The sequence below is a fragment of the Prinia subflava genome, chromosome 7 (genome assembly GCF_021018805.1).
Source record: "Prinia subflava isolate CZ2003 ecotype Zambia chromosome 7, Cam_Psub_1.2, whole genome shotgun sequence".
Classification (NCBI taxonomy): domain Eukaryota; kingdom Metazoa; phylum Chordata; class Aves; order Passeriformes; family Cisticolidae; genus Prinia; species Prinia subflava.
The window spans coordinates 12763559-12907737 of record NC_086253.1 but is presented as its reverse complement, the minus strand read 5'-3'; the positions used below and the strand labels follow the sequence as shown (position 1 = coordinate 12907737).

At 39.1% G+C, this 144179-nt stretch overlaps 1 protein-coding gene across 2 annotated transcripts; it reads left to right on the top strand.

The window, feature by feature from the left end:
• Positions 1 to 25083: 25083 nt before the first annotated feature.
• SLC2A9 (solute carrier family 2 member 9) lies at positions 25084 to 127323 on the top strand. Of its 2 annotated transcripts, XM_063401618.1 has the most exons (14): positions 25084 to 25304; positions 39504 to 39589; positions 43825 to 43910; positions 49382 to 49480; positions 54256 to 54416; positions 58181 to 58305; positions 59429 to 59574; positions 74188 to 74320; positions 83051 to 83238; positions 87303 to 87413; positions 94719 to 94820; positions 97331 to 97406; positions 114284 to 114411; positions 123672 to 127323. In XM_063401618.1, the coding sequence occupies exons 3-14, from the start codon at positions 43848 to 43850 to the stop codon at positions 123927 to 123929; spliced, it is 1590 nt and encodes a 529-aa protein (XP_063257688.1). In that variant the 5' UTR covers positions 25084 to 25304; positions 39504 to 39589; positions 43825 to 43847; the 3' UTR covers positions 123930 to 127323. The 2 variants fall into 2 exon arrangements, with proteins under 2 accessions (XP_063257688.1, XP_063257687.1); XM_063401617.1 differs by lacking the exons at positions 25084 to 25304; positions 39504 to 39589; positions 43825 to 43910 and adding an exon at positions 45555 to 45765.
• Positions 127324 to 144179: the final 16856 nt, after the last annotated feature.

The window sequence follows — 144179 nt, the reverse complement described above, 5'->3', positions numbered from 1 at the left end:
GGATGCTGGAGTGCAGCCGCGGCCACCAGCCGGGACGCTGCTCCAGCACCAGGTGGCAGAACAGCACTGCTGACTGCATCTCCCACTCCGTTTCCAGCTTTTGTCCCTCCCAGACCGACACTTTCAAGCTGTTTCTGTTTCGGGAATGATTTACCTGTCCCTGCGTGGGACGGCAGCCCGGCCAGCCCTGCTCACAGATCGGTGCGGTCCCCAAGTGCCACCCGGCTCTGCGCTCCTCCGCTGCTCCCTGACCCCGAGCTGCCAGCGAGGGAGCTCGTCCCGCAGCAGAATGCAAGGGTCTCAAGGGGAACAAGGCTGTTTGGCAAGGGTTTCACAGCCAAAACATCGTCTCAGATCTGCGTAGCACCACAGTGATGAACACTGCTCTTTATTATTTACTGTATAGAAAAGTGCCACTGAGAGGGCTAGAACTTAAGCAGGCAGAAAGAATGAAAAAAGTCCTAGAATGGTTTGGGTTGGAAGGGACTTCAAAAATCACCAACCCCATCTCACTCTGGACAGGGACACCTTCTGTTAGAACACGTTGAAATAAAGAGATGAAAAGGTAGGCAGTGTCAACTACGCATTGATAAATATTTATTATATTTATATGCCTATATTTAAGGGCAGTTTTGTGACAATATTTCCTTACAAGAGCAAAGAAAGTGATGTCTGGTCTAACTTGAATCAAAGACAAGGTGATGAGTCCTCAATCTGCAAGGCAGGACACAGGGCCTGGTGGAAAAAAAATGCTTGGTGCTTGTTCAGTCAGGAAAACCTCACGGCTGAAAACAGTGGAGGTTTGTATAATGGTTTTGATACTGTAACGAAATATGAACAAATGAGCCTTTATCAGGTGACCAGATCATCTATGACTTACCAACAAAACAAGTTAAATCAATTCCCCTTAATTGTGGTCAGCACAACTCGATTTATTAATGTCTAGATTAACATAGTCATTGACAGCAGTTTATAACAAGGCAGCAAAACCAATTGTATGAAGATTTAGAACTGGAGCTTTGCTGACCCTATTCTGACAACCATGAATGCACAGAAAATGTCACAGCTGGACTGTGTGAGAGCCAGCTGAGCCAACAGAGGACTGATATGAAGGGAAGGTCTTTCAAGGTGGGTAGATTACACTCCTTGGCAGGGGAGTGCTGTTGGGTTTTGCAGCAGCCTAGTGCAGCTGTCAGGTTTGGGCAAGCAGCAGAGCCAGTCCTGCACTGGCAGTGTGGGCAGGGTCTCAAGGGCTATGAGGGATGTGCCATCAGCAGATTGCTGGAGGGGCACAGGGATGCCCAAAAGACAATGCCTGACATGACTAAAGTCTCCCAGAAGTGTAGATGCTCCAGGCTTCTTGGTGTTGCAGCTATGCCTGAGGGTTCATATACAGCAGCCTTCCTTGATAATAATGTTGTTTCATCTTCTCACACGAGCATTTCTGGCAGGGCAGTGGAGAGAGGCTCATTACCATTGATGATTCCAGTCACCATCTCTCCACCTGAGGAGGAATCTAGATAGGCTGGACCAATGGGCTAAGACCAGTGGTAAGAAATTCAACAAGACCAAATGCTGGGTCCTGCCCTTGGGTCACAACAATCCCAGGCAGTGCTACAGGCCGAGGGCAGAATGGCTGGAATGCAGCTTGGTGGAAAAGGTCCTAGGGGTGCTGTTTGAGAGCAGCTGACCATGAGCCAGGGTGTGCCCAGGTGGTCTAGAAGGCCAATGGCCCCTGGCTTGGATCAGGAATATTGCAGGCAGCAGGAGCAGGGCAGTGACTGTCCCCCTGTGTTCAGCACTGGTGAGGCCACACCTTGGGTTCTGTGACCAGTTCTGGTTCAGGAAAGTTGAGATGCTGGAGAGAGTCCAGAGAAGGGCAACAAAGCTGATGAAGGGTCTGGAGCACAAGTCTGATGAGGAGAACCTGAGGGAGCTGGGGGTGTTTAGCCTGGAAAAGAGGAGGCTCAAGGGTGACCTTATCACTCTGGACCTGGTTATGGAATATTAAAAAGGAAATGAGGCCAAGGCCCACAGTGGGTATGAAGTAATTCAGCTGATTTGGGTTGTCTTGCCAGGCCCAAGGCAGCACAGCTGGACACGGTGCCGTGCTGGGCCATGTGGGTGTCTGTGTTGTGTGCCTGGCGTGAACAGGGCTCAGTGTCACAGCAAGGACAAAGGCTGCCAGCTGGCCTCTGACACCCTGGTCCCTGGAGAACACTGGTGGGTGGGAAACTGTGCCTGCCCTCACCAGAGCTGGGCAGACTCAGTGAGGCACTGAGAGCTGGCGGTGGGCACATGGCCTGGGAGCCTCACAGGGAGGGTAGCAGCGTCTGCAGGGAGTTTGCCTGGGGACAGAGGCAGACAGTTTTCCCCTGCATACAGAGGAGACTGCATAGAGATGGCTGGATTTGTTCAGAAATCTTTTTCATTCCAGCTTTTCCAGAAGATGAACATTTCTTTATTTGAAAGTCTATAGCTCAAATTGTGTGTGATAATCTAGAGTCAAAGCTCTTTCCGTGAGCCAGAAATGCGCATTTTGAGGAAGAGGCCCAGGCAGTTGAATTTTTGAATTAGATTCCTGTCACAGTGACTGGGATTTGGTACAGGTTTTGTATGATCTGTTCTTTGTATCTTACCTGGCATTTCTGTTTTTCCAGAAAAAATCATTGGGAGCTTGGGGGACACCTGTATCATCAACTGCTATCGGCTTCTACTCTTTCAGCTGTTAAGAAGTTAAAGAAGTAAAAGAGGTTAACCTCATCTCAACTGTGGCCCACCTGTGGAGAACATGTGTTGTGGCACACTCATACGGACAAGTGACTAAAAAAGCACTCTTTAATAACATGTAGGAGAAAACATCTAGCTCAGCCAGGCGGATAGCTCTGTCCTCTCTGAGAAGTGGCTGAATTTCATTTAATAAGGCTTCTAATGCTTACAAGTATAAAAATCTGCTGCTTTTTGCCAGACTCTAGCCCAATCTGGCTTTTGAAAATCTTTTGTTTCATATCTTTGAAGAGGACCTCCCTAAGATCAGCCTTCCAGACCAAAAGAAAATCAAGCCTGTTTCTAAAGCATTGCTGCTAGACCCATGTTTTAACCCTTGTTGGAATGAGGTGTGTGGGTGGGTGTCCATTTGTCTGCTCTCCCATCCCATGTGCTCCACTGAGAGAAGATCTCACCAGTCACCACCCAGTAGCTCCAATGTGATGGTTCTGGTTCCCAGAGGGTCTCAGAGTGTCGTCACCAAGTCCTGCTAGACTTTTGGTAATTCTGCTCTGAGACAGAAGCATTAACTAATTTAAATGCTTTAGGTCATTCCATCTCTTCCTGTTCCCTTGGAGTGGATTCTGAATGACCTGACCAATGCACTCTCTTCCAAAGGTAACAGATGGTCAGCAGAGACCATCCCACTTCTGCTCTGAAGTTGTCTGGCTTATGAAAGGAAAGCTTGAGATAGAGTACATCATGTGCTCTTGCTGCTGGTTTTTCCCAGATCCACTGAGAGTCTACTGGAATGCAGCATCCACCCAGCACTGTCAGCTGGATATCCCATTTATGGGCCAATCCTTTTTTTGACATCTCTTCCTTGGACCTGGTTTTGCATAGAAATGTGAGACTGGCTTTGAGTGATTATTTACAGAAAGGTGATTCACTTTTCTAGGTATTGTTGCTTTCAAGCTTCTCTATCACCTTAGCATTAAGCTGTTATAAGTATTAACCTCTGGAACACCTTCATTACAATTTAAGCAGCAATGGTGCAACACTGGGGTTTAGGAAGGAAGGGTGCCAATGGCTTACTGAAATTGATTCAAGTTCTGCTAAGTATTATTTAACTTTCTGGATATTTTTAAGGAAGAGGAAAGCAGTTTGGATAAAGAAAACCTGAGTGTCAAAGGTAACATCTTCTAGGAGGTGTTTTTTAAATGGTGCCAGGTTCTGATAAATGTAATAAATACTATTTTTGAATATTAATATGTCTGTCTGTTTTGGCATTGTGTTGTGAAGTTCACTTAAAATCATTAAGCTTTACATTATTAAATTATGATGGCACCATAAAAATGCCATACTTTGAAGAGAGATTACTATGTGAATCATAATGGTCCTGATTAAATTCACAGTGGTTTGATTTCTCCATAGAACCTACAATCTTAAAGAGACAGGCTGTTAAAGAGACCAACTTATTTATATTTTGGCTGCTCTTTTAGGTCCAAGTCAATTAGCTTAAAACTCTTCAACCATAAAATCCTTCTTCTTTACCATCTAAACAAGCCCTGTAATAATCACACTGCACTTACTGGTATGTAGATTTGAACCGGATTATTTTAGAACTGGAATTCTATACCTTAAAATCTTCCTCCTTTATTTTTTGATGAGTTTGTCCATTATTAGCCAATGCATGGCATATCAAATACTTACATGATGCATTTTCATGACCAGCAGTATGCTAATGCAGTGCAGTGGGTGTTGTTGAAGGTATGTAGAACTGATTTGCACTGTTTATTTGTCCATTCAACTCCTCCTTTTGTTCAATTATTTGTCTTGTTTATTATTAGTACTTGCCCTTTCAAAGGAGAAAGAGAGCTCAGATGACCACCAGCAACCGCATCATGAGTATTTTGGGAAGATTGCCCTTTAGACATGTGCAGACAGTGTGCCCACCTCCCACTGAGAGCACAAAAGGTCCCACTTGAAATGGTTTTGGTAGAAAGGAGCCTGCAGTCTCTCAGCAGCGATGGATGTCTCCACTGAGTCACACGTGCACTCTGCCAGCACAGCTCTGTGCCAGAATTGTGTCCTGCGTGGTGTAAGTGCCCATTCATCAAGTGCAACTGAAGACATCTTGACGATTATGTCAGGCTTACTTGATTATAGAAGAGATGTTTTTATTTGCATACTGTAAGTGGAACAATGTCCTGTTTGCTATGATCACAATTTCCCTGTTTCTTTTGCAACACATACCAATATGATACACCTAAGGTAACACCTACATTACAATCATGCCAGTAGATTTTTACAGGAATAGTTGACTGATCCTATGTTCCTGTTACCTTATTTAACACTTATTTAAGTGCTCTCTTAGCACTTTTTTTTCTTGTAAATTGTGTCATTTCTTTTCTTAGGCAAGAAAAGGCTTTCCCTGTCACTTATTACCTGAGAAGATGGTAGTGTGTCATGCAAAAAAAATTGCTAAAGGAAACAATTCAGGCCACTCATCTGTGGGCTGTAATTGGCTACCCAGTGCCCCCTGGTGAGACATCTCCCTACGCAGCGTAACTCACCCAAATTAAGGTCAAAAGGAACTATTAGATCATCAAGTTTGGCCTGATACATATCAAAGGCATTTCAGTTTCACCCAGGAATGTCTTGCTTGTTACATATTAAGTTTTCAGGTGATAAAACTACACCATTGTCTAGTGCTTAGGAGCAGCTGAGATCACTTATTTTGTTCAGCCTGGAGAAGAGGGGACTGAGGGGGAACCTCATTGCAGTTCAAACTTCCTCGTGAGGGGAAGAAGCCGGCAGACACTGATCTCTTCTCTGTAGTGACTGGTGACAGGATCCAAAGGAACAGCTTGAAATTGTGTCAGGGAAGGTTTAGGCTGGATAATAGGAAAAGGTTCTTCACCCAGAAGGTGGTTGGGCACTGGAACAGGCTCCCCGGGGAAGTGGTCACAGCACCAAGCCTGACAGAGTTCAAGAACAATGCTCTCAGGCACATGGTGTGACTTTTGGGGTGATTCTGTGCAGGGTCAGGAGTTGGACTTGATGGTCCTTCCAGGTCCCTTCCAATTCAGAATATGCTATAATTCTGTGGTTTAACAAGATTGATCCCTCCCTCTGCCCCAGCAGAAATATTTCTTGTTCCCACCAGGATCAAGAAGCCTGGAGGCCAAAGACTCTATGGCTGCATACAGACTGCAAAATCAAGCAGAGCCAGCTACACACTGCAAGATAAAGCAGGGTTAAAGTGGAACAGTTTGCGCATGTCCACACCACACAGTGCTTGGATTTGTACCTTTCCTGAGCATTACACTTTCTGATGAGTTCAACAAATCTGAAATTATACAAGTGTTGTGTTGCAACCCATCAGGGGCATAGTTTGATGACATGACATGACCTGGGTGTGTTGCATGCCTTGAGAAATTGCCTGAGGGTACAAAGTCTGCTGGGATTACATTGGAGGATTGTGGAGGGTGGAGGAGCCAAACCTGACACAGTTTTGTCCATAATGCCTATTTTGAGTGCTCCTTACAATCTGCTGTCTTCCAGAGCAGGCCATTATCATCTGATAGTGGGGTAACTGGGACAGGTCAATGACATGTCACACAGTGACAGTCACTACTGCGTTGTTTGACCTAAGGGTTTTACCCAAGACCTGAAGGCTACTGGATCTCTCTATTATTTAGCAGAATTCCTGTACCTTATAACTGTGTCATGTAGCCTTTCTGACTGATACAGGGAGAAGGTGATTCCAGCTTAGAATACATACCAGTGCAGAAATGGGACCTAGAGTCACAGACAGTTAGAAGATCTGGTAGGTTTTTTCACCCAGAACTCACTAACCCATGTAGAAGTCACATGCCTTCCTGGCAGACATATATGCAAGTTTTTGCTGACTAAAGATGGATTTTCTTTGAATAGTAACTTTTTTGAATAATGAAAAATGGTTGGTGATAGAATAATTCTATCTTTTCCTCTTGAAATCATCAGCATAATAAATCATCATCATCATAATGAAGGACGAACCTACTTTTACATCACAGGAGATTCCTTGATTTTGTACCAAACTGCCAGACAAGGAAATGGCCAGATGTAGAATCCCCCAGGTGCCAGAAAAAGCTGATTTCAGTAGGGTTATGGTGACATAAATACTGATGCAACACAGTCATTGATCAAGCAAAAACAGAAAGGCAATATTTTACTTGTTTAGATTACTGCTCTTTTCACTGTAACTTCATTACAGCCATTAAAATTATTTGAATTTTAAAATTTAGAATTTATAAATTGAATTTTAAAATTTATCTTTTAACATGTATAATAATTTTAGAGAATCAGAGATGGTTGAAGTTCGAAGGGACCTTTGGAATCATCTTGTCTACACCCCAGACTCAAGCATGCCCTCCTACAGCCAATTGTCCAGGACTCTGTCTAGATCATGTCTAGACATAATAACAGTAACACAGATATTTCCTTCTAATGCTCATGTATGCACTGTTATTATATTTTTGTCATTGGCTCTTTGAAAATCAAACTTGTGCTTTTTATCATCCCCAGACAAACTCTTTGAATGTCTATGAGGAAGTCTAATAACTTCAGCAGCACTGATCCTGGGAGTCTGTGTGCTCCAAGATTACATGTTAGAGATCCCAGAGAGATTATTTATCCATTTGTGGACTATTATTTGCTTTTTAAAGTTATGTTCATGAAAAGATTTTCAATTCCTTTCTTTGGGAAAACAATTTTGGAAATATGGACTAAGACTGCCATGGTCTAGATTGGTCTTCCTGAATCTACCAGTTTTTTTAAAAAGCTATTCACTGTCTATGGACTGCCTTTTGAGATTCTTAGCAGTACAGCCTACCATACTGTTTATTCTTTCTTTTCTGATAATTTTTAAAGATTACTACTTTTCCAAGGAGTCCAAAATTCCCTAATTCTTACTTAGTTCCAGTTTGGTTCATGACAGCACAGGTTCATAAAACATCTGTGACCAAATCAAAACCACGAACAAGCAGCAAGGCAGTAGAATTTGGGCTTTGAGTAAGTAACTGGGGTACTGCCTGAGAACATGTTATTCATTAAAAAGGGAAGGAGTCTTCCCTCTAAAAACCTTGCTGCTGCATACAACACCTTCTCCTAACCTCACCGTACTCCAGGGTTCTGCTGCTGATTTCAATCCAGTTTGCCATGTCTTAGATTCTCAAATATTTCTCACAATTCACCTTGAATATTGAACTTGAGAAAGGACTTAAATATTAGAATCTTTTCCCAACAGAATCAGAGCATGATCTTCCTTCTGCAGTCTGGTGACCCAGCTAGACAGGACAGCTCTCTGGTCCCTGATGTTCCACTCACTGCACAAGGGATCAGCCTGTCTTCCTTACAAGTCCAGCTACCTTGTAGTTTAACACAGTTTTAAAAGGCTGTTTGGAGTCCTGCTGTCACTGCTGTGAACACACCTTAATAAAAACTATTATCTAGATATAACAAGAAATAACACCAAAAAGTGTTTCTCTAGAGCAAACCAGGTTCCTTGTCCAAGTGTGCACTTTGTTTTTCAACTATTTCAAAGACATAACAGCAGAGCCCAGCTTCGAGGTCTTACCTGTGAACAAGCAGCAACAGAAATGTGATATGAGGGAAAGCTGCATCATGTTTGTGCAACCATGGCAGAGCAAGGTTAAGACGAGTATTGAGGTGAATTATGTGTTGGCAATGCCAAGGCAGGTTATAGGTTAAAAAGGGTCATTCATTTTGCAACAGAAGTATTCTTTGTGTGTGGGTCACACGTTAGCCTCAGCCCATCCCAATTCAGCATTGTGGCTTTCCTCATAACAGTAATGAACCCTTAAACTGAAAATGTGAGAGGTACACTTCTGAAAACTTGGACTTTCTATCATTAAGCAAGAATTAAAACTCTTGTACATATTTTAGTAAATTAACATGTTATAACATTTTTCCTTATTGCCGAGTTCCACCCAAGATTGTCCCTAGTAAGGTACATGACAAGATGCAAATGTTTGGAACAGGCCACTTCACTATGAAAATGAATCACACCCACTGCAGAGATGTCCTTCAACAACTCAGCTGTTGCTAGATACTGCTGACCATATCCTAGGTATGACTAAAGGATACCTGCTCCATTTTCTGTTTTCCTTTTTAAACAAAATTAGCACAAATCATCACAAATGCTAAGCCTTTTAAGACAGTATGACAAACACCAAGGATTTTGAAGTTTTGTTCCTAATCCTAAACAGGAAACCTCACTGGTAAAGTTTTCATCATTGTTTATGCCATCCTGAATTTTATCAGTTCCACTTAACTGGCTTTAACAAAGAACCAAATAAAGAAAGCTCTAAATTGGCAATTTAATTGGGTTCTTTCCATCACTTCTTAAATTGAGCTAAAAGATTGCATTTTGTTTGAAATGTGAGAAAAGATGCAGAAGTCATGATGTAACTGATCCCAGTACCAAAACACCCATTGGTTTCAATAGGCCCAGGATTCATATGTGGTCTGATTTTCGTTCATAGATATTTCATTATTCATCACAAATCATGGGCTCACAAACCCGAGGCCCTGTTGGTTTTGATGTTGTACAAATGCAAAAGATCTGTTTTCTGTCTCTCCCAGAACTGCACTGTATAATTATATGTAAGATACAAATCTACTTAAAAGAGAACTCCAGGTTGTGTGACTCAGTTGTAAGAGACAGATGGGGCCACATTTACAGCCAGGTAAATTCTTTGTTGTTAGGAAACTTACAGTATAATTTAACAAGTTTCATAAATGCATTCAAGGTAAATAAAGGGCTCCACTGTTTTGGAGCCTGTGTGTAACAAATAAAATGCTGTACCTTTTGTGCTTTGATGCAGATCTGCCCAGAGCATTTCAGTGCCAAACACGGGCAGCTGAGCTGCCTCAAGTGCCAAAAGGAGAAAAGCCACGATGGCTCAGTGCTGCCCTAAGGTGAAGAAGCAGGCTGAAAGTAAATCTCTTGTATGCTTTGTGTGCCAGGAGTACCCAGGGAGACATCAGTGCCACACAGCACATGCAAACATTTTGTCCATATTCTCTCTTGTAAAAAAAAAGGAAGTTGAATCAAGCTTCAGGGTTGTCCTCTGCAGGGCCAGGAGCTGGATTTGGTGATATTTGTGGGTTGTTTCCAAATCAGGAAAATGTATGATTCTGTGATGTTCCACAGAAAGCCTGTTCTAAAGGGTAAATTTGAAACTTAAAATATTTCGAAACCCTTCATTTTATAGAAAATTGTTAAAATTAATTAACAAGAGATATAAAATCAAACTCAGCCTTTGAGCTGCCAAATGCTGTGCCAGGGGCTCCTTGCAGAGTCTTGGGGCTCTTGGAAAACAGTCAGGAAAACCCATCAGAGAGTATTTGATTTAATGTTTACTAATGAATTGACATGGGTTTCTCTTGAAGACTGTATTTGGAATCATTTTATTCCCAGCTTCACTATGCATGCTTTCTGTCCAGCAACACTCACCTTTTGAGGTCTTGTGATTAAATCTGACCTGCCAATTCTGTGGAAATTTCCTACTCCTGTTACTGCTCAGCCTCTTCGATGCCTTGTCTGTCACAACAGCCACTTGGTGCACTTAGAGAGAATATTCCTCATTTTGACAGAGTATATGGACAGCCCTGCTCCAACGTGCTACTATGTTGAAATTTGTCCTTTTTTAACCTTACTGTTGCTATTTAAAGAGCAATTTTCATTTATACAAATTAGACCTAGTGAAGCATGCAAACATCAACTAAATGTGAACTCATGGAAATTTCTCCTTGCTGAACAGCAGCATTTGAGCAATTCAGAAGATTTGTATTTCCTGTTCATAAATAAAAAAATCTAATTTTATATTTTTTTGTGGTCTCTTTATTTTAATTCTGTGTTCTTCACTTTCATTCAAAATGTTTATCCTTATAAGACAGCTTGAAGTGGACATTAACTACAATATATACCAAATACCTGGTAAGAAAAGACAGTCTTAGTCCAGATTAATACAATGTCAGTAACTTTATTTGCTTCCAGTGTTTTCTGGCATTTTTGAAATATTCTAATGGTAAAAAAGGGTAAAATAATTTAGACAGGAACTCGTTGCCTCTGCCCCTTGGCTGTCACAGACATTTTGGCGTCAGCAGATTTCTCTTTAACAAGAGAAGAGAATGAAATTAGATCTGTTTGCTGGTAGGGTTGGAATTCATAGATCAAAGCCACTCAGGGGATCTTGATGTCATGCTATACAGCCACAAGAGGTTCAGAGCTGTGTAAGGTAGAAAAAAGGGTCTTCCCCAGGCACTCGTTTTCTGAAGCTAATATGTAGTCTTTGTATTACTCCTTGGAAAAAGGAGTAGGTTCTTTTTGTTTCCTTGATATTGGTATCTGCTATGTGAGTCATTTACTCTGCTCAAGAGGAGGGAAATTCAAGGCAGGTAATGTGGTGGAAAGGACTTTCCTTTTCCCTAAGGAAAGTAGCAGACATGGATATAGACCTGCCTGAGTCACAGAATCACAGAATATGTAAGGTTGAAAGGGACCACTAGTCCAACCTCCCTGCTCAAGAAAGGGGCATGTTGCTCAGGATTGTGTCCAGACAGCTTTTTAACATCTCCAGGGAGAAGACTCCACAATCACTCTGGGCAGCCTGTTCCTGTGCTCAGCTGCCCTCACAGTAAAGAAGTTCTTCCTCATTTTCTGATGTTCAGACATGCATGCTACTTGTTCACCACAGGTGTTAGTCCTCTACTAACCACAAAAAACTACTGTCATACTTCTCTTAAAATATGGCTTATTTTAATTTTCTGGATTACTTCATTTGTTTGGTAGTATTCGGCAGGAACACTCTGATAGATTTTCTTTAAATTGAAAATTTCTGAAAATATGTTCATTTGGATGGAACTTTTATTGAGAACCAGGAGAAAATTAGGAAGGTAACTCTCTCTGCCTTGCTTGCAGAGGACAGACCACAACACAGTCACTGGAGTGCTCTTTAGGATATCAGAAAACACTGAAGTGGTTTCTTGCTAGTGTAAGAAGGGCAGGAGATAAGAAGATGTATTAATGAAGAGAATTTCATTTCAGGGAGAAATTGTGTGGTCAATGCTTGTACAAAGCTCTAATCTCTTAACTTAGGCTTTCTTCTAAAAACATTGCAGTAAAGCATCCTTGACATTATCATTCCAGCTAATACACCCAGCAGCTGAAACAGAGGATGAAGAATTTTGTTATTAATGCAGGTAAACTTTTACACCTTGATCCCATTTTTTCAGTGTCAGGCCGACACCTATGAGGCTTTTGCTGACTGCAGCGTCTCTGAAAGTGTATTTTCAATGCAGATACACAGAGTGAAGGCAGTGTTCTTCTTTTTCCTAAATAATTTATTTGGTAGTTTATTGCTACAAATCCTTGAACATTGAAACCTATTAAAAGCTGAACAATGTGAGCAAAGTGAGTGGTTTCCCTCCTATTTACAGTGTAGTTTCTGCCCTAGAAACTCTATAAGGAATTACTTTACAACTAAGCAGCTTTTAATTTTACATATATTCTTTTAAGGTGGGCTGTGAGAATTCACACCAGATTATTTTTTTCAGACAGTGTTAAATTATCACATTTCTGAATCTGCTTTTAAAAGACTGTGATCTGAGTTGGTGACATCTCAACCAAGAATCCATGGATTTGCATGCAGTAAAAAGTGACAGAAATGGCTACTCCATTCTCCAATGCCAGTTTTTTATATGTGCTGTGGCCTGTTCCATTAGCTGGGAACTGACTACATGAGAAAAACTTTATTGCATTCCTTTGCCTAGCAGGTGGATTTGGGGAAAAAGAACAGCTCATAGGAAGGAAACTCCTATCCTGAACTTGAATATAGACCCAGGCAAGGCATCTCACAGATTGCTGCTGTCTTGGTCCCTAGAGCAGTCTACTGATGCCACCTGATTTGCAGTAATATCTGTTTACCTTTGTACTTTCCCCTGATCCCAGAGTTCTGCTTTAGTTCAAAGCCCCATTACAGACCCATTCAGTGCTACTGCCTTAGTCACTGTGAAACAGTACTCCTACTACAGGGAAAAAAATATTAACAATTGCATCATGACAAATTACCTGAATTGTCAGGAGTTGGCATAAATCAGAAAAAAAATATGTTTTTGCCCTCAGAAGAGGCCTTACAGCAATAGGACATTATCAAGATATGGACAAAGAAAGTAGATGTTAACAAAGAAAGGAGTATATCTTGCAGAGGAAGAATTTGCTGAGAGAGAATAAAAATAATAAAGAGGGCTTGGTTCTCAGCCAGACAAAAGTTCAGCAGAGAATTAAGCTGTGCTTACAGCAACCCGATAAAGGAGTGGGAGCTGGCTTTTCTGGACTTCTAAAAAGGAATTAGATGTGAAGGGTGAACAGAAAGATCATTGCATTTTGGAAAGAGGACCATTTCCAAATGATCTTTATTTTCTTGTTCCTATCATAGAAAAAGAAATAGAATATTAAAAACTCCATCCAAAGACTGTTTGTTCATCTGCTTGTTTATACCAGTCACCTCTAAACCCAAGAACACCAGTAAATGACGAGAAGAATTCAAATTTTAAAGAGGACTGTGTCAGTTTGAGTGGTTATTACTAGACCTCAGGATGGGTAATTGGCTCAAGGACTCCTGTGCCTCAGATGGAAACAGGACACCAAATAACAGGATATATATTATAATATATAATTATATATATAATATTTAAATATTATAATATTTACCAAATAACAGGATTGTTATTTGGTAAAAGAAGTGCTTGCAGCCTGGGGGGCCTGAAGCTTCCTGAGGAGTTGGTGACAGTATCTTCTTAAGGAATATTCAGCTGGGAAGTTAATCCGAATATTGAAATAAAGAGCTGACATAACAGTAATCTCCTTGCATTATTGTCTCTAACTTGGAGAAATGTTTCAATGTCCCACAAGGATGAAAAGTTAAGTTAATCTTGTACCTAAATCCCTTTCATTTCTATCTTGATATTTTTAGAGTCAAATGAAGTTAAAATAATTGGCAGGCATCTGTAGGTGTCAGACAATAAATTGAGTTCTAAAGATGAAAACTGAAGTTCTATTTCCTAGAATGAATTGTAACATTTATGTAATGCAATATATAAAATGCATTCTATAATGTAATATATAATTTAATTATATATTTTAATATTGATTGGCCTTGCAACACATGGTTGCAATTATAGATTCAAATATAAAATTTATTGTCATATACAAAACATAACAATGCACTAAGCCATAGAAAACTATAAATCTAGATAATCCGACCTGCTAAAATGCTATACCAAACTTTCACAATTTGCAGGCTATTCCACAAGTGATCTTTTCAGACCTTAATTGATAAAAGCTCAGTGAGAATGAATTAGATAATTTATTAATCAGTAATTTGCAAAATCTAGAGGGAAAGTCTATTATTCGCTATCTAATATGACCTTGATGATAACTGTGGCCCTCATGAAGTTCCAGTTCCAAAACATTCTCAAACAAAGTCCTGATATCTTCCACCAAAGCTGAAGGATTGTGATTAATTTTAATCTGTAAATAAGAGTTGAAGTTCAGCTGCAATCTGCATTTGTTATGTCATGGAAAAGTACAAATGAGGAATCCCCTTTTACAAAGATAGAAGCTCAAGTGTAATTTGAGTGTATGGTTATTGATGTCAAAGGGAAGAATTGCATATAAAAGGAAGTCATGACACTGCAAGCAAAATTTATAGTTTTATTATCTATAAAATGGGGCTGAAATATTTATGTAAAAACAAAGCAGTAACTCCTTTTGTATGTATTTCAATGTATAAATGTTGTCATTTCCTACTTTTCTCTCACTGAGCTCTATTACATGACTATTTTATGGGGCAAGTTATAATACTAATTATATTTTATGTTCTGGTAAAATCTGTTGGTCCACAACAAGCAACAATCAGTCATACACCTTGTATCTTAACCTGTAATCTAGAATATCTCATCTACTAATAGCTGTGTTTGCAAAACTGTTACCAGAAGGACAATGGGTGATGTAGGAGTCCATCTTTATACAAAAAAGGCATATGTTATTCTTGTTATGCAACAACAAGCAAGCAAGACTTGGCTCAGAATGGTTGTGTTTTGCTTGCATGGTGACTATAATTCTGAAGTGATACATTTGATGATCAAAGAGCTGGAAAATCTGCCCTGGGAAGAAAGACTGCAGGAGTTAGGTCTTTTCTCCCTGGAAAGGAAAAGATTCAGGAAAGAGCTTCACCACAGAATATCAGGTTTTGAAACACAGCTACAAAGAGGGCAGAGGGTCTCCCTTCTCAAGGAGCCACAGAGAGAAGGGGCAAGGGATACCAGTTGCTCCAGGGGAGGTTTCTGTATAAGAAAGAAATGTTTCGTAGTGAGTAAAATCAATTATGGGAACAATCTCCCCATGTGATAGAGTTCCCATCACTGGAAGTTTTCAAGGTGCAAAGGAACAGGCTGCTAGACAATCTCACCTGGGCTCAATTTCTCATGAAAGGCTGTATCAGACAGTCTCCTGATGTCCCTTCCAAGCTGGGCTGTTCTATGATTCACAAAAAAAAAAAAAAAAAAAAAAAGCCCCTCCTGGTGTTTAAGAATTTAATTTTGGAGGTGTTTGAAAGTTCCTGAGCAATATGGGTAAATATCTACAGGTACTTTTATTTCCAAAATTGTTGTTTACAAAAATGAACAGGCTAAACGATCAGGGATTCATAAAGCCAACAGGCCCTATGAATAAAGACATATTAAGGCCACTAATACAAGGTTAAGACTGGTGGGAGACTGAATATCTCCACTATAGAATTGAATCAGTATATGATTTTACAGTTAAAGACTAAAGCATAGTATGTATATAAAAAGATCTCCTAGGAATGTAAGTGGTACATTCCACATTAATTTCTGACTCTGAGTAATTGAGTATTTTACCGTGCAATCTTACAGTGTAGGGGAGGTGAGGGAGAGCATGGACAGTCCTTGTTCTTCTACATCGATGCCCCTTCTGTATGGGCAATTTCTTCCAAATCCCTGCTTTTATGGTCCAGTAAAGGGAAGAAGGACAGAGTGGTTCCCTTGGGCCCTTGTCCCCATGTGCATTTGGGACATTAAAGTGAGTGAATGCACCCCTGACACTGCCAGCTCTGAGTTCACCAGGCGAGCAGCCCAGCCAGCCCACAGTCACAGCACCTGGCTTTTAGGGAACTGCCAGTGTCTCCAGCCTGATAATCACTTTAACTTGTGCCTATATTTTCTTAGACATGTCTAAGACTTAAGAACAGCATAAGAACAGTTACATTTTTCCAGTAAACATGTTTTCTTATGTCTTTACAAATGCTGAGTCTGACTAACCAGTCTGAGTTCTAGAAGGAAGCTAATACCATGAGGGATGTGCTTACAAAGTGCTCTTATATCTAGTGAGTCACATCTACAGATAATCAAGGGATATTATCACCTCTCAATTGTGGCTGTTAAACACAAAAATAGGCCACTTGGTCTGTATGGGTGAGAAGTGAATTAAGCAAGACACTGAAGTAAGTTGAAGGATGACTGTAATTGACTCATAGATGGAAGCAGCCTGCACAGACTGAAAACAGAGATGTGTGAAGCTTAGACATCATTCCCTGGCATAATCTTCCACAGTTTTCCTACTCTGCCTCTATCCTTGAGGGAAAAATCAGACATGTTACTCTTCATGCAGTGTGAGAAGGGACAGTACCCTGGGAGATTGCTCCCTGGAGCAAAAAACATCTTCATGAAATACAGACACCCCTTTCTGAGAGGAAAACAAATGAAAAATTAGCATATGGGCACTGACAACACCAAAGAAAATCAATGTGTGTTCACAAGTGACTGAGGAGGGATGCCAAGGAGTTGTCCAGAAGCCCTGGTTTGTGCAGATACCAATAATCTGAGCCTTCTAGCTATTCTCTGACAAACCAGGAGAAGTCCAACATACACAAACCAGAGGAGCAGGATTTGAAAGGAGCCCAAATGGGGACTCAGAATCTGTTTATTTTTTCATATTTTAAGAGTTCATGGCATGCTGTTATAGTTCCGCGTGACACTCTTCTCAAGAAAGAGGTGTTGGGGTGGTCTTTAATGAATAGAAGGGATTTATTCTGGCTTATATTTCAAATTTGAACAAAAGCCTGTTTCTTAATCTGAGGGTCATATTTCCACATTTCCACCTTTGGCTTTCACTTTGCTGCTTTTTTTTTTTTTTTTTTTTTTTTTTTTTTTTTTTTTTTTTTTTTTGAGAGAGAGAGAGAGAGAGAGAGAGAAACTCTGGTTTTGAGATTGAACCTAAATGTCTTTTTTTATGTACCCAAAAGAGACACTTTGAGCTAGAAAGGCAGGAGAGGACAGTTAAGTGCTCATAGCCTTTGAACCTCTGTCCAGTTAGTCTTTGTGCAGTATGGCATGATAGTGAATATCAGAATTGTGGACTTTACAATTGCCATGCCTCAGTTTCCTCATCTCTAAACAAAGTTTGTTGATAAGGGTAAAATTATCCATGTACTTTAACTATATGTAAAACAAGCATTTAATATATGTATAATCTGTCAGCCTGAAGACTTCTTGGATTTAAAAGGTACTTGAAGGTCCTCTATGAGTTTGTTTCTATCAGAGGGAGAAGTCTCCCCTCAATTCTACATCATTATACAGAAAATCAAAATATTGCTGCTGGCAAGCTGCTGGCTGAACAGCACAGTGCTGGATGTTAGCTGAGATACCAGGGACCTTGGCTGCTGTGCAGTGTGAGTAGAAATGAGCATTTGCAAATTCCGGAGCAGTTTGGGAATGGCAACAGAAGGAACTGAACCTCTGAAGGCAAGAAAGCTGCCTGTGGGCAGAGAGGGAAGGAGAGGGGAGGTGGGTAATTAAGAACCAAGTGAGAAAGAATTAAGAGCCATGAAGGTCCTCATGAGGAGAGGGCATTGGGCAGCCAAGAGGACCCTCATCCCAGCTTGTTGCTTATCACAGAATCAGGTAGGTTGGAAAATACCCTTAAGACCACAAGGGGCAAGGACAGCTGGCTCATACTGTGTTAGAAAGGTCGGGAATTCAGTGGATAGGGGACTTCCTAAGCATTGGTGCCCAGCTCCACACAAGGATAGAGATGAGGATATGAAAGCAGTATTAAATGTAGCTGGACTAGACAGAGTGAAGACTAAAAACACAAATAGCAGGAAAGAAAAGATAATGATAAATGACTCTTCAATTGAATAAGCTAGATAATCACAGGAGAGTAAACCATACATGGGCTAATATAAGGGTGGAAAAGATCTTTACATTCTTTCTGTGAGCTGCTCCAGCTCACCTTACTTTTAATATGAAAAGTGTTAATAATTGTTATCTAACTCCAACATTCAGACTATTTCTAAACTTTTATCGTGGGCTGCATTTACAGACTGTACCAATAACTGGCTTTATCTGCAGTGCAGCAAAGCTACAAAATGGAGCAGAAACAAAACATTACTTAAGGTCATGTAATATAGGGTGAGTTTAAAATTGAGCAAAGACATGTCAAACACAGTACAGGAACTGGTAACTCTAATCTTCAGTCCCCTTTTGCCCAAACCGAATTGAGCTGAAGTTTGTTGACAGAGAATTATATTTTTGTGGTCTGTCTAGTAAATAAATGAACAGATAGTCCTGTCTTTTAGATTACTAAATTATATGGAAAGTAATTAAAGTATCAGCTTGGAATATACATCCTGATCTTTTATCTTCTACATTTTAAAGAGCTTTGTCGTTTAAACATATGATTGAATCAATTACTTCTAGAATGATTTTGTGAGTTGCCTAGAACTATCTCCTCACACTATGGACTTGATGATGGCTATGGTGGCTAAAAAAGAGTTCTAAAATTTTCACTTTGCCTTGGCAAAGTTCAAGATTAAAAGAAAATACCACTGGAAGACTATTTGTTTTAGGCTTATCATGTATGACAGAAAAGAACCACAACAAAGTATGATAGGCAGAATGTGTTTGGAAGAATGAAATCTAGGATATACAACAAATTAATCATTTCTTGCAAATGTGGGAAGTTCCTATGACAGTGAGCTTTACATTTGTATTGGCCAGCAATCCAAGAGTTCAGCGTCCAGTGGGGAATGACAAATAGCCTGAAATATTCCATGGCTGTTAACGTTTTCCTCAATACTGGATTTGATTTCTACACTTATTCAGAAATATTTAAGGTTTGCACATGTGCTATCCTCATGCTGACCACTGACTAGAGATTTGGACTGGAATTGTAGGAGGCAGTTGTCAGTATGACAATGTTGTCATTGTTTTTATTACTCTGACAGCTTTTTTGGTCTTTATATACAGGAAAAGACCTAAAATAAAGTGAAGTGTGCCAGTTAGAGAGCACTTTTGGTAGTATTATTTTGGTAATTTATTTCCTTAAGGGAATTTGTATAATTTATGTTGTCAAAGGCTATGTCTATTAAAATTGTTTTGTCATACAATCACAAAATAATTTGTATTGGAAGGGACTTCTTGGCTGCACCTAGGCCAGATTTCTGGAGTAGCAGTGTGGAAGTAATTTCAATGCTAAAACAGTTTTCTTGGAAGCTTCCCTGGATACCTCTTTAAATCATCCACTGTGAACATTATCTTTTCTTGTATACAACCAGAATTTCCCTTTCTGCTTCAAAGAAGAGTTTATGTGCTTTCTTGCCTCCCCCCAGCCTCATGAAGTGGAAGACAGTAATTAAATTCACTCCTGAGCCTCCGCTTCTCCAGACTGAATTCCTTCAGACTCTGCTCTCTGTTGGATGTTCCAACACCCCGAGCAGCTTCTGAGCTTCCATCCCTCTGCACATCTCTCTCATCCCAGGGGACCCAGGGCTTGACAGGGTACTGCAGAGGCAGCACTGCAAATGCCAAATCATCCATTAGCATGTCCCTTTCACTTACTGCCGAGGCTGCCATTAGTCTTTCTCCTGTAATCACTTTTTAAGACCAACACTTGCTCGTATAGAAATGTCTTTGAATATTAAAGAATTAAACTAACAAATTATTGAAAAGATCTCAGACATAATTTTTCACTGAGAATCTAGTTTGGGAATTACTCTAGATTGTGTGAGTTTAAAGATCTGTATTTATATCTCAGAGTTGCTAAATCTCTACCCTAGACTAATACTGAAATATAAGAGGTATTAAGAAGAAAACCAGGATAACTTATCCTGTTTTTAAAGAAATCACAAACCATTTCTTACAGGACCTTTTTGCATAATTTTGCTTTGTTTGGAATCAGAGAACTTTTGAAAATACTGAATGAAAGGTAGAATCTTATATTGTTTTTTACTTGTGAATATGAATATAGTTCATATGATATTTTAAATGTTTTTAAAGAGCAATAGTCATAGGAAAATGCTCAAGGAAATTATTCCATTTTTCCCAACAGCCACAAAAGTGTGAGTTTCTCTCAGAGAGGGGTTGAGTTCTTCCCCTTCCAGGAACAACTGAGCAGAGGAATGCAGCAGAACAGCTTTGCTTAATTAATCAGTTTGTTTGAATTAAGGATGGACTAACACTCTCAGAACAAACAGTATAAGAGAGGGTTGGCAATGATGAAGACGACAAACTGAAGACTGTTGAAAGAATGAGTAAGATAATAAATTTCAGCCTGAATTAAGACCTTAGTAAGTAGAATAATATATCTAAAAAACCTCTTGCTTTTTACCCATACATTTTGTATTTTACAAGCTGGGATGTTGAATTGGGGCATTCTGAATTAGTTAAGAGCGTGCCAGGGGGATGTGGGTGGTTTGTACTGTCTTTATTTTTTGCTTTCTTCACCTGTATATAAATACAGTATACTTATATATATACATATCTATATCTATGTTGTATAGATTGTGATCTTTTTAAAGCTTCTATGACCAGACTCCTTATGAGCTGACTAATACTGTCTTCTTTTACTCACTTGGATATTTTTACCTTTAATTTTGTTGGGTTGGTTTATTGGATTTTCATTTTTTTAACATATCCACTACAATTATCTTGGCACACACCAGATTCCAGGTCTTTCTCCCATTTTTATGTCCATCTTCACATCCGTTAATTCATTATTCTGTTCAAATAACTCAGGTTATAGCTTCTAGGTCAAAAAAAGAAACATTGTTAAGCAATAGTTATTTTATTTTATTTTATTTTATTTATAAAATACCTTAAAACTGTGAAAAGTTTATGTTCCTTGACCTGCCTGCAGAACTTGGATAACTTTCAGGGAGGATCTTTTCCTTTGGATATCTTTCTAATTACTATCACTGCTGAATAACTGATATTACAGTTGCTTGAATTAGCCATAAGAACCCCAGAACTGCCATCCTTTGGGACAGATAATTAACCACAATTTATTCTTGAATAAAACTTAGCATTTGCCGTAAAATCCCAGAGGCATAGTTGTATTTCACAAAATCTTAGTTCATGCACAATAGAGCATATTTATTAGCATAGTCTAGTCTAGTACTACTACCTCTCACATTAACATGTATTTAGTAGGATCAGAGAGGACTGTTAGAAAGAAATTTCTCATGCAGGATTAAACTCTGCTTTGCAGGTAGATATGATTCCTCAGAAGAAAAAACAACAAACAATGCAAATACTAATAGGAACAGAAATATCTGTTACACTGATGTTGCATTATGAAATAATGGATGTAGCTTGTCCTTTTTATATTTTCAAGTAAGTATTTATGCATAGTTAATGGTTATGGTTCTTGAAACAGAAACCAAAGTAATTTTAGAGGCCAGGTCTTCAATTGTTCAAAGTATAAATATTACACACTGAAATTAAGTTTGGGCTTTTACTTATCTTCCAGGGTTTCTAGTTATCTCTTTCTCCTTGTTCTGTGCTCCAGGATTAAGTATGACTTGTTCTGGTTCAGTCTAAAGTTCAGATATATACAGAAAAAATTCCCTGTGGAAGATGAGAACATGTGGCTGGACTACAAATACATTTGAGTGAATATCAAAGAACATGAAATTTCTTCATTTCATCAAAGTTTTTTTCTCTGGATCAAGATTCTGTGCATTTCCACAGAGAAATTCTGGTACAGAATTCTGGTACAGGAGTCATCAAGAACATGAACCCACTGCCTCTCAAGATCAGGGATTAATCTCTCAGTAAAATACCTGATATTTTTTTCAGCTGTGGCTTTTGTCCTTCCAGGATATATCTAAACTCAGTTTAACTTGACTGCTGTGGGTTTAGCAGCCCTGGATCCTCACCCTAGCTCAACATTTTCACCATATTGTCTTGTCAATAGGAAAACTCCTTAAGACTTATTTCAGTGCTGTCTGTCCACAGCCTATTTCTTCCAATCTGGAGCTACCCCTGCAGTGACTGTAGGAGCACAGTGAGGTGCTACAAACCCCAGCCCGGTGTGACCCAGCAGTGAGGTCTCAGGTCTGGCTCTGTGCTGTGCCCTGCCCCAGTGCAGCTCTGCAGACACAGGGCTGCTGTGTCTAATACTGCTTTTTGTCTCTGAGCCAGCTTGGAGGCTCTCCACTCTAATCTCCTGTAAATCCGGCTCCAGGGTGGAATGATGGTCACTTGGTGGCTGCAGATTAACAAGATTATGTGGGGCCTTATTTGGCATATTAGGTTAAATTCAACACAGGACTTGGATGGAACTGGAAGATTCAAAACTGGCTTTATAAAGTCAAACCAAATTTTATTTTAAACTCAGTTGTGTGAACTGGATAGCCCTAAACACATAGTATGAGACTGAAGCAACTCCTTAGTTGCCTGCTGTTTCTGCAGTAGTCATAGTGCTCAGTGTGGGATGAGGTGATAGAAATATTATCAAGTAGGAATCTGCTCTGAGCAAACTGAAAAGCTCTCTAACCAGGTGCAATTACAGCATGCCTCAACGCAGCAGCTAGGAGCACACCTGACAAAAAGAGGCAGCCATGCACATGAGCTGGAGGAGCAGCTTCAGTGACATCTTCACTCCAGTGACTTTCAAAGGCTTGCTCACCTCAAGACACAGGCTGTCAGCTGCTCTTGAGTGCCTCAAGAGATTAGGGCTGTATCACTCTGCAAAAGTCTTAGCAAAAGCACTCTAACTCTGTGTGGCCAGATTGACTCCAAGGCTCTGTACTGGAGTGCCATGAAAAGTTATGCCATGGCCTCAAGCTGTCCTGTGGCTGTATGTTTTCCCTAGTGAACCTCCTCTCCTCTTCACTGCTGCACACTCAGTACCATTTTTTCCAGGATGGGTTGCAGCAGCGCCTCTTGGAGTCTCCACTAGTCCAAGCCTGATCTGTAGGAACTGGAGGAATGGGACTGAACCTCCTTATGCTGAGTATGAGACTGAAACAAAGTTTCCCACTTCCTGATGCTGTTAGAGGGGATTATAGTGGCATTGTTAGAAAAGTTAACACCCTAATTTTTTAGGGGAAAAACAAACAGGCGGTGGGTGTTAGTCTGCTCCCACAAAGAATGACTGCTGGTGTTGTCCTCACAGCAGGTTTCCGAGCTGTAAATCCCTGAAGCTGTACATATGTTGAGGCTGCAAGAGACAAACTCAGCAGCACACTCTGAGACTCACTGTCCATGGTATATATTTGTCCTTGTAAAGTTTGCATAGTCCTGAGATGAAAGCTCTTCATCAAACTCTTCATGGTTCAGCCACAGTGTTGAAAATTAGTACAATTGTTCAGTACTTTCTGAAATACCTCACTGATGTCTTAGAATGATCTTGTACTGTGCTGGTCAGAAAGTTCCAGCAGAATAAGATGAACGTGGCTAACTGGGACTTGCCCTTTCTTCTTTTGTTTGTTTTTCTTATATTATTTTCTTCACCCCAAGTGCAGTGAACTCACTACAAAAAAAAGCTCTTTATCTGCTAGATAGTGAAGCAGAACGCCAAACTGGGGTTTGTATTCACTATGTAAATATTTAATATCAATGATAATGGGTCTTTGGGAATAAAGGGTGTATCACCCATAATTGTTACTGGCATTGCTATTACTGTCTTGTGGATCCAAGCCAGGAGGTCTGTCAGATGCTAGAGGAAACACACTCAGACCATTAAGTGAGGCTCTAATGTAAATACAACAGTGTGTCCTCTGTCAGTGCCTATTCAAGCGCTGTGTTGTCCCTTTGACTGGACAGTGCTGAGTCCGAGGAAGTCGCTGTTATAATTGTGAACCCAAGATGGAATTCCAGTAAAGTTCAGGCAGAGAAAAATATTGGTTCGAAAAGAGTTCTAAGAAGAACAACTAGATTCTGAAGTCAGCTTTAAAGTTACCAAATTTATTATCATCCGTATGACTAAAGCTGAAAAATGCAGAATTTCTTAGATGTGTCAGTTCTTTAAATATTCAGCTTGTGTGTTCTTCAGAATGCTCTGTAAGGTAAGATTGAATGAAAAACAGCACGTATAGAACTGGGTATTTCAATGAATAATAATTCTATATCAATGTATTAACGCCTAACTTAAAATGTCTGTTCTTTTTTTTTCCTAGCTCAAAGGCCTCCTAAGATAAGTATTATGGTCTTTTTAAGGTTTTTGTTGCAGTGAAACAGACTGTCTGACATGAAAACCAGTGAAATGAAACAAAAAAAAATGCTTGTTTTCACTGAGGAATTACCTCACTGATTTTTCTTTTTACAACTTTATTCTACTACAATTAATGGCTTAATACTAAGGCATCAGTTTATGTTATCTGCTGTGTATTTCTTCCCCCATCAGCTGACTTTGTTCCTTACATACTATTCAGTTTCTTCCCTCCTGAGGAACTTAAGGCTAAGTACTTATCATCCCGATGCAAGGAGGGATGTGCAGGACACAGTAAGAGCTTTCCTGGGGAATAGAGAGGTGTGTCTTGTGGTGCATTTGGTTTCTGTACACAAGGGGGGCAGAGCGAGCCCTGAGCAGTCTCTACCCCTTTGGGAGGGCAGTCTCTACCCCTTTGGGAGGGCAGTCTCTATCCCTTTGGGAGGGCAGTCTCTATCCCTTTGGGAGGGCAGTCTCTATCCCTTTGGGAGGGCAGTCTCTACTCCTTTGGGAGGGCAGTCTCTGCCCCTTTGGGAGGGCAGTCTCTGTCCCTTTGGGAGGGCAGTCTCTACTCCTTTGGGAGGGCAGTCTCTACTCCTTTGGGAGGGCAGTCTCTGTCCCTTTGGGAGAGCAGTCTCTACCTCTTTGGGAGGGCAGTCTCTGCCCCTTTGGGAGGGCAGTCTCTGCCCCTTTGGGAGGGCAGTCTCTACCTCTTTGGGAGGGCAGTCTCTGTCCCTTTGGGAGGGCAGTCTCTGTCCCTTTGGGAGGGCAGTCTCTGCCCCTTTGGGAGGGCAGTCTCTACCTCTTTGGGAGGACAGTGACGCCTCTCCTGCCCCCACCAGTCAGGCACTGACTGAAATCCGACTTGTGGACAGAGGGCTTGGCTGTGCAGAGCCCTTTCTGCTCACTGTGAGGGAAGGAAGAGGTTCTTCACTTTGTCATCCTTTCTCTTGAGTGCCAGCACAGCAGAGGATGCCCAGCAGCCCCCCATCTCTTTACTGATTCGCAAAAGGTTTGTTTTTGTGGGGAATCTTCTGACTTAGAGGAGGCTGTGCATGTAATGTCATAGCTGTTATCTTCTGGAGGAACTGTTCTGTAACTATGGCATTCCTTGGAGGCAAAATAATTATTTAGTGCTTTCTTTAATTGATGTAGGTATAGATTAATCATATGCTAACTTGGCAAGTGGCTTTATTAAAAATCATTTCTGTCCTCAAGCAGTAGAGCTCATTCTAAAAAAATAATTTAAAAAAAGCTCATTATAAAAAGGAAACAAAAATTCATGGGGAGTTTCAGCTCCACGGCACAAATTCTGAGTTGTAAACTTGGGGTCTGACATAAATATACAACAGAACAATCTTGCAACAATAAAAATCAAAGAAAAGGTATGGTGGTTTCTTAGAGTGTGTAGTAATTTATGTGGAAACTCATAACAGATAGATGGGGACTCTTGTATCCTTGTTTGTTTGTATTTAACAAGGATGATCAAATATTTATGTTAATGGGAATTTTTTCACTCAATCTTATGGGATCTACTCTGAGTTTAGATACATTTTGAGAACTGTGAAGGATGTTTTGCTTGTACCATGTCCTTCTTTGCAAAGTAAATTAAGACGTTCCTTACTCAGCCAAGGGTCCTAATTCTGTTTTACATATGTTATTTATGGTGAGGCAATTCAGAGGGCAAAGATTTACACTGACCTCCAGAAAACACTGAAAAGTAATGTAGGCTTAAGTTGAGGTTGTGATCTTGTATCTTTTTTTAGCCATTACCTTTTTGAGTCCAAAGGTAGAAGAAAGTAATTCACAGGAAACACCCTTTGGTTAGGCACACAGTGTGAAAGACAAGCAAAGTTCATACACTGTCTCTGTCAAGCCTACCAGAAGAACAAAGCCATCTCTTTTTAATAACCTTCAGTATTAACTGATTTGGAGTAAATTTTCACTTCAAGATTTTTGAGAAGAACAATACCTAACACCTGTAAAATACTTTCCCCCTGCAAGCACGTTTTGGATCATCCATCCTCAGAGGTAGGAGACAATTGGCAATACCAGAGACTTTCTTACCTGCTTGCTTTGAATTTTGTTTCTGTTCTAGTGATTCTAGTGTTCTACAATCTAATTGGTTGTCGTCAGTCTTTTGGAGTGCAACATCATGGCTAAATCATCAAAATTCTTTACTTGGAAATTCCACTTCCACTAAGTCATAGAGTTCAAAACTTTAAGGCTGAAAAACTGGAAGTTAGGGAGGTCAAGGACCTGATTTGACAGTGGGTACTTCCCTCTTGTATTGGTAGACTCTCCTAGGGAATATATTTAATCTTAATCATAAGAAGATGAATCAAAATGAATACAAAATGTTTATAAAATCCAAATCCTTTAGTCTCAAATACCTGTGGTGGTTGTTCTGACTTACTCAGTCCCACTGTCAGGGAACTGGAGAGCCGGCTGATGCCAGGGTCTGCATGCTACCCTGTTTGCTCCTGAAGCAACCTGATACCTCCCAGGTTCCTAGTCAGACAGGGCTGATTCTCTCCCTATAAGCCCCTGTTCTAGTCTCACTAACCTCATATTTCTCATTCTTCCTTTCCTCTGCTCCTCATGTGTGGAAGGGTTTTGTTCCGCTGTCTGAAGGTGAGATTTGTTCTTTGTTGCTCAGTCACAGTGCTGAGAGGGCAGGGGTAGAAGAGGAGGAAACTTATGGCTGTATGGAGAAAACAAAAAAATAGGAAAAAAAATCTGCTTCTAGGTTCTCATAATCTGGAGTATGTGTTGTGTTGGTGTGTAGTGGGTTTGTTTTGTTTTGTTTTCCAAATGAAAGCTTTCCAAATAGCACTATGCTGAAACATGGAGCAGCTGTCCCTATCCATTGCCACATCCTAAACACCTGGTTATCTCTCTGTGCTTCAGGGATGTCATGTTACAGAAACAAAAAGTCAAATTACAGGTTCTATAATTTTAACATATGTATAGGTACAGCAAATCACTGAAGATTAATCTTCAGTCCTTCTTCATAGTAAAACAAGAGGCTGATAGAAATAGAAATCAACTACTTATTTCTGCCACTAGTCTGTAACCCAAACTGCTTAAAGACGGTTATTTCTGGATTTTCAGTCAGACAAAACTGCTCCATGAATGAGGAGGAAGAAAATGGACAAGTAATGGAACGAGAGGTTTTCCTTCTTTTCCGCACCGCACTGAAACAGAGGAATCCTACCAAGGGATTCAGCTCTCTCATGGCTTTGTTTTAGCAGACACAAGTTGTTCCTCATTCCTAAACTGGGTGTTACAGTGGAGGGGGTAATGAAGCTTTTGGCTCTTACGAGAATTTTACTAAGAAGAAATTTTATGAACAAACATCATAGACAATGGGTAGAAGGAAACCTAGTAGAGATTTGTTTAGAAAGGGAGTTGTCAAATCAGCTTTCTCTAATTGCAAAAGGATTTTGAGGTGTGCCACAAAGTTTGGAGAAGATATTTGCTGTTCCATTACTTTATTGCTGCCTCTTTGATTACAAATCGGCAAGATCCTTTTGCAGTCATACAATGATACATTTTGATTGAAGTTCAAAAGGAAGAACAAATAAATAATATTGGAAGCTGCCAGGATTTCCAGCTGAAAAAAACCCCTTTCAGATTCTGCAATAGGAAGCTATTCCAGAACAAATCTTTTTGATGGTAAACTGTTTATAAAGGGATTAAAAATAAAACCCTATTTGAGTTCTTGAGCAAGTGAAGCAGATAGAATGAGATCATAACACAGAGCCAGGAAAATTTGAAGGGAGTAGTATCAAATCTTAGACTTGGACAAAGGGCTTGGAATCATTCTCCACTGCTACAGAAACCAAGTCATTTAGTGTCATGCAAAAACACCTAACTGTAACCTTGAAGAGGAGAAATTGTAGTTAAAAATGTTTTGTCTGCCAATCCATCAATATTTCAAGGCAGTACCTGCAAACATGAAAGAGCATGTTGTAGAGAGGAGGGTAACTTGAAAGAAAGTCACAGCCAGATTCCTCCCTCCTTGGATTTTCGAAAAAAAGTTAAGCCACATGTGACCTAAAGCTGTGAGGTCCTCTCAGTCTCCACAGTTGCTCTTGCAGTTGTCACGTTATCCCTTTGATTGCTTTCTTGTCTACAAGATCCCTCACTTTGAACTCCAAGTATTTCCTTGGGAATTTGGGTAGAAGAATTTGTATCAGTAGCTCAGATCACTTCAGCTTCGAGGCAACAGTGAATTAAGATAGGTTTGGATGGTCAGTGTCCAAATGCAGTAGGAATCTTCTCCATGTTTGGTTTCACGTAAAGCTTATCACAACAGAAGTGTAGATCCAAGGAGTAAAATCTGAGATGTAACATCACATGTAACTGCTGTCTCTAAAATGTGTGGTCAGTCAGACACTGACAAAGAAGACAAAAACAAGCCTTGATTTGGCCAGAGAGGGCTGTGGCTTCCATGTAACTATGCGTACAGGCATGAGTCAGAGCAAAGATGTGCATGTAAATGTGGTGCAATCCAACTTCTGATCTGAGAGATTATCTTGTCCTTGATGTATCCTACCCACAAAGGATACTAGACCTCAAACAGCTGTTGTAGGTCAGGACAGAGGTCAAAATGAGGCCTGAAGGCCATAGGGCCTGGTATGGTACACAGCCTTTGGCTGTTGTATCTGATGCGGATTTTCGGGTAAAGAATCAGCATACAGTAATGTCCTCATAAAGAGATGAGGAACAACATAGTATGTATTAATTCCAGCAGGAATTAAATTACTCACACACAGAAAAAGGAGTCAAAGAGTTAAAGCTAGGGTTTCAAACAAAATTGAGGTTTGGATAATTGCAGGCAGAAGGATATTGGGGCAGTGCTTTGCATCTGGAGGGAAAAAAACATTCATCAAAATGGTCAAGAGACAAATCAAACCAAAAGGATGGAGGGGCCATAAGGCAGAGCAGAGTCTCAGATAACACCATGTTATGGTCTTGCAGAAATAGTAGTAAAGGCAAGATGGGGAGAGCAGCTTAAGGAGTTTCAGGAATGAATTTCATGCTTTAACTAAATCATTTGAGAGGTAGACAGGAAATTATAGTAACAGAAGGACACGTGAATGAATGGAAGAGATCACAAAAATTTTCCAAATTTCTGTTTCAAGAGAAATGCAAAATCTCTGATATCTGAAGAATACAGCATTTACCATACCTGGCTGCCTTGAAGATTATTGAGAGCATATCAAACTACAGCTGACACCAGCATTTAACCACTTTAAGCAGTTCAATATATTCAGGGTGTTCCATGAAAATATGTATATGTTTGTAGTGTCCACCCAATGCAGCTTTGATGGCAGGTCCTGTAGAGAGAAAAGTTACTGTGGCACATCATCATTTTCCTTCCTTTAGGACAGTAAGAATTCATACAGGAGTAAGAGAGACTACATTAAATATTTGTCTACCTTATTCTGGCACACCAGCTCTTTCTCACAGGCTGGATAGAACCTGCAAGCCTCTTTTGCAATAGTAATTACACAAGTCAGTTTTTTAATGTTCCTGCTTCCCTGGGTTATATTTTTGCAGTTTAATGAAACAATCAAGCAAGTTTCCAGCTGTTAATTAACTGCATGTGAAGTGATTTTTTTTTAAGAAGGGGAAATATCAAACAGAATCTGTATTAACTAGGGAAACAACATCATGAGTTTCAGCTTAGACAAATTCATGGTGTTTTCCTCTTCTGTGGCGATTCTTCTCTCAACGTCTGTTAAAATCTTGAGTACAAAGTTGGAAAAACTGAATGCAGTAGCACTATCATGTTTGCCTGCAGTTTATTAGCTTGTTCTCCTGCAGCTGATAAAACAGTAAAGGTTCCATTTCAATGCCATATCATTTGTTGATAATCAGTTATTAAACCACAGGGTGGATATTTGCTCTCACTACTGCAGAGCGCCATATTATGCCTATTAAACTGTTTAGTCTGAAGCTTAAATGCCACACAGAAGATTCTTTCAGGGACAGGATTAATTATGTTGTCTTCATCTCAGTAATTGATACATGATGTATTATAGAACATCAACAAACTCTTTTAGAATTAACCATCTATGGAACAGACCTCACGGTTGCATTTCAGAGATCTTTATATTCACAGTTTAGCTGTCAGGAGGGTGGGGAGAAGAAGAAAAAATGCACAAAAGATCAGAGAAGGATTTTACTATACTTTGAGCTATTGCTAAAAGCTCTCAACAGTTCCTATAAGACACATCTGTTTCTGCTGCTACAGTTACCTGCCTGGCTGACTTCTTGTTTTTGACCAGACCAAGTTTCACTAGTCGAGAAGCCACTCTATTTCATAAAATAAATTAAAGGAAAAGGGTTAATGAGTTTGCCTATTCCCCTTGTGCCCCTCCGTAGTGAGATTTGTGAGTCATGGTATTGCAGCAGTTTGAGGGGCTCCAGAGCACACTCAACACTCACAAACCTTTGCTGTGCAGTGCCAGTGAACAAAAACCACTCTGAAAGCCTGATGTGCACACTCTCCTCTTGGAGAGGGACTGGGCAGGGGGCAAAAGGGAGCAGGCATGCCAGACACAGGTATGTAACACCCTGATGGGTTGTATTCCTCAGCCACAAAACCAGACAAGTACAAGAATCTCTATATTTTTGCTTAATTACAATATTTCTTTTTCAAACACTTTAGGAATAGATGGTCAGAAACCTGTGCCCCTCTCCTCCAAAGACACTACAAACTTGTTGTATCACAACTGAAGTAGAAAGAGCATAAGGAGTCACCAAATAAGATGGGAGTGAAGGGGAGAGAACTTTTATTAAATCTTTCCTAAAAAAGAAATAAATAACTGAGCAAGAATTTTTTTCAGGAATCTTGAGAGGATGAAATATATGCAGATAAAAGAAATTAATTAAAGATTGTCCCAAAGGCAAGCTAGTAACTCAGAGCAGCCTGATAGAAGTCCAGTCTTCAACATGTGATTGACTGCCTCTGCTTTTCACTTCTTATTCTCCAAAAGAGTATTTACACTGAGGGCTCTACCAATAAAAGACTGCCTCTGTAGACTGTAGTGCTCCATTTCGTTGATAATTCTCCTCTGCTATTTCTGATCCCTGCTTTTCCTTCTCCTGGAGCATCTGGCTCCAGCTCAGCTTTGCCTCTGCTCTGAGTGATCTCTTGCACCTGTTCCAGGCAATACAGCAGCAGCTCAGAAAAGAAAAAAAAAAAAAAAAAAAAGAAAAAAAAAAGTGAAGAATTTTACCAAAACAAACATTTCCTATCCACAGCAATTCCTTTTGAAAATAAACACACCACAGCACTCCTGGCAGTGGAGAAACCTAAGGCTGATGTTGTCTGTTACAGCATTAGATGTAGGGAGATTCCTTGGGTACATGGGGGGAGAGTATGGTGCTACTACAGGTGTTTTTGTTTGAATTTTAGTAAACCAAGATGTGTTCTGACTTGTAAGGCAGAGTAGTCTTGGGGCATGTGAACTGGATGTCTTGTAAAGTTTAGGAAAATGAGAACTATTTTAGGGACTAATAGGGATACAAACTGTGAGATGTAATTGTTTAAGGTAGCACAATAGGAGTGTGCCCAGGGCACCAAGCCGATAATGTAGGAATGTGCAGGTAAACCTGCACAGCTTTACTTAGGAAGGGTATGGCTGATCAGTCTCACAATACAAGAATTGGGGAAATTCCCAATGAGTAATCAGAAAATAAATTAAAATTGACAACCTGATGCATGAGCCCAGTCAAACTCACTGTCACAGGAAGCTGGAAAAACAATATAAGTAAATTGGGCTAGTGATACAGAAGAATGGAAAGAGGATCCAAATACATACATACTCTAATTTAGGAAGTAGTTAAGAAACTTATTACCAGAATCTGGAGACATAAATTTTCTTTGTTTCTCATTGCTTGAATACCCAGTCCTAGTCATTATAAGATGTGACTGCAGGGCTGGACCAAAGGCAGCGTTGGCAAGTTTTATGGAAATGAAATTCTTTGTGTAATTGTCTATACCTGGAAAAGATTCTGCAAGGAAAGGACAACTCATAGAAAAGGACACATCTCCCTTCCAAGTTAGCATACTTAATCCAACATCCATAATTTCTGCTCTTCTCTGTACCTGCTGTGAGAGTAAAGGCCCATTACAGGATCTACTGCTGGCCACAGTCTGAAACAGTATCAGCCTAAGGACTCTTTTATTAAGATTCATTTTATTGTTTTTCTTGGGTTTTCTGCCTCAGAGAACTCAATTGTCAGCTTTCTAAAACAATTCATAATGGTTTCAGGCTCTTTAAAAAATTGTTTATGTGAGTCCATTTCTATGCATTTATTAAGGGGTTTTCTACATTAATATGCATGTAAAGCTATTTCATTTTCATAATCTGCCACTTAATGCACAAAGTGACTTTCTACATCTCTTTGTAATCAGCCTTAGATTTGAGTGTACCTAGGACTCTTTTATGCAAACTTTCTTCTCACAATCGCCCTCCTTTTCAAAATAACTCAGTGATGGATTGAGCAATACAGTTCTCAGGTAGCCATATTATTGTGTGTTGTTCTCTCCTGTAATGGAATTAATTTGACACAGAATTAGCTCAATTCAGCAGTATGACCAAGGTCCAGTTTAGCACGGTGCTTCAGCACTTGCATAACTTGTTTGTGTGCTTAGATAGCGTTTACTTGCATCCTATACTGGTCTGGAACAGTGAATGACCCTTCAAGTAACAAAGCCTCAGGAGGTACTTAAAACCCTGATTTTCATTACAAACATAATTTGGAGGTAGGGGGATCTATAAACACAACTCTGCTGTGCAGCTACCAGTAATTTCAACAATGGCTTGTGGAAGAAGATAAGTAGTTCGACTATTCTTCTCAATGGCTTAGTGTGTGCTATCTATAGATTTCTGTTTCTATTCTAAGGTTAGTGTTTTATTAACTGACAACATAAGTCTTAACATAAAAGTAATGCCCCTTGAACCAACAGCAAAGTGGAGTGCAATAACATAATGTAGTTACAGGATTTTTTTGCCATACATGGCATGAGTCATGCACTTGGACATAATTCAGTCACTATCACAGCCTGTTCATATAATTGGCAATAAAACTAGGAACAATCTCACTGCTAGTTACTTGCCTTATGTCCATGTTCTTGCTTTCACAGACTAGTTTACACCTTGAAATTGCAGTAGCTTGTTCAATTTTCAAGCCTTTAATAGCAAGAGTGGGCAAAGGTCAGCTCCGACTGAACTTTAAAGCCAGTACTTAAGACTAAAGAGACCAAAAGGTTGCTACAATGGGAGATGTTTGAGTACAAGGAAGGAGAAAAACTGGAATACAGTAGCTGTCAGTAGCAATGCAAACAGAGGATATTTGGCTATATAGGATATTATACAAATTTATAACTCGGTGATTTTGTGTTGCCTAAGAAGCTGTGCATACATCTGTCTGGGTGCTTGTGCAGTTCCAGAGTAGGCTATCACAGAATCATAGAATCATTTTGTTTGGAAAAGACCCAAGAGGGAGAAGGTCCCTACTGAGCCTCCTTTTTTGCAGGCTAACCAACCCCTGTTCCCTCAGCTGCTCCTCATAAGAAGAGCTCCTGCCCCTTCATCAGCTCCTTTACCCTTCTCTGAACTTGCTCCAGCACCTCAATATCCTTCCTCAGCTGAGGGGCCTGGAACTGAACATAGAATTCCATGTGAGGCCTCACCAGTGCTGAGTACAGGGGGATGATCCCTGCTGTAGCCCTGTTCCTTCTCTCCATAGGAAAGTCTGGACCCAAAATGATGGTTTTCTGTCAATGTCCTTTTATTTCATAAAATGAGAAAAAGGATGTATTATTCACTCGAAATTACAGTGGCATTAATTTCATTTCTAACATCTACCTAGGATATGATGCTCTGCTCACATAATTATTTCTATTAATTATTAGACCACCTAAATAATTAAGTGGTTAAAAAGTATTGCTTACCATCCTAAGTAAAAATTGACACTGAAGTTTATTGCAGAAAAATTGTTTTACAATTTGACTACAACTGAAGCAAAGATGATCTTCTTTTATGAAGATTTCTTTTTGCTGTCACTAGTGCTCACCAGATGAGAGTCCTGCTTTTGATAAATAAAGATACTGTACTAAATTTTGCAGTATCTTTTACCTCCCTGTCTGGACATCACTGTTCAAATAGCTGGCCTTCAAAGCAGAAAAACTTGGAGCAGAAACACTACTCAAAGCATTGTTTATTGCCAAAGAGGAAACACACCTTAGGTCTATTACGAATTTACTGTTAACTGTGAGCCTGTTTCAATAATTGAGATTTTAAGAGTCTTGCTATTAGTCCAGATCTACTTATTGTGGAGAAAAGAGAACAACAATGTATCAGCAATGTTACCCCACACAGCTCAAATCCTGTTCCTCTCTCTAGTGTTACACTCATCCATCCTCTGCTCCTCCCAAGGTTGATGGTTTCACCCTTTGGAGGGTGGTTATGACAACTCACCTGCACCTCCAAGTCTTTTGGGTTTTGTTTTTTTTTTTTTTGCTTGCAACTCCACAGCTTCTGAATTTCTGATATAATTGTGTCTTTTATGCATGTTCTATACTATTTCTTTGACAATTTCTTTGTCTGACTTCCAGTCCCCTGGCAGCAGTGATCAGGCTCAGCCAGCAGCCCGACCTGCCCTGGTGATGAGGCAGGTCTGGGGTTCAGGTGTGAACTGAAGTCACCAAGTCAGGGACAGATACAGCCCTGCCACCAACAGGCAAGTCCACAGTGACAAGGCAGCTCTGAGTTAGTCAGGGTAAAGGTCTGGATCAGTTTTACCTGGACTGAGGACCATGGCTGAGAATATCCCTTCGTGTGCTCTCCTGAGGGAAGTGGAGTCCTCACTGTTCAGGGAGGTTCTCCTCAGGGCTGGCTGCCATGACCTGCTGAAAATGGCAATCACTAACAGACTTTGATCCCAATATCTTTTGAAATGCAAAACAGGCACTCCAGCCACCAGCCTTTCCAGTGTTTCATAAGCCTTGGCAATGTAAGGGAGTTTCGTATCTTTATGTTCATGTAATTGAAACTTACTGAGTGTGATGAAGCATTTTTTGGTACCATTTTTTAATTACAACAAAAGACATTTAAATGACTCTGTAAATCACAACTAAAGCTCGAGAGTGGAGAGAAGACCTAATTTACTAGCTTTTTCTTTTATTCTCCAGTTCCTCAAAGTGGGAGAAAAACACATATGTCCAAAACATGTAGAATTTTACCACATTTACATATCAAGATTTTACACTTCCTTATTACACAAATTAAGGTAGTGATACTTGAAGCTTATTTTTGTATTACATTACCTACCCCTACCTTTAGAGGGGACTATTTTGATAATATCTCTTAACGTTCAAGAGAATAAATGGTGAACCACTGCCTGCCAGGTTTCATGAATCTGAGAATGGGACAATAATTTGTTACACAAATATGCCTGATTATTTTTAGTCCCTAGATGAAGAAAAATGAAACTTCAAACCTAAAACTACAGCTAGACAAACTAAAAGGGTTTTGTAACTTGAAGCAAAGCTGGTATTAGAGTTATTTAAAATAGCTGGACAGGTTAGATAGGGCAAAGTTTGACAAAGTTTATTTTCCTAGCTTGATTTCCAGGACTGACTTTCACAAGAAAGTAACATAAGTGTATATTTCTACCCTGGGCTTGCTCTGCATCCTTTTTAGGCACATTCAGCCTTGTGAGGAATGTGTGTACTCCAGGCTCAAGCAGTGCTTGCTGCTCTCAGGGGACTGGAGCCTTGCAACTCAAGATTTGAGCAAGCCAGTGACTGGCTGAGGTCGCAATGCTTGCAAAGGCATTTTGATTCTTCCCTCTTTGTAGAGATCAAGAGTGATATCTAAGGCTACAAGAAGTCATTATATCAGTGAGGATGATCCTTGAGTCAGGACACAGAGCTTGATCTGTAGGGTTAGCAGTTCAATGAACTTTCAAAAAGATCACCAGTTCTCTGAAGATTTCAAGAGAAGCAGTAAACAATTCCTGAGTGAAATAACACTGCTTAAATGTATTGGTCTCGGAAATTTTGAAATATTCTTTGATGTTCAACCAAAAGGAACTTAGATGCTGGGTACTCTGCCTTCAGAACTGAGTCCACCACATGAGGGATTCATTTTGTGGCATCATCCTTTTTTGTAACACAAATTACCTTAAAAGTGTTTCCTTTCCACCTGGAGTGAACCTGTACAAAGCAGCAGCTCTGGTCCTACTTCAGGGCATGACCTCACAACATAAAAGCCTTCACTTGTCAATATTTAATTTAACATTTACTAAATGGTACATAGATGTTAGGCTGATTTCACTGGAAATAACTTTTCAAAGATTCAACTAGCTTTGCTCTACGTGGAGGGTAATGTTGGAAATAACCCTAACATAATAAAAACATTAAACTCATGGCTCATAAGATTTTTCCTAAATGATGACATACCAGACTTGCATGTGTATATAAGAAAAAATGGTTAAAACAACACTAATGGCCAACACAGCAAAGGGTAATTATTAACCACTTTTTCTTGCAAAATAGCTGGGAAATACTTTGCTGTGGCTAATCCAATGAACTGTCATATAAGATCAGCAGAAACTATTTTAAAATATTTAATATTCTTGTTCTGTTCCCCCCAGATCTGTTTGATCTCCTTGTACAGAAGCATAAGTATTTGAAACTTTGAGGGTTTTAAGACGAAAGGACTACTAAATAAAAATGGCCAGTGTCCTGGCTTTTCTCTCAAAACCATGGTTTTAGCAGTGCAGGAAGCAGTGCATTTTCATCAAGGACATGCAACCATAAAAAGACACCAAATTCCAGTTTTGGCAGCTTGACTAAGAGAGAAGCTAGATATCCCCTCTTTCGCTAGCAAAGTATTTGGGTATATGGTTAATTTTCCTATGGAATTAGCTTAAAACTAAATTGTGTGGTACTCCTTTGCTAGATGAGAACATTTTTGTAGACTCAAAATCTTAACATCAGTTTGAGCCTGCATTTCCAAAAGGACTTATCCTTATTCAAACAGACTACACACTTATGTGTGAATGAACACTCACACATATAATTTCAGACACTTTACATTCTCTGGTTGTCACATTTTCTCCAGCATTTGTGTTTCTAACTTCCTAATAATGAAAAAAAAATCAGAAACATTAAAATTTCTCAGCCTCTTGTTTGAATAGTCACTTTGTAAGCCTTTACCACAGGCTTGCTTGTAATATTCTAATTTTTCTGTTTTGTTTATGATTTCTTTCTTGTGTGATATCTAACAAAAAAATTCATGTTTTGGTTGTGCTGTTTCTTGGTCAAGTCTGTGTAAGTTGCCCTTGAGATGGTTTCTTTGTATTCTTGCTCAAGGTGAAACAGGGCAAACTAATAAACCTGAATCTATAGCTTGGGAAAGCCTGGATCAAAGAGGTAGTTTGTTTAGTCTGAAAGGATTAGTCTTATCATAGAATGAGCTGCTTTTCAATGATCATTGAATTAATGTTCTTTGAATATGCGTGTCCAAAGCACACATAACTACCTAAAACTTGTTTTATAATGTAGCAGTGCTAGCTATATAGCCCTTCTTGCTTATTTTCCTGTCCTTATGCTAATCATAGGACATGCTGAGCAGTAAGTCCTTTCCAGTAGTGACAGATGCTGCTAGGAACTAGAGCATCTTGGGTTTAGTTTTCATAAGCTAATCACCTTGGATTAATTTTAAAGTTGTGAAAGTTTTGGTCAAGATGTAGCTTATTTGAAATGAAAATGAAATGTATACAAGTGTGGAAGGTATCATGTCTCACTTGTAGCTGAGATGTAAGATTTGTTTGAAACCTGTCTGCTCCCTCATTCTCACTCCAGAGAATGAATCTTCTATTTCCTTTTAGCCACCATGTTGCACAGAGCCAAAGTACAAGACTGCATTTCCTGTTAATTGTAAGATATTGGATCCCAAGTCTAAAGACACTTTTACATAAAATATGGTAAGAGTTCTTAAGGAGAACTTCTTTCTTGTTGCTCAAAACTGGTGTTTTATTGATTAGCATCTTGTAACTGGACAAGGATTCCTATGTTAAGCTAAAGTAAATCTGATGCTAATATCTTTTGAGAACCTCAGCAAGGTTTATGTAACAGGGTCAGAAGTGATCCGTAGGAGCTGCCAGAACAATCACAGCTTGAAATACTAACCAAGTACCACATGCTCAATAATGCCACTTCCCCCAAAAGAACAAGCTTGCTTCAAATCCCAGCCAGAGTTTACAGTTTCAGGCAACTCATCTCTGTACGGCTGCTTCTCTACCTAACATATCTTGGATGCCTTAACATCTGCAAATTTAGGAATAATCCAACTAAATTACCTATCAAGGTCCTTAGAAAAATGCTGATGAGACTGATTTAACATACCCTGAATTTTCCAAGAGACCAATACGTGTACGAGAGGGGAAAAATCAAAGCAGATAGCACCTTTTCACAATGGAGTGTTCTTATCTCTCTTAGCTTTGGGATGTAAGGAATTTATAACAAAGTCAGAACTGCTACACCCTTGTCCTGATCCATATTTTGTTCAATTTTTAAACTAACACTGATATGGAGCTCGTCTCTCTGGCACAAAGCCCTAAGAGCAGAGAAGGTAAATCTTTTTTGTTAATTACTGTACACTATGTTCTGTACAGCACTGTCCCAGCCTTCTATAGTCTTGTAAAGGGGGGTGACTCCTCACAAGTACCACACACCATCTCACATGCTCAGGTACTGGCCACTGTTAAAAGCTATTTACAGCTCAAGTGTTGGCCCAAGACATCGCTGGTAAAAGCTAATTATAGCACATGGAATGCTGTGGGTGTTCCTCAGTATAGTCACTTGTAATCAGGTAAAAGTATAAGAATGCAAGTCCTAGCCTTAGGCATTTGCGTTTCAAATATCTAATGGTTCAAATTCGGGAAGCAAAGCTTTTTCATGGTTTATGGTACCTGAAACAAAGACCTCTTGTAGGGTACCACAGCCATACAAGGCAATTTGTTTTCTATTGGGCAAAAAAAGAGACATTGCATGAATTCCAGCTGAAGCGTCATACTATTCTTTGTTTTCACTGTTAATTATTTATTACTTCTGAAATGGTATAAAAGAGTTAAATCTGGCTTTACATTTAATTCAATGACTTGGTTGTCCCTATTTTAGAGAAGAAGGCAGCAGCAGCAATTCTGAAGGGGGCTGCTTCTGGACTGCTCTGAGCTTCACTGGAGGTGAAGAATACCAGATAAGTGGTGAGTAGCAGCTAGAAGTTGGACTTGACACTTTGCAGCAAATTTGACAATGTTCTCAAGGGGTTGGAGAGGGAAGAATAGATTTATCTTCGTATAAACTAATGTTTTGAAATTTATAAACAAATAATTTCCTGTGTTAGCCAAGTACTCAGCTTCTATGTAACTAGTCATTAACTCTGAAATCTGTCTTCTTCTCCTAGTGTAATGCATTTCTATGGAAAATAGCTTAAATTTTCACCAGAATTTTTTAGCAGAAAATCCACCAAAATCCAACAACAACCCACAACAGAAGGCTTCACTTTGAGATGGAAACTCAGTTTTTCCACTTCTCAGTATAAGAGTTCAGATGATGAATTGTATGAAATATTGAAATGTAAATATTTCATCACTTTGCAAAGGCATTTTAGCATGGATATTACAGGTACAGGCAAAAAAGACATGTTTTTTACCACTATGTTAACTAATTACTTACAATTCAGGGGTTTCTGGGAGCTGGGGTGTCTACAGTACTTGAGAATAACTTTTTCTAAATAGTTCAGTACCATAGGAATGCTCTGTGTCTAATTAAAGTCACACCCCATCTGATTCCATCAATGGTATTTTCATACTGGGACTGCTAGATACTTTTCATAAACATATAGAAAATATTGACTCGTACAGTCTCACTAGAATCAGAATAGATCTAGGTTAACAAAACTGCTTGGGAAGAAAATAATCCCTTCAGATCTTAATGGAGTTCCATTGTACCTATTTTAACCAAGTAATTATGTCACTTACCAGGATCTAATACATAAACTGTTACTGCTTTGGGGACATAGAAACTCAAAATATGTTCTACACATTGGATGCTCTAATTAATCCAACTTCTAATTAACAGATGGTGGATTTCTTCTATGTGAAAGCTTTATAGTACCAGGGAGAGGAGCACATTCATTGCAGTACACAGCATAACCTAGGGGCAGAGGCATCTGCCTTGAAGCACAAGTCCTCAGCTTGTATCTCACACTGCAAGAACAGCTCCATTTTTGAAAGGCACAAGTACTCAGCCATAGAAAACTTCTGCTATAGCTGAGTAGACAAAAGATAGCAGCACACAAGCTATGGAATAAGAGTGAGATGCAAAACTTTTCTCCTCTGTGCTCTTTTGTCAGAGTTTTAGTGCCAAAAAAAAAAAAAAAAAAAAAAAAAAAGCTTTTTGAAACATGGACTTATTTCCAGTACAAAGCACATAGCAAAGTAATTTTGCTGCCCAAAGGCAAAAATTATTGGATGTTAATCTATCACGGACAGTAAGACTTACTGAGTCAGTCTGGGTTATTTTTACACCAGTGTGTTTTCTAAAGCTTTGCCATTCACACTTTACTGTAGTGATGTCTCTCTTCTTTTTCCTGCTTTTAAAAGAAAGCAAACTATTCTGTGCTACAGTTGAGAGTGATGTGTCCTGAGGGGTAAAAAGCCCTTTCTATCCCTGAGAGGTCATACTAGTGTATAATTACAAGTCAATTTTATCAGCTGGAGGCTGCTCTTCCACATTTCTCCTGTCCATAGCAGTGTAATGTTGACATAGACATTATTTTTCTATGGAGAGTGTATAATTTTGTACTTGGGTGACATAGGGAAGCTGTGCATGCCTATCATGAGGAATTCATGACAGGAGAATCTTTTATATCACAGTTAAACTGCCTGAAGCTTGTTTGTGTTCTGCTTTGGGTGGAGTGACCAGGGCCTTGCTGTTAGTCCATGCTCATCTGATGAAGACGGCAAATGGGCCCTCACTGGCCACTGAACCCTGTGCTCAGACTGGACAACAATCATTTATCTAGTCAAGGTTTATACACTTCTTAGTCTGGCTTGGTCTTGTTGGCTTTTTTAACAGCTGTGTCCTTTAACTCAGCTTTTCTGAGGTGGTCATCTCCTTGGTGATTTCATCATCTAACTTAGCAGGTATGGCTGTTTAGAATCTTAGCTCACCTGAACTGCTCCTTTTGCATATTTGCTTTTTCTGAACGTGACAACTTTCCAACAGCTTTTCTTTTTCCTGACTTGCAGTCAGCAAATGAAAGTTGAATATTCAATAGAAGTTCAAAATTAAACCTGGATTTTGGTAGGTTTATTCATACCTCTGCCAAGCCAGTCAATGTTCCCTTTTTGTGAGCTGCTGAGCCTTCCTTGCCAAGGCTAACAATTCGTAAGAGTCAGTGTGATTCCATGTCCTACCGGTGAACTCAACCCATACATTGCTAAATAAACTCTTGGATAAATAGATAAGCAAACTGTATCTGAAATGGAAGATACCCCCTGGCCTGACATAAATGAGCTTTTCCTGATTTGTGAGCCGCCTCCTGACTAACTGTACAAGCTATGGAGCAGAAAAATCTAATTTGCTGTGACAAAGAAAAAATAATGAATGAATATGAGCAACTTTACCTGATACTAGCAATATGAACTTCAGAGGGAAGGAATACTTTTCCACACTATTAAAATTTTTCAGTGACTGGTAAACAACAGCATCAGAGCAAATATGAGCTTTTCATTCTCCTAAGTGGATCATCACTTCCTTAGATTTCATTGAACTCTTCAATCTGAAGATCAGATTTCTGCTTGCTGTAATCATGTCTCTCTTCCCTGCACACAAGTCAATAAGATGCAAGAATAACATTAACAAACCCATGAGGGATTTCAGCTACTTTTACTCTGTCCCTAGTCCAGGTTTCTTATTTTTTGCATCAACTAGAATGTCTGTTCTGGATATGGTAATGTTCCTTTTGCCACAGTCAAGTTGATATTTTAAAATAATAAAAGAGGGTTACCTGAAATGTAAGAACAATAGTTCATCCTAACACTTATGCTGATGATGCATTGTTAGCAATTAAACTTTCCAGACACAACAGACATATCTTAAAATGTTTAAAGATGTTCTGAAAAAAAATCAGCCACATAAAAATAAGTTCAGTGAGGGAAGGCAGCCACAAGTTATCCCTGCTAGTGGTTAGCTGTGAGGTTATGTCTCCTTAGATGCTCAGCAGATTGCCTCTGACTTTGTTGTTTCTGTTTCAGTGCTATGACCCATATACTCTTTATCTTGTCAGCTCTTAAATTCCAGTTTGATGATGCTTTGTTTGTGCTCTGTCAGAGCCTTCATTAATTTAATTATCTGCATTATCCTTATATGAAATCTATATGGGATGTGGGAGCTTCAGTGAACAGGTCATGATATTTTTCACATACTTTTTAAATGTGGCGTGGGACAGGAGAACTCTTTGATGAGACTAAGCCTCTCTCCTATAAAGTGAAATACATTTACATGAAAGTCCTTTTTGAAGAACAATTTAGCAGGAATTGACTAAGGCCCCATGAAGCAGAGGAAAAGGAGGTTGTTTGCAGGTTGTTAGTATTAACTGCACTGGTAAGTAGAGAGGGAAGAAGGTAACTTTTCTGGCTTTAGTGCTTCTAGGATGTTGTTACATCTCTGGTTTCTCTTAGAAGCTCAGACTGATTGCTTGAAACCATCTGATATAATGGTCTCAGTGCTGCCAATGTCTCATAGAACTGAATTTATCCTAAAAACAACTTCTAAGTGTGATTGCCTCAACAATCAAGTGTGCTGCTTTACCTAGCTGCCTGTTACTCCCCAGGTCTCCTTGCTCACTGTCTTGTAGACTCCTGTCTGGAAGAAACTTGTATTCAGGACTGGATCTATCATTATCATAATGGCCTCATAAGTAAAAATCTTAAAATGTGCTATCATCTCAAGATGTTGAAGCAGAATAACACAGTAATCCATGTTCCAAATTAACTGAACAAACTGGCAGACCGCCCAAGATCATACAAGGAAGCACCATGTAAATATCAGATCCTCTCTGAAACACGAGAAACCAGTTTAGTTTCTTAATAAATTGAGATTAAAATGCCCTTTACCATTTTTAAGTACATATGACATTGTACAGGCAAGAATTTGCTTGACTAAACAGCAAATAAATAGACTCCTCCTTTGCAAATGTGCAATGACCTGGCTAGTATAAGGTCTAATAATAATTAGAATCACACCAACAATTAATCCAAATGCCCTGGCTGGAACTCAGCCATAGTAATGCAGTTCCACCTGACTGACTAAACTTTTGTAGTTGCAGTGGGTCTGATGTTCCTCCTCTAATAGTGACAGCATGTCTACTAAACAGCCTGTATCTTTTTACCCTCCTGAACAGTAGCACAACTTTCCCTCTTTTCTTCCTCAGGTATTATTTAACAAGGTAACAGAATGGAGAACAAACAGCAAAGCAACGGCGTGATGAAAGAAAATAATACAGTAAAGAAAAAAGTGGTGAGTGAATTTATCAAGTCTTCTCTCAAGGCATTTGTTTGCTATTTGGAGACTCGAGGCAGAAAATAATTATTTAGAACCTATGTGAATACTTACCTTTCTTTTGGGGGGGGGCAGTGTATGTTTAGTTTCTGTAACTAACCAACAGTGATTGGAATGGGTCAAAAAATTGTGTGTTAAGGTGATAAATTATGTACATATTAATCACATGTAGCCACGGTATTTGTATTTGAGTATGAACTGAACTACTTGCACTGCTATTTAACAGGAAACAAAACAAAACACAGGTGTCTGATTCATCTCAAATACACTTTATATATCCCAGGGGCTTGATTCTCCTAACCTGACTCTTTTACTGCTTACGACAATTCGAAGAGATTATAAATGTTGTCCAGATCTTCTATCAATATGTACAATAATTGTACACATTGATATGATTGTAATGAGTAGTAGCATCTGGCTTTCTATTCAAACACTGGTCATCTTGATCTGAGCCAAGGACCCTTCAAAGCTGCTGCATCATAAACTGCTTTCCAGCCTGCACTGCTCAATGGCATTACTTACTATGTCTTTGAGAGTTCTGAGGTATGTAACATATCAGAAGCAAAAACAGCTCAGATTTACACCAATATCAGCTACAGTCCCTTGGGGACAATTCCCAGATGCACTTAATACTCATCATTGCCAGCTAGAAGGTGTCATTTAATTCTTAGCAGTTCAAGATTCCATGTGTGCTAGTAGGTACTTTCAAATATAATAGCTGGAAGCTTTTATCTTCCCCAGGTGGCATGTCTAATCCCCATCCTTAGCACAGCAGTAGCGTGGCGCGTCAGATCTAAACCTCCTAAGGTTGTGGAAACATCTTAACATCTTAATTGGCTACAAGTCTTGTGGAACCTTCACTTTCCAGCCTCGGCAACACGGGAAAAGTCTTCCCCACCTTGGTCTAGAGTTTTGCACACAGAAAGGCTGCCCAGGCCTCCAGCCGGGACGGCGGCAGGGGCCCCTGCAGGCTGGTCCCCTGGTCTCCCAGCCCCGGTGGCACTCGGCCGCGATGGACACCGAGCGGTGACATTGCCCTGCCCTGCCTGCGCTGCTGGGCGCATCCCCGCGGGGGGACGTGGCCTGCCGGGCAGCCCCGGGCAGGGCAGGGCGGGCACGTTCTCCTAAGTTATGTGCGAGCACGCACAGCAGTGAGCTCGTGTTCCCCATCGCTCAGTCCTGCCCACAGCCCCGGGCACCGGCCCTGACCCCTCCCGGGAGCCGGCCCTGACCCCTCCCGGGAGCCGCGTCCGCCGGCGGGCGGCGCAGGGCAGGGACAGGGGCAGGGACAGGGGTAGGGACGGGCAGGGACAGGGGCAGGGACAGGGACAGGGGCAGGGACAGGGGTAGGGACGGGCAGGGACAGGGGCAGGGACAGGGGGAGGGACAGGAGCAGGAACAGGGGTAGGGGCAGGGACAGGGGTAAGGACAGGGGCAGGGACAGGGGCAGGGGGAGGGACAGGAGCAGGAACAGGGGTAGGGGCAGGGACAGGGGTAAGGACATGTGCAGGGGCAGGGGTAGGGACATGTGCAGGAGCAGGAACAGGGGTAGGGGCAGGGACAGGGGTAAGGACATGTGCAGGGGCAGGGACAGGGACAGGGGTAAGGACATGTGCAGGGGCAGGGACAGGGGCCGGGGCAGGGGCCGGGCCGCCGCGCCCCCGGACACCCCCGCGCCGCCGCCCCCCGGGCGCGCCCCCGATGCCCCGGAGATGCGCGACCGTTGCGCGCGAGCGGCGGCGGCATGGACGGAGCGGCGGAGCCCGAGGGGCGCTCGCTGGTGCAGCGCGGAGCGGGCGGCGGCCGCAGCGGCGTGAGTAGCGCGGGGCGGCTTTCCGTGCTGCGGGAATGCCCGCAGCCCTTACCGCGGGGCGGCTTTCCGTGCTGCGGGAATGCCCGCAGCCCTTACGCGGGGCGGGAGCCAGCCCGGCGGCGCGGGCGGGGAAGCTCGGCCTGCGCTGCCCACGCCTCGGGGAGGATTAACGGGAGAGGGGGTGACTCCGATCCTCTCTGGCGAGGTGGGGAGGGTGGTGCACGGAGGCTGCGGCACCTGGAGCAACAGCTGGGAGCTTCCCCAGGGCCAGGCGGAGCTCAGGTTGCACAGCCCTTCCCCGCTCGGAAAGTTGTTGGTGCGGGCGCAGGGGAGGCCGGCGGTGGGCAGAGCGGAGAGCACCGCAGCCGCCGAGCCGGGCCCCGGAGGATGGGCTCGGTCAGCCGGGGCCGGGGAGCGCAGCCGCCGCCGCGGGTGAAGCGCGGCCGGCGAGAGCAGAGCAAGGCGAGGGAGCTGCTGGCTCCTCGCTCTCCGCAGGACCACCCGTATTGGCAAGCTGTCAGGGCAAGGGCAGAGCCAGGGAGAGAGGGACGGAGGTCTCCATTCACAGCCCGCAGCCCCGAGGGCAGAGCTGCCCGGGCCGCCGGGCCCACGGGCACCTGCCGGGAGCGCCTGGCCCGAGCGGCACCTGGGTCTCAGTGAGGGTATCCCCAGTATGGTGTTCCAGAGTCCAGCTTTCCTGTGTCAATTAGAAGTATCTATTTAAAAAGATTAAACTTCCGCATGCATGCAGGCAATTTTACCACTAACAATTTTGTTTCATTTTAGTCTGAGGAGAGGGCTGTAACTAACAAAAGTACAATACTCTAAACTGCGTTTCGAAGGCTGAAGTGCAAACTGAAATGCAAATTGTCATGCCGTAAATGAAAAAAAAAAAAAAAAAAAGGCAATTTGAGACTCATGTTAGCCAGCACAAGTATTTTATGGCATACTGAACAAAGACTGGAGTTGAGAAAAGCATCTGCAGACCCAGCGCCCTGGGATCTGTGATTAGACCAAAAACGTGGGCTTTCACAAGTAAGCAATCCTCAGGTGTCTGCAGGTCTTTGCTGTGAGCTGACACGCAGCTCTCCTGGCTGAACCCCTCTTGCTGTGGTGACGGTCACATGCTCCTGCCCTCGGGTGACAGCAGCGGTGCGTGAGGCCAGGGAACACCTGTGAAGGAGGCGTGGCTGCCTTCGTGTTTCCTGGACATTTTAAAAGACACCGTGGGTTGTGTTTATCTTTCCTTTCCTTTTACTGATGTTGCCACAGGGTAAATAGTTTTTTGAGCAACAGTTTGATTTTTTTTACTTGAATCTTGCTTCATTGTCCTTTTGTCTTTATCTGGTGTTGCTGAAGCCTGAGCAAATATTTAAAATAATGAATGAGGAGACAGGTCATGGAGAAGTTGAGGTTCACGTTCCAAGCTCCACAACCTCCGAGCTGAGTAAGCCTGAGATTTTCTGTAGCAGCCTGTATACTTAAAAACTTCATGGTATTGAATGAGTTTCTAAACCTAGTTATTACAATGTGAGGTTTTCTAAGCACTTCTGTGACTTGCCCTGCATTATCTTCCACTTAGCCTCATGTGCATATAATTTGCCTGTACAGAAAGTTTTGTGCATTCATTGACATTTTTAATAACCGTTAGGCTATATGTTCCAAATAATTTTGCTTGCAGGATTTTTCTGACGTGTCCAGTATTGTTGGAGTAGAGTCCTTTACAAATATTGCATCAAGATTACTGCATAACACTTGGGACCTCATGCTTATTGTTTGTGAACCCTTTGGGAACAGCCTGGTAGACCACCAGAAATATTTCCCCCAGCATCTTTCATTCAGAGTAATAGCAATTTCTTCTACTTGCAGGAATGCATGTGCATTGCAGAGAAATAATAAGCACCCAATATGAGGTGTTATCACCAGAAGTTAAAAAAAGCCTTATATCAAGTTTCTACATTTTGTTGACAAAGCAATGGTGCAAACTCTGTGTATGTGTGGCAGGCTCATTTTAAGAAGCTGGCTAATAATAATAAATTGTGTTTGGCTTATGTAATGATCTCAACGGGATATATTTCTTACACAAGTCTTTTTGCCCCCCGCACACTTCCTTCTGACCTGACCAAAAGCAGGCTGGTTAATGAACTGTGTAATCTCTTAAAAGGTTCCCACATCATGTGGAAGAAGTTAAAAACACTCAGCCATCCTACGGGGTGCATTTTGAACGCTCAGAGTTGGCAGCTACGGGCATGGCAGACCCCATGTGTGCTGGGTTGTGCACTGTGCTCCCCATCCTGGCACACCCTACCTCATCCCTTCTCCACAGGTCACAGAGTCCATGCCAGCAGTGTGGCACAGGAGCTCTGGCACATGCCAATAGCCACGGCGTGTTCCCCTGCCCTGCTGTGCCTGCAAGGCTGGTGGGGCTCGTTCCAGTCCCCTGTCAGTGCAGCTATGCCATGTGCCAGCTACACAAACCCCCTTCCTGCTCAGCACCTGCATTTTCCAGAGCGAACACACAACTTTGTGCAGCTGACAGAATGTATTCACTCATTAGCCAGTTGTGATGTGGTGCTATAACTGAAGCTGAGTTTCTTTGGCCTGTTTAAGCGGGTCTTCCTCCTTTTGAAAGGATTGAGGCTTCAGTGAGTGAGGAGGCTGGGCATAAATAGCAGTGAACTGTGCTTGAAATTCTATATTCTTACCATACCTGGTTTTTAAATTGAAAATAAATTCAAAATACATCCATTTTAACACATTCAGAGTTATCTTTCATTATCTACACAATGACATCTGCAATTGACCGGCCACCAAAACACTAACTTCAATGTCTCTTGGGAATGGTCTCTTCTGCCACATTCTGTAATTCAGCAGGAGAAGTGAATGGCAGAAATATTGGGGAAGTTGGAAAGGAATGCAAAAGCAAAATCTCTCAAATCAAAGCTGTTCTACCTTTTATTCAGCTGATGTGGAAGCAGAAATTGCAGAGCTGGGCTAAAAAGAGTATGAGGAGGATGAGGGGAGGAGACCTGAGGAGGGAGAAGTACAGGTGTGCAGCTGGGAAAAAGGGCACTGGAGAGTGTGTGGCAACAAGTTACTGTTGGGAACTTGCATTCGGATTACAAAACCTAGTTTTTAGACATCATTTTAAATTTTTTGGTCACAATTTCATTAATCCTTATGGCAGGGGTGGAGTGGGGCACAATATCATGAGTTTTCATCACAGCCAGATCTAGCCACAGACCTGTTGTACCACACATACGCTATGCCTTACTTCACTGTGTTAGTGATACACTGTCAACATTTCCTTTGCTGAGATTTATGCTTCCCCAGCATTTTGTTCTTGTGGGAGCTGGCAGAATGCTTGCAGCAGAATTCTGTGAGGTTGAAAGAAGTTCAAGTGTTGACTTGTGCCTCCATAGATGTTAAGTGACAGGCTGTCACTTCAAATGTAATGTTTCTCAGATTGAGCAAGGGGAAGTGTTTCAGGCTGTTATTCTTCAGCAAGGACATCTGCCTGCAGGAGCTGTGCAAGATAGCTAAGGAGTGTTTAAAATCTGAGGTACATTAATTTTGAGTGTATTAACAATAGCTGCATCTTTTCCTTGTTTTTCAGAATTGGTCTGGGAGTCTTATTTTAGCCTCCTTAATTGGTGCTTTTGGGTCATCTTTTCTCTATGGTTACAATCTGTCCGTGGTGAACGCTCCCTCAGTGGTAAGTGACTGACTAAAGAGGAATTTAATATCAGTAGAGGGCAGCCTTGTCCAACTATTGTGCTCCTCAGCATCCTGCCTTTATATTTCTCCTGATTAGAAGGGAATTAAATCTTGTATATACCCCAAACCTTCTTTCTGCTTCCTGTGAACACATTAATTCAGTAACTGACAGAGAGCTAAATGCTGCTGCTGAGGTGAATGGGTGCACATGGTTTGGTTCTCATTCTCCCAGGTCCAGGCTAGTTCTGGATCTTCTTGCACACTTTTATGTGATAAAGTATTTTTAATATCTGACTGGTGAGTATTCTGTAGCTGCGTGCACATGTTCAGCCACTTCTGTTCACATCATTCAGTTCTAGAGGGTTGCACAACATTTCATTTCCACAGTACTGATATTATAAATAATGCTCCTGGTTTCCTCTTAGACAATGGGCCTCCTCTTCTGTGTTTTGTTGTCATGCCTTCTTTGGTTCTGAATTTTAAACTTCTGGGTTGACCATCTATTGGCTATTGGGATAGATTTGAGGAATAGAGCACTCAGAAATCAGTATACAAAATTTGTGGGGATTTTGTTAAAATATCAGTTATTACAAATGGAAATCCTAACATTTTGTTTATACTCTGGCTGTCTAGACACCCTCAATTCAGTCAAGCACAGCAGGAAGCAATTCGGTGGAGTTGCAAGCAACACTATTTTGAAAAGTAGCTAGTAAATACTGGGAATTAACTGTGAAAATTCCATCTCAAAATAATTCCTTCCCAAAGCTAAGCTCCTTCTTTATGGACATCTACTAAAATACGTGGCTAGATTTCTACCTAAACAGGTTTTTTCCTGTTAAAGCTGGATGCAATATTTATGCAAATAATGAAAGAAGAATTTTTTAAGTTTATGTTTCATATGTGGATTTTATTTGTAAACTGTTGACCCAAAGGAGTAGAAAGAGGGTCAGCCTATAGAAATTTTCAGTTGTTTGCTTTATAACTTCTGAGAGTTTTCTTCAAATTCCTGGTATTTTATATACTGGTAGTTCAAGACTGGATAAATTGGATGTTAGCATGACATGTCCAGGCATCACTTCATCTTGTAGTCATCAGAGGATAAACATGGCTTAGAAAAAATCAGCACGATGCTGTAATTCTGTGAGCAATAGCATTGATTGTCCTGATGGAGAAATCCTTCTTGCGCTGCCTTGGGGCTGTCAACAGAGCAGTGAGAATGAGCTGATTCTGAACTTCTAAGTGCCATTTAAAAAATGCACTGTCCTGGTAGTCAAAGCTTTCCTGTCACTTTCTGCAGCAGTAAGGGAAAGAAAGGATGATGGGATGTGCTCCTTGGCAGCACTCAGAAAGTTCTCTTTGGACCCTGTGATAGATTGCAGTGGTGTGGGTAGGGAGGTTAAAGATGCAACCCCGTGACAAATGCTAAATTCCAGAGTTTGTACTTGATAACATTTCCAGGATTGTCTGGTTTTGCTTGAAATTTTTAGCGTGGCTTAATGACATATCATTACAGGTACATGTGAAGTCTCCCTTGGTGTTTCAGCATTTGATTGAGAACTTTGTATCTCTCTTATTCATGTTAAGCCATACATTAGCTAGGGCTAAGGAGTAGTCCTACAATAAGGAAGTTATATAGTTCAAGAATAAAATACCACTCTGTCCTCTGGCCCTCTCTCTAGCTCCAGGATTAATGTGTGTCATCCATTTTCCCACAGCAGACCACCTTTCTGTCCCTGTCCCTGGGGCTGCAGTGACCAGGTTGAAGGGAGGAGCACAGGCTGAGGTCATGGCCATGGTGGGGAACAGTGAGCCATATCAAAGCTGTGCTTCTTGCAGCACAGGAAAAGGAACCTTTGCCCCATCTGTTTTCTCCTCTATGTTCCTAAATCAGTCTGCTGCAAGGTGACACTTTGGGAATACTGATATGTGATGACTGAGAAACACCAAAGCAGAGCATCTTGTAGCTGTAGATAAAGGCAGCCTTGTCAGAGGTTATACTGGGAGTGCAGTAATTCCTACGGGTTATAAAAACACGGTAGGACAAGTAATTTCTTGTGGTGACACACAGCTTACAGCTGACATTGTCAGACTGTTCTTCTCCGTAGGATCCTGGGTATCTTCTGCCCTTGTTTACTTGAGTACAATTCCTTTTGATGCTGAAGTCCTCTAGCCTTAGAGAAGGACTGAATAATCCTTTGAGAAGTAGTGAAAAAAGGCCTGATAATGACAGTTGACACACAGAAAGTTTCCAGGATCCTCGAACTGAGCACGTCAGCAGGATGTCAGCAGGAGCTGATGGAGCGAAGGAAGTTAATTTAAGAGTGAAGTGTTGAAGAACTGTTTGTAAAATCTTGTGTCCATTTTCTTCCCCTCAACCACAGGGTAATTCTCCTGTAGTTCTCACTGGTGAGCTTTACTTTGGGTCATCTCATGAGGCAGAGTTAGTCTAACTTCCTGATTGTTGCAAGGGGGAAATAAGCTTCACATACTCTGTTCAGAGCTGAGATTGCTTCCCACTCAGTTCCCTGTAGTTCTGTGGGAAAGAGCATGGCCCATCACAGGTATGATTCCCTGAGAAACCCAGAATAACAAGTTTCCATGGGCTTGATCAAAGAGTTACCAGAATTTATTAAAAACATATGAAAGCATTTGGCAGTAGGAAGACAAAAGATTTAATTGAATACAAGATGAAGCTGTCTTTTTCTGAGCTGAATTTCTAGAGTTCCTGTCATGGACTGATTGTGGGCAATGCCTGTGAAACAGTGTTGTGCTTTGTGCTCTGTGGCAAGTGAAATTCCTGCTACTTTCTGCTTTGTAGCCCCTGCCCTCTTCCTGCAGGAGGCTGCAGCTCTGAGCTCCCATGGCACAAACATTCAGCCTGCTGTGACAGCTGGTTCAGTGGTTGTCACTGTGTGTGAATAATCTCTGTAACTGTGGGTAAGACGAGGAAAATATTTCTCTTGTTTTTAAAATACAGCTATTAGATTCATATATATAAAGCTTTACATATTTCATATATTCCTCTTCTCTTTCTCATCCCAACACTGCTGTCATAATGAACTGAGGCATTTGAGAAAATAAGATACTGATATCAGTCAGCCACCATTTTTTGCAGGCTTTGTGTAGGGGCTAAAATTTTGTATACAGGTTTATGCCTTTAGTGTTTTTGAGACACCTAACCAAAATCCCAAAGGAGCTTTTACACAGAATTCAATGGATTCAAATCTGGTGGATTTGTTCTACCAGGTTTGTTTTGTTTCATGTACATATCCTTAAAACCTCTGTGTTTTATTAGCTTCCTATTTCTTGACAATGGGAGTCCAGAGAGAGGTGCCAGTACATGTCAGAACATCCATCTATCTGTTGCTAGTGAGTGTTTTAGTTTGTTTTTTATTTTCTTGAGTATTTCCAGTTATTTGACGTCTCCTTGTACATAACTAAGCTATGCTGAGAAAATTAGCCATAACACAGGGGAAGAGTAATTTACATACTATTTTTAGCCATTATCATTAACAAGAAATGCTAATAGTGTTCTAAAACTGTTTTCTCTTAGTATTCATTACTATCAGAAATTAATTTCAAATAGAAAAGAAGATGTCTGAATCTAAATATAATCTTAGTATCGGTATTAAAGAACTAAGATTTTACTACTTGATTTAATGGCAAATTCATTTGGAATCTTACTGTGAGACTTCTAAATTCTTCAAGCATCAAATTGACTTTTTATTTTTTATTTTAAAATTATTTTAACATTTTCCCTTTCTGTTTAGAAACATTTAAGATCAGACGAGAGAAATAACCCTGTTCTCCTTTTAATTCAGGGCACAAGCAGTTTACTAGAAATTTGATAGATGGAAAACAGGAAATTGTATATCCTACCTTTACTTTTCTTAGGTATTCTATAGATGGAGAGGTGATGATTCATACTAAAAGCCCTCAAACAGAATATTTCATGTGTCTAAGGCCAGGCTTTAGGTAAAGTTTGAAGTTCCTAGTTTGAACAGGGAAAATGAGGTGGCTTATTATGGTGAGTCTTATCCCAGGATAAATTAGGAGCTGTTACATTCTGAAGAAAATCACAGAAGAAACTGGGAAGAAGTTCCAAGATTAAACTTTTGATACTGTAGAGCTTTACCCAAGTGCCCTTCTGCTGTAGTGACTGCAACTTCCTGGTACTGCATCCTCACCAGAGCATCAGGCATCATGGTGACATTTCCTTGGTTTTGAAGTGGGACCAGCATAAAAACAAGGAAGCATGACTAAATAGAAAGTAAATAGGTGATGTCTCTGCAGGCAATACAGAGAATAAGTTAAAATACTGCCCTGGGGCTATGATGTCTTTACCTTTTAAAAAGACGAAGAACTTAGTCTGATTAAACATCAGGGAGGGGAAGTCGTTAGAAGGCATCCTTCAAAAACCCATAATTGTGGTTATGTGAGGAAAGCAGAGAAAGAGTGTACTTTGGCACATTTAAGGCTAAACAGTGATCTCATCCTGGACATTGTTGTCTACCTGTGGGGTTTTTCCCCGTGTGGTATGGTACCACCTTGTAGTTATGTGTGTATATGCTTGGACTGATTCAGTTAGTTTTATTGCAGTTGTATCTATAAATGAGGCTATAAATTTTTTGGAGAAAGCAGAAGAGCAAGGGTGATTCCTGCAAGAAGCCTACTGGGAGTTTTCTGTGTTCTTAAGTCATTTTCTCTCAGTTGTATTCCAGAGGTGTGATAGGATTTTTTTTGCACATATTTTTATTATGTCTTTTCTTTCAGTACATCAAGAAGTTTTACAATGAAACCTGGGAGAGGAGATACGGCTTCTCAGTGGATGAAGGCACCCTGAAGCTCCTCTGGTCCATAACCGTTTCTATTTTCGCCATCGGTGGCCTTGTGGGTGCCATTATTGTTACCCCAATTGTGAAGTTCTTTGGAAGGTAAGTGTTGTGGAAAACTCACATTTTCTGAAGTGGTTTCTCACTTAGTCTCTGTAGAAGGTTTTACTTTTACTAAAAAAAACCAAAAAAATCTTTAAATTCTGAAAACTTACTGTGCATCATTTGAGTCACAGAAGCCAGTTGCTCTGATTGGGCACTAGGCTGAGATGTCAAGGACTGTGACTTGTCAAGTGTGCCCGAGGAAAATACCATAAAACAGAAACGATTTCACAAAGGACTGGCAGAATCTTGTTTCATAAGTCTACTGAGTATCTTACTGTAAACAAACAAAGCTGTCAACATGTATCATTTGCTTCTTAACATCATTTGTTGTCATATGGTAATAGAAATTTACTCTTTTTTCAATCCTTGTGTCAACTTAAAATATGGTTTGAAGAACTGGACTAGGATGAAGTTCATGTATGGCCTTCCCCAAGAACAGGGAATGCCATCCATTTTGTACAATGCAGTATTGGACCAAGCCTTGACCATAGAGAATATGAGTATTTTAGGAATGTTTGTGTTGGTATGTGTTTGCATTTTTGCAGGTATCAACTAGGTATTTCTGTCAAATTTTTGTGTTATACAGTCTTTCAAACAGAATTTTAAAGGTAATTTATAGTTTATCTATATTTAAAAGGGCATGGAAAACCACCCACCATTGTAGCATTCATCATAACTGCTAATTTGGATTTTTCTTTATTGTAAATTCAATATAATTTAATAACTTTTAGTCAGTTAAATCACAGGAGAACATCATCATGAAGTCTTAAATATAAGTGTAAACCTCCAGTGTTCTTACTTTCCTGTTTTACATTTTGACAATTTCCATTAAATTGTACTTTCCTAGGTCTAGTTTTCATTCTCCCAATTTGTCCATGTGCCATTTTTCATCTCAAAGAGTGTATTTTCAGGTTCTTCCATTTCATGCTTACAGCAAGTCAGTCTCCTTAGCTGTTACCCATTTTTTGTAAATTTATTTTGTTGCTTCAGCACATGATTTTCAATTTTAAAATATTTTCCATAGTTACCTTATCTAATTTTTTTTTGGTTTTCAATTTCTTCTGCCAAATCATACATTTGGCTTTAACATATTTGTTAGAAATATGAAACTGTGCGTGATTTAGACTGATTAACTCTCAGAATATTGTTGAGTCTTTATTAAAATTAAGTGAAGTAAAAATGTGTTCACAAAAGGCTAGAGTTTTCAGTGAAGAATACAACAGCTGTGTGTGCAGGTTTGTTAGAATGGTGGGTGATCTCTGTTGTAGATACACCACTGCCATTGAAGCTGCTCAGGTTTCCAGGGCAGACTTTTACACTTGCAGACTCTGCCCCTGTTTATTATGTTTGTCTCCATTAAGCCATGGAAACAGCTCTGTTACAGATACAGGGGATGAGTGCTGGGGCAGAGATGGGCAGGGTCTGTGTGAATAAAGGCTGCTCACCAAAGAGTGTTTCTTGAGCTTGCTGCTCACACTGCAGGGTGTTTGTCTGGTCTAGGAACCCGGACTGACACGTCATTATGGTAACTGAGGAGCACACAGTGAAATGTTGACAGAACAATAAAATACTGCGCTGTTAAATTGCTCAAGTGTAGGTTGGAGGGTTGTATGTATGATGAAGCTGAGCTCCACTTACACTGACACAGAATAATGAGCTAAGGGGGATTAAAAGCACTAGTCAGAAATAATGTATGACTTTAAAAGAACAATTTTGAATCATATTGCTGTAAGGCTAAAAACATAAATTCCAAATTACTGGATTCCTACCCCCTATTTACTTCAAGAGACATGTAGAGTAATTTTTTGAAATGGAACCTTCATCCACGTAAACATAATTCCCAAGTTCAGATTTGGCTTTGACACTTTGCTATTTAAATTCTCTTCTAATGAAGAGGGTCTGCTGATATTTATTCTGAGCACCCAGACCAATATGCTCAAGGGGTTGTTTAGATCACATCTAGGGAGACACCTTAGGCTGAGCATCACAACAGGCTCCTCTCCTTCTTCTTGGTACCACAGCCAGTGCTCACACTCAGTGCCTTCAGTGAGAGAAAGGACAGTGCAAGGGGTCAGGGTCAGTGTGCAATGACTTCTCTGTGCCATTCCTTGCTCCTCACTCCTCCTGTGCTCCAGCGTGGGTCCCCATGGAGCACAGTTCCTCTGGGGATGTCCCTGCTCAGGTCTGGATCACGCTGTCCTCCACTGACCTTGTTACACCCTAGCTCCATCTCCCCACAGAAGCCATCCCTGCAGCCCAACACCTCCAAAACCTTGCCACAGACACTACTTTCCATAGTAACACCCTAAACAGAGTGTTCTCTTGTTTTCATTTCCCTTTCAGCCTGCCAAAGTCTGCTTAGTTAGGCTGTGCTCTTCTCAGCTGCAGAGTATAAGGATTTGCTGGCCAATGTTTTCTCAAAAGATATATGGTTTAGAGTTTTTATTTAAATTCAAGGAGAAAAAGCAATACTTTCAAATGGATGTATAAGACCTGTTTGATCTGAATGAACATTTTCTTTCCATTTTTGTCATTATTTGTACCACTTCATTCATCTCAGAGTGTATATCCATCATATAGTCACACTCAGTAGTCACTCTTCCAGTTGTGTTGTATAGACTTTAAATGAACTCTATCTCATTTTTCAATCTTCAAGCCATGATATTCATTCAATGTTCAAAACTCACTATAAAGCAGGAAAAGTAATTAAAAATACAAGTGTTAAAAATATTTCCTTTCAAAAATGTATGCATCTGTTGTGAGAAGTTGGGTGACGTTTTCAATGGGTGCGAATTTTCCAGTTGATACTTACACGTTGAAAAAAATTAGAACTGATGGGACAGTTTGTCACCTGCTCTAGAAAAGAAAGGGGTAGACAACATTCCTGGTCACTCCTCTTCTTTTTAATTAATCCCTCAAACTTGAGCAAAAACTTTTGAAAAATAAAACTAAAAATGTCGGCAAATGAAAAATGTAGATGTTTTGAAAATTTTAAAATATATTTTTGTGATTTTTGTTATACTTTTCAACAAAATAATAATTTGCCATAAAGAGTATTTCTTTTATTTGAAGAAAAAAAAATCCTAATGTTTTGTTTAACTGTTATAGAATGAAATAATTTTAAAAGTGGGGAAGAAATTTGGAAACCTGTATTTTGGTTAATTCCAACAATTTTTAGGAAAGGGTTCATTTTTATTACTTGAATAAACTCAAATGTTTTTCCTAACTCTAAAACTAGGAAGTAATTTTCCTCAATGTATGGTTTTAATATCTAGAATTTAAGGACGAATTATAATGACATAGATGATGTCACAGTTGGGAAGTTCTTAAAGTGTCAAAAACTGTATGTAGCATTGAAGTGCCTGTAGTTACATCAGCTTATAGCTTATTGCTATTTGAAGTATATTCTTTGGGTTCTCCATACAGACATCTATCCAGAGTATGCTTATTTATATTCATGTACAGAGCCTCAGGTCTGGCACTTGGGTTTTTAGGATGCATAAGCTGACTCCTTGCTGTGCTTTTTAAGTACAGCTCTTTAGTTATCTCTGTTATGTTTCCTTTTAAACTGTGGTATAAGTTTGAAACTGTATCTATGTGGGTATCCTGCTGTTTTTCGGAACTCTACACATCTAAGAGGCAATGTTTGTTAGGAACTTTTTTATTTATAAATATTTAAGAATAATATCTTAGTGCTTCTAATATAACTAGATGTAACTGCCATGATGCTGGTTTCTTCCTAAGCCATCTTTGCCTTTCAGGAAATGCACGTTGGTGCTCAATAATGTGTTTGCAGTGGCAGCTGCATTGTTGATGTCCCTGTCCTTGCTGGCAGGGTCGTTTGAAATGCTCATCCTGGGCCGCATCATCATGGGTGTGGATGCAGGTAAGCTTTGGTCACACTCTATATGCCTGAAGTGCTTGTGCCACGCACACACTTTCTCCTCTTCCCCACTTAGAATTTGTTTTACATCGAATAGGTATTCCAGGGACTAGCTGTAGCCACCCTGATTTCACTGGGATGAAATGGCATGCTAAGGGCTGGAGGATCTGATGTTTGGAGGGGACACTGGAATGGATGCTCACCACTGCTAGCAACACTGGTTGTTTCCCCACCTTTCCTCTCCCAGCCGTGGTAGAGTGCATATGTTTCCATGCCATGAAAATCCCTTGACTAGGAGAGTGTATTCTGTTTATTAACACTGCTTTTTTCTGTGTTTGTCGTTGGATCCCATGCTAATACTTGCAGGACTAGGGAAGGCTTGGTACCTCAGCAATTGTCCCTAGCAATATGGTCTTCCCAGTTTGAAAGTAAATCATGGAGGGATTGCAGCACCAGAATAATCTTGCAGCTAGAAGGAAGGTTTTCTGCTAATTTTTATGTCAGACTACCTTCAAGCAACCAATTTCTGGAGCTGTGCAAACATTGCCATTGTATTGACCAGGGTCATGCATTTGTTTGTTGTGTTCCTGGCTTTAAGCAGCATTCCAACTCTTATTTTATGCCTATTGTGAAGAGTTCATTGCAGCCATAAGCCTGTGTTGAGAGGAACATCTGCTAATGCTGTTTACAGTAAAAATACTTCATCTGACAATGCCTGCTCTGTCTGACTGGTGCACTGAGCTTTTTTTCCCTTACCCGCACCAGTGTTAACATGATTTTGCTTGCTTTGGGATGAGCAAATTTAAAACACAAAATCTGTTCTCCTGGAGATTCTCATCTCTGAGTAAGTTTTGGTACTCCACATCAAAGAGCAGCCTACACACATTGCTGCAGATCTGTAACAGATAATCGATCCCATAGTTATTAAATGGTGTGAGAATAATTAGACATACAGGGAAAATAATTCATGTTGTATATGGATAGATATAATTCTCTTCCTTGCATGTTTTTATGCCACCCTTGTGAGCAGATTGTCATTCAGACTCCTTTCAATAGAAATTTTTTGCATACCTGGCCTAATAAAAATGTTTTTACTTAATATATGGGTTTTGTTCTTCCTTTTTAGGCATTTCCTTAAGTGCCCTCCCCATGTATTTGAGTGAAATAGCTCCTAAGGAAATCCGTGGTTCATTGGGTCAGGTCACAGCGATTTTCATTTGTATTGGTGTTTTCACTGGTCAAGTTTTGGGGCTGCCAGAAATATTTGGGCAAGTAAGTATTTAACAGACCTTTTCTATCAATTAACAAAAGCATGCTCTAAGTGTCATATTTTCATATTTTGACTGGATTCTTCACAAAAGCAGAAAACAGAAATATTTCTTTTTTGTTTTGAAGCACTTTGAAAAGCAATTTCCTTCATGTCTTCTAAAAGCTCCTGCTAGAAGCATGACCAGGTTTGGTAGATGTGGCCAGCAGTTTCAACAGCTTGAGTGGTTTGTGTGTGTCCATATGCAGATCTCCCTCTCCTCTTTTTTGATGTACATCTATTTTTGCTGGTTTTCAGTTTCTTTGGACACCATGGAAATGCTTAAGAGTTTTTATATTTTTGATCTCTAATTTTTCAATGTGAGATAGAGGTGAAAAAGGCTTGGTTAGAGTTATTATGAGAACCTGAATAGGAAGACTCTTGCTTGGTAATTATACTGTCCCTTTTAGTGGAATCCTTACTTGTCCTACTTTTAGACTAAGTGATAGAAGAGCAGAGTTAACACACACCTTTATGGAAAGATTACCTATTCAGATAAGATGTTGTCTTGCTGTCATAGGCTGAGATTAACTTGGTGGCCACTGGATGTCATCATTACTCTGAATAGATGAACTCAAGTTTTGTTCAGGCTGGCAATTGGAAATACAGAATCACACAATGGGTAAGGTTGGAAGGGCCAAAGTGATCATCTGATCCAGCCAGGAGCTTTCCATTCAGAGATGAATCCTCAAGGCAGTGTGGAGGAAAGGTCTGCAGCAATTCTCTCACAGTGAAACTTGAGCACAGAATCCTCTCTGACAGCCAGAAAAAGTAGTAAGGAGTTGGAAAGTGAGAGGAGCTTGTCCTTCTCTGTCCATCCAAAGGCAACTCCCTTGCAAATACATGATACCATCCTCCCTGACACTTTTATTTGTGCCTGACCAGCTTTCTTATTCTGTCCCTTTATTCTGTTCAGCTCTCCTGAAGGCAAATTATTTGATTAAATTTACCCTTTATTGAAGGATAGATTTCTCTCCTGCCTGTGCAAAGCAACAGATTTAAGGAAAAAAACTTAAAATGGCTTTTATTGTATGGCTTCTACAGATGTCCCTTCTCTTGCCCTGGAAGCAAGTCTATTACAAATGAGTGTATGAAATTTCAAGAGGCTAATTCCATTGCTTAGAATGTAGCAGCCCTTATGTAGCAGGAATTTTTTTGAATTTGGGTTTTTGAAACATACATACACTTTTAAAACTGAAGTGTCATGCAAATTTTTATCCTTTGGTTTCAGCTCATTTTTGCTGGTTTTATTTCTTTTCTTATTTTCCTTCTATCACCACTGTTGCTTCTACCAAATTATGGAGGTAGTGTTTCTGCTTCTACAACCTGCTTTAGTGTGAAGTTAATTAATATCACACCATGAAAGACAGACATTGATTTATGTAAGAAGAAATAGGCTTTATCTGTAGACTTAGTTTTTTCAAAATGGGTAACATCAGCATGTAAAAGAAGCAAAGTTTTGGCTGATGTGAATTACAATATTTCCAGCCAATTTATTGGAGGCAGCTTGAATATTCTTGCTGGATATGTGGGTGGATTTTTTTCCTTTTAATTGCTCTTGGTTTCAGTCAAGTCAGGATTTTTTTCCCTAGATTTGTGAGGTTCCCATTGAAACTCCTTCAGTGGGAGGTAGTTTGTATTCTGTTGCTCTGTAGTTGTTTGTTTCTTATCAGAATTTATTGTAAATAATACTAGTTACAAATACTTCCGTCATACTTTCGTAAGTTTTCTGCTGAGATCTGTTGTGTGTCTATTACTTGTAAATTGAGCAAATATCTAAGAGGTTATTAACCATAGTATCTAACCATACTAAGCATTGATGGTTTTGAGGAAAGGAGGGACAAAAACAGATGAGTGTCTTGCTGGAAGAGACTCTTTGGAAAGGGGATGGACATGAGGAGGCTGCCAGCGTGGCTGAGGTCCTTCTTATAAGAGGAGGCAACAGCAACATTGCTTGTGTGGTCAAGTAAACAGAGGGAAGGGAGAGGAGCTGAATGCACCTTGTTAACATGAGGAAGAAGGAATAGAGTGACTTAATCTCAAAGACAATATGGCTACAAGAATGATTTTTTATAAATATTGCATGAATAATTAATTGCATGCTGAAATTCATCAGAGTGATGTTTGGAACAGACTCCTGGCTGAAGTAGTTTGAACAGAAAATTTAAATTTTAAATTGGAATTTGATGCATTTATGTGGATTATATGAGGTTGTTGCCTTCAGCAGTTCTGTAGAAGTTTCTCCTCAAAAATCAAAGTGTTTATGTTGGCTGTGGGGCATAGTGTTAACAAGCATTTATTAACAACCTAAGTGATGATTTCCTCTGTTATGAAATGCAAAAGTGTCTCTTTAAATATGAAATTGTGATAAAAATAGCTCTAAAGCAATGAGTATTACTTGAGGTAATCCAGAAGTCCTTACTGCTTTTTGTATCAAGTAGGTTAAGGAGCCCTAAGCTGATTTTTTAGCAATCTTTCATTTGTCAAGATTGGTTGAGGTGCAGCAGGAGGTGTGTGGGCAGCCCCAGGTGCAGTGCTGAGGGGCAGTGCTCAGGCCTGGCAGGGTTATTACTGGCTTAAGGCTGCTTGGCTGTTTTCTATTTCTTCAGTTTTCCCAAGCTTTCTACTGAAAGTGCTGAGGATTGACAGGCAGTCCTCTCATTTCCTTCTAATACCTTTTCATGCCAGTTCTGTCAACTTATTCTCATTACTCTTTTGATCAACTAGGATTTATTCCTCAATCTCTTTCTGTTGTTTTTTTGTTTGTTTGTTTGTTTTTTGCACCACTTACTGCAGTGTGCTTCCTTTCTCCTCTCCCCATCACTTGGGATCTTTGTGTTTCAGGTTAAACTTCACCTCCTGTAGTAACACAAGCTCTTCAATCTCTTTCTCACCCTGTAAGCCATTCTCTCGAATAATACTTGGTTTAAATTTGAACCTAGGAGAACAAGATTATACAGCTAACTCAGAGGAAATTATACTTTAAAAAATAGAATTATATTAAATATTTCCTCTTTTTCCTGTAAATGTTTTGTCTGAAGTATTGCAGAAACACATTTAATTCTTTTCTGTGTCCTGCCATATTGACATGAACTAGACAAATATGACTACATCCAATTTTTAGACTACAGTATAAAAGCTCAAATGCAACTAAAAATTTACACTCTAATAAAGACTGTAACACCTAAATACAAGCAAATTTTTGATTCTGGATACAGAGAATTTTATCATATTTCTCTCCAAAGGTACTATTTTTAGAATGTTTCTTCAGTATGCAGTGCTTACCAAGTGTGATTATTGGAAGTAGAAAAGCTGCAGCTGTGACAGCAGTCCTCTGCTGTGGTGACTTGATAATCGTTCTTGCTTTCCACAGTCCTAATTGTCTCCCATCCTGATAGTGGAGAGTTGAAATAATAATTTCTGTTTCAGCTAACTGCAGGTAGTTGGGGGAAGGTAGAAGATCCACAATCTGAACTTGACTTTGGAACAAACTTCAGCTTCTGCAACTAGCTTCATACTATTGTTTTAATTGAATCAAGTGTGACTTCAGTCCAGGAGATAACTGAGAAGCATTGTTTTAACCAAATCAAGTAGAACCCAGGGTAAAGCGTAGGTATGATTTAAGATAGTAACTAAGAAATAGGATAACCAGTATCTAGGGGTGGAGGTTAGTTAACATATGTATAATTTCAAACTATAAAAATCACAAATCGACTCTGTGTTCTTGGGCACAAGATTTGGGCACTGTATGCCCCTGTGTCTCGCGCGCTCAAATAAAGAACCGCATATGATCACCTTCGTGTGGTTATATGTTTTCCTACGCTAACAATCCAACAAATTTCAGCAATGCTTTTTATTCAATATTCTGATTCTTAGAGCTCACAACCTATGAGAAAACCTATCTGCAACGTTTCCACCGAGGTTCAGAAAACTCCACCATGGTGAAGTGGACTAGTGATCAGAGTACCAAGCACGATGACTTCATGTGCTGGTGACCTGCTTCTCCCCACCACCCCAACTGCTGAGGGCTGTGTGCTTATTTTCACATGCTGGTATCTTGTGTTCTGTAAGCCAGAGCCCTTAATTCCTCAGGAAGCCATGGCATCTGTAGATGACAACTTGGTGCAGGCCCACAGAGGTGTAATGATGTTATCTGCTGTAATGTGGGTGCTGAATTATTGCTGCTGGCTACATGATTATTTAATTCAGGCCAGTTTTGGTTGTACAGCATGTGCAGCTTTCCATATATCTGACTGAAAGGAAAAAAACAGATAATAAGATAAGGACAAACTTATCTTAGACCTGTCACTCCTTCCAACACTGCCCTTCAGGTATTTCCGTTCTCTCTGTTTCTGTGATTCTGCAACTGAATCACCCAGCCTATTTTTCCTGACAGATTGCTCCTGCAAAGCAAAGGCCAGTGACTGTCAACTTTAGTTTTGAAAGTTCAAATTTACACTTACTGTCTTGGGGGAATATTGTCTGGCCTGATTCTGGCATATTCCGTGTAACTTTAGGCACCTCTCTAGCTAACTCATCTAGTTCCTCCTGCATGGAATTTCCTGCTCCACAGGTTTTCCTTAGCATGCTAACATCTTCTAAACATCGTAAACCATCAGACTGTCTATTCTACAGCTTCATTTTGTTTGATGAACAAAATGAACAAAATTTGCAGTGGTCATAAAGTTCTTACATTCGATATACATTGAGCTTCAGTATCTGTGTTCATCTGTGTATCAATAGGAGAGTGAAAAAAGTGTTTCACAGGGTGTACATTTGTTTTACTTTGGCAACCCTATTTTATAAACTCCAAGTGTTTCTAGGTCATGCACCCAGGAGTTTGTCTAACTGCATGGTTACATTTTTTCCTGGTGGATAGTATGTTACCCTAAAAACTTTGCTTTGCTTGCATCCTAAGTCTCACCAGGGGCACAGTTTCCAAATGAATCCTTTTACTGTGTTAGTGTTTCAAGGGAAAAAATTAGACTAAACAGAAAAAATGTAAAATTCCTGATGTGTCCATTGCTTGCATGTTGCACGTAGAGTAGGTTTGGTCATTCTGGTTTAAAAATAATATAATTCAAGGAGTACAAGGTACAGGAGTGAGCAGCAATGGGAAGATTTGGGAATGGAAGTAGATTTGGGAAGTGGCTTCTTGAAGAGAAAATCAGGGTAAAGAGCTCCTATAGGTTCCCCCATGATGGGGAAACACTCAAAGTATGAGTGCACCAGAGAAGGTTTAGAATTTATCTTGAAGTGACCTGCTGTTTTTTCTAGACTCTTCTCAATCTTTTTTTTAAAAGCATTTGGAACTTATTGCAAAACTCTCGTGTACATGGTTAGAGTTACAAACTTTATTAATTGGATGTTGTCTTTGTCATCGAAGACACATGAATTAGTCCAACTACACTTTTTTGAGGATTTTTAGCAGCTTTAATGCATGCTTGGCTAGAGAATACCTATTTTAAAAAGGTATTTAGCTGGAAATAGGTTTGTGACACATGATGACACAAGCCAAACTGTCCTCCCCACAACTCATTATTTTAGCAAAGAAATTATGCTACTGATATAAATATCAATATCAATTTCTGCAGCAAATTGAGCTAAATCTGGAAAAGGACCAATGAACTCCACAGACACTGTACTACATGTCTAGTAAGGAAAATCACTGTGGTGAGTCCCTTTCAAGCTAGTTTTTTACACAAGTGAACCTGAGGAATAATTGTGATAAAACTTCCATAGATGCTGTGTTAAACTCTAATTTTCTTTACCAGGTCATCTAAAAATGATGTATTTGATGTGATAGATAACTGTGTATTTAGGAAAGTTTATATGGGATTTTTTCATTTTGCTCTACCAAGGTCTTTTAAAAGTACTCCTTCACTTGCACAAAAATAGACAGTGATGGAATAGGTTGTACAGCCTGTGCAGTTGAAGGCTGTTCTGAAAATAAGCTTTGATTTTACTTGTCAAAGCTTCATTTTCATCTTGATTTTTCCTTTGTTTTTCTTTTTTTTAACTGATCCTTCTTCCTAAGTCTCTTGACTCAGATTCAAGGATTCCTTAAAAACTGTTGGTAAATTATAGATGAGTAGAGAAAGCAATTCCAAATCACTCTAGGGACCTGAAGTGTGCAGGTGGACACCACCAACAGCAAAATAGTCTGTTGGAGATGCTCTTGAAATGAATCTGACACATCAGCATGTTAACACAAAGTATAAATTGACCAGTTTCTTAATATTTTTCTGTGAGCTCTTTTGTTCTGTATGTTTATCTTCTCCTTGAGCCATGATAGTGACTATAGTTAAAGATATTATTCTTTAAAATACAAATGAGAATTTCAGAGTATAGAACAGAGAGCTCTCATGGTAATAAGAGACAGGTGAACTCTTGTAGCTTCAGGCAGAGTGTTGGAAATTAAACCAGCTTATGCTCTATGCTGTCTACAGCATATAAGAAGGTGTTTTTACTTTCCATTAGAGTAGAACAAATGCCTCCACCAGTTTTGCATTTTCCAGGATCACTTGAAACCTTAAGTGTCCCATTTGTAATAATTCCAAACATCTGGCTGCATAGAATAAAAAATCCCATAATATCTTCACTCTGCCTAGTTATATTCTAAAAATACAGTGAACTGAAGCAGAGTTTGGTTTGGAAGCCAGTAATTGGTGGTGTAGTTCAGAGTTCCAGTGCTGTTCAGTATCTTCATTCATGACCTGAATGATGGTGGAGCTGTTTGTATCTGTAGAAGCATGCTGCTCTGTGGAGTCTATTTCAGTATACACATTGCTAGTTCTAAATGAGTTCTTAAGCACAAAGGTTAGTGCGGGACTTGGGAAAAATAGCATAGGAATTTTTCTCATCAGCTCTGGTTCCCAGTTGTGGGGATTTTGGTCAGGATTTGTCTAAGTTTAGAGCAAGACTTTGAGGAGGTGGTCTCACAGTATTCCTGGAAACCATTCTGCTATTGAACCAGGCTTGCCAAAGGTGACTCCAAGTTACCCTGGTCCCTACCAATTCACTGGACTGCTGACTGTGTGCAGTATTTCTTAAAAACACAGGATCAAAACTACTTTATAGTCATCTAGTAGAATGCAAAACTCTACATGAAAAGTTAAAGCCTTCCCTGAAGAGTGTTTTAAGACTTCTTCTAAGGAGACAGAAGACACGCTGGTGTTTATAAGTGGCTGCTCAAATCCTTAAGGGGATGATATTGCTAAGAACAACTCAGAGAAACACCTTTACAAAGAAAGGAAGTTCTGGAAGGAAGGAAGTTCTGGAAGGAAGGGAGAAATTTCAGGAAGGAAAAGAAAGAAAGGAATTTCAGGAAGGAAGGAAGGAAGGAAGGCCAAAAATGTCTCAGTGCTCATTCAGATAGTCTTATTTCAGCAGGTGTTTGATATCTGTCTGCACTTCCTGCAAACCACTGCCAGACACCAATTAAGAATTGCTCGAGGCAGTGGTTTTGAAGATGGCAATCCTTTTTCAAATGTTCTCAGTTCTTTTCTTCTCTAGGAATGGCACGTTTCCATCCTCTTTTCACAGTAGCACATAAGGCACAAAGTTTATCACTGCTGAAACAAATTCCAGGTCTTTTATCAAGACACAAGCACTTCAATACAAGCTGTGAGTTGCTGATCAGGGACATGAAGGTCAACTCCCCAAGAGCTGGTTGATCCAGTCAAGGGAAGATGCTGTGCAGGCACCAGGCACAGCCTTGGTGGTGTTGATAAAAGTACAGAAATGCTGCCAGGACCCTCTGGGTTGTTGCATATTCATTGTTCAATAGGACCCATGGGAAGAGGTCTGCTCTGTTATACCTGCCCTGCTGGGGGAATGTGGTGTGTGTTGATGCATTTCTAATGGAGATATTAAGTGAGGTACTTTGTTTATATCTATTGTGGTTCAGCTGAGATTATGTATTTACTGGAGATTATAAATCAATTTATTATTGGTTCCCCGAGACAGACACAACGGTATTTATTCATCCCTTTTCTGTACAGAACTCATTAAGTAATGCATGGGAAAACAGCTGTGTGTTTTCATATTTGCAAATGAGTTTCAGTCCATTAAGGTCGTGCTGTGAGGCTTCAATTCCCAAAGTTTTAACAACACATGGCTGATGGGCCATATACAATACTGAAATGTTGCAGTTTTGTGTTTGGGAAGGAGAACATTTAACAGGAGAGGAGTTGTCTGAAAGTGGAAGTGTGGTGGTGGAAATAAGAGCACTATGGAGATAGATATATAATTTAGACTCAAGAATGAACAAAGGACTTAATGGCAGAGCATCTGATGTTGGGATGAAAGTTTATCCTCAGTGAGGACTGCTACCCATAGACAGTGAAACAGTGCTCATCTGACTCTTGAGAAGATTTCTGTGTAGCCATTCTCTGCTTAATTAGGTCAGTTGGGAAAGCAGTAGACAAGCTTTCCTGGAAAGATATCCTTCAACAGGAAGGATATGTGAAGGAAAGAAAGACATCAAAACACCGTGGAGGCTGATAGCAGTTGCTTATAATTATCTCCTTATCCACTGAAACATAGTTAACATATGTAACTAAACTTAGAGCATTTCTTTTTACTCATATTTAAAATATGACTTTCTGCTACTTTATCAGACTTAAACAGATGAATTTTTCACTTATTGTAGCTGACCTAATAACAACTAGTATCTAGTTGTTATTAGGTCAACAACTAGTCTGTAAAACTCATCTTACCCTGTGTGAGTTGGACTCTGCTTCAGATGTTTAGGAACAAGTGAACATTTCAGATGTGCCTGTTTCCTTAGTGCTTGACTATTTGATAGTATTTACAAATCTGTTTGAAGCAATAACTCTAAAACAATTTGACCTGTGACTTCTTTCCAAGTGTGTTTCACACACTGGGGAGATAATCACCACTTACACATTTTTAAAGGTTCTTATCTTTCAAGATTAACATTTCAGTTTTATTTTCTATTATACATTGTAAAACTACCCATTATTGCAAATTCATGTCCTAATATGTAAATTTGTCCTTTACAAATTAGGTATTAATTCCATGGTAAGTTGGTTAAGCACTGTAAGATAGCATGCAGTCATCATATTGAGTAGGAGGGTGTGTTTTCTACTCTTGAGTGTCTGCTTTTGAAACTGATGGCAAAAGGGAAAAAATGGGAGGTATAGTCTTGATTAGTATTTTGAGGGATTTTTTTTTAAACTTGAAGTAAATGTCAAAGTAAAATGAATTGGTTTTTGTTTCTTTAAAATACAAGCCATATTTGTTTTCATAAAAAATGTTAAGATTAAATATTCAACCATTGCAGTTGTTTTTAAAACAGCAAATGTGGTTTGGGTATTTTTATGTTTATTTTTATCTTAACCTTGATATACCTTAGTCTAACTTTCATAACTTGGCAAAATATAATTACATAAAAAATATTTGCACCTAATGCAATTTCTAGATGCCCTGGAGCATTTTTCTTCATCTACTACTGCAGTCTCAAAATGATGCAGGTCTCTGGAGTTCTATGTGATGCATCTGCCAGTCCCACAGGGACATCTAAGGTACCCAAGGGCATCAGAATGATAGTATGTTCTTATGTTTGAAAAATTGAGTCTTATCCTCCTTAATTATTTTAATTTACTATTTTTATATTTTGTTATTTATGCATGCTAACCTCAGTCTAAATCCATCACAGCAAGGAAGTTCTGTCAGAAGTTTTGCCTATCTCCAGCATACCTCTAATATTTCTTCCTAAATAAGCTCGAGTGTATATGCTGGCTGCTGATAATAATCCCATGTAAAAGATTTCCATTTCCCATTGCTTTTCCCTGAAATTTTACTTCTCTTGGAGATGAATAAGAAATGAAGACAAATTATGCCATATAAGTGTGCAGCAAAAAGTTAGTTGTTACTCCAATAAAAAGTTGGGCAAAAAACCATCTGGGGAACTTGTAGCAGATACTTTAATTCTCCCTCTCAGTATGTACATGATCTAACATGCCATTTAGTGAAGAGAAAATCATGGGACTCAGACACCAGACACTTTCAAAGCTGTTTTAAATTCTCATCCAAGGGACATTTACTCAGTAACAAAAATCTCCTGCTGATTTCTGTGAATTTTACATCAGACTTGTACAGCCTTAAGTCTGGTGACTTTCTGTACTGATTATTACCTGGGAAGGTACTGATACTTGAGTAATCTTCTTGTCAGAGCTATAGCTGTAGTAGTGGCCTGTAAAAATACACATCTGGATGCAGAACAGAGGTGAAATACACACATTATCTGAGCTGCCTCTGTTTTAAACAGGAAGGGAAGCAATTTGTAACTCTGACAAATTGTGTTACAGAAATGGTCATGCAAGGAGAAAATTGTGTCCAGCAGGGATTTAACTGTGAGATTAGCATCCTCTGCAGCCAGGGGAGGTTGTAGAGCAGTGCTTGGAGTGGTACAAGGAAGGTAAGAGGAAGGCAGTTGTTCTGCAGCTTACCTGAGTAGCTGCTCTGAAGCCTGAGATGTAGAAGTTCTCTTTTCTCAGCTGCCTCATGGTCATCACCAGTGTGCCATACCCTTGACTAAAGGAAGAAAAGACAGTTCTAATGCCAAGAAATTAGTTCCATCTCAGTGCTTTTTCAGTCCTTGGCCCCAGGCCAGAGTGGTTGTCCTTTACTTTTAGGAGTGTTTTATTTGGTATGGTAGCAGATTAATAAAGAAATAGAGAAATGCTGAACTTGTGCAGTATTAGCATCCTCTGCAGCCAGTATTCTGGGCTTTCTATGCCTAATAAACTTAACCCAGTCTATTCTGAGCAGGGGTACAATTTTTTTGTGGGGCAAATGGAGTATTTCTAATATGCATTTTTTGTGCCAAGTCTTTACAAGAAAGGACAAAATTCAATTGCTTGAATATAAGCACAGAGAATCATCTTGATGCCCTATGGTACTTTAGATGTCCCTGGGGGACTGGCAGATGTGACACAGAATATCACAGAGACCTGCATCCTTCTGTAGCTGCAGCAGGAGGCTGAAGCAAGATGCTTCAGGGCATCTGAAATTTAGACTAGATATAATTCTTTCTGTCTGTGTGTGTGATTATATTTTGCCAAACTAAAACTTTAAAAGTGTTCCTGCTTCTTATAGAACATGAAAAAGAAGAGACCACCAAATCACTCTTTCCTGGATATTTTTGATACCTTGCATTGGATGCCAGAGGCTTTTGTCTCTGTTCCCCACATATAAAATGGGTAAAATATGTAATTTTACACAAGAAAGTTATACTAAATGGTCATTTCTGTTTATAAGTTGTTCAGCACTGTAGTAAACTCATCACAATCCCATTCCCAATGAATTAATTCCAGAATTAATACTTAAATGGTGACTATTTAATAGTGACTGATAAAACAGACTTGCTCACTGGGAGATCACTGTTCATCCTGGGCACTGAATGCTATAAAGGGGGAAAGAGTATTTATTTTGATACCATCTCCTGCGTGTTTCAAGCAGTACAGGTAGCCAAGCCCTTGACAGTTCTGTGAGGCAGCAGGGAAGTTGCACAGGGATGCAGAGCAGGTCTGGGGAGTGCCCTGTGCTATCCTAAGTCCAGCCTGAGCCTAGGAGAAGGTGTTTGGGGTATGGGCATTTCCCTGTGGCTCTAGAATGGGCAGGAGATAGGATGTGAGAAGCTTGCCCGAGGTCAGGATGCTCAGTGGGACATGGGGATCTCCACAGCACAGAAATCCAAACTCTGTGCAGAGAGCAAACAAGGAGCCTGACTGTGCAGTAGTGGTTGATACTCAATGGTGAATGAGGAGTGAGAGCTATGTCCAGATTATGCTTTTAAAATAAATACATTAATAAATAAGATCTATTTATTAAACTGAAAGAGGAGAGGTTTAGCATAGATGTTAGGAAGAAATCCTTCACTATGAGAGTGGTGAGACACTGGAGCAGACTGCCCAGAGATACTGTGGATGCCCTAGCCCTGGAAGTGTTCAAGGCCAGGCTGGATGGGACTCTGAGCAACCTGGGATAGTGGAAGGTGTCCCTGTCCATGGCAAAGATTAGAACAAAATGATCTTTGAGGTCCCTTCCAGACCATTCCGTGTTTCTCTGTTTCTGTGAAATTATTTAGAGAGAAGCAGAGACAGTGAAGCCTGTCACAGCTGCTGTTTTCCTTACTCAGTCTTTTTGATCCTGTTATCCATCTCATACTGGGATATTTAACTGGCCAGATCTTTCAAAAAAGGGGTGCCCATGTCCAGGGCACTACAGCACTTCTTTCCAAAATAATGTTGCATGACCCTGTTAACAATTCTGTTCTCCCTTTAAAATTTATCTCTGTGTATATTGTTAACTTGGTCTGTGTTAAGAATGTCTTCACATTTTATCAAAATCTTTCTAATTGTTGAGAATATTAAATGTAACTTAATATAGTGCTTAAACAGATTATTGAGTTTGATATGGATAGTTCAGCTGTCAGCAGTGCCTGTTGACATTTCCCCACGTCACTTTCTTTTCCACCTTTTGATGGTTACAATAAACTCCATTTTCTGCATTTTAGCTGATGATTTTCTGACCTGGAAACACTTTCTTTACTGTATTCCAGTGCACCATAATCTTGTCTCATTCACAGCTAAATCCATGCCATGTTTTTCTCCCTCCCTTCCACCCAATCTTGTGTCTCTGCAGCTTTGCACTTTATTACATAAACCTTTGAATGAGTCTGTGGTTGTCAAACTTGCTCTACTGTTTAACTGTCTTTTGTAAATACATCAAAGCCAGGTTTTTCATGCTCCAGCCTAAGCAAATATCCATAATGTGACAGTTTAAAATGAAAATTTTACCATCTTGACATGTTATTTGTACTAGTTCTGAGTGGGTGATGAAATCAGGTCTCCTGTAATTAAAACATTTAATGCTCTTTTAAGTTTTTCCTGAAATAAAATGGGATGTAGTTTTCATTTCTCCCAGCAGTGCCTGTGTGCTTCTCCTTACTGCTGACAATTGAAGTGTTTAAGTGTCTTCTAAGTCACCTATACTGTCTATTGCCTTTAACTTCCTTCTGAGCACTGTCCCAATGTATGTCCTGCTCTATTCCTGCTCAAAGAGGTTATGAAACCCTCCTTTTCCCTGCTTCTCTCTCTTTATAGGGTCTAGTTCAGCCTGATTTCCAGCAATTTTAATTAATCCTTTAAACTTATATTGGTCTTACTCTTTCTTTCCTGTAGTGGTAGGAGAGAGTTAAGATTGTACAATGTAAATTAAGAGAAAAGCAAGTAGAACACACACTCCATGACATTGAATAGACATGAAATCATCTGAAATGGATGGAGAAGCTTCCATTGGCTTCTGTGACTTACTGATCTATTCATGCCAAAATGGCAAGTGGGAGCATGTTTATGAGTATTTATGAGTATTTATGAGTTTAGCTTAAGGTTTTAGAAGTTAGCATGATAAAAAGTAAAACAAATCTTTAATAAAGGATATAAAGGAAATTTGATGTCTTACATAGCAAAAATAAAGGGCTTTTCATGATGGTAGCAGGATTTGCTATTTATTGTGAAGGGTAAGTTCAGAGTCTTGTTCATAACTTTTTCAAAATACTGTTTTCAAGAAGAGTTATTTGAGATAAATGTGACCAGCTTATAAGCCATACTCTATAGGCAACTTCAAAAGGAGTGTAAGCTTATTCCACAGGTGTGGAATAAGCTTACACTCCATAGGTGTGCAGAATGCTGATAATAACAGTATACAAAGAATATATTTTTTTTTCTCCTTAAAGAAGTGTCTTTGACATTGTAGAGAAAAACCTACAAAAATATGATGTGCTGATCAAGAGTAAGATATTTTTCTGGAAGTATTGTGAAAAATTCTAACACCCTATAAATTTTTCCGAAGTTATTCTTTACAAAACAGTACCCACTTTGATTATGTGATTATTGACTTATTTAAGTGTTAACTTTAGTTTTCTGGTTTTTAAAATAAAATCCAGAACAATATTAACTACTTTTGATTCACCTATATTACATTAAGTTTTCCACTCAAGTTGAAAAAAAAAAAGAAAAAAGGAATGAAGAAATAGGGTCTTGAAGCCTTCATGATAATGCAGGCTCTTAGGGTGACAGATTACCTCAGTTTTAAATTGCTTGAAAAAACACTTTGTCAGGTTGTTTTTCCCATCCCAGGAGAATTTTTTAAAAACACCTCTCTAACTTACAAGGGCAAGTGAAAAGTTTGATTAGGAGATACCCTGCTCATTATTTCTGGGAGTTATTTGGTTATCCTGGGCCCCATTTCAGGTTTGAGGAGTGCATTACATCCCATACAATGCAGAACGTGGTGCTGTAAGCCTTGCTGAAGTGAAAGAATAAAATAAAAACTATCAGTGGAAAGTAGTCTGGGGACTTGGCCCTTGAGTAAGGTGATCTGAGAGGGAAGTGTTCAAAACACTTACTAAGCTTAGGAGGAACTCATCACTTTGGTGGTGGACAATACTTTGAATGATAAAAAATTACAGTGTTTCCTATCAAAGGTATTTTTCTTCCAAGTGTCACTATGGGAGAGTATTACTGACTCCTGTTTGCATCCGTTTGCAGGAATCTCGGTGGCCTTTCTTGTTTGGAGTAATCATTGTTCCATCATTGATACAAGCTGTGATTCTGCCTTTTCTTCCCGAAAGTCCTCGGTACCTCCTACTCGAAAAGCATAACAGGAGCAAGGCAGAAAAAGGTATGACATGTTACTTTTTTGCAATAAAGTGTGTTTATTGTAGGGATTCAGGCTGGAGATACCTCATTGTCTTGGTTTGGCAAGACAGGTATCCGTCAGGGAAAGTTGGAGCTCTCCTTGGAATGGAGAGTGTAAACCCCCTCCATCCAAATTATTATAATTTTGAAATTAGGGGCTTTCAAGCTAAAATATGGGAATAGGAACAACAGTTCTTTACTAGGAATATTAAAAATACAAATGCAGTAGTACAAAAAAAAACCCAAACAAGCAAAGAGACAAAAGTCCTAGAAAACCCTGAGAGAGTCGGAAATATTACCTGACACCCTGTTTGTCAGGGTGTTGAAAGCAGTTCACATAAGTTCTCCTGGAGTAACAAATGTGGTTTTGTTGGAGTAGAGATGATCCTGTAGAAAAAGGGTCCAGTGCTGGCAAAATGGGTCTGGTCTTCCTCCAGGAATCCAGTGCAGACAGGCTGCTTGGTGTTCCTACAGCTCAGTTTTTATCTGGGTAGGAATGGCTGGCTCCCCCCTCTCTGGGTGGAGCATCTCACAATGGGATGATGTGATGTGTCATGTAACTGGTGAGCCTTAATGGCCCATTAACAGAAGATATCCCCTGGAGGGTGGACAGTTGTGAAAGATATGAGAAACACTGCCCCACCTGGTTTTAACAGCTGAAATAAAAAACACCTTTTTTTTTTTTTTTTTTTTTTTTTTTTTTTTTTTTGTTACATTACCCATGACACTGATTCTGATACCACTCTAGAAGCAGAATATTCTCATAGGAGACAATCTCTTGGCAATAATTTTTCTCACCTTTTTTATTTGTCTCTGTATGCGTAAATATAGCTGTACCTTTGAAGTTTTTATAAATCAAATTCTCCAGCAAGGTAACTCATATAACATTACACATGGTGATCCAGAACTAACCAAATCAGCCTGCTGTGGTGTGCCAGCCACTCTGTGCAGGGCTCATTTGGAAGTGAAAGGTGCTTTCAGTCATTGTGACTCTCCCTTATCAACAGTCTTTTCACACTGACTAATAAAAACACAGATTCCGTTGCTGCTTTTTTCCCCAGTAGTCGCTGTGTTTGACCCTGTGTTTTGTAACTCAATAACCTTTGTAGATCTAATAAAAACCCCACACATCTGTTTAACTGAAACACTCCAGTGCTTCCATATTGCCTCAGCTTCACAGATACAGAATATTTTGTCCTTACTTTAGGTTCCATGTATAAAACTATTTGCTTGCGTGATCACAGCTGCTGCATTCTCCACACCAGTAAATTTACCATGGTCCCAGTACAGCTGAGAGAATGTTAAAAATTTGGTTTAGCTCTATTGTAATGACATATGAAAAACAGGAGGTTACAAAAAAGGAGACTGATTATAATACCAAAATACCAAACATAAGTGCTTTACAAATTATTCTTAAAAACTTCATTTGAATATTATCCTTAACATTTTCAGTCACGAACTAGATGCTTGCAAAATTACTTTTGAAGTGTGTATCAACACTTGAAATATAAAATTAATAATATTTTAGCATTAAATTAATGCAACTCTATCCAGTTTCTTCTATTTTGAAACTGAAAATTGGCCTTTTTTGTTCTGAAGAGCCCTCTGAAAAAGAAATAGCACACAAGTGAAGAGACTCCCATGTTATCTCAGTTTGGTGTTGAATGAAGAATGCTATAAATGTTGGAGCCTCAGACACTTAGAGATACAGTTCAATGCTTAAAAAAAGAAAGAACACAAAAGCAACAAGGTTTTGGGAAGAGTTCTTTAGCTTCACAGAGCCAGCAGAGTTTTGAGGAGGCAGAGAACCACTTTTCCAAGGACCATGAAGGAAGGGGCTGCCCTGCCAGCTGTGCTCAGAGCACCCAGCAGGATGCAGGACCCAGCTAGGGTTGGGTGGAAACTTCTGTGTCACCATGGCTGGGCAGGGAAGAAATGCCTTTGGGTGCCAAGTTTGAACGGGCTCTTTTCTGCCTGATAAAACTGTAGATATATTTCCAGAGCTATGGCTGGCAAAGAGTCTGCATCTGCAGTGCTGTTGCATAATGTCACACTTGCTATGAGGAACTATTGAAAATCCTGCTACAGTACCTGGAGACCTCAGCACCGGCAGTGAAACTGGACCTCTCATAGACTGGTTTTAAAAATTATAAAACATGCCAGTAAAATAACACCACCTGCCTTGAAATACACATCATTTACTATTGCTGGTAATGTGCCAACTGCACTCTGGGATGTTTTCAGCATACATGTTCTGAAAATGATTTGAAATCTAATCCAGTGGTGTTGGAGGTAGGTTTTGGAGCAGAAGGCATCAGGAGAGGAGTTGTCTGGGGAAATGAGCTTTAGCCACTGGCTTGCTGATTACAGGAAGATGGCTTTCATGAGCCACCCTAAGGACTATAAATTTAGATACTCCGATAAAAAAGAGACAACTGATATAAAAAGCTTTTCAAAATAACTGCATATGTTCATGTGCTTTTGGATTTTATTAATTCTAAAAGAATAAAACTAAATTCTGAGATATGTTGTAGCACACAGTGTAACTCATTTTGAGTGTAGTCTACAGTGGAATTCAAAAAATAGGAGAGTGAATCAACAATCAAGACAAATCATCTGGATATTCACATTATCAGCAGAAATGGGGGAGGAAAAGTCTAGGTATTAAGGAGACTGGAGGAGTTGCGATTTATTAAAATGCCCTTCTGCTTGTAAGTGATATAATGACAAAGCAGAATTCTTCATTTTAATGATGACTACAGTAATGCTTTTAAATCATTTACCTCTTAGCTTAAATCTGCATATTAATATTGGAAATTTGCAACTCTTTCTACTGACTACATCCCTTTTCTTTCTCTTAATGGATCCAGGTTATTCATGCAAATATATATTTCACTGTGGATTATAACTTGTCAGAGAAATATAAAACTATTATTTTCAAAAGGTCTGCTGTATTTAAAGCAGATGACTACATTCTTTATGAAATAATCTAAAGTATGCATGTATATCAAAGCTCCTAAAATGGAGCTGACAATATTAATCTTAGTAATTGTTTTAGAGCAATGATATCAAGTGAGATAATTTAAGTAATTGAGTTTCCACAAAGTTTTGCCCCTGCATTCATCCCTTCCTTTTCTTCTTCATCTCAGGAGATAACCAGTAACTACCAAAATACAACCTCTTTTCTGGCAGATGTCTTTAAGGGGCAAATAAGAGACTGAGAAAAGGGGAAGGACCAAAACGTGTTGTGTAAGCAATGAGAAAATGAAAGAATGAGGGTCGAGAGTAGAGCAGAGGGGTATCATGTGCAAGCCTAAACCACACCACCACAAGAGAAGCTATTCTTTGGGTCACAGGGGCAGCAGTGCCTCAGATGAGTGAGGTCTGCTGATCCCCATTAGCAGGGTTTTTCCCTGCTTTCCCCTTTGCAGCAGTGCAGGTGGTGCACACTGAGGGCAGCTGATCGGACATACGGACACCGTGTCTGACGTGCTGCTGTCTGCTGCCAAAAGCAGGTCATCAACCTGTGCCTTACTCCCTGGGACCCAAAGGAACTGAACCATCATATTCCCGTCTCACTGCTGAATGGGGGATCCATGTGTTTTGGGGAGAGAGCAGTCCACTGGAACAACAGAGTAATCTGTAAACCTGCTTTGCCCAAGAAACTAAGTCTGAATGAAACAAGGGCAGAACTATCCCAGCTCCTCTCCCAGGTCCCATAACTAATACTCTTCTCATTTGATAAGAATAGAAGAGAAGAAATTGCCAAGAATTTAACTGATGTGATCCTTCTTAATCAAGGCCAGACAGCACACGAGAAATGGGTACTGAAGTGGTTGAAGAGAAGGACTTTGGAAGGAGATTGTGGAAAGGAAGAATGACAGGGGTAGAAACAGGAAAAAAACAGAAAAACCTGCTGCTATAATTACATCAGTTTACCATCCAGGTTCTAGGACAGTAAGACAGGGATTTCACATTAGCTGTCTATTAGTTGCATGCCAAGTTCACCCCTGATCTGTGAGTATCACAATGATGATAAAGTAAAATCAGTAGTAGTAATAAAATGGAACATTTGTTATGATTAACAGCATTGGTTATAAACACTTGCAGTTGGTAGGAACACCAAGCAGCCAACACTTGCAGTTGGAGAGTTGAGGTGTCTTTTTTGAAGTGCTCTGTTACAGGGAGGAACCTTGCATTTCCTATGCAGCTACAATAGCAGGTCATGTAAATCAATAATGGAATTCAACTGGTACCCCAGCTTGCCAGAGAACAAGAATTTTGTTATGTCTTAAGGGTCAAACAACTTGGATAAAATGTCACAGCAACATCTGTTGGTGACATACAAAATCTGTTCTTCAAGTATGTTCAGTCACACATTAAAAGTCCCATGGTTATGAAAGAAGCATTACAACAGGTATAATGAGAAGCATAGATTTAAAATTTTAGAAAGATGAATTAGGGTTGATGCCTTTTCATGTGACAAAAGAGCATCACTCCTGTTTAAAAAAGTAGGTAGCAAATTTTTTACAAAGCCCTTCAGGGGGACCACATAGACTGAAGAGGTCTTAAACCCAAAGTTACAGGAGGAACAAGTTACTGCAAATCCAGTGGTTAAAATAAGTTGTTGTGACTGACAAAAAAATATGATTTATTCTTATTTCTCTGTGGGTTTTGTATGTCTATAAGGATTATAAACTATTCTTACTGGAAAGAAAGAGACAACCATGACTACTACACTTGCTGGCTTTTGGCAAAGGCTTCATCTCAGATGTTTGCCTGCCAAAAGCTGGAGTGCTTGTTGTGTGTCTGATTTGTTTTTAAACTTTTCTTAAAGCTCCTGTCTTTTAGAAAGGATATTAGGTCTTTGGACCTTTAATACTACTCTGTTTACCAATTCTTGTGTTATTTTAAGGTGACATGTATATGTTTTGTTTTACCTGTACATCTTGGCTAGTTTCAGGTAAAACTGAGCAGGCTTATTGATGTGTGTAAAACCACACATACAAACAGGTAAAGATGTAATCCTTAACTGGATAATAACTCTAACAAGATCTGTGTGTCCTTTACTTAGATGAAGAGGGAGGTGTCATGTGGGAAAAGCCTAAAATCATTTGCCTGCAGTTATATTTCCTGATATTTTTTCTTAAATTTTGCTATGCTGCATGCTAGTAGATAATCAATATTTTTCTAGATTTAAATAGCATTTTTATACTTATAGCTCTTCTAGGAAGATACACCTGAATTATTCTGCTGGATACTCAGTACTCTAACAAAAATAGTTTATTTGAAAGTAACTATTAGTTCATTTTGTAAATTATTTCTGTGTTGACATGGAGTTACTACAGGGAAATTTCTACTGTCTTCAACAGTGGCCAAAGAAGGTGTTGTTTAAGCACAACTTAGACAAAGATGTGTGAGACAGTGTGACACTGGATTTAATGTAATTAATCATCAAGGAAGTGAATGTATCCATGGGAAACAGGTGACGATAATACTCCTGCAGCTTATTTTAATTTTTTGTCTGTTACTTTTCAAAGGATAAGCTCAAAAAACTTTGACCACTTCTTTCTTTTTCTACCCCTCTGGCCTGGTGCTGGGTTTATGCTGTAAACCACTCAATAGCACCTTGATCTTTTAAAATTTCTTCTCAAAGTTTGCATGTTAATTCTTTTGATAACAACTGCTTTCTTTGCAGTCCTGGAAGCATTATAGTGGAAAAAGAACTAGTAATTCCCCATGTAGCTGAGATGTTGGGTGTCTGTTTTCAGTTAAAGGTCTGATTGGTTTTAGACTTGGTACCAACTGATTTTTTTCCATTTCTTTAAACCTCTTTCAGGTGCTTCACCTTCCCTTAGGCAAGATGAATAAAAACTGGGGGTGTAAATGGAAGGGTTTCTTGACTTCTTTCCCTTTGACTGGAACCATCCAGTTATTTTCCTATTTATGAAGGCAGTATTCCAATTTTTGAGGGCTGAGCTTCTATATCCTTTTGATCCACGGGAATTAAATAATAATCTGGAAAGTTTTAAAAGTTTCTAGAACTGCAGCTCCTTAGAGGGATTAAAGTGTTGCATGAAAATAAGGCTTCCCCACAGAGAGAAGCAGCCAGTCACAGAGGGAAATGAGTCACTGCAGCGAGGAGAGGAACGACTGCTGTGCCTCTCAGTGCCAGTAATGCCAGGCTGTAGAATGTAAAACTAATAAATTGATCGTCACACATTGAAAGACTTTTGAGTTTCTCTATCTCCCTGCTAATGCAGAATTTATTTCCACATTATTTACATCTAAAGTTGTGATTCTTATGGTACTGAAAAACTGGTAGTGGAAGAAATTAAAGTTGAGTTGTTGAGTAGCAGGAAAATGTTTTTCCAAGAAGTGCAAAACCTTCCAAGAAGGTTGGGTGATGTCTATTAAAAATTATGCATGTATAGCATAGCAATTTCTTAGCATTTCTTGACTTGTTAATTTTAAGTATCCATCAAAGTTGCCTAGTGGCATTTACATCTCTTTACTTAACACCAAGAAGGAAAGAAAAAAAATTGAGTGTCTGTGTTTTTCCAGCCTTGTCCTTGACAATTTTGCTAATTGCAGTTTTTTAGTTCCTGGTGCCTCTAGAGACACAGCAAGCTCCCTTGTGCAGAAAAGACAGATTGCTATCTTTTTACTTGACTGCATCTATATTTTTGACTTGTGTGTTCTAAAGTAATGCTGAGGATTCTAAGGACAGTAAAAATAAAGAAAATGATGTACTGACCTAATTACACTGATAAACCAGATGCTTAAAAATCTGAGAGAATTCTTTCACGGAAAACTATGGTGATATATGTCTGGTTGTTCTCATCTTTCCCTGAATTTTTTTCTCAGTTGACAGGCTAATAGTACTGAGGAAAGTGTAATTTCAGTATGAGACAGTGACTTAAATACATTGTAGGCACACATTGTTCTAATTTTACATTTCTTATCACTGTTTTAAATACATTTGACTCATTAAAATGAGTGTTTAACATGCTATTTATTAAAAAATAGGCAACAACAAAAGACAAAATTGAGCAGCTTAAAGTTTTAGTTCTGAGGTCTCATTTTGTTAATTCATTTCTGATTGTACAGCTTGTGTGAAAAGACAGAGCTCATGCTTTGACTGAGAGATTTAAAAATTCTGACCTCTCCTCTCACAAGAGAGAAACTGGTTATCGGAATATATGAATGTGATGAATTGACTCAACACCCAGAGGTGGTTCATCCCTTAAAAAAGTCATTTTTCTTTTTAAGCAGAATCATGTGAGGTCCATTAAAGTGCATTAGAAATGTTAAATGTCTCAGTAAAACTTGGCCCACATCTCAAGTTAGTTCCCTGCACCACCAGATTGGGAGCCAAGTAGGATGTGCAGCCTTGTGCACTCACCAAAGTGTCAGAGAGGGATGTTCTGGGGAGGCCACCAGATCATTTGTGTGATCTATCCTTCAAAATAATGAAATGACACTATTTGGCCTTTTTACTTACTGGGTAAAGATAAAAATTTGTGACTTCAAAATCAAAATAGAGTCTGGATGTATAACCATGACTAGTCAGTATCTCTAGTTTTTGTGACAGTCAAAGTGCTTTTTATGATCCAAAGGTGTGTAAACATACTGAAATATGTGATCATTTGTTTATAGGCAGTCATGCAAAATTGTGGATAAGAAAAATTCATTTCTCTCTTAGGTGAACTAAATAAACTTATTCATTTAATAAAAATAACAATTTTAAGTGACCTGCTGTGTAAAGGATTTTTTTGGAGTGTTAGCGTCCTACTGGGTTGCAAGCCTTGTTTCAAAAGTGTGCGTAATGTCATTGTTTCTCTGCAGTCACTCTGAGATGATGAGCATTTTAAACATCTCTTAAAATGCCAACCCCTGGGGTTTATTCATTAGACTGAGACAAAAGTATCACCTGCATAGACAGTATCTGTCAAACAAGGCTGGTGGAGACACATCACATCCAGCAGAGGTATTTCTGTCTTGGAGGAGGTGTGAGGTGGAAAGCCTCACGGTGGAAGGATATTTCAGTGAGTTATCAGTGTGCAATACTAAATGATGTCTGGGGGAGATGAGATTGGTTGGTTGTTTGCTTACATTGGGCACGTAAATTTGTTCCCATGACTCCAGCACTGAAAAATTTAAAGTCTTGAACTGTTCTGGGTAATTATGTCTAATATTTAAAACAAGAATATGAAATAATATGAATAACAGTAACTATTCCTTTCCAATGTCTGCCCTTTCTTGGTTTACCAGACTTATATGCATTTTAATATCTTACTACTTCTCTAATCAGTCTTTCTCCAGCAATGAAGCTAGTTATACTGTTAGGCTGCAAAAGTAGCCAAGTCAAATAATGTTCAGAGGTGCTTTGGTATAAATATTTTCAAGTCACACAGGGTTTTAGCTCTTCTAAGGTCCACACTGGATCTTAGGCTATATTATATATGAAATAAGATAAGAGAGATCTTGTAGGGAGACAAATAATTTATGGTTTTGTTTCAGTTTCTGAGCCTAATAGCAGAGATGAACCAGATCTCATCCAGAGCAGAATTATATTGTTGGCAGAAGAATAATTAAGTTGTCATGTATACCTCCCGTTTGTGCCAAACATTTCCATTTTAAAGAGTCAGGACAGTTATAAATGCACACAGGGCCAAGTGTCCAGTCTAAAGTACGTGTCCTCTCTTTGCAGCATTCCAGAGATTCCTTGGGAAAGATGACGTGTCTCGGGAAATAGAAGAGGTCTTGGCAGAGTCTCGGGTCCAGAGGAACACCAAGCTGGTGTCGATCGTCCAGCTGCTGCGAACACGCGCCGTGCGCTGGCAGATCGTCACCGTGGTCGTCACCATGGGCTGCTACCAGCTCTGTGGGCTGAACGCTGTAAGTGTCCTTCCTCAGGCCACGGCAGCTCCTGGGGAGCTCCTTCCCTTTGGAACAAGGTTTGGGCTCTACCATTTACCAGCTTAGTTCTGTGGGTTCCCTTTTTTGGCTGTTTCTTACTAGTAATGACTCAGTGGGAGCAGCGTGTGGGAAGATCCACAGACGTCTGTATTGTTTGGGGGCTTTTGAAACAAAGAGAGTTTGAGGAAAGCCAAGGTGTGTTAACTTTGAAAGAATACTTGTAAAGGGAGAAGAGGTCAGCAAAGAAAGAGCATACAACTTTCATTTCTGATACTCAGATTCTCCATTTCTAGATATGCCCCATGCTTATTCAGAGTTTTTCCAGTAGACATTTCAGCTTCGATTTGTGCAGTCCAACACTTATAGAAGTCAGCAAAACTTCCTGTAAGTGATTTTAAAAGGTCACACTCCATATTTGATTTTTTTTTTTTTTTTTTTTTTCTTTTTTTTTTCTTTTTTTTTTCTTCAATATTCCTGTCTTGGAAAGTGAAGCAAAAGATGAAAAAGACATAAACCAGCAAACCCTATTGGCCATTAATATTTCTGAGGCTAGTGGATGTCAGAAGTCTCCTTTGCCATCTGTCTGAGCCTATATGAGAAGGTCACAGGACAGTTTAGGTTGGAAGATTCCTCCACCTGGTCCAAGCCCCTGCTTAGAGCAGGAATGACTTCAGAGTTATCTCAGGCTACTGAGGGCCTTGTGCAGTTGAGTTTTAAACATATTTGAGGGTGAAGAGTCCATAACCCTTCTGGGCAACCTCTGCCAGGTGTTTACACCACTTACACTGCAAAAAGTGTTTTCTTTATATCCAGTCAGAACTATCCTTGCTGCAGCCTGTGGCATCTGGCTTGGATGATTTATGCTGCACAAAACAAATATTCTCATGAAGCACCTCAAATGGAAAGGGGTTTTTGTCATAGTTCAAAGGCATTACTTGTTTATATATATAAAAAGCAATATTCTTGCTACTGCAAGGAACTCTCACTGTGCTCAACAGCAGTCTCCAGCTAGATTTTCCCACCAGGGCTACTAAGTCTTTGTGCTTTTGTATCTATGAACACTAGCTCAGACTTATCTCAGGTATCTCTATAGCTTTAAGATTCCAAATAAAAGTAATTTGTCCAAGACCATTTAAAAGATTAATGCAATTGGAACTCTGATATCTAAAAGCTTTTTACAAATCACTCGGAGGGAATTAGAAGAGTTTTTTCATCCTGTGGGGTAAACTATAATAATTTTTGTATAGGTAGTGTTTTCTTCTAATGGTAGGATTTCAGAGCTAATGGCAGGTTATTTTATTCCTCATTGTGGATACACTTTTGAGAAAAAAAAATCCCAGAATTATCTTGTCATCCAGTCTTTTTAAGATTTATCAACACATAAGGAAAAAAAATGACACAGTAATAAACAGGCTGTTCAAATAATGGAGCACATTACCTAAAAAAAAAGTCACAGCTAAATTTTGAGGGGAAATGGAATAGTTTTGTGACTTTGAGGATACTTAAGTTTATAGAAATTGTCCAGTATTCTGTGGCAGAACAAAGCCACAAAGCCACACTCTCTTGGCTTAAGTGAGGGTGTAGTTGGATAGTCAGACATGTCCAGTCCAGAATGAATGCCTGCGTTATTTAAAAGTGTTTCAAAGGCCACTTTCTGAAAATATGCCTCATAAAAACTGGAAACTTTTGTCAGGAAACTTGTGTGTTAAGTTGGCTATTTCATGCCTTCCTTTTTCATTATTACTTTGTTTCTCCTCTCATGCAATGTCACCAAACATGAAAAAAAGTATTCACATAAAAATTGTGTTCTGAAATGGATTATTTAAACTGTTGTTAGGAACAGTTAATAGTAAAACCAAGAAAATTAAAAGAGAGGTCAAGAGAAATAGCTGAACCAACTTGATTAAGAGACCAGGCTTCAAAAACTTGTCTCTTTTGCCTGGCTTTCCTGCCTGATGCTGCTCAAGTCACCCGAAGCTCTGAGATGAGAGGACAGGTCCAGGTGTGACAGATACTGGTGAACCTTGGTTTGCCTGAGTGCATCTGAACCAACCTGCTGGGTGTGAGCCAGCATCAGCCAGGTTTTGCTGGCAGGGAAGGTTCCTTCTAACTCATTTGCTTTGTCTGTAGTGCCCTGTTAGACAGTCTGGTCTTTTCCACAAGTTCCATCTGGACAGGGCATATGGGAAAGTTGGGATTCCTTCAGGCGAGAATCTCAGGTCATTCTCCAGGGAAATTGCCAGCTGGCAGATTTCTGTAATCATCCTGCTGGTACCTGAGAATGCTTGCTTCTTTTTAAGGATTTCACTTCAAATAAAAAATTGTTTTGCTTAAAACAGTACATTTGTTTATTTCCACATGGAACAGAAATCATGGTGAAGCTCTGATCATGTTAATGTTTGCAATTATAACAAAATACCAGACAGCCTGACCTAAACAAATTATTTCCTTTTAGTGTCTTTTACTCTGTTAACATTTATTTAGCCATAATAAATTTATTTATCCTCCACCACTTTATCTCAGTTCTAAAGAAATCACAAAGCTACAGTGAAGTTTTCACTTGTGAAGGATATACTTTTGCATATTAAGGAATATACTGTATGACATATTGCTCTAAGGGAGTCATTCCCAAAGTGGGATCCCTAGGCTTCTATAAGGTCGGTTCTTACAGCTGTATTTTGGGTGCAAAGAAATTATTCTGGGATGGATCTGTGGAACAATGCATGTTTTCAGTATGCAAAAGATCTGTCATGGTGTGTGCTTCACAGCTGGTGTGGAGAACACCAGGCAGTGGAGGAAGGGGTGGGCATGCAGTGTCTCTGTCTATGCAAGCCTGTGTCTCTGCTGTTGCCCATTTAGGTTTTGAGCCTTCTGCACCATTTTCCACAGCTCTTTCATTCAAAAATGTTTAGCCTAATCATTAGCTAATTTTCTTAGCTAATGAAATCACTAGCTAACAAAAACCATGTTAGAAAAATAACTTAAGTGAAATTATAAAAGTGATCATTAGCCTTGTAAGTATGCTTAGCAAATTTGCCAATGTTTTTTTCTCTCCTTAATGGTACACAGGCTGAAAAACATTCAATTTTTGACTTGAAAACTGTACACTTTGTTAATTTTTATCCTAATTTGTTTTTGTAATGCTCTGGAGAGTAATAAGTCTGTGAATCTCATCCTGGTTTTGCTCTGCCAGTTTTTTAGTCTTACTGTCAGTGGTCAGTAATACTCTTCTATGAAGCCACTTGCAAATATATGGTTTTCAAAAATAGTTGATGTGAATGGGACTCTGATGTTTGCCAGACCTGTTATTTTAAAATGTTGCCACTAAATATTCCCTGCCTGGATAGTGTCACTGCTGGATATGGTTTTACTGACTAAACACGATTGACTCCTTCTAAGTCATACAACCTGTATTTCTGTCCCTTAGTGACAGATGCTTCAAGCCTATGATTAATTTCATCCTAAAAACAGAATTTTACTTTTCCCCAAGCAACTCTAGTCTTAAAGGTATCTTTTCTTTATGTGGATAATAAAGAACGATTGGAGGGATGGCTTGACTGTAGATGTCCACACTCCAGTGAGGTTAAAGCAGAAATAACACCTTACACTAAAAATGAGCAGCTTCTTCAGTGCCTCACAACCTCTCTTTCCTGTTTTATTCTCTGTTGTAACATGCTGTTGGAGTATTCCATAAAGCTACACAAACCTGCTTGGTAAGCCACACAAAACCTATTTGTATCCTGTTTTTCAAGCTTAAAGTGAATTTCTTTGATTTACTCCTAAAGTGAATTAAGCAAGATTGAGTTGAAGCTGTTTGTAATTCTGCCTGGGTCTGCAAGTGGACCTACAGCAGTGTTGTACCTCATCCACCTGGAATTTGCCCTTTCCCTACATCTGTTGTCCTGTTTGGCCCTCGGTGATTTGGGAGTGCTCAGAGGTTTAACAAGTCTGGCCTTGAGCAGGTTAGATGGTTGAACTGAATACCAATATATTGTAGTTCAACCTATAATGATTGATAACTCATTTTATTCTCTCTGATACAGATCTGGTTCTACACAAACAACATCTTTAGTGAATCTGGGATCCGTCATGAAATAATCCCTTATGTTACACTAAGTACTGGTGCTGTTGAGACTCTGGCTGCTGTTTTTTCTGTAAGTATGCTTATAAAAATCCATTAGCATGCTTGATATTTAAATATTATTGGATTTTATTTTCTTATACAGCTTAAAATATAAAAAGAATAGTATGTTGATTAAGTGTAAGGGTTGATAATGCAATTCAAAATGTTATTTCTAATTTTAATCCTAAACCAATTTTTTTTCTTGGAACATTTTTTAATATGTTCTTTAACTTTAGACTCATAAAAGGAACAGACAAAGTTGGTATGTCCTGCAGTGCTTTGTATGTATGAAGAGGAAGAAGGCAGAAACCACAAGTGGTAACTCATAAATTATTTCACCTGGTAAAGCAACCTTATCTGGTGGCAGTTTATTCACATCTCAGAGTTTTCTCGTGTGCATGCTGGGCAGCAGCAGTGTTGTTCAGAGAAGGCTCAGGCTCAGCACAGCTGCAGGTGTTCAGTGTGGCAGAAGCAGCCACCCAGGGAGGTGGAACAGTAAAGCCATCCTGCTAGAGCAAGGGAGACCCACGTGGTGTTCAGTTCTGCTGCCTCACTCAGGACAAACAGGCATCCCTTCCCAACACATGAGCTCCAGGCCCTTTGCTCTGCTCTCAATGTAGAGGAAGATGCTAATAGAAAATCTCATCCATGCACATTATTTTCCTTCCTATTTCAAAATGGAACAGTTGACTAGGGAAAAAAATGCACTAAATGAGCCAACTAAAACTCCAAGTTTTAGTAGGTGATTGCACAATTAATTGCTAAAGGAAACACATTTAAGTTCGCACTGCAATAAATAAGAAGCAATGGGAAAAGTCTTTGGAATGGAAAGTTGCAAACAAGCGAGTAGTCCTTTCTTTGTTAGAATTTTTTCTTCTTATATTCTATACCAATCGTCTTGGAACAATACTGAACACATAGCAAGCATTTTTAAATGTCAGAAGAATGGTTTTGGAAAAAGAGTCCTTTTCAGTGGCAGAGTAACTGCTTGTGACCTACAAAATGTTAACCTAAATCCAGCTATCATGTATGTTTTCTTACAGTCTAGGACATAAGGACTCTACATGATCACAAATAGTGAATTTCCACAAATCTGGTTTTGACTAAATTTTTTTAAATTAAAGAGACTGATTTTATTATTCATTTTAATAGGTAGAAATAGAGAAATATGCAAGTGCCTACCTCTTATAGTTTCCTCTTCGTGATACTGCGCACATGCTTCTTTGTTTAAGATATATAGAAAAATAATAATGATAATTCTACCACTGATTTAAGTGAAGAATACACCTCTTTTATGTGAAAACAGATGATAATTACATGGAATGATTCCATTATATTAAAGCCATTCTATAAATAGGGTCTGTAATCTTTTCAATTCCTTCTGTGCTGTCAGTTTGTGGGGCTTATTCAGAGCACACTCTTCATACAGTGAGCTGGATGGGTGTGCTTTGGCTCCTGGCATGTGTGGTAACTTTTTGTACTCAAGAGGAGGTTTTTATAATAATTTTTCTGTTAATGCTGCCTGCTGTGCCTCTGGAAATGCTGACGTACCAGTGTCTCTGTTCCCTTCCAATTTCTCACTTCAAGATACACTGCTTTTTAGTCTTAATTTTATTTCCTTAATCTTCATGCATGTCTCATTGTTATTGTTAAAAGGAACAATAACATGGATTTAGTTTTTCAGTTTAGGGTTTTGTAGTTTATTTATTGGAGTAATTTCCCATCAAGTTTTCATGCCTAGTACTGAGGACAGTGGGATTCCTCCTACTCCCAGCCTCTCCCAGTTTTTTAAATATTTTTTTAAATATCTCTTTCACAACCTTAAATGTTAAACCAGGTGCATGGTTTTTGTACCACTCATGGAAGAAGCAGAAGAAAGCAAGAAGAAAACTTAATTTTCCTTGTATTGTTAATATGTTGTGTTTGCTAGCAGAAACCAGATTTTACTCACAATAAACTCCAAGATATCAGTAGAAATAAACAGTTATAGAAGTATAGTTTCTGCCATCTTAAATGAAATAGAAATTGGAAATGTCCTCTAGAAGTCATGTACCATCTGTGATCATTATACATAAATTAGGTGCTCATGAGATTCAGCCTCAGTAAGAATACTTGGGTATTGATGACCTCCATTGATGAGATCCTTATGAATGCCAAAGGAAAATTGTGAAATAGAAATGTATTTCACAGAGAAGCAAAGTAATATTTAGGAGATAAAATACTGAAACTGAAAAATTTTGGAAGTCTTCACTTAATGCACCTCTTGGGAGCAGCAGGACAATAATAGTAATATTGATGTGGTCCATGAGGAAAGACAATTAATATTCCATCCTTTTCACAGCTCTGTACAGCCTCAGATCCCTTGATATGCCCACTTGTAGCATGCTTTGCCTACAGCTCCATCCCTCTTCTTCTCCAGCAAAAGCCATATTAACAAGACACTGAAAGATGAAACATGCATCATAATTTTCCTTTCATTCACATAATTTGGCTGCAACTTCCACTTAAACCAGCACTTCCTAATTTACTTCATGTAATACTTGTGTTGTAGCATTGCATACCTGATGCCCTGGCTTCTCTCTAGGGAGACAATATAAACTTTCTCTATAGTTTTTGGTTAATGAGAGATAATTCCACCCGTTATGCTTAACACAGGTTTGATTTAGAGGGCTGGATAGACAATTACTTTTTAGTGGGGTGCCCATTAATTTCAGTTTCTTTCTGGAGTTTTATGTCCTCTGGAATGAAATACTGAATAGATTTACTACTCATAGACATGTTACAGCAGCAAGTTACTTAACCTGATACAATTCTTTGAAGCAGGATGGAATATACCTAAATAATTCCCTGTGTTTATTAGAAGTCTGTTCCATAACTTCTAAAGTAAGGGCACACGGCAAACTTAGTTACTCTTCAGTAAGATTGATTACTGTTGCTATTTTCTAATTTTTAGTATTTCAGGTTAATTTTATTTGTTGTCTTCCTCTTAGTGGGCAAAGCAAGCATTTTTCCAGTGCCTTTCTTTAGCACAGCAGCAGGGGGAATGGAAAGGGAGACAGAAGTAAATGTCTGAAAAGATTCCTTCCCTCCTCCATGAAGCCAGCATAGAATAAAAGGGAATGTTATTCAAATTAAGCATCCCACATCCAATTTTTGCCATCTGTGGCACCACACTTGGTTTGCTTATAATGTTCACAGAAAGGCTCTAGATGTGGCTATATTGAGAAGACTGTGCCCCAAGTATTTCCCATAGGAGGATGCATGAAGGTGTTACTAAAAGCCTGTGACAGAGACAAGCTGTGTGAAGACTGGGATGAGTTAAAATACATTGCAGTGCTAGACCAAAAAAGAATGTAGAAAAACCTTTGCAGTTACCACACAGAAGTCAGGGAAGCCAGCCTTCTTCAGCAAGCTGATTTTAATCTGCTTTAGGATGTCATGAGAAAGGGCTCTTAGACTAGTTCTTTGTTTCTTTTACTGTTAATAGTTCCGAATATAGAAGGAAATATTCCCTGATCAGGGCATGACACATCTTAAATAAAGGGCATTCCAGACACTTCCATAGGTGTTCTCATCTCCAACATATTCCCTCCATGGTTTCCACAGGATGATGCAAGATATCGCCACTGAAACTCTGGGTCCACTGTGCTCAGAAGAGAAAGAAATACATTCCAGTAGCAGCTGGTCTTAGCAAGTTAAAAAAAAATGGGGTGAAAATGCTAAAATCTTAAGGGTTCCTAGGAAGTTATGTTAAAATCTGATTTTTAGTAAGACTTTTAATGCAGTCCCATGTGACATTGTTCACAGTAAGTCAGAATGGGCCTTCACATACCCACAAATCCCGGTAGGATGCAAGTTGAGAGGGCAAGAATGGGGCAAACGTGGCATTTCCCCCTCTTTCTCCCTCACCCTGACGAGCTGTTGGTCAAGGATTACCAGGATTTGAAGGTAATATCTTGTTCAGTAGTAGGCCAGATGGAGACAGCAGTAGAAAAGAGACTGGGCAAGCACTGTCTCAGGTCACTGTGTTTGTCAAAGGCCAGAGGCATTTGGGCATATTCATCTCTGCAGGGTGGACTGCAGAGAGACTGTGCTCATGCACACTGCCTTAGCTCACAAGTGATCAACAGGATTGCTTTTAGGTAAAGACATTATTCCTTTTTAATTGTTGTAATACACATGGACTTTTGAACAGATGAGGACTGCATGTGTCGAAGTAACCATGTAGTGGCTTCCAGAAAAAAAAGCCTCATCATGATTTTCTGCCTTACAACACCACTTCTAAGACCCAAGGTGTACATGGTTAAAGGCTGCATTTATGTGGTACAAATTCTTTTGTAGTTTATGTTCAGAAATTGGAAGTTTTAAAGATGTATCTTCTGCTGCTGAGGATTAAAAGCATCGGGTTTGAGTAATTATTTTATCAATCTATTCAGCATGATCTGCATTGGGACATTCAAATATCATCCTTAGAAAATAAACCATCAGCCAAAAAAAGCTGTCACAGATCAAGGCTGAGATCTAGTCTGGCTTTTATAGCATAAACATGATAGCTTAATGCTTTTTACTACTAAATCATCACTAGGAGGATCTTTGCTTCAAAAATTTCTACAGTTTAATGAAGGGACAGAATAGGAATAAGGAAATTAGTGGTTTTGTGCTGCCCTAGGGGCTGTTGCCAAGCACTGAGACAAAAGTGGCTGGCTAAGATAAGTCCTTGCATGGGCTGAGTCTTGGCTATGCTGGTCTTGTCAGGTATGGATTATTGAGAGCATCTTCAGTGAATACAAAATTTCACTGCCAAGTGAAGCTGACTAAAGATACATTACTGCAAAATACTTCAGACTTAGCTTAGAAATGTAGTAATCAATCCCATGCTTTGCTGAGAGTAATCTAGACAGGTGCCTGCAGAAGTTGTATAAGATCTTATCCTGTCATGGCTTTAATACAGATACAGGCAAATTGATGTGAGAGCCTTGCAGACAGATTTATTAGAGGCTTGTGCTTATGTGGTCAAAATTGATGCTAAGCCTCTAAATTCCAGGTTAGGTACTTAAATACCATAGCCCCTTTTTGTTTAAAAATTAATAATTCATACCGTAGACTAATGGATATACATCAAAATATTAATAAAAACCTCCAGTTTATAATTCTCATTCTGCTGTTCCTCTCCTTTTCCTGGGTACAAGATACTACACATTGTGTCATAAACTGATATAAATGAGGTTATCCATCTTAATCCTGATATTTAAAATGGAAATAACACAGTATTAGCTTGCCATGTTAAGTCTGAATCTAGTCACAGAGTCTTACTCAAACCTTTGTCCAAAATACATGAGAAAGGAAGCATGGCTATTCTTGACATTAACTTAGAGAGCAAACTTCTTCACAGAGCTGAGACATCAAGAAAACCTGAGAGGGTTTGCTTAGTTATAATTTAGGGCCAGGGTATAAGTAGGGAATAGTATGCAGCAATCTCCTGTTTGGACTGCAGGACTTGCTTGCACATTTATTTTATTCAAGGAAGCTTGTCTGATCTATTTTAATGCACACTGCTTTCATTATGTCAGCCCTGGTATTTGCAGCTGACTCAAGTGAAAAGGTTGACATTTGCTTCTTTAACTTTATTCACAAGTGTTTCCTGACAGACAGAAGTAAGTTGTGTGAACTGTTAATGTAGTTTGTATATCAGTTGCCTTTTTATCACGAAACATTTGTGTTGAGAGAATCTTGGTTGCAATATTTTTTACACATTTTCAGTAACTTCAGCTGTGTTAATCATCATGACTGGGTATAGGTTTCTACAAATGCATGTTGATGATCACACAGAAACAAGTATCAGCCTACACAGCCTGGCACATAACTCAGGTGTTATCACAGGAAGCAGTTGTCATGTTCTGTTGTCTGTATTTGAGCATACACTGGATTTCTTGTTATTTCATTTATTCCACTGTACAGTATATTTTGACTTGACTATAGATCTTCAATAGGTAACAGTTACCAGTGCATAGCTGTGGAGCATTCAGAACCATAAATACTTGGAAACTGGTGAATCATCTTCCACTTCTTATGAGTCATAAGCATCTTAGTGGGTTTTGCGAGTGAACAAGTTTTGGATTTGTATAATCATAACTAAAAAATTTAGTTGTTTTCTGTTTATAACCTCAAAAGCAGCATTGCTTTCACCAGGGAGACTTCTGTTATGGAACACCAAGTCCAAACTGTCTTCCCTTACTGGAATTTGTTTTACTTTGAGTTTTATAAGTGAAAACTATATATCTTATTTGTCCCATGTTTTGTATGAGAGTCATCTATGAATTTTTTCCATCTAAGAGAAACGTAGTCCCTGACCCTGTTTTAATAGTTGTCCATCTTAATTTTTCCTCAAAGGATGTGCAGAAGATGGCATTCAGTCTCCAGTAAATGATATGAAAAATAGTTGCGTGATTCTGACTTTAACTTATTTGAAGTGGTGCATTTTAATATTAATAATTTTTTTTTTCTCATAAGAAAGCCAAGTGTAATTAGTAATTTTAGTAGTTACCAACATGAAAAGTACATCAGCTGTTATAACAAAATGTGTATTAGCCTATTTTAATGAGTCAGACTAGCAGAGCTTCAAGTCACAGCTTTTTAAGAAATTCTTCATTGTGTTTTTCTCTAGTAGATAAGTATTTAGATTTTGTGATTTACATTCAGATGTTAAATATAAATTCAAAATGGGTGTAACTGCACAAGTATCACTATTAAAATGACTTGTCTGAGCAAAGTTTTCTGCTGCGTGGATTTCTTTTGTTTGGATATTCTAATTACATTAATTATCCAAAATAATGACCAAAAGCTTATTCTATACTCAAGAAAAAAAGAAATTTAAAATAAATTTTGGTTTAATTAAGATGTAATTTGTGCTAAAAATATTTAAATCTCAAATTTTAAATGTTTTAAACTTGAATTCAGAGAGATGTTGAAATTAGGAAACAGTCAAAATGCAAAAGCAAGAGACTATAATTAATACTTCAATGTACTGACATTTAAAAATTATGTATAGTAAGAACATTGTCATAGAAATTTGATGCATATTTGTAAGCCATTCAAACAATGAACAATTTTTTCAGTGGTCTTAGATAAGGGTACCATGCTGACTTGTTTTTTCGAACATGTTAAATTTTGTAAACATATTTATGAGCACAATTATGAATGTCACAGCTTATGAATAGTGTAAAATCAACCCTCATGTGTTTAATTTGGATCTTCATGTTTACTGTGAGAACATATTTCATGGTCCAAGTTCTTCAGTGCTTTCTCAACAAAGTCAAATGTCCCTTTTGTTTTCCAGGGCTTAGTTATTGAGCGGCTTGGACGCAGGCCCCTCCTCATGGGAGGTTTTGGGCTGTTGACCATCTTCTTTGCAGTTCTCACTGTCTCCCTGACTTTACAGGTAACACTAGGGTCACTATATATTTTCACCCTCTCTTTTACCTATTTTAAACATGTTTGATGCTGTTTTTTCTCTACATTCCTACATAAGTCAATTCTTTCGATCAGTTTGGCATAAAGAGTGAAAGGTCTCACATACTAATTTCTGAATAAGTTTGATTCAAAGCTTTTGCATTAAAAGCTATAGGGACTTTCTCACATTCTCACAATCAGATTCCTTAATTCAAAACTTTATGTATATCAGGAACTATTATGAAGACATTTTTATCCATAACTGAGTAAACAGTTTGCCCATATTCTGTGGGCGTATCTTTGTTTGTAATTCACTCACTCTGAGATTTCTTTTGTGCTTTATATGTCACTCCTGTTTTAGGTTTGGAATTTTTCTTAGTGAAAAATTTCCACATTTGGTGTTTCTTTCAAGTTGGTTTTCTGGTATTTGTATAGGCAATATAAAGACTTATCCTTTGGAGAACACTTGGCCTTAGAATAAAGATGGGAATAGACCTTTAAGCAAGGCCTGTTGTCATAGGACCAGGAATAATAATTTTAAACGAAGCCAGGGTCAATTAAGATTAGATATAAAGAAGAAGTGTTTTGCAATGAGGGTGGTGAAGTGTTGGAACAGGTTGTCCAGAGAAATGGTTGATGCCCCATCTCTGGAAACATTCAGGACTAGGTTGGGCAAGGCCCCGAACAAACTGGTTTAGTTGAAGATGTCTCTGCTCATTGCAGGGGGATTGGAGCTAGATGAGCTTTAAAGGTGTCCTTCAGTCAATATGTTTCTGTGTTTATAAGATTATATGGTTCTAAGTTATCAGATATTACTAGTACTCAATTCCCCAGGTGTTTCAAATTATCAGAGGAGGATTTATTAAACCAGTTTAAACTCTGGCCCTGAGTAATCTTCCTTGTTTGACTTCCATCTGTGTAATAATGTAGTTTGTTTATGTTCCTAAGGACTTTAGAGAGGTAAAACTGACATTTGCAATGGCATGGGTTTGGCTGTTCTTGTTTCATCAAGGTGTTTTCCTCCTGGTTTGGATTCCTGTGTGGTACCATTAATCTGACTTCCAAATATCATTTCTTGTTTGAAAGGAGTCAGTAAGTCAGGCTGACTGGCAGGTCTGTGCCACACCATGGCAGTTTTATTTGATTTACCCCTATACACATGACAATAAAGCTTTATTTCACTTACCTGCCAGGACAGCTGTAAGACAGCTCTCTTCCTCAAGAGAGATGTTATTCCATATTTTGTATGCCGAGTGAAAAATTCCCTTCCAGATCTTTTAAAGCCAAGTTGGGTGCATGAGGACCTTCAGCTGTTTTAAATCCCTGAAGTCTGAATGCCTTTCAGTTTTACTTCCTTTGAAAAGGGTCTCAATGTTTAAATTATTAGAGATTTGCTTTGAACAAAGGGCCACAGTGCAAATAGGCTTAATCTCAGAGAAATTTATATCTACTCCATATTTGCACCTTCTCTTTCTCAGAAATCTTGGATTTGCTTCCAGACAAGAGCCCTAGAATGTGTAATTTAGAAAGATCTACAACCCTTTTGGTTAATGTTAATGTCCAGGAGACCATGTTCCACAGGAGTCCAGTTTCCGCATAACTGGACTAGAAAAAAATAACCCAGACTAGAAGAGAAAAAGCATCAGAAAATGGGGGCCTTTCCTTAACACTGTAAACAATAATTACTTTCTTTAGCAAGAATATTTTTACAGTGCCACTAAAGGTGATGAAAGCACACTTACATGTATCTTAACAAACTTTTCAAAAATAGCAAAATTCTAATAAAAACTTCATTCACACTTTGCTGCAGTAAAACTCTGTTGGACAGAGAAAGAAATGGGCATCCATGGTTTTTTCTCAACTATTAGAATTAGAATGAAGTGTTCACATACATGATTAAGAAATAATTGCAGTTGCTGCAAACTCCACAGTAATTGCTGTTCATATTTCAAATTCCTGACATTTAGATGTCCCAGTAGAGAAAACACTGCTTAGAAGTAGAGGCAAGCTAGCATATATGGCCTTCCTTGTCCATGAAATCAGATTATGGCTGAAAACCCCTGGACTGTGGCTTTGCCAAAGTTCAGATAGCTGGTTCTCTATCAAATGTCAGCCTGTCCTGTATAGTCTTCAGCCAAACTGGTGAACCTTGAAGCTCTATGGGCCATCCTAGATGCTCTTTTTAAACATGACTGGAACACCTGAGGCAGACAGAGGTGTGCTCAGTGTTCCAGGTTGGCTTCAACTTCAGCACAGGAAGTTGTGATTTTTTAGAGTTCTGACTCTGTGGCTCATAGCTTTTCTAGTGTTCCTCTACAGGGATTTCACAGACACCAAGGCCTTTAAACTCAAACAAGGTCCTACAGAAATGTGTGACTTTCTAAAATAACCCCAGATTAAATTCTGAAATAGATCAAGGCATTATCTATTATCTGCGAGTTTTTAAATTATTTGTGATATGTACAATATGTTTAAAATTAATGTCTTTTATCCACCCAGAACACTGTGCATTGGCTTCCTTACCTCAGTATATTTTGTATCCTTGCAATCATCGCATCTTTCTGCATTGGACCAGGTATGTCTATATTATTTCTTCATGTTTCTTTTTACATCTAAGGACAGGTATTTTTGCACTGGCATTATTATGTTAGCAAATCACTTGTACAGAACATTGCTTTGTCAGTAAATCAAAAGGAAAGACTTTTGTTCCCTTGAGCTTTTGGAGGGTTTTTTATGCACTATTTATTGCCTCTTTTTCTTTGTAAGGAGTTTGACATTAAACATTAATCAGTTGTTTATACATCTTCACAACTGAAGTGGTCTAATTGATTGATTGGTTTATTTGGGGAAGAGAGGCTGATGTTTGATGTGACTCTAATGAAATACTGCTGTAATTCTGTGGATCCTCTTTTGAAAAGCTGAGAAAAAATATGCTGCTTTAGAGAAAAATGGGGAGAATACCAAGACATTTCTTTTACCCTTGTTTATGGGAAAAGGGTTTGTCACTAATTTCTGCACAAAATACTGTGAAAATACTGAAAAAACATAGCAATCCCTTTGTCCTTCTGCAAGGACAAATCTCAGGTTCAGCTAAGTCCACTGTACTGCTGACATATGTTTCTTAGACTGAGGTGGGGGCTGCAGAAAATTTAAAATTTTCCTGAATTTTAAATACCTTAGGAATGTCAAATATTGACTTGAAACTTCTTTAAAACTTCCCTTCTGGTGTTTTGTGTGGCTCAGAGGGTTTAAGTGCAGCTACTTGCAACATCTACCATTGGGGGTTTTAAAATATTTGTTGAAACAAACTGAATTTTTTTCCCTATTACAGATATGTTCCCTCAAATTTTAGAACTTGTAAATCAATATGTTCTTACATGGTTTATTTCCAGCATATGAAGATTAACCCTCTGTTTTTCTTCTTCACCTCACCATTCTTCAAAATGAATTCTAGTGTTCTTCATTTAGATAGTTTCTCTTTACTGAGGTTATTTAGGCTTTGTGTTGTACTTCACAAACTCATTGAAGTATAGTGTCTGCAGCTACATCACAAACAGCTGTTGTTAGAAATTACTTGCTTACTTTCTACAGAAATACATTAAAATTAAAGCTTCTGTTGTGTTTTTCACTGTGCTCAGTGCTGTTAAAGCCAAAGAACATTAATAGTGTACCAGCAGCTACCTAGGTGGCCTCTCTGCCTTTCCTCTGTGTGTTCAATCATAGCTGACAAAAGTGGGAATATCTGGGCAGCACTTAACATTGAATTGTTTTAATGAAAATCCCAGTAACTGACTCTTCAGCTGTTGAGAAGAAGCTATAAAGAATCATATTCTGATACCTCTGCAAATCAATAGCAATATTTTAGGTGACTTTGATGGGGGCCATTTTATCTTAAATGAAACTTCTCTGTTCTCTTTAGAGGAGCTTAGCAGATCTGAACTACTTTACTCCTTTTTAGGTGGACAAATTCCATTATTAGCAGAGTTTTAAGATGATTGAATAAGAAGAGAGCATGTATATATTTTTCTGAACAAAGAAATTATTACAAGAAGTCCACATTGCATCCATTGCTTTTTGTATCACAAGGAACAACTCAATAATTGAGTGCAATTACTGTGTCAAGGTTTTGTCCCCCTTTGCTTGTACAGGAAAGACATCAATAGCCTGTGGCAAGTCCATTGGGGAGTCACCATGTCAGTCAGGAGACCTGTGAGAAGGGACTGGTGAGCTGGACGTGTCCAGCCTGAGAGAGGAGACAGCTTTGGACACCTGGAGCAGTGCCACAGGCTATGAGAGGGGTGTTGCCATGGTAGAGCCAGTCCCCTGTTGCTGCATGGTGAGGTGCTGGAGAGACCAAATGCAGGTGTTTAAACATGAAGGATCCAGAGAGGCTGTAAGGAAAAGCTTTTTGCCTCTAGGTAGTTGAGCAGGCTACCAAAGATGTGGAGTCCTTAATTCCAACACAAAGATCAAAACTGAATAATTTGAACTTCTGTTATTCTCCATTGCAGTGGTTGAAGAGTCCAGAGCAAAATATGAACAGGGCAAGTCAGTGAGACATTTTTAGAGAACCAGTGCACATTTTTTTCCAGCTTAGGGTCTTTTTGAGTCATAGCTTCTAACACTTTCATAGTCTCCCACGGATTTGTTAAATCTCTGTCTGAAACAGCAGAATTTTAGTATTTTTTGGCAAAGAAAAGTACATGTCTACCAACTTTCATGCACACATCCTTTGTTAACCTTAGTGTGATATCCTCTAGGTCTTGCAGAAATAGAGCAACTGATCCTCTTCCTCCTTTTCAACTTCCTTGTGATTTTGTAAGCTTTTACCTTATCAACACAGACTTTTCTCGAATGAACAGATATTTCTTATTGCCACCTTCTCAGTGATATTTTATGACGCTTCTTTAGCAGGAAAATTTCACACTTTGGTGTTCTTTTGTAGCACTCTGATGGTTTAATGAGACAAGGCTGAAGTTCAAGAATTACCTTCCCACCTTTCTGGTGATACAAGGGGTTTCCTCGAAGAAAACTAACATATAATCTTTATTATAAAGCTGCATATTTTTTACACTTATAGTCTTTTGTAGAAGATTTGCCATTCATTTGTACTGGTTAAACAGGGGCTATTGTCAACTAATCCTCAGTATCTTAGTTCCTCCTGTAGTTATTCTACAAAAACAGTTTGTAATGATTCCTTAGTACAAATCCTAAGCTAGGATGAATTTAGTTTGTGTTCATTGAGCTATTGGTACTTGCAAAAATTGTCCCATCTAAACATAACAAATAACATGAGGAACTGAGTTTATAAAAATACTGCTTTAACTTTCTAGAGCATAAAATTGCCTTCAAAAGTACAATATTTTCTCTCTTGTTAGAACATTTCATACCTTCTCAATAGCTTAGATGTTGTGTAAACCATTTTCTGAGAGCATATGCATGAGTCCCATCTGCTTCTTTACAGTGAGGATCAGCTGTTACTATAAACTGGAGGGTGTTTATTTGTTTCATTTTTCTGAACTCGGCTTTTCAGCTTGCAGATATTTTTGAGGACTGAAACAGTAATGTTAGCAACAGGTATGTTTGGCATGTGTGTGGTTTGGTACTTCATGATTTTTGTCAAAAGACAAACACCAGAAAGCTTTCACTTCCTAAAAATTAAAGAGGCCCTCATGCTCGATGCAGTCAGTCTGTGATCTGAAAGAAAATAATTTATTGTTCTATAAACCAAAGAGCTACGCTGGTCCAGACAGTGGTTTCAGAGTGCCTTTTTGGTTAATTTTATGCAATTTAAGATATTTTCTGGTCCTGAAATAAATATAGAATACATTTTAAATGAAGAAATGTCATCCAGCAAAGAGGAATCAGGAAAAACTGAGGGGATTGGTTCTGACTCCTAAGGAGACAAAAAGCAAAAAGCTGAAAATCAGCTGAGAAAACAAATCAAAAAATAAAAGTATAAGAATATTTTCAGGATCTGCAGAGAGCATTTGTGCTCTTCAGGTTATGCATCATGAGCAAATGCATTGATTTGTGATGCCTTTACAGAATGGGTGAATAATGTGCAGCTTCTTGGAAATTTGGATAGTGATAGACAGGTTTAGGTACATGTGAAATGTCTTCCTTCTTTAACTTTGCCTTAATTATTTTTTAAGAAAAAAGGAAAACTAAGATTTATTCCCACTTTCTCAGTTAAATGTGTGGCTGCCTCTTCATGGACTGAGCACTCACGTTCAGCTGTGCCTGCAGAATCAATCTCTTTAAGGAAAGATGGTCTAAAATCTGACTTAAACAGAAAAAAAATAGAAGGTTCTGCTTATTTTTGGCTATTTTCTTGAATTCCCCCTTCACCCATTGTACTTTTACAACACTTGCTGTGTCAGCAAGTGATTTTTGTTTTTTCTGGGAGAATTGAAAAATGTGCATCATAGTTTTAGAAAACCTGCTGCATATTGTCCCCTTTTACCCACCAGCCAAATATTTTAAATAACAACTGAACACTCAAAAACTGACACAGAATGCGTTCCATTCAGTTTCCTGATTTTTCTGCTGGGATGTTGACTCCACTTGCCAATGAGTCTGTCATGAATTTTTGGATGAGGGGCTTGCAGGTTTTGGTTCTGAAGTTTTTCCAACTCACATAACACAATTATATGTTGTCTTGGTTTGGAAAGACAGGGAAAAACTGGAGTTTCCCTTAAAATGAAGAATGTAAACCCCTGTCCATCCAAATTATTATAATTTTGAAATTAAAGGCCTTCAGGCAAAGATTTAGGTATAGGAATAACAGTTCTTTACTAGGAATATTAAAAATACAAATGTAGTAGTACAAAAAAAATGAACAAACAAACAAACAAAAATCCCAGAAACCCTGACAGTCAGCAATAGGACCTGACACCCTGTTGGTCATAGTGTTGGAAGCAGTCCAAATAAATCCTTCTGGAGAAACAGATGTGGTTCTGTTGGAGTAGAGATGATCCTGTAGAAGAGTCCAGTGGTGGTGAGATGGGTCTGGTCTTTCCTCTGGGAATCCAGTGGAAAACAGGCTGCTTGGTGTTTCTGATTCTCAGTTTTTATCTGGGTAGGAATGGTTGGCTCTCCCTCACTGGGTGGATCATCTCACACTGGGATAGTGTACTGTGTCCTGCCATTGGTGAGCCTTAATGGCCCATTAACAGAAGATATCCCCTGGAGGGTGGGCAGTGGAGCAGGAGATAAAAAACACTGCCCCACCTGGTTTTAACAGCTGGCCTATTATCAGAAGGCATCTGCCCCCTCCCCCCTGGAGTTATGAGGAATGGGTTACACAAGAGATAAAGAAAACACTTCCCCAACCGGTTTCAGCAGATGGAAAAATAGAAAAAACTTTTTTCTTTGGTTGCATAACCCATGACACAGGTTCATCCCCTGAACCAGAGAATGCCTTTTCTGACACCTGCCAAGGTGTGTTAGATAGTGCAACATGGGGAGAAAAAAACTGATCAACTGATTAGTTGGGGATTACAGAAACATTGGCATGAACGTCCTAGTGAACTTTCCTAGTGATAATAAGGATAACATTCCTAATAGGATAATTTTCACTTCCTAGTGAAAATAAGTGTAACAAAAAGGCAGTTAAGACCTTGAGAACTTGGAAACATGGCACAAAGCATTTCTATACATTATCTTTCTATGAAGTGATTTATTGATATTTCTTCCTTAGAAGCATATTCTGTTTAAGTGTAACACCTTCTATCCAGTTTTGATAAGTAGAGAAGGCACTGCTGCAGGAAACCATGGTGGCTGAGGTGAGGAATGATGCCTGTTTTTAACTAAATGGAAGGATGGGAGGAGGTGGGAGGAGGTGGACTGTTTTGATAAAATACCTAGCTTTGAAACAATCTTCTTTTACCACCTTCTTTCAGAAACTGAATAAGTATTCTTGCTTTCAAATATCTGCAAATTTGCTGGCTCTGTAAATATGGTGCACTAAAGAAATGCACTTATTTTACCACTGGAAATAAGGGAAAATAACCCCAGACCCTAATTTTGTCAGTAAGATCTGTAAAAAGTGTTTGTGTAGCACAAGTGTGTTGCCCATCCTTTGACCACTGCATCTGGAAGGGAGATTAACCACATATGTGCACCACAAGGCATGTGGTAATGTACCTACTTCCAAAGAGTTCCTGGAGTCCTTCAGAAAGAAAAGAAAAATTAGCTTTTATACAACTAACAGTAATACTCATGGAAGGTCCAAAAATCTGAGGAGTTGATTTTATATCCATTGCCTGATCATGATAACTCAAGCCATCTTTGTGCTGAACATTTGTGTTGTTTTGGTGGCTCTTCAAGTCTGAGATTAGTGAATTTGTTGAAATCATTTGCATTTTGCCCATTCCTAAAAATGGGGCATATATGCCTGCATGACCTGGAGAGAAAAAGAGGCTTAGAAACTCAGAACAGGGTGAAGATTTAAGAATGTCTGAAAAATGCCAGTTAGCTAAGGAAAAATATAAGGATAATATCTCTCAGTACCACATGAAAGACTTACACATAGCTGATTACATTTTATCTAAGTAATTTGAAAGATTGTTTTATGTGAACACTCTCTATGCACATTCTTTTACATGTTCCCTTAAAGGCCTAATACATCATAATGTCATGCATTGTCTCACTGAATTGGAATGTGAAAAATGCTCATTGTGTTGTCAGGCATCGTGTCATCATGTTTGAGATGACAGAGCTGAATACTGGAGCACAAAACTGCTCAGGCAGCAGTTTGCACAGAGGGGCTGCAAAAAGGGCTGCCAAGAAGGTGAAGAAAATAGATTTATATATGAAAAAATACAGAATAACTTCAGAATGTCTCACAGAACAGGCTGACAATTGAATACTGTCTGAAACAACTGAGGATTGTATTTGAACCAGATTATCTAATATGATCTTTATCTTCAAAGATTCCTTTATCTTCAAATCTTGTAGTCTTTGTTTATCTCTAAGTGAGATGCTTGATCCCCTTGTTTCTACCTGTCTAAAAGCCCACAGTGTCTGCAAAGATGCACATGTGGCCAGAGGGATTTTCTAGCTGGTCACTGCAATAAAACACAAGCCCTGATTTAATTTCTGTCAATAGCTGCTATTTTTAAATTAGTGGCACTAGAGAGAAGAAAGCAGGAGTCTCTGGCTAAGTCATACACAGTGGCTTCAGGTATTTTGGCTTTACAATCTTATGCCACATAATGTCTTAGCAGTAGCTATTCTGGTCTTGAATTCTGTAAGTATTTCTGTGGACAAGTAGCATTTCCCCACAGAAGTCCTGCTGAGTTCAGGGTAGCTCAGTAAAGGCTGAATTTAGTATGATCAAACACAAGTCTGTGTGATTTCAGTTAAATCCCTACTTTTAAAATAACTTTCTGTTTGAGTAAGCATGACAAAATCAGATCAGTGGTATATTTCCAGTCACACTCTGATTACAGGAAAGAGAAATCAGTAAAATTCAAACTCAGATGAATTTGAAAAAATTGTAATATTATGGTAGCAAGGTCTTAATTTTTCAATTGTTACTTTTCATAGCAATTGTATTTTCAGATGCAGCTGAGAAATATCAACAAACCAGGCCATCCCAGAAAAATGTTTCACTTATGCTTGAGTCTTTTTTGAGAGTTTTGTAGTATCTGTCATGGCTTATGGAATGTGAGTCAAGTCTTCCCTAGCACAGCTGAATACAGTGAATACAATCAAATACAATTTTAAATTGACATTATAAGGTAAACAAAAGAAAACTCAGAGGAAATCATTGCTGTGCCCTGAGGTGTATCAAAGATACTTTGGTATTTAAAGTTAAAATCAGTCCGTGCTCTTACTCTGAATGTCAGTGTGCAGCTGTATTGCCAGCAAAGCTGTTGCCATGAAAGGGTCACTTAGAAAGTCACGAGGTTTGTTCAGCCTGAAATGTCACGAGTGAAGAAAGCAAAAATCAGCTCTTGGATGTGAAACAACCAAAGGTGTGATAGCACACATGTAGACATAAAAGTACTGCAGTGAAAGGCAGCATCAATATTGTTGCCTGAAATAGGCATTTACAGAAGCTTTGTGTGATGTTTTAGCTTCTCCACTTAGTGTGGGATATAAAAACTTCTAACACTTATGGCCTCCCACAGAGGCATTATGCCAAGAGTTTGAGCTTGCTTGAGTGCAAAAAAATCCCCACTCTTTGTATTAGAAAACTGTATAAGATTAAAAAGAAACAAATAAACCCATGTTGTTCTATATTTAGTTTAAAAGATAGTTTAGTTAGTAGATTTGAAAGGTTAGGTTAATTTTCAAAATTTTTTTTAATTCTATAAACTAGAAGTCTTTATAGCAGATAGGCATTCTTTGATAATACCAGGTAGTTCCTGCATTGGATATGGAGAGTAATTGTGCAGAAATAGCCTTTAGTTTTCCCAGGTATTTAGGAAAAGGTTTGGTTTATTGATAGTTGTAAGGCTTTTGTGGGCACAACAGCAGAATTAAGGCATGCTGCCTAAATATCAATGAAATACTCCAAATGTGAGTTACGGTTCAGTTCAGAAACTTGTAATAACCTGGATACATTCTCAGCTGAAGATTTTGTGAGACCCCCATCCCTTGTTGTGACATTCCCTTGCTGTGGGCTGCCATCCATCCCAAAGCAAGAATCCTTGGGACTGGGGTTTTGCCCTCCCAGCTGGATGTCAATGCCTTTGCTTCAGCTGGTGAGGGCTGTGCAGCACAGCCGTGGGAGCCTCATTTACCTCTCCTTTCCTGCTTTTCTTAGCAATGGAAAAAGCTCCTACCTACCCCTGGGGGCAGGAGTATCTTCAACTGCTTCTACCAAGTCAGCTACTTGAGAATTTATCTTTTGATTACCTTTGAGTGAACAAACTGATTTTTTTGGCTGTTAAGAAATAAGACTAGAATTCCTTTCAATATTCATTGATTTTTTTGGGGGGAGGGAGGATAACAAGCCCCTTGAATATATTAAATACAATGTCATTCAACATATATTTTGGGATTAATGCCTGTTTTACGTTTTGTTTTAATTCTTCTCTCTTAAAGAGCAGCATAGAGAAAATGTGTAGCTTTTAACCGTTCTGTAGCAAAAGTGATTTCAATTCTTTATAATAAGTGGCAGTTCTAAAGAAAAATGAACCCCTAGTATTTGAAAGGTAATTGTATCTGTTGAATAAAGGAATTGCTGGAGGTGACACCTGGAGTTCTCAGCAGCAGGAAAACTTATGAACTTTATCCTGCTAACAATAGATTTTTACAAATTATCTTAATTGAAGCTTTCAAAATGTGAATGCTTTGACACTTGACAGCACTCCTCCTACCTGAACTAGCTGCTTTTCCTGAATGATCATTAATTACTTGCTGATGGCTCACAACTCTACCCTGAAGAAATTTACTGCTTCAAAAATGCACCCATGTGTTTTACAGGTTCATGTAACCATGAAGAAAACCCCCATTTATTCAAAAGCTCTGTATGTGACCTAGGTACATAATTCAAATTAATAGGGATTGGATATGGAAAGCCTAGTAAAAAAAAATACTGGTTTTTCTGTGAACTTGTATAAAGTAGATATACTTGCAAAAGTGCAAACTAATAAATATATAGAACAGTAGATATAGAATTAATGAATATAAGGCAATAAAAATATTTTATTTCCCTTACGCTCAGGCACAATGCACAGCAAAGAAAAGTTTTCTGTTCATCTCATCTATTTCTAACTAATCTCCACGGCTAAGATCTAAATGCAAAAGTTTATTGTTTTGATGTTGCAAAGAACACTGCTCTAGAATCCAGCCAGTGTTTCTTGGTAGCCAAGGTACTGCACAGAAAGATGAATAAACACCAGTAAGAGACTTCCAGAGAAAAAAACAATGGTCAGGAGAACTGCATGAACAAGGGTGGTCAGTGTCATTTTAACCAAGCCAACAGTCAAAGCAGTTGTTTCTTTTAAATGTAAGCAGATGTTATTTGTCCTATTCCAGAAACTTCACTTTTATTAGAAACACTGAGTTATGGCTTTGATTACCTCTTTCTGAGTTTCATCCAAAAGAAGGCTTATATTGTCCATCACAGCAAGACTGTTACTGTCTTTAACTGCTACTTCTAGTCAAAGTGCATCTTCTGAGTCTCTCTTCCTTTTCCTTTCTGTGTATTAGCAAGCAGATACTGCTATTTGTTATATTTGTTTTGGTTATTGGACACAGTAAGGACATTTTTTTGTTGCTATTGTCATTAGTTACATTCATTAGTTCTACAACTACTGCTCCTCATACCTTGTCCACCATCCTGTAGCAGCAACCAATTTCTTTATCTACAGGCATTGATGGTCATGTGCCCTAAAAACTTCAACAGTTTCCAGAAATCATGAACAGTGAAGCCAAGGTCTGTTACCTGTCTTAAACAGGAGAAGGACAGGGAGAACTCTTCATTCCCAGCTTCTCTGAAAATTTGGCCCACTATTTTTACTCTTGGGGTCCTTCAGGATGAATGCAGATCTACAACCACATAATTGCACACTGCTAGCATGAATAATTTGCTTGTTAAAATATACTGACTTTTCAAGTTTGCTTTAGCTTGCAGGTTCACAACCAGCAGCATTTTGTGCTAATGGTCTGTCCACTTGAATTCCTGACGAGAAATCAGGCCTGGTGACTTTATATTTCCTTCAGAAGATTATTGTAGAAGTAACAAGCCTAGAATAGATAGAGATTGGGTTTTTCTTCTGTTCAATCCTCATACAGTGCTGTGACTTTATGGATATTCCTCTTACCTAGGACTGAACACAGTTGTGAGTTGTTAATTTGGCTATTTCCACGATTCTTCCATCTGTATGGTGGTGATCATACTAGGGACTGTGCTTTTATTAAAGTAAAAACTCTCTCATCATTGTTCTCATCACTGAGATAATTGGTTTTAACAATTTAATGTGAACAGAAGTGCCTAATCTTCGTTATTACTGAAAATAATTATAAATTTAATTCTATTATATAGAGTCATAGCTCAGTGAAAAAAAAAAATCTACAGATTCAAACAGAACAGAAAGCTAGGTTATAATTAGGGTTGTGATGTTATAAAGTATATCTGAACATATGGCAGAAATGTTTAAAAGACTATTAACTATTTATATAGTTATAAGTTCAGTGGATTTTTTTTAGATTGCATTTTATTCTTTGGTAGCTATGCAGCATTATAACTGTGAGGCAAAAAGAAATGTTGTCAAGAACCAGAGGAGAAATTTGATGTTCAGTTTTTACAAACAAAAGCCAAGATTTAAAAAAAAAAATCAAACAACAATCATAACATAAAATTTAAAACTCACCAAATATCCCGATAAACCAATATTGTTACCAAAACCCACAAAACCTGTGTGCTCATTTTGTTCAGAATTTTTCAGAATGGCCTACACACTGTTGGTTTGTCTTACAACAAAAAAAGGCAAAAAAAAATTAATAGATTAAAATAAATTCAAAATTAAATATATTCCTCACATTTACAGCCAACAGTTGTATTTCAAAGGGAATTTTTATAACTCATCTAAGGAAAAATATCTTAAAAATATGAAACTTATTTGGATTTATCAGTTATATGATAAGTATTTTGTTGAAGAAGTTTCCAGTGGAAAAATTATTCAGTCAGTAAAGGATTGCTCATAAAATTCTTCTTGAGTGCACTGACATATAGAAGTAAAAATGATAGGAAAATACACTAATTAATATTCAAGAGGGGGAGAATTTCACTGAGCAAGAAATTACCAGATGGTTCAGATAAAGGAATTGTGTCCTTTTTTGCATGGAATATCTGCTGTAGAAGTAGTTACCTAAATTGACCTAGAAAGAATTTTGTGTGATTTGTTATTGTTGTTGTTAGCCTTGTTGTTGTATGTCAATCATTTTAGTGTAAATTACCTGAGCATCAAGAAATATCATTTAACTACTGAGGTTAGAACAGAGTGAATCAATGTTTTTCTTCTGCACCATTGCTTAGTTTGTTTATTTTGATTACCCTGAGTGCTATGGGTTGCCTTGCACCAAGAAAGTTCAGAATACCTCCAGAACTGGCTTTCCAAATGCTGTTGGAATAACAGGTTTTATATAGGTGCTAAACCGAGGGCAAATTAATCCATGCCAAAAGTCTTTCATACAGTACTGCATTAAAAACTAGTCCTTTAATAACTATAAATACTATTTATTATAATATCAGAGTTTACAAGGTTTTGTATTATTTGTGTGTTTTAGATTGGTCTTATAGTTTGCAGTTTTTGTTTGCCATAGACTGACTGCTGTAAAAGTTTTTTTTACTCAAGAGGCCTTTAATCTAAGGCAGAAAAGATTCAAATGGTACAAATTAATGTGGTTAATGAACTATACCATTTTCTACGAACAAAGTGCTTGTTTTACTTAATTATCCTGTGGAGAAGAGCTGCAGACAGCTAGAAAAGTCTGTAGCATGAAGCTGTGACTCAGTACACCCTTGTCACACCTTCTGTTCCCAGTTCTCTCAGCAGGATTAGCTGGGAATACAGCTGTCATATCTGACTGTAATGTCATATTTGGTGGGGTATTATTCAATCAAATACAAAGTGCAAGTTAAAATAATCTAACATATGACAGAACACCTCTATAAAGATTGAGCTATCTGTTTTGCAAAATTCTCATTCTATCTGTAGACTACAGAAATGGAAAAAAAATGGTAGCTGCATTGCATCTCTCCCTATTAGTATTCATGAAATGTATTTTCCCATGTGTTTTGTTGCACATTTTTTGAGATTTTGTTCATTGGTTATGTTTGGGTTTGTTTGTTTGTTTGTTTGGGTTTTTTAATAACTAAAGTCTGGGTAGCAACTAACAGTCTTTTGTTCTCTCACTGAAGAACATTGGGTGGTTTTTCCTGCAGTTATCTTCAAGGACTTTTGTCTCACTTCCACTTCTTCTCTCCCACAGTGGCTCTGTAGGGGACCCTTGAATTGCAAACAGCAAAACCTTTTGTTAAGACAGCACTTTGTCCCCCAACCCTATCAGGATATATCAGCCTTCCCTACATGCCTTGCCTTGCAGACTAAAGACATTTTGCTTGATTATGTGTAAGGCTGTACAGGTTTTTTTTCCCCCAAAACCAGAACATTGTTGCAAGCCCGTTGTCTGTTTTCTCAAAACACCTCCCTTTGAAGACTCCATGTCTCAGACCATGGATTTAGAATGTCTGGGAGCTCTTGCCCTAATCAGCTTTTTGGGATTCCCAGACTCCCCCCTGGACGGGCAGAATTTGGAGATCTGCAGGAGGTCACTAGGCTGGGTGGTCCTTCTGGTGGGACTGGAAACCTTTGGCTGTCGTGGGATTGCTGCCTGAACACACCAGGGTTTGGCTTGGGTGGGTGTTGAAAGATGAGCTGCTAGCTCAGGGAGAGCTCCTTTCTCTTTAGTGGTTCTTAGGGCACAAAATTTCTGTCACCTTTAGAGATGATTTACTCCTGTAATATATCTCCCTGATTTGTATTAGGCATTTCTCCTTGTAACAGTCTCATTTCATAAATCACATATATATAGCCATAACATAAATTCCCAGTTAGGTACTGGATAAGAACAGAATGAGGAGTTCAGCATTTTCCTTCCTTTCTCATATTTTCTGTGTTCAGGTTTTTGCACTGACTTATGTGACTTCTTCTAAGCAATATTTATTCATAACTGCTCACTGAACAAAACAGTAAATATGTGCACCTAATTTTTCCTGAGAAAACATGATGATACTTGTGTAAATTTAAATATAGATTTGAAAATGTATAGCATGGATATCAAGAATATTTTTTCTGTTCTAACATTCCGATTTAATGCATAAAAGAGTACTGGATTGAGTGTGTGGATTTTTACCAGTACATGACATTAATTCTATGCGTAATTGGACTAATTATAGAGATAAATTAATAAAGAACATAGAAACAGAATTATTTATGTATATCTAATTGTGTCATGTCAGTTTAATCTAGTTTTATTAAACAGCTTATTGATATACAAGTCCTGCAGTGAGACATTTGTGGTTCCCAATAGATGTAGAATCCTAACAGGTAGAACAATCATTCTTTATTAGCACTGCAGTATATTAAGAGTTTTTCTATTATGTTCACTGCAATGCTGAAAAGAACAAAGTATTAGAAATTAATTACTGTAATTATATGGTCAATGCCCTACCTATTTAAATTCATGTTTGGGAGCTACCTTGTTGAGAAACTCCTATGGGAAGTCCTAATGTAATTTTTTTGTTTTATGATCAGAGCTAAAATAAAGCTGTTTCATTTAAAATTGTATGGACAGCCTTCCAGGTGAAAGAACAATGGCAGGTTCATCCTCCAAGAGAAAGATCAGCAGGTAGCTTTTTGGTAAATTATTTCGCCCACATTCAAATACGTGTTAAAGTTGCAAAACTCATGACAAAGAGTTTGAAGACTATCCCAAAAATACAGTGCTTTGGTTGGATTGCTTTTGACAGTGGTTTCCAAGCTTCCATGTTGGAACACAGGCTAGTACAGACCCATCTGGCCTAGTCTCAGAGACTGACCCTGAGAAGTGGTTAGCAAGATGCCACGATATTGTGATCTCTGCTCAGATCCAACTTAGTAAGTTAAAGCATAATACTGCTTCCTTCAGCCAGCCACTCAGATTAGTACCTCAAAGAACAGTCAGTTCCAGGAGAAAGGGAGTCCTTGAGCACATCTCTGACACCTTGAAATGACTGAGGATGGAACCCTGTGACTATAGGTTCAGCTGATCTCAGGTGCCTTCACTGACTGTGACTTTAAGGCTTTGCAGTTTTCCTTCAGCTCTCCCAATTTCTTTTTCAGTTCACTCAGTTACAGAGTGTGTTCTTCGCAGTGTGTGACCCTTGGAAGACATTCACATGACCTCCTTTTCATCCTCATAAGGTCAAGTCTGTGCTCTTCCAGGCATACAGCAATAGCCAGCAGTGACCTGGCTTCATTCCCTTGCTTGTGCTCCCAGACTCATGTACCACTTTCCAGGTACCAGGTTCCTTCATTCATCCTTTTGACTCTTTTAAGTCATCCCTCTACAGAAGCTGACTTTCTGTGTTTTGTGATGCTGTGGATATACTTCTCTAGATCATGAGAAAGCTGGGAGGCCTGTCTGTTCCACCCTTCCCATTCCTCCACAGAATTTCTCCTAGTTAGTGATAATTGATATGTTCTTACAAATTAAACTGGAATTTCAAGGAACCCGTTCCAAGATATTGCCAATGCATTTTTATTTCCATTACTCTTATGATTTCTGATAGGTTTCTGTCCTTTTGTACTTTTTTCCCCCTTCTGGCTTTTTTCTCTCTTGTGCATATGTATTTTTCGAAATGCTGCTCTTCCAAATGCTGTTTCCAACAGCATATTTTATTATACTGACAAGAACAGCAACACCTCTGTAGCTTGTCCTACAGCAAAGGCATGACAGAATAAATGATCATAAACAAGTCATCTTACACAATTTCTCTATTTCCTGTCCTTCAGTTCCTCTCTCCAAGGGACAACTGTCCTGGCAAACTGCTGCCTCATGTGGTATTTAAGACCCAAACCAAATGCTGACAGAACAGATGTGACTGCTGCCACTTGAACCCAAATACTAAGGGTATGACAGAATGGCCACTGGAAGCCATCAAGCATTGCTAGACCCCATGTTGCTTGAATTTTGTTAAGTTATGGGGGTTCAGACACTTATTCTACCTGTTCAAACTGCTGCTGGGAGAGGTTACTTTTTTTATTCACAGAATTCTGATACTACATAAGTCTTGTGCAAAGATACAAAGCTTCAGTTTGGATGGCTTAAACTTTCCATATCTCAGTTTCCTATGTATAAATAGGAGAAAATAAATTTATTTATTCTCCACTTTTTTGGTGTAATTTATACTGACACTCTTTGGCACAGAAAGCTGAAGGCTTTGCTACCACTTTGGATATATTCTCATGAAAAGTCACACTAGCTCACGATGGAGAGTAGCTGTTTGCTGCACCACATTGCCTTTCTTTCATGCACATATTCATGGCTTCTGCATCTGGAAGGATGTCTGACAACACGTGTCATCTGCACGTGATGCTGCATGTTTGTAAGTCCCTCTCTCACACTGCTCACAGGAGCTTCTGGTGCATGTATTTAGCTCAGGGCATTGAGCACAAGGGGCTGCATGAGGATGCATCCCTATAATTCACTTAGAGATGTATTCACAAATGTCCAAGTGTAAAGATTGTGCAAAAGATTAGCACATAGACCAAGGAAAGATGTGCAAAGAGAAGACTCAGTGGATGGATAAATCTGTAGTGGTTATTATTTTGTATATTAATTTGTAAATCCTTTGGACATCAGTATTGCTGTAGAGGTTTTTGAAAGTAAATGTATTTATAAATATGGTTTTGGTTGTTTCCACTCTCTTGTTAAAATGCTTAAAACAGAGGAAGGACTTACATAGTCTTACACAGTGTATAGGGGTCTTGCCTACAAAGCTGAATAGTGAGACAGGTAATACCAGCACGCTTGAGGACCCAGAGACAGAAACTGGTAGCAGCAGAATACTGATGTTACTAGTTGTACAGTTGTACAGTTCTTCAAACTGTAATGAAATAATTCTGCAAGTAGATATATGTCTAATATGTAATATTAACTGAATTATGTAGCCGATCAGCAAATAAAATACAGGTTTTATTCTCTAAAAATAGAAATATTTCTATTGAAATATTCAGTGGGAAGGAAGGAAGCCAAAGATCATAAACTGAGACTTTCAGCTACTAAACAGCTACTCCCTGGGGGTTACTGTCAGGCCAGCAATATGCCAGTGCTGTACAGAATAGTCCACTGCCTAAGTGGAAGGAAACATGAGTCACAAATGTGGTATTCAACTGCAATTGTTATTATGGAGGTCAGAGCCCTTGGCTGAAGGGAGAAATAGACCTCGCCAGAAGTGCTGGCACTATCTGGTAAGGGAGTGCATTAAACAAGCATCAATGACAAGTATACTTATAGGAAAGCAAAAGTTTTGTCATTTTATTGCTGAAATAAAGTGGGTAATAATTATAAAAAATAGGAGTTGCTCTCTTTGGAGACATCTTTCCAACTGTTAAGATTTAGAAGTATTTTGAAGTATCTCTGAATTTTCAGAATTTCAAGCATTTTAGTAGAAACAGTATTTCTTATTTTTAATAAACAGCTCATCACATGATACTCTGGAAGCAGTTGTGTGGATTGGCTGCTCTGTTACCTGCTTGTCACCCCTGAAAAGAATGCAAAACAGGAGATGTGATGGTGTGAAAGAAAGAAGTGTCCCTTCTCTAAAATATGATTTTGACAAATTTGTTTCAGTGCTGGTCAAGGAGGTGTGCGTCACGAGGCTTGTTCATCTCTGCTGATGGGTGGGAGACTTTACTAAAAGCACTGTCTTGTTGGACCCTGTTTCAGGTGGGATTCCCTTTGTCCTCACTGGAGAGTTTTTCCAGCAGTCACAGAGGCCAGCTGCATTCATGATAGCTGGGACAGTCAACTGGCTCTCCAACTTCGCAGTGGGACTGCTCTTCCCGTACATCCAGGTACTCAGCACCCTTGATAACTGATATGCTGGGATATTGCTGGTATAGAGGGACGTATGACATGTGAAAAGAAATTTCAGGTAATAGTAAATGTCGTGCTACTGAAGTGGATGACATTCCCACCATGTCTGTGATACAGATCAGTTGTGATATCCACGTCTCCATGCTGGAATGTGTTGGAAAAAGGTTGTTCTGCAGTAGAAAAATATTGCAACCATGGACAACTCTGTATGGCAAGTTCCCCACAGGAATGTTTAAACTATCCAGTCTGATGATTTTGTCTGGGTTCACAGTCAGTGATGGTGATTGTCTCTGCCTTTTTCTTCAGCCTTTAGATCCCCATCATCTGGTTTACCCTATGCTTTGAGAATCCATATTAGTCTCATGGGATAATAGATGCTCTCTGCACTTCCCTCCACAAGCTTGGCTTCATGGCTCTTTTTTTTCAACTTCTGTCAGGCTTTTATCTTTTTTTGCTGGTTCTTTCTTGCTGCAGCTTAATTGCTGCATGGATTAATCTGTTCCTGTCCCTGCTTCCCCAAGCTCCCATAAGCTTTGTTTTTAGTGGATTGCTTGGCTGCATTAGTCACATGGAGGACACTTCCATCAAAAGCTGCCTGAGAATTGGGGTTGTACTTTAACAAGATAAATTTATTTTCAAAAAGAAAAATTGCAAAAGAAAATTAGAAGTTCAACACAGAACAACATTCTCCTGCTCTTATTCCTAAGAACACTTCAACATTAGTGATGCATCATTGTATTGCAAAAGACTTCATGCAGCTTCTAATTAGAAAACAAGCTGAGGTTCTTTTCCTGCTCATGAACCTCTCCCAAGGATTGTCTACACTCTCTGGAGCTCACACTGAAGCTGGTGCTTTATCTCAGGAGTTGAAATATAGCTGATCCTTGCCTGACTGGCCATATCCAAACTCTTGGAAGAGGCATCCTGCTCCACTGATAAGAGTTTAAGAGTGAAGCTCACCACTACAGATCAAAATAAAGAAGTTCTAGGTTTGGGGTTTTTACACACACAGAGGAAAATAACATGGGCAGAGGAAAGGTGCAGGGAGAGCAAACCCTCTGGGATACTTGCACCTCACACCCAGGAGGGAAATTCTGGAATGGTCTTCAAATCATCACCAAGGAAGAGATTTGAGTAATGAGAGCTGCTGCTGTGTGTGCCTTCTTCCAGCTGAAAATTATTTGAGTCTGTGATACCACATGCCTAACTATTTGCAGATATAGTAAAATGATCATACTCTAAAACTTTATACATTTCTTTTTCATTTGACAAGTAGAACAGTTTTTACTATGTAGTACTGTTTTAAATTATCTGTATGAGGTACTTTATGGGAGAACTTGAAAACCTTATAAAATCTGACCTATGATCTAAGTTTGACACCTAATTTAAAATTTCTTCTAACAAAGGGACAAATCTCTCTTAGTTTTGATTACTTGGATCACCTTCAAAATTCAACATGATTATAAAGCCTGTGATCTTTCCAAACTCTGTACATTTACTAACATTAACTGCAGTTACACTGCTTTAAGAGTTTCTCTTCATGAGTGTTTTCCAGCTTAGACACTCTCAGGTGAGATTTCCAAAAGGAGGTAGAGACATAATTCCTTTTCCACTGAGGTCATTGGAACATTTACCAAATGATAGAAAGAACTAGACAGTTTCCTTGGGGTTTTGAAAACCTGATCTAGCCCTTAGGGCAGCCCCAACTCATCCAGCAAATGGAAGTTTCTGTGTGGTTTAACAGCTTTTTCTTCCAGAAGATGAGTTTTAGTAGCATTGAACCTCCCTTCCAGCCCAGCTGGCCAGGCATTTCTGGTTCCACCACCTGCCTCCATGGCAGCTGAGCAGGGACAGAGAAAAAGATCTCAAATCTAATTTGAGATTAATTTAATATGTTTTAATTTACACATTTAATCAGAATACTTTTATTTGGTTCGGGTTGTGGGTTTTTTTTGGAGGGGGGTGTACTTCTTTTGGTTTGGGTTTTTTTTTTAATTATCCAGAGACATTTAGAGAATAATCACATTTTTCCAAAATTGCAGTTTCTGCTTCCTGCAGAAAACTGGGGATTACCCTGAGCTCTGCTTAGCTGTCAGATTTGAATTCATACAACTCAGGACACTCCCTACTTGTTCTGCTAATGCTACCTGACAGATCACCCGATGAAAACTTTTAAAAAGGTCCTCAGTAAATCTAAATTAAAAGGCAAACTACATTCTCTAATTGTCCACATGCATATTAAAGCTTTTTGAGTAATTTAGTGTGCATCCATGTGAAGTTTGCTGTAACTTCGGGGAATTTACCATTATATGTCATAAAAATATCCAGTTGTGTGATTACAAAATTATCCAGTTTAGTTTTAATGAAGATAAATTGTATTTCCAGCTTGAAGGGGTTTTTGGGATTTTTTTTCTTCATTTAAAAAGAAGAGAAATAAAAAAGAAAAAAAGCTTAGAATTTGCACCTAAAGATGAAAGCAGTGTTACTCAGACTTTGATTTTTAAAGCTTTTTCACAAGATCAAACTAGAACATCTCCTCTTCCCCAAGCTTTAACTTTTTCCTATTTCAGTCAACCTTATTCTCAAAATTCAGTTGTGAGTCATCACTTTCTTCACATAAAGGCAATGTCTTCTTCTCAGCTTATTTTATAAACCTAAACCAGGAAAAAAAATGTTTGAGATACCTTCACAGGATGAATGCATAATCCTGTTTGTGTATTTAAATACTAACCTGATTACTAACTGAGAAACAGCAGTCACTGTTTTTGATCCTTGGTGTACTTCTACAAAATTATCCCAAACATTTGGGAAACAAATCTGGTACGTTTGGAGTTACTAAAAAAAAATCAACCAGTAGTTAGTTTTCCAAATGTCACCAATTAACTAATTTGAATGACTAGATTTTTGCCCTTCAACCATCTGTAGATAAATATAATCAAAGAGGGGCTTGAGTCATACATTAAAATATATGGATGAGATTGAAAAGCCAGTACACAAATCAATGTTTGACAAATTTAAAAAAATTTTGAATGATTGAATGTAGCTTCTCTTCCAGGCCTCACCACTACCTTTTTGAGGTGTTGAAATGTGAACAGGGACACAGTAAATCAGAAATTACAATGTACATATATATATAGAAATGGGTGCAATGAGTTGAAGCAGACACAGGGAACAACAAACCAGCAGAAAAGTATAATTTAAAAGGCTGGAAAACTTCTGGTGCTGTAGAATAGGCTTCTTGCATTAAAGTAATACTCTTCATTAGCAGTCAGTTTGCAGGGACAGACTTCAGTAATCCAATGGTGTAGTAGGATCCTAAATTGCATGTTATCTAGAAAAAGTTTCTGTTTACTGTTTGTGATGTGTTGCGTAAAAACAAAGAATTACTAAACATCAATAATTACCAAATAATTTCCCAACTTGCTATTCTTATTACATGTTGATGCATTTTTATTCATATTTCTAGTTGTGCTATTAGACTGTTATGAGGCACTTAAAGACTACATGGTGAATTAGTAATATACTGCAGGAAAACAACAGATTTCTCCAGAAGTTTCCTGTCATAATAATTTCTCTTTCTAGAAGACTGTGCAGTGTCTTTTTTTGATGTTAAAGTCAATTGTATATTCAGTACCTATTCAAGAAATATTTCCATTGCTGTGTATTTTATATTTTTAATTTTCAAAACCAGCTCATTTTCAGACTTTCCTCCTAATACGAAAGTTTTCAATAACTGAGAAATGTGGAAGAATATCCAGTTATGATTAGAGAACTGCTATATGGAAAACTGATTTCACTTTTAACTGGGGTTGACCAAAATAATCTGCTTGGATCTGTGATCCAGAAGGAGCTCAATATCACGTGGGATAAAGGTGCTACAAGCCTTGAAGCCTTAGTTCAGGTTGCTTACTAGTACAATGCCAAGACTTGTATGTGTGTTTATTTTCCTCCTTTTAAAAACTGATTTATTTGTGCCTGTGAAGTAGTACTTCTGAGATATTACACTAATTTCTGGAGGTTCTCTTTTACTTCTATTTTATTTCTTCCTTAATTTTACACTAGAGATTTTCATCCCCATGTCTCAAGATTCATTTACTCAGCACGATTGGTTTTTGGTTGTCCTTATTATTTCCTGACAGTGTAATAGTATTCCTTGACTTTTCCTATTACTCAGCACAAGGATTTCAATAACAGGTGTGCACAGAAAGTTATGCATAGTTTCCCCCAGCCAAGCTATTTCCAGCTTCCTCAAATACATTGGATGTTCCATGTAATGACAGTGTCCCTATATCAAGGGAAATGGTTAAAGTTCCCCTCAAAGATGAGAAAATGAAATGTGGGTTCTCATTAAGATAAGCACATCTAACCCTCTGATAAGTTAGATGTGCTGATTAAGATAAGCACATCTGACCTATCAGAGGGTTAGATGTGCTTATCTTAATTACAATCAACCCACTTCAGGAATACAATATAAGCATCTGTTATATTTTTATAAGGAGACAGTGAGCATTTGAGGGTCATGGTTGAAATTGCTGTTCATGTCTAAAAATGTCTCTACTTTTTACTTAGGAATTATGTTTCATACATTATACTTTAATGCTCTTTCCTTCTTCATTGTCCTGCACTTTCAGCAGAACCTTAATTTATATCTGGAACAGAAGAAGGACAAAGGGTAAAGGACACAAGCCCTTATCCATTTGTTTCACTGCATTATGTCAATTTGAGGCAAAGTGAAGTGAAATGTCCACATGAATAACAGTTTTTCTGCTGATCAAATTTGTAAGACATCGAACCATTATCATTTGACCTCACCACTTCAAAAGCCAGTTTGACCCACGTCTCATGACACTAATCTTCATGGAAACTTCCAAATGCAAGGTCCCATTGCTACTGTCAAAGGCTGTGGCTTTGCAAATTGAGAATTTAGGGTAACATTTGGCATTTGCTGGAAAGAACGAGTTTTGTTTTAATAATATTAATGTGTTACACTGGTTAAATTGATTCAGAATTTGTTCATTTGCTCATTTATTTTGCTGTATCTGCCCTAGAATATACATTCTCCTGTTTCCAGTATCACAGTCCTTAGAATTTAACCTTTGCTACTGAGTGTGTTAAGTCAGTAAGCAACTATTGTTAAATAGCATATAATGATCCTTTCAACTACTTTTAGATTCCTCCAGAATATGGTGTTCACGGCATGCAAGCTATTAACAGGAAGACTGTTCTCAGCTAGATTGCTTCAAGAATAGCAAATTGTGCAGGGTTTTTAATTAAAACCACAATTCTGATCATTTCAGTGTTAGGTTTTTTTATTTGTTTCAGTTTAATTTTTAACTTTAAAAATGAGCTCTTTTGCTCAATCGTTTTGAGCACAAAAAGTCAGTTCATAATGCTAAAAATGAAGTATTCTTTACTATTGTGTTTTAAAGGATGTGGGGGAAATCCCTGTACATTCTCTCTAATGTATAGCAGCCCTCACAACCTGGGAGTATGTTTGTTCACCTCTCTGCTTAAGAAAATGTGGCAAAGCTGCACCTATTTATTCATACACTTCCCTTATGCAACTCTATCTCATCCTCAAAGTCAGACTGATTGTTTGCCATGCTTGGGAGCTGATCTGGGGGAATTGCCTGAGTACTTCAACTTTGATTCTTTTTTCTGGTAATTGCATGCGTATCTTAGGTAAATCACTCCTTAGTTATATTTTTTTTTTATTTCCACAAATACAAAGCCTTGATCATCTGCAGAAAAGAGAAGACAAAAATGAATAATTCAGGATTCAGCTGGCTAGAATTTGCAGAGATGCTGTTTTTCAAATGGCCTCCTCAGAAAACTGGTATTAAAATAGAAGGTGACACATTTAAAATTTTATGTTAACTATTAAATATCCTGTACAGCAATAGCCCTCACCAGCCTCAAAAAATCCAATGTAAATCCTGCTTTGAAGAGGTTTTATTAGTCTGCTGACTTAGCAGGTGCTTCCCTCAGGAGATTGCATCAATAAGTGTGACTGCTGCTCTTTTGCCCTGCCCCATACACCTGTAGGGCAGGTGACCTCAGAAGCCTGGCCCTTCCAGGATCCCCCCTGTGTATCTGCCCTTGGCTCTCAATGGATCCCTATCAGGAGACAGCCCTGCTGCTGTTTAGGAAACCACCTGAAACTCAGCTCACCTTTAACCTTGGGTGTTCCTGCAGGAGGCTGTGCTAAGGGAAAACAGCTGTAAAACAGGGGCTCTTGTAGAGCTTTGTTCTGACATCTTCTGACCTTTGTCTAACTGTGCACGTAAGAGCCTGGCTTCAGGTACTGCTGAGGAAATGCTCCTAGCTCTGGCAGGGCTGCCTGGCTTTGGGGGAGGAGAAGCAGCTTTGTGGAGGTGGCAGCATGTCCTGAACCTGAGCAGTAGGAGCAGGCAGTGTGAAGGGACCTGCATGAGTGGATGTGTCAGGGGGATGTGGATGGGGCTGCCTTGGTGCTCCTGCATGACCAGGACTGCTGCTGCTGCTGTTTCTGCTGCTGTTTCTGCTGCTGCTGCTGCTGCTGCTTGGAGCAGAGGGTGAGGCAGTAACCTGTCCTGACCTGAGGCAATGCAGAACTGCAGAAACCACACACTTTCCTTGAAATTTTTCCTATTTGCTCAGAATTTCATTCAGAATTAAACTCTGCATGAGTTATAAAAAGTTTATGAACGAGTGGTTTTCTTAACTGTGAGTGTAAAATAATATCCAGCTTTAAGGAAATATTATAACCTAAGAATACCTTGTGACAAAAGGGCTTTTTGTAGTCACCCTGCAGTGTTCCTGTCTGGGAATTATGAGCCTGTTGGACAAATCATGCAGGAAGCAAGTGCATAAATTTATAAGTGTATAAGTATATAAATGTATAAACTCTACAAAATCCACTTGTAGGATTTATAACAAAATTTCTTTTTTTTTCGTTTATTCTCTGTGAAACTTCAGTTGGATGTCCTTGAGGGCTACTTCTTAAGGAATTAAGGGATTAAGAAGAGTATGATAATTACAAATAAATTTAAATACATTAGGTAAAATAATTGTAAATAAAACATGCACTCATGAGTGTTAAAGTCAATTAGAAGAGGTTTACAGAGATATGAATCAAGGACAATAAACACTGCTTTATTTAGCTCATGGACAGCCAAGAAATAAAGAGGAATTAGAAAGTTGGGACAAAATTGTGGCTGCACTACCAAGAGACACAGGTAACTTATTACATTTAGTTGCCATGTTTATTCATATGAGGTATTAATGGTTCGTTTCCATCATGGAGAGTATTTAATTCAGTGAAATTTTAAAAAGTGAAAAATTTGATTCTGGGTTGAAACTCTGCCATTCAGAGTTGTAACAACACTTGTAAAAACAATTACAAATGCAGAAGATTCAGATGTAAAATTTAAATTCTTAGCATGACAGGATGATTTATGAGGCACTGCAAAATTATTTTCTCCTGTCTTCTATATCCTTTTGCTTCTGCCTCTGTATAAGCTTGAAAGTCCTATTTGTTACATGCTGACATATTTCCCCCCACGTTACCCATGCTGTTTGGCTTGTGATTGTCAGCTTGCTCAGGACTTCATGCTTCTAGAATTTAATGAAAAAGCATTGATGATCTCTACAGTCCATAGACAGTATCAGAGGATACACTTGCTAGCTTTTCCTGTTACAGGCAGCGTTTGAGGCACTGAATTAGGTAATGAATTATCCACAGAAACAGAGAACGTTGTGACTAGGCAGGCTGGAAATCAGCCATGGTACTAAAAAACGGCTGCAGGAAAGGTTTTTATCTATTTTTTTCTTTCTTATTCCAAGCAGGAATTAATGTTCTTCTTGGACACCACATATGATGTATAATGAGCAAGTGAAACATAAACATAGTGCTAAGAATTGCATACACCTTTAGCACCCAGAGCAGGGAGTTAAACCAGCCTGCAGTGTAGGACTGGTGTGACTAGTGATGATGAGAGTCTGTTACAAAAATGTGCAAAATGAAGGTTGCCTGGCTCTTACTTATTCCAGTTACATGCTTTTAATGACATCTATAAATATGTTAGTTTAGGAAGACAGGTCTGCTTCCTCTGTCCTGAGTAGTTTTCCCTGAGGTAACCCCAGCCTTGCAGCACCTCAGGTGATGTGCGAGGAGTCCAGCTCTCCTTGGGTTTGCTGTTCATGACCTCACACAAGGCACCACAGAAAGGTGGAGATTTTTGAAGTTGGAGATTCACTTTCTAGTTTGGTTCAGCCTTGTTAATAAAAGCAATTAGAAAAATATGGAGACGTAATATCAAACCTCTTCCAAGTTCAACAAAGCTCAGATGGGAATGTGGTATTTATCAAATGGTTTTTCACAACTGTGCTGTTGAAAGGTAACTAATAGCTGCTAAATGATCTTATAATCACCAAGCAAGAAATATTTACGTTTCAGTGAAGTACAGCTCCTACTGGCTGGTTGAAGCCTTTATAATCAATTTATAAATTAACTTCTTTACACTTCTTTACATCTACTCTCTTTGCTTTTGCAGTGAAATAAAATCCATAACATTCAAATATGGTCTGTACTTTGCATTCCCTTAACTAGCTCTTACACTTTCTAGCATGAAGAGAAATTCATTTTATGGATTTTTTTTTTCCTGCTGTGAACTCCCGTAACCATAAGAGTTGTAACAAATTTGGGATTTATCTTCATTTATTTTGCAAATCTCAGAGCCTGCAACTGCTGTGATGGAGATGTCCTTGGCCATGGCAGTTTCTCCACGGGTTTTGTAGAGGTGCACAGCACTGCTAAAGCGTGCCTCAGTGTCTGTACCTAGGAGCTGGGAGGCTGAGTGCAGAACAATCCAGTGAAAAATCTGCCTCACTCCCAGAGACCCCGGGGCAGTGCCGGGCTCAGCTGAGCACAGTGCAGGATTCCTGCCCTGCCCTGCCCTGCGGTGCTGCCTCAGCTCAGTCTGGTGTCTCCCCGTGCTGCCCAGATCGCAGCTCTGCGCGCCGGTGCCAGGAACCTGCTTGGCTGTCAACAGGACACAGGCAGTGTTGGAAGAACCAAAATTCCATGCATTTTTATGAACTTCTCAGCACTCCAACTAGCAATGACTACCAGCTTGTACTGTACTTGGCTAAAAATTGCTCCATACACCCCACTTTTACTTTCGTTCAACCATTCCTGCCTTTCTTCTGAATTTTTTCTCTTTTGTAATGACCATCTCCTCTGTTTTTTTATTCACAGAGTGGTTTACAGACCTACTGTTTCCTGGTGTTTGCTGGCATCTGCTTTGCAGGAGCGGCCTACCTGTTTTTTGTCCTGCCTGAAACAAAAAATAAGACATTTAATGAGATCAGCCAAGCATTTGCCAAAAGGAATAAAGTAACTTTAGAAATGCAAGAGATGAACCACTACCCAGGGGAGAGGAAATCCAGCGAATTACAAGAATCAAACTTCACATCTCCAGTGGACAACGGGGAAACCAAAAAAGGGATTGTGTAAACCCGGTATGCTCTTTCAAGGGATGGGAGAAGGCGTGCTCTTTTCATTTATAGCAATGCACAACTTGTATATTTTATGACATCATGAACTGCTTCCCCCTTGAAAATGTCCCAAGTGAGTATGGGTGAACTCATTAGCAGCTGGGGTAATGGTTGAGACAATGGGGAGGACGAGGAGTGGCAACTGCTAAAATAAATGAGATGGAGTTTCCTTGGCACCTGTGAAGCAAGTGCTGTGCTGAGTGGGATGGGGAATACAGACTTGGAGATGTGAAGTGGCAGTGGGGAGCCAGGGTTTTGAGGAGCAGCTGGCTGAGCGCCCCTCTGCCTGCTCTCTGCAAGTGGAGGAGGTGGCAGGGACAAGGGAAGAGATCCCAGTGGAGTCTGCTGAGAAGCAAACCTGAAATGGTACCAGAATGGATTTCTCCACATTTCCCAAGATGTCATTCAAGCTGCCCATGAGAACTGACGTGACACTTCCCTGTACTCCCATTCTTTTTCTCAATATTTTGACTTTCAGTTGCATTGTCTGAACATCTCCCATGTTCCCACAAATGGGCAGCTCTGGGTTCTGATGAGTTTCCTTGTCTCACTTGTAAATCCTGATTCACTAGTAATAGTGTTGTCTATAGTTTCTGTGTTTGCCAGCACAGCACTTCTCTGAAGATGTATATTTACATAATTTTATTTTTTAGGAATAAAACTTAGAAGCTTTAATAGGAAAAAACACTAAACCCCATGGTGAAGTGAAAGAACTCTGATGGTATGTGTAGGGCATAGTGTTGAAACAAAAATTCAAACATGAAGTGTTCCAAGGGTTGGGGTGTTTTTAATTGGTTTGCTTGTTTATTGTTTTTCTTTTCAAATTCCTTTTAAAACAAGCCTTTGGAGCCCAAATTTCCCTGAGACCTGGTAACTTAGTTCTTAACACTCAGATCTCTGCATAGGCATTTGGACACCTATTTCTTGCTTAAACACTGATTTGTATTTGGGCATTAGATTCTGAAGCACCAGGCCTAGTTCACATTAATAAGTTTCTAAGTTGTCTAAAGCTTTGTAAAACTGTTTGATCTCATGAGAGAAAGACTCAGCAGGCTCTCGGTGGTTTGGAGAACAATTTATGGGATTTTTTTCTGAATGAACACCATCTTTACAGTTTTTAATTTTGATAACAGTTTTTCTTGATCCCTCTAGGCACCTGGATGTTGAGGGGTAATAAGAAATTTAAAACTAAATTATATGAAAAGTCAATAAGTCTTTGAGCTGCTCTCAGTTAGGAGGAAGACACAAGAAAAAAGTGCAGCATGTAGGTAGAGTGAAATGCTTCCACAAGTTATATTTACTAATTTAGAAATTAATGCATTTGGAGCATTACTGTGAGAAAATTTGCATATATATATATTCATAAATGTATGCATATATGAATATATATATCTTCCAAGTATAAATGTATATTAATATTCAATGGCTTAATATTAGTGGCTTTGAGGTGAAAGAGGGTAGATAGAGACTGGATATTAGGAAGAAATTATTTGCTGTGAAGGTGATGAGACACTGGAAGAGGTTGCCCAGAGAAGCTGGGGCTGCCCCATCCCTGGAATTTTTCAAGTCCAGATTGGATGGGGCTTTGAGCAACCTGGCCTAGTGGAAGGTGTCCTTGCCCATGGTGGGGGAATGGAACAAGATGATCTTCAAGGTGCCTTCCAACCCAGGCTATTCTATGATTCTGTGATTTATAGTCATATATATGCACACACAATGGGTAATTTTTTTCTGGTATCTGGGGGGGAGTTGTTTCTATATCTCTAAGTGATAAGCTGTTTTTTGTTTTGTTCTACACTGTAAATTACACTGTAAATTAAAATCAGACATCTTAATGTTCAGCTGTTACTACTAATTTATGTATATAGTTTTATACTGTGATTTCTTTGTATGTAATGTATTTACCACAGACATTGTAAGCTGACCTAATAGGGTAATTTCATTACTAGGTAATTGACAGAAAATTGATGGGTGCTTTTATGCCAGACTTTATGCGGTTTTTTTACTGGGATAGAGGTACAGCAGTATGAAAATGAAATATATATGAGAAAGAGAATTAAGAATGAAAAAAATGTATGGGTTTGGTGCTACTATTAAGAAAGAGAGCAAAGCAGGATTATACCAACTGACAGTCATAAATGGAAGCTAACCAAATACTATGGAGAAAACTGAAGAAAAATATTCTTTTAATAACCACTTGTAAAGTTACATATACAGTAAATGAAAATATTACCTTTCAGTGCCTTTAGTTCCCTGTTCCAAGGTTTACATGAGGCTTGCTAAGTGAATGGTTATGTAAATATTGAGTGTGAATGCCAGCCCTCCAGAAAATTTTATGAAAAATTTATTCCTTTTTTTGCCTGCAGGGTAAGACTGGCAAATTCAGACCTTCTCCTTCAGACTGGGAATCAGCTTACTTTGTAGTTAAGGCTACTAACATGGTATGATGAGATCTGCTTTGAGCCAAGCGGGCAAGATTGGAAACCAATATTGTTAGAATGAGAAGAATTTAATACTTAGTGCTGTTCATTAATGTACATTATAGACACTGTTGAAAATGTTACCATTAGATAACTTTAATTAAATATCATGCTGGCAGCAGTTGTATCAGAAATCAGGACTTCTGCAACAAAATCAAATCATCTTCTACTTGCCTACAGTTGCATTTGGAGCCCAGCTCTGAATGCACAGGTAGAGATGTCTTAGTAAAATTTCCTATCACAGCTCGGGGGCCTTGTACAGCATTAACAAGAAGGGGTCATGTTTTAATTTCTGTAATCCCATTTGCCCTCCTCTTGTCCTAGATGGGCACACACTTTCTGTGTGGCAGCAAGAGCTGCTACAGACTGGGTACGGTGTGGGACAGGGGTTCCACGTCTCACCAGATTTTTGTTACCATCCATATTCAAAACAATTCCAGGCCAAACTAGTGCTTTGCTCACTGCCCAGGGAGGTGTCCTCTGCCTTGGGCTGTGGAAGTTTCAGATGTGCCAGTACTTCATTAACTTTCTCGTCTCTGACGCAATGAGAGTTTTTGTTGTTCTTGAAGTTGTTCTATATCTAGTTGTTCTAAAGTTTTTTTCATTGCTATGCTGCTATAGTTTCTCCAGCAATGAGAGGATAACATGGAAAATATCTGCAATTTACCATTTATTTTTTCTTGTTGAATGTATCAAATTGTCTAGAGCCTGTGTGTTTGTCAGCAAGTGTTGTATGGTGCCACATTCCCTTTTCCTGTCTGATATGGGGCTGAAGTGCTGTGAGGTTGTGTTTCTATGGATAGCACAAGTCTGTGTGATCAACTATGTCCATGCACAGTGATTGCAAAATAAACCTTTGGAATAAAATTAAAATGATGTGGATTTTGTTCTGGGTAAATCTGAGCCTCCACACATGCACATGTTTCAATTCCCTAGGGTTTTGTATGTCCCAGTACAAGGCTGTCCAGGCCTATGTCTGGATGACCCCTGTCACTGTGAACTCCACAGCTGGGTGGTTGGGAGTTAGGGGAAGAGAATGGTCCCTGAAACTTTTTATACTTTGTATACTTTTTGAACATTATTCATATTTTCATTCTCAAGTCAGATTCCACACTTGATTCTTTCATATGGTTATACTCGGCCTTAGAAATAAAAATGCAGACAACAGTGTAAGGAAAATTATTAAAACAGGCTAGTGGTAGTAATAACTCTTTATAAGAACTGTTGAAACTGGTGAGGCTTTTTGCAGAAAGTCTTCATTTGCAATGGATGAGTTTGACTTGCTACAAGTCTACTTTCTGATGAGAAATTCAGTCAAGTGACTATTTCTGCTACAAGGATATGCAAAAAACTGAAATCTGAAATAGCTATAAAATTGAATTTCATACTTCAGGTTTTGAAGCCAATTTTCACTCCACAAGGATCAGCTTTTGGTGGGGGAAGATGTGAGTAATAATCCATATGGGAAAATTTTCATCTTCAGAGTAAAATTTAAAAAAAAAAGGTAAAAAAAAAAGGCACACACTCCAAAACCAACTCTTTGAAATTTGCTTTCTTTCATTTGACTATTTTTGTGTACTTTTCCTTACAGCCATCACCATATAAACTATTGGAGCACACATCACCTCACACAGTAGGAAGAACAAATCCAAGTAAAGCATCCTTAGGAAGTGCCTGTGGACTTTTCCTTTCAGTCTAACTCTAGTAAACAGAGTTCAGATAAAATCTAAAAACCTGAAATACATAGACCCTAACTGAAGCAGGTTTGTTAAGGTAAACCTCGGTGCAGTTAAAACATTTAGGTTTGAGTCCATACTTAATTCTCTCTACAAGTGATTTTGTTTGAAAGTGAGCTCTGTGGAAAGGTAAATTTCATGGCAAGTGCTTGGTACTTGGACTCCTAATCAAGTTATCACAGCTCAGTAAGCAATCATGCACAACCTGAGTCACCAGTGCCTCTTCCTTGCAGGCTAAGCTGCATTAACCTTGCTTTTGCCATGATCTAAGAGAAACACGGGCAGTGGATAATCAAGCTGGTTTTTGAGATGTTCCTGCTAAAGCTTCACAACAGTTAAACTCATTTAAACTTGGATTTTGAGGGTTTTTTTTAAAAAGTACGTAAGAAAAGCTTTCATGAGACATTTACACAGTGAGTAGTGAAGTCAACAGGAATCTCCTCCAGTGGTTTCAACTACACAAGTGTGCAAGAAACACATGGCATACATACAGGAATTCTAAGTTTGGGAAACCAAGCACATTTTATCTACTTACATAGTAAACCAGAGGCTTCTTTTCTCAGTCTAGGAAAATAATGGTATAATTCAGAGGCTGCAAAAGCACAGATCTGAGGCATTTCTTCTGAATTTGGGAGAATAGGGATGGTTGGTTGGTTGAAGATTTGTTGGGGATTTTTTTGAAGAGAACACTTTTAGTCTGGGTTATATACAAAAGCAGAGTACCAAGAATGAGATTGCTGGAGTCATTGGTTGTTTTGAGATTGTTCCCAAAAGGTATGAAGCCAAATATAACTCTGCCAGACCTTTGAAACACAATCCATTAAGAGCATGACCTTGGAAAGGTAGCAGCTAAGTTGTCTGCTGCTGTGTGAGGTGCCATGCAGAGACATTGATTTCTGTTTCATTTTCTCTTGGTCCTCTCAGTTTAAAAAGTCAGTCAAGCTAAATGCAATGCTCACCTCTACATTTGTTCCACCTTCTGTTTCTGGCTTGTTCCACCCAATTATATAAAAATTTTTACAGTTCACACTTCAAAATCAGAAAGCAATAGTTGCTTAGGAAAAGCAAATATGCCAAAGATTACAGAAGTGAAAAATACAGTTTTCTCTACAGGCTGAAATTTTCAAAGATGAATTCAAGAGTTAATCCCTTAAATCCAAATTGCACATATAATTTCATCTCTTTGAATTAAACTCTACTGTCTGTGTATATGCGTAGACATATATATAGAGAGACTTTTATGTTATCCATGGAAAAAGTTCAGTAGCTTTAATTCTTATACATACAATAAATTGGAGCATTTGGATACTATATCAGTTTGGGAACTGGACAGGTCAGACACACTGGGACTCAAACACTTGCACTAACACATTTAGCTAAAGTTTTCATGATCTTATGTTTGAAAAGTTGTCTAGCAAGGTTGTCTCCTCTTGGCCAGCCACAAATCTTTCATTTTCCACTTTTCTAAACTGCTAGGGAGAGATCACAATGCTAATTTGCTTGAAATTATTTTGAGGCATCAAAGGAAAACATCAAAACTCTTTTCATCCAACTAGAGAACAATTTGTGTTGAAGATCTTCAAGATGTATTAGAATAGTGCTTAGGCTGGACTAAGCTAAATATACTCTTCCAGAATCTAGTGGTGCTTTTTGTACACCAGAATCTCTCAGCCTTTCATTGCCACCCCTCCCTTCTTTTCCCTCCTCTATCCCCATCTTCCCCTAACATGGGCTGTGCTTTCACTCTAGGTGTGCCAGCATATCTTTAGAAACAGAATTTTCACCCACTGAGAAGTGAAAGGGTCTAAGTGGAATAAAAAGGTGGGACCATGCAACCATGGCTCTTTCAGACAGGTACAGCTGCACTTTTGAACTTTTATGGACTTTAGAGAGGCCGTGAGCAATGCAACCACAGGGAAGGTGGAAGAAACTCGGGCATTTGTGACTGGGCAGCTGCTGAGAGATGAAATCTGTGTCTGAGAAATCATCCAAGTGGTTTAGACATTGCTGCTGTTGATTTAATTAGTATTAAACACATAGGTAGGCATCTGAGGTATCACTCTGAGATAACAGTAAAAGTACTGCTCACTTTGCAATAGTAATCAAAGAAAACAAAAGGCCGAAAGGATAACAGTGGCCATCACAAGCAAAATCTAATATTACAAAATAAGTTTTCTAATGGAATATCAGTTAACAGGAAACATGGCCAAGAAAGACAGATGGCTTATTTTTCAGTACATGACACCTATTCCATGAGCAATTAAATATTCATTTAAAGGTAATAGAAAAGTTAAGAAATACATAACCAAAGCTGTAGAATTCATTAGCACAAATTAGAATTAACAAATTTTTATAATAGATATTTACATTTATGATAGTTTTAATATTTAGGTTAAGCACCAGAAATAAAGAAAAGCTATAGCTAATAAGAGCTAAGAAATTTCTCTAAGGAGCTGAATTGCCTGTAATTGGCCATTAGATCATACTTTCACCTTTTTTTGAGATGTACAGATAAATCAGGGACACAAGCTGATGTTTTTCTGGAATATTCCTCAGATATGTTGTCACAATTCTTACAGGTTGCAGTGAGCACTATTTCCTGACCACAGAAATACACAGAATACCTGACCACAGAATACAACAGAAGTGGGGAAACCCCAGCTTTACCTGAAAAATAAATAAGACTTGAGAAAGGTGGGGATAGAGGAGGGAAAAGAAGTGGGGGCTGAAATGAGACCTCCCCACTGAAAGGCTTAGAGATTTTAGTGTACAAAATCACTAGATCCTGGAAGAGTATAACTAACTTAGCCCAGCCTGAACACTGTTCTAATACATGCTGCTTCTTGGGGGTCTTCAATGCAAATTGTTCTCTAGTTGGATGAGAGTTTTGATGTTTTCCTTTTGATGCCTCAAAATAAATTAAGCAAATTAGCATATAAGTCTCACATTGTTTCAAAAAAAAAAACCCAAGCCCCAAGTTGTTGGGAGCTTTCATATTAAAAAAGGGAGCTTTCATATTAAATTTGAAATGTTATGCCTAATGATAACCATTGGGAGATTGTGTTCTGAACATTTTTAGCTCTTTTAAAAGCTTTGCTACATTTTATTAACTCAGATTTTGCACAGTTGTTACTTGGTAGAAGTTTCAACCTCTTCTCATTGTTCACAGCCTTGATTAATAAGCATGAGAATTGAATGTTAGCAAGACAGAAAAAAGTTCTAACAATTCAGCAACAGTAGGAGGAGAATCAGCATGTCTGGCAAGCTTGTGTGTTCACTCTGAACCAGGACAGCTGGCTCTGATTATTTAAAATTGTAAAAACTTAGTAAGTAACTAGGTTTTCTAAATATTCTCAAGCTATTTACTCAATGGGGTCAGCTTTGTACTCCAAAGTACCAACTTCCAAATGCAGTAGGTGACACTCAGGATGTGGGTGGTGCTGAAGAGATGATCACTCTGGAATTCAAAATTGTTCTCAGCTCTAAGACAATTTTTGGTTTAAATTTAGAAGTGACAGAAATTTGTAACACATCATGCATGCTTTCACTGTCATTAAGTTACTCAATACTACTTAAAAATCAGATTTTGAAGGCAAAGACATTTCTTTTATATTTCAAATGAAAGACATTGACAATGCTCTCTTCTGTTCACAATATTAGATCACGGGCACTTATTTGATGGCCACTTTTGATCAGTTATACCATGAACAGCTTCGCTGGGTGAACAGCAGAAAGTTCTTTCCAGCTCCACTTGATAATGCGATGTCTTTTAGGTTGCTCATATTTCAGAATCAAAAGAAAAATGCCAAAATAGTCAAACATTAAAGCCATTTGTTCTGCAGCTCCACACCATAGTTTTTGAAGAGATTTTACCATTAAATATTGCAGGTGGGATCCGAGATAGGTAATGCTTGGCATTTTACCCTTCCCTCATCACAGGCCAGGATTTCACTCAAAAATATTTACACAGCACTGAATATTCACAAAAAGGTTTTTGGTGAAAATGATTGATAAGCAACACAAATGAGAGGTAGGCATAAGGTTAAAAATTAGCAGGGCTGGGTCCTTGTTCAGTAAACAGCAGATATTACCAATCTCCTCAGACTGTGGTCCTATGGATTTATCATGGAGCTAACCAGGATACTACAGCTGCCACCTGAGAAGAGTGAAGTTAAAACCATCTCTACAAGTTGCTTTCTGCTTTGAGCATATACTCAGCAGGAATTATTACAGTGAGCAGATTTGCCCTGGGCATTTATCTGTAATATTTTATCTGACCTACATGCACAGCTTGACCAGCCTGTGGTCTGCCCTCCTTAGAGCTGACTGGCTTTGACACAGTGTCCTACACAGTGTCACTGCTGACAGAGGGTCACAATCCACTCCCTCTCCCTCAGCCTGGCACAAGTGCTTGGTTTAGTCCTTTCACAGCTGCTTAAAGGACAAAAATCTTAAAGTTTATTGAGATGATACAAGATAAATGCCTCATCTGCTCTATGGCATCTTGTGCTTCATATTTAAGACAATCAATGGTTGCTTTATTATGTAATTTTTGGTGTTCTCTTTATTTGTATATGTGGGGTTTTTTCATAGCAAAAGATCCCACCCTTGCCTCTTTCCCAAGCTTTAGAAACCTGGGAAATCAGATTCTTTCAGATAACAACAACAACCAAAAAATCTTGCATAGTATTTATTTAATAAATCATCAAATAACATTTTCACAACCCCCTTCAAAGTCTCTGTTTTTGTCAGCTGGGCAATAGCTAAAGGAAGAAGCAGCACAAGAGCAAATGTCACAGGAGTTCACAAAGGAAGGAGCCAGCTCACCTGCAGGACACCTCTGGGGGCTGTGAGGCTCCTGCCACATCAGGAGAAGGAGCAGCACCACTCCCCCTCACTGCATTCTGCTAACAAAAGACAAAAAGCAGTCTGTGAAGGGGTTGTGAGAAGCAGAAATAGCAGCCAAATGCCATGCTCTGCCAGCTGACCTTCCAGCCTAAGGTGCATCCTTACCACATTAGATTTAACACACAGAGAAAATGCCTACAAACATTTCTAGCCCAAGGAAAAATCGCTGCTTGGAAAAAAAATTATGTGTAATGCTCAAAAACTGGGTTTTCTTCAGGTGTGATATCCCAGTGACAATGACACTGCAATCATAAGCCAGTTTGGTTAGACCTCACTGTTATTTGGTGGAGCAAATAGAGTTCTGTCACTGTGGTGACTAATGACTCTGCATCAGATGTATCCTAGTGCAAAACAGAAGGAAAAATATATGGTAGACAGCCTGATATTAGTCAATTGTTCCTTCTATACATTCAGCAGAGTATGAACAATGCTCACAGACTAAATATCTTCTTCTGTTATGATGGTAGTTGATTTTTTAAAGCAATGATTTTCAGATAATTGCTCTTTCCAAATGTTTCTTCTGCAATAAATTTAAATAATAGTTATGCACAGAGACACAAGCACTCAGACCCAAGGGGAGTCATGCTTATGGGTCAATAGTGCAGCTGTATGATTCATTCCCAAAATTACATGTGCAGAGATCTTTTTATTCAAAGCAGGGAATGTATACCAAAATATCCTTTCATTTTAATAATTGTATTCAGTTACTAAATCCATCCCCAGAATAATGGAAATCATATGCAGCATAGGAGAATAATTATATATGCATTTTCATGCAGAGTTCTTTATATTTAGATGATTTTATACATATATATACACAAATACATATAAAATACTTTATCTGCTGTACAACATTAAACTTTTTTTTCTGTTTCTAGTGGCAGTAATTCAGTAAGCTGTATCTCCTTGTACAAGTGGATCAGGTCTGTCTTTATTAAATTGCATAAGCTGAAGCCCTTCTCCACACCAGTTCACAGATTTATAAATTATTTATGTATCTGTCAAGAGTTTAGTGATTTGCTTTCTTTAGTTTGAAAGGAGAAGTTCTAGAAATCATCACTGCAACAGTTCTAGTCCTTCAAATAGAAATGCAACTGTGTACAATTAGTGAAGAGGGATTCCAGGTCCCTGTTGCTTTGGCTTTTTCTACTCCCAGTTATTGCTGCAAAGTTTGTAATATCTGTGTACTTCTGTGAGAGCTGTTTGTGCAAATCCAGGGCAAAATACCAATGACAAATAACAACAGGCAAATCATAGTTCTTGCAGAACTTAAAGCAGCTTAAAAAGCCACTGAAACTAAGTTTTTGTGAGTTATTTTCAGTCAAGCCCTACACAGAACATATTCAGAAATTCTCACACAGCTTAACTAGCAGCTTTGAATGCCTCATGAATTTTTATGATCTTGTTAATGCTGAAATAGTGGAGTCCTTTCTATATTGCTTCGTTTATATTGGCAGTAGAATGGGGAGTTATATTAATCTATTGATGCCTGCCATATTTTTATGTTCTCTAACAAAATGTGTATAGAAAATAACATGTGTGATAACACAGATTCAGAGTTTTGGGGACTTGACAGCTAAAGCCTGGGTTTATACATGACAAGATAGCTCAGGGACAGTAAAACATTTTTTAATTTAGTCTCCCAAACAAAATCCACTGTTTTTGCACAAACAGGAACTGTATTCCTTGTTTGAATTTGCCAAACAACTTTAGAGCTGCTCAGGGGGTGCTCTCAGTCTGCCGGACCAGGTCAAAATCCTGGCTTCTGAGGAGAGTTTTCAGGGCACTGCTAAAGATACAGAGGAGGAAAATCACATTATTCAGCCTACTGAATAATGTTGACTCCAAAATGACACCAAGGCATTGAGAACATCCTTTTTTCTTAGTCTCAGCTGCTTCTTTTAAGCACAATTCTCACGTCACCTTCTCTCCCCACATAGTTTCAGCCCACTCCTCACACTATCCATCAATTCCATTGTTTTCTGCTTTCCATCAGCTTATACACCAGTGGTGCAAACAGCATTTTTCAGGTCTGATCCTGCAGGCTTTCGATGAGGATGGTGTTTTACACATTTTCACTGCCACTTCAAGCCCACCACCTCTGTGTTTGAGCCAGGGTTCACGAGGAGGTGCAGTTCAGTGCTGCAGGTCACAAACCAGAGCTGCACTGATGAGAAATGAAACAAATCCACAGAATCCAACAGTTGTGGAATCATTTAGGTTGGAAAACACCTCTAAGATCACCAAATCCCACTCTTAACCCAGCACTGTCAGGTTCAATACTAAACCTGGCACATCCATGAGTCTTTTAAACACCTCAGGGGTGATGACCCTACTGCTTCTCTAACAACCCTTTGGAACAGGCTGCCAAGGGAAGTGGCTGAGTCTCCTCTCAGAGATTTTGAGGAAGAGTGTTCTGTGGTGCTGACAGACATCAGCCTCTGAAGAAAGATTGAAAGAACCAGGGCTCAGCATAAAGAAATCCACCACACAGAGAAAAGCCAGGTATATAAGAGGTTGCTGCAGACATGGAAGATAAACTGTGCTCTTGCTGGATTCAACAAGAGCTAGTGGGGTTCAATTGCAATTTCATTTTTTTTTATACCAGCAAGGTCAGCATGACAGTAGAGTAGATGTCTGTGGGAGCTGGGGAAGGTTTTTGTCTGATTGTGCTAAGAAATAAATTGTAGAAAGGTGACAGCTGCAATTAATCCCTCTCTAACAAGGCACTAGGCTCCTTTCATGGTTCTCCCATGGCCTTTTGCTACAGTTTTCTGGTGTTCACAGGTTCAAACTTCTGGACTAAATCATTGGCAACCTGATAAAAAGCAGGAGAAAACCTTTATCACAACAGGACTATGAGCAGCCAGAATGCACAGAGTGAGCAGTAATGTAATGACAACTTCTCTTACTCTATAAGTGCCCTGAATCCTCCAACCCTGGCTGGGAGTGAGAAATATGCAGACACAGGTGTTTTTAACTCCAGATAGAATAATCTGTGCTTCAGATCCCTTCATCCTTTTCTCTGTTTCCATAAATAAAATCCTTTTCTCTTTTATAATCAAAGTCTTTCAATGAAATTTTCTTCACTGCCAGAACACAAGAGATAATTGTTGAATCTTTGAGTGACTTCACCAAGAAAAGCCTCTGTCCTGTTAATCCATATGTTTCTGTCTCCAGCAGAAGCATGCTGTACAGCTGAGGGAGTTTTTGTTTGCTCAGAACTTATTATATCCTAATTTTTTTTTTATAGTGCAGCAGAGAAAAAGCCATAGTCATACTGAGTGTATCACTTCTAGAAAATAGCTCTGCAAAATGGGGCTACTTCCTCTCATCTATACAATATCCACAGAGCTGGGGTTTAACTGTGCTCCCCCTGGCTCATGGAAAAAATCCAAAAAGGAAATCAATAGGAATCAGGAAAAGTTTTCATTAGCATCTAAAATTCAAAATGCTACACATATCAGTCTGGAAAGTCTCTAGTGATTACACCTGAGCACCACAATATTGAAATGCCACAACACTCAGTTACACTGTGTTTTAAAGCCACATGGCAAAAAATTAAAGTTGCTGCTGAATAATTTTTTTCTCTTGCCTCAACTTCAGTGGAAGCAGTGATTTGTGTTGATAGTCTAGAGCAAGAGATTCCAGTTTGTGTCATCTGGATGGAACCAGTGGGTGGTGTAAGTGTTCCTCATTAAGAACATGTTTAAATGAAAGAACAAGCTCCACCAAAACCCACTGAGAACTTCCCAGGTGCCTTGCTGGCCACTGGAACTTGGGAGGCACAAGTTAATCTTCCCAAATGACTCACAAGACTATACACTCACACAATACCATAAAATAAACAGAGAATGGAGTCTCTTCAATGTATACTCCAATCCCCAACATCTGCTCCACAATAAACACACACCGCACAGTTGCTGAATATTGGTCCTTCCATCAGCAGAGATAATCAACTTTGAATAGCTGACTGTCTACTTCCAGTAGTTACATAATGCTTTACCTTAAATAGCTCTCTCAGAGGAGAGACGCCCTGCAAGGTACATTTTAAAGATCACTTTCAGCAGCATCAATGAACACCACCATGGCCGTGGTTGTGGTGTCTGCCTGGGGTGAACACCACCAGCTCTCCCAGCTCCTCAGGTGTCACTGTGGCAGTGGCTAGCACCACACAACAAGCAATGAAGTTGTACTGCTGCAAGAGCTGCTGCAACAGTACAGGGTGAAATGTGCCTGCAGGGAAAGCTCAGGAGCTCCTCTGCAGATGCTGCTGTCCTCCTCTGAGAGCAGAGCCACGGGACTCCCTGGGAGCTGCTGCATCCCCACTCGTCTGCTCAAGGTCGCTTTGCCCTGTCAGAGAGGGCGTTTGGAGGCATGGGGAGATCTGATGGGTCTTCCCCTGATAAAGACTGTCAGATGAGGCTAAAGGAGGCAGGGAAGCTGGCCAAGCTTATCACAGCCAGAGTGCTTGTGAGCAGTAGAACAAAAGAGGTTGCAGCACACACTGCAGTGGCAGCAGCGGCGTGGGGCAGAGAGGAGCCTGCATGGCTCTGGCCCCACTCTGAACTGGGGCACAGCACCCCATCAGCACACACAAGCAGGGCAGAGGAGTCCTCTGACATTCCCAGCTTGCTTTCTGGAATATAAATTTCACCATAATCATCTCTCAGGCTTCTAGAGATAAATAATATATTATTTATTACATGTTCAGTTGTAAATGGCATTAAAAGCCAGAACCCCCTTCTGTGCCAGTGACCCTTGGAGTGGAAGGGACCTTCTCTCTCTGTCGTGTTTTTCCACTATTACTGCTATAAAAGGCATTTTGCAGTGCAACAGTAGCAAATTCACGTTTTATGGCATATGCATGTCTCATCCTCAGCAGGTTGAACTTATCTAAAACATCAGAATGACTGAAGAACTACAGAAAAAAAAACTTTGTACAAAGAAAACAGAGGACACCTAAAATCAGGTCAGTGGCCTGAGTTTTACTGCTCATAAAGTCTAAAAGCATTCTTCTATCAGTATAAGAAAAATAAGGGCTAGTTTTAAAATTGTTCCCTCCCACCCAGAGCCCAAATCCCACTCCGGGACTCACGTTTCTTGTGCTCAGTTCATCCAATGCTCACAGAGCAGCAGTAGTGATTGGCAATATTTAATTAGTTGGATTTTTTTCTTTTATAAAATACTGGTGATAAAGGACAGGCTTTTCAAAAGACCTTGAAAATCATATGAGCAATAACAGAAGTGGCTAGATTTTGACATGAAATGAGTATGGCAAGTTGGGCCATGAGCATCTTTAAATAGGGCTACTCTGTCAGCACCTGAGCAGTGGGAAAAGGTCTGCAAGCAGAGTAGGTTTGAAATCTGTCTCTTCTAAATTATTCAAAATAGGTTTCAAATGTTATGGTTTCAGGTGGTCTCTAAGGAAGTGAACTCAAGTGCCAGCTTTTCGTAGCAAAGTTCCTGCAGTTATCAAATCTGCCTCATTCAAATTTCTGCCCAACTGCTCAGTAACCTAATAATCACCTTCCAATTTTACAGGTTACACAAATTACTTTTAAATGGAAAGATATGACAGACAGGGAGAGAAATGAGCCTGAGAATTATCTAAATTATTCTTTCTCTATCTTGACATTGCCTAGCTTTTCAAAGATACCAGGGTTGCTGGAGTCACACCTTTAATCACTTTCTGCGAGGAATATCAGGCTGGAGAGCTGATAAATGTGTGCAGTTTGCAGAAAGATTCAGAAAAATAAGTACTACTTGGATGCCTTGGTGATAAGTGAATGACAGCCTTACATTGCTTCCCACCAAAAGTATTGTCAAGCTGTAACCAGGGCTGGATGGAGGGCTTTGTTTCCACAGTCACATAATTGAATTTTAGATCAATAATTTAAAAAACAAAAAGAAAAAAATTAAAAATACTATTTTCCTGAAGTAAAAACAATCCTCTAAATTCTGGTGAAACTCTAACTGCTATTGAGTGTATGTATGTTTGCATATATTTGCCCTGGGTGTATATCACTATAATGATGATAAAGTCCTGGTCTTTTACACCTTCAAGAAGAAATGAAAATTTTGTGCTAAGGCGAGATGTGAAAAACTGAAACTTTCCTGATGACAAATGATTTTCATAAGGAAAAGACTTGCAGGCTTTCCAAGACACTGAGAGACTTCCACAAAGGCTGCCCTTAGTCCTGGGACTGCCTGCCTCCTGCCTGCTGCTCAAATCGAGTCCTAGGGAGTCCTTCCCTCCCTTGGGCAGCCAAGAAAATGAGCCCCACCAGGTGAAAGTGAGCCTTTTCCTCTAAAACTGCCTCACAAAGGGATACACATTGTGTATTAAGGGTAGGTCACCACAAAGCCAAAGAGGTGCAACCCTTCTTTAGTGATCCGTACTGAAACCAGTGAGAAAAGATCAAACTTAGACAGACACTGACTAATGAGACCTGGTCTTGCATGGGTTACAGCCATGTAACCTATCCTAAAGCTTGAAGAGAGCTGTAGGAATCCCCATCCCATCCCAACTGGGGCAGGAGCTTTATCCATGGCCTGACAGTTCAGCCCAGCCCCAGTGAGATGAGCTGGGAGAGAGAAGCCCAACTCCAGCCTCTGCTCCAGTGCAACCAGGTCTACTGGAAGGTATTCCTGCCCATGGGAGTGGGGTTGGAACTAGATGATTTTTAAAGTTCCTTCCAATCAAAACCATTTTATGATTCTATGTTTGGGTTTTTTTCCATGTACTGTTTTCTTCAAATAAGTATAAATTTATCCAGATGTCATTTTTTTCCTCCTGGATCTTTTTGTTGATTCTTAATCAAGCTCTGCTGATTCTGTTGAAAGCAGATACTAAAGTGTAATTGTAAGTGTAATTACTGCCATTGCAAGCACAGATGATCAGACTATTCAGTGCACAAGATTTCTGGTTTTAAGGAAAATCATCCCCATCGACTTCTGGCATTTATCTAAATGTGCTTTTAAAACAATTTGGCAATGGAATAATTAGCATTGCTTTCACAACTATCAAAATCTCTTTTATACTACCACGTGATTTTCATTGAGGACCAATAAATCAACAAGAATGAAATAAGTAAATGTTTGAGTGATGTAGGTTTGAATATGTAGACATGTCTTTATTAATAGAATTGAAATTTTTGAGATCAGGCCTCGTGAACTTGTGTTTGTTTGGTCCCTTTTCCTTTCCTCTTCTAGCATCATAGAATGTCTTGTAAGTTTTTTCTCATAATCTCTCCAAAGTTGAAAAAAATCACAGAATGGTGTGTGTTGGAAAGTGTCTTCAAGATCATCTAATTCCAACCCCCTGCCATGTGCAGAACACCTTTCACTAGTCCAGGTTTCTCAAAGCCCCATCCAACCTGGCCTTGAATGCTTCCAGAGATGGAGCATCCACAGCTTTTCTGGGCAGCCTGTTCCAGTGCCTCAGCACCCTCATGTAAATTTCTTCCTAATATCCAATGTAAACATGACTTCCTTCAGTTTAAAATCATCCCCCTTTGTCCTATCACTGTATCTGTAATCTATTTTAAGGAGCTTCTGGGGATAAGTGAATCCAAGTCCTGACATCCACAAGAGCACTACTCCAAACTCTGAGTCTCTGGTTCTACATGCTGTTCCTGGAAAGCCATCAATCAAATATTTCAGAGCTAGAGACTTTTTAAAAATTAAGGTATACATTGGATTAAATGTACACACAGGCTTTGATCCACTTTAAGCTGGCATTTCCAAGCTACTTCAGGCATAACAGACAGGTATCTACATTACATCTTCCAGGAAAAAAACCATATTTTTCTATCATTTTATACAATATCTTATGGAATGTAATCAATGTGCACTATGGTCCACAATTTATTACCTACAAAGGCTTGAATTTAACCCCCAGAGCACACTCTGTTACTAGACAATATAACACAAGTAATTTCTGGATTCATTCTCCTGTCCTTTAGGATTAAATTCAGTGTTAGTAAATTTCCCACATGCTTCAAAACAAAAACTGTGTAAAAGATGGTAAATGCTGTGGTTTGGTCCAAATCCATTACTAAAAAAATAAACAATGACAAAATTTATTGTGTATTGGAAACAAGTTTTCAGATCACTTCAGAGAGGACATGAATCTGTTGTGCCAGAAAAGGAGAGAAATGTCTCTCTTAATGTATATCTCTCTTTTCACTCCAACAGAGTAGCAGGTTATATTTAAACTCTAGAGGACACCATCACCTTGCCCCTCTTGTTGGTAAAGATATTAGCCACTAAATTTGTTCCTAAACAAGTCAGTATTTATTAGGCTCTTGTCCAAAGCCTGGCATTCATGAAGGTCTGCACACAAGTCCCATATAACTCTCTAACTTGCACCTTTCTTGCAGAGCCAGGATTAGTGTTCCAATCAAAATTCTAATAGGTGATGTTCCTACCAGCTGCCTGTAGTGGAAACCTCTTGCCAGACCTCACTGCACCCTGACTGCTCCTCCACACATCTGACACAAAAGCTGCTGGTGGGACCCTCTACCACTGCTGCCTCTGCTCCTGGCCCACAGCAGGGGCTCCTCCTGGCTGCACACACCCTCCTGCAAATCCCACGTGGGTCAGGTGGCAACAGAGGTGCCCAGAGAATGGCACTCATCTCAGTGAGATGGCCAAAAAATAATAATATTCCTTATGTTCTCTGGCAGTTGAGCCCAGGGCTGTAAATCAAAAGGGAACTTGCCCAGACACACTCTAAATTTGCAGCTGTCTAGCATTGAATCACTACAGACGTGCCTGGCTCAGTTTTGGCCCATGCTGACCAGGAGCCTCCCAAAAACTTCCCAGGCAGAGTCTGGGAGTTGGGACAAGCCAAGGACCATTCCTGATAAACTGTTTCTCATTTCTCTGTCATTCCTTACAGGAGATCAATGTGATGAATTCATGTATCTAGGTAAGAGGTCAAATTTTCCCACTTTTGGGAGAACATGTTTGTGTGCAACATCATCATATCTCTCAGAAAAACGTTACACAAAATTTTCAGGGTTTTTTGTTGGGATTTTTTTCCAATATGGAGCAGGAAAACAGAAAACAAATTCATACTCATCAATGTTTTCCTATTTGCTGGTCCCTAAAATATTCCATTTGCTACAGATTCCTGTAGAACACAAAGCTCTCTGACAGGAAAATTGCTTTTCTTAGACACTTCCATGTACCTTCTGAAATGACAGCTGATGCCCAAGTGACCAGACATGGGGTAAAGCCAGTTGTCCAAGCACAGTACTGCAGTTTGAGGGTCAGGAGAGTCGCTCTTCTGCTCTCTGCATTTTTCATACTGTACTCAAGCTCCCTAAAAGACAACTGCCTTAATTCTTTGTGATCGTTACATGGCAGGAGATGACTCATTTTGAACTAGCAAAAAAAAACCTAAGAAAGAAAATGCCAAAGTTCCCAAGTTCAGCATTCCGAAAATGGCTTTCAATTTGACAAGCATGAGTGGAAAGAGTTCTTCACCAGACTTTGAACTGCATCTCTGCTTAGCTCAGGAGCAGCAAAGCACAGGTCAGGCCAGTGAAATACACAGTGGAGAGCAAAACAGAGAACTGACAAGACATTTGCATGCACAGAAGAAAAAGAGAGGAATCATTCGGACATAAATCTAAAAAACCAGATGAGCATTTTGTTTTTAACAGGAATAAAAGTGTGGTGGTACACAATTCAGTCTGCTCCCTAGAAGTAAAGCTGTTGCCATTCTCCAGAGTATCTCCAATGGTGCATAAATCAAAATCCTGAAAGCAAAATGAGATGATTCATCTCTCAGATGGGCATCTGTCTTGCTGAGAGCAATGCAGAGTAGCCAGTTACATTTCTGGAGAAGGTATTCTGAGGAAACAGACTTATAAGCAAGCTATCATCAGTTGAAGGTACTTTCTGGTGACAGTGAAGTTTCTACATCTTGCAAGATGTGGTATCTTCTCAAGCCTTTAATCAAATTATTACATTCATATATTTCTGAAAGCTATGATGTGGAATGATAACCTCTCCAGGAACATTTCCGGGTTTGATTTCAACACCCTGGTAAAGAAAAATCAGCTTTTCTAGAAAGGCAAGTTTGCACTCCTGGGGGAGGTTACATCAGTGCTCAGGTGAAGCAAATAAAATACCCACATTTTGGGCAGAAACAAACACAGCTTTAAAACAGAAATGCAACACAGCATCAGTCAGTTTGGCTGCATACAGTCATGAACTTTGGCATGAACTTTCTGTTGCACAAGAAGAACAAGAGAATATGATGTGGAAGAATATAGGAAGTTATCTGTAACATCCTAAAACAAGCTAACAGATAAAAATTTGGGACTAGAGCTATGGAATAAATATAATTTACTGGCTGTCTGGGCATTTTTGTCTTCACTCACTAATCTATCCTCCACTGCAACCCCTGTTAACATTTCAAAATGTCAGCAGCTTTCAAAAACCACTCTGTCTTCCCCAAAGTTCATTAGTAACACATCACTGTTGCAGCAGTGGATGTTTCGTGCTGATGGGGTGGCAGCATTGTGAACTGGCACATTTTTATTTTATCCTAAATGAGAGGAACACTCCCATGAAGGCTCACTGCAGGTCAAGGATGGCTGCCCAAGCTGAGGGCCAGCCCTTCCTGCTGCAGACAGTGCAGTGAACAAGAGACCAAGGACAAGGAATTTGCAGGCAGCTGCACTAAAGTTTTGCATGGATGAGAACAGCTCCAGAGCATGTGAGTGAATGACATGATGACAACTAGATACACAAAAGTAATTTTTTCCAAAATACCATAAAAACACTGTGATATAAGGAAGGCCAGCAAAATGTGCACAAACAGGAATCTAGTGAGCTCTTTTAGCCTCCCCACAAACCCAAGCTGCAAATTCATCCAGTTGTACACAGCCAAGTGGTATTTTGTAAAACAGAATGGAGAAAGAAAACCTATTTATGAGTTATATGTCATCTATCAATTGCATGTTATGGAGCAGGCCTACCTGGTAAGGTAAGTCATGAATTTATGTTTTCTCCATCCTTGGCAGAGCAGCATGTACTACAGTGGGCATTTTAATGGCTTTGAACCAA

Coding starts and splice junctions, on each gene's coding strand:
- SLC2A9 (XM_063401617.1), top strand. CDS start 45,697: ATGGACGGAGCGGCGGAGCCCGAGGGGCGCTCGCTGGTGCAGCGCGGA. Junction 59,575..74,187: donor TGCCAGAAATATTTGGGCAA/GTAAGTATTTAA, acceptor ATCCGTTTGCAG/GAATCTCGGTGGCCTTTCTT. Junction 87,414..94,718: donor CTCTGGCTGCTGTTTTTTCT/GTAAGTATGCTT, acceptor TTTGTTTTCCAG/GGCTTAGTTATTGAGCGGCT.